Source organism: Clarias gariepinus, chromosome 7 (assembly GCF_024256425.1).
Source record: "Clarias gariepinus isolate MV-2021 ecotype Netherlands chromosome 7, CGAR_prim_01v2, whole genome shotgun sequence".
Taxonomy (NCBI): Eukaryota; Metazoa; Chordata; class Actinopteri; order Siluriformes; family Clariidae; genus Clarias; species Clarias gariepinus.
Window position 1 is genome coordinate 9,606,655 of NC_071106.1, and position 144,179 is coordinate 9,750,833.

The window sequence follows — 144,179 nt, forward strand, 5'->3', positions numbered from 1 at the left end:
TCCATATTTAAAATTTTTACGGATCCGAAACTTGCAATGTAGGAAATATTCGTTTTTTAGCATGCCTGTCCGTCTGTTTTTCAACTGCACATTTTTTATATACATTTATTTTGCACGAATATATGTTTTTACAAATAAAACTGTATCTATTGTAATCTATTGTATTGGAGTTATTAGATCATCATGGCTATATTTCACTATACTTGTACTCGCTGAGTTATGGATTTATTAACAAAGCAAAAAAATCGTCAAGTCAAGACGGCTTTTATTGTTATTTCAACCCTATACAGTTGAAACAAAACGCCGTTCCTCCTGCACAGAAGGTGCTACATACATGCAACATAAATTAACAGAAACTAACTAACTAACTAGGGCTCCTAATTAGCTGACAATCTAAGACAAAACAAACTGATATCAAAAATTATATACAGTATATATAATTTTTTTTTTTTTTTAAAAGACAACATAGAGTGCACATGTAAATGCGCAAACAGGAGCAGCAACATGACAACATAACAATGCAATAACTGTGATATACTGATAGTTGATTGTGGTTGTGCAAGTTAATGGCATGAGGGATAAACAGTGAACAGTAAGCATTCTTGTAAGTAGCAGCGAAGTGTGAAATCCTGTCAACACTATAAAGACGAGTAATTCATACTGGGTAAGAGGAAGTTACACATGGTTTTATTATAACTTCTGCAGAAGGACATACGGCAAACAAGGTGCAACATGGAGAAAAGGTGATTTCTTTCTCTCAGCTGTCCTATTTTATACACATACATCTCTGCTAACATAACCAACTGAATAAATGATAGTTCACTGAGAAATGAAGTTCCTACATTAAAACTCATGACTCTATTTATCTGACCCAGAGCAGATGTCTGTGGCCTTTTTATTTATTCTAACTGTCGCCCACTGTAACTCCCTGCTTCAGTAAAGCCCCACTCCTTAATCCACACTTCTACTTGGGTCACAACCTCAGGGCCATAATATCTAAAATCAAAATGGATGTTAGGTTTATCACAACTCCCTGCAACCTTTCCTTTAGTCTTGCTCTTACCCGTGTTTTTTACTTATCAATTTACACGTGCAACTACCTCTCAGTAAACTCAGTCACCCTGACTTTTACTTTTAACTTGTGCACCCTGACTTGTTTTACCTCCAGATGTTATCACACTGAGTGCGTCTGCTTCGGGGCCGGGTTTTCGTAAACCGGCTAAACCAGTACCCACTCTCTCTCTTTCTTGCACCTTGCACTTTTGGGTTTTTCACGAGTCCCGTACCCGTGTAAGGTGTAATGTGAAGGGTGTTAATTAGGCATTCGAGATGAAGTAAATGGCCTTCAAGGCACCAGAACGGCTCACCAGGATTCTCCAACGCCTTCCTCAAGCATGGGATCCTGCCGTGACCTCTACTTTTTTATGTTTTATTCTCATCTTTTGGCTACAGTGTACCAGTAAGAATTAAAAAAAAATTTCACCCCTGTTTATTACACTAACTGCCTGTCACTAGCTCCACCAGTCGCGGTTAGTTAGTTCTGTCAGTCATGGAAGCATAAACGTTTGGTTACATTAACAAGTCATAATCTGTTTATGAATGGCGTTTGTGGAACTGTTATCAAATATCAATATGATATTAACAAATATCATATTGAGAAACTTATGAACAGATAAATGATCTGATGTTTTCCCCTGTTTTTTGTTGTTTGCACACATATACATATTTTATATACTGTATACAGAAACAGAACCAGAATCAGAAAGAGTTTTATTGCCAAGTATGCTTGCACGTACAAGGAATTTGTTTTAGTGACAGAGCTTCCAGAACAAAAACAAATGACAAGACAAAACAGCATGACAAAAAAAAAAAAATTATATATATTATATTATATTATACTGTATACATACACATATGTATGTATGTATGTATGCATGTATTTATGCATTTACTTATGTTTTTATAATGGAAAGTAGTTTAATAAAAATGAATGCGTATTTGAAATGTTTTAATGAATTGTTCCTAAAAAATAGGCTAGTATTCCTTCATTAGTGCACCTATACCTTTATTCAAGTATTCCTTCATTATATGCACTTCTCTGCTTTGGCGGAAAACTGTTATTGGCTTTATAAATAGCTGGTATGACCAAGCCACATCCTTTCCAGCTCAGTAAATACAAACTGCACGAGACTGACAGCAGTTCAGACACAAGAGGTGACACAGCAGTTCAGACACTGAGCTTCACGATTCTCACACTTCATTATTCTGAGGTTAAACTACAGGTGAGTGACTGATTTCCAAGTATTATTGTACTTATGTACAGTATACATGCTCTTATTATTGCTTTCTACAAGATTTGTCATGTCTCTTTGACAAACGCAAACATCAGTGTCTTGATATCGGGGAAGAAACTGATACTGTTCGTCAGATTATACAGCAGAAAAGGAAATATTATTATTATTTTTTTTATTATTATTATTAGACATTATTGTGTAAAGTTTAATTCAGAAGCATATGTATGTATGTATGCATGTATTTATGCATTTACTTATATTTTTATAGTGGAAAGTAGTTTAATAAAAATTAATGGGTATTTGAAATGGGTTTTATGACAATATTTCTTCTGCCGTTTTAATGCTTTCTATATTTTGTACCTCATTAATTATGACTATTACTACTGTATTTATTAGATGCATTATGGTCCCCATAAAAATAATACTCTCTAGGAATATTAAAATACAATACAACCATTTAATAAAAAACTTTGTTGCTGTGTTGGTTCGCAAATTTAAACATGATGTACTGGTAAAAATTTTCAATTCTCTATCAAAGTAGTAGAACTACTATGTTTAAAAATAAACAACATTAAAAAAAAAAAAATTACAAATTGGAGTTTATGTTAAACTTTGTCAATCAGATGAAAACAAGTCCCAACAAACCCCTTACTGGTGATTTGTGTCGCATTATTTTTTATGTTTGTCCTAATTTTGCTTGCTTCCTGTTTCTTCTTCCTCCTCTCACAGCTAAAATGGATTATGATTACACCGATTATAACATCTCCTTTGATAGCATCAACTTCACAGACCCATGCGGCGGTGTTAAAAACTGTACGCTCTTTGAAAAAACTGACGATGTGATCGGCTGGCGTCATTGGTTTGCACTGATATCCTATTCGATCGTCTTCTTGTTGGGCGTCCCTGGCAATGGCTTGGTCGTCTGGGTGACGGCATTCAAGATGCCCACTTCAGTTAATGCCGTGTGGTTCCTGAACCTGGCCTTGACCGACCTGCTGTGCTGTTTATCCCTGCCGCTGCTCATGGTGCCCCTGGCTCAAGATCACCACTGGCCCTTCGGTCCATTGGCTTGCAAAATGCTGTACGGTCTACTGTATATGGTCATGTACTGCAGTGTGCTGATACTAACAGTCATCAGTCTGGACCGCTGGATCCTGGTGTCACGGCCCGCTTGGTGCCAGAACAGGAGGCGGCCACGCTTGGCTCGCTGGATCTGTCTGGGTACCTGGATGCTCGCACTCGTTGGCAGCATTCCTCAGTTCATCCATATGGAGGAAAGACTCTCAGGGACAAAGTTAATGTGTCGTGGCCATTACGCAAACATGACGCATGCCTGGGCCATGGTTGTGACACGATTCCTGCTTGGCTTTCTGCTGCCGTTCCTGATAATCTCATACAGCCACTGGTTAGTATACCAGAGGACACACCAAACGTCAGCTCGGAGGCAAAGCGAGAGATCAGCCCGGACTGTGCGTGTCATCTTAGCCATAGTGATTACCTTCTTCTTTTGCTGGATTCCCTTGCATATCATTGACACTATTGTGCTAAGCTTGCCCCATTCAATGGATGAAACAAGTGTCAAACTTTCCCTGGCTCAGGTATTAGCGCTCTGCCTGGCCTATTTTAACAGCTGCCTGAACCCACTGCTCTATGTCTGCCTGGGCCGTGGTTTTAAAGAGAGCTTTACCAAGACACTCAAGAGCGTCCTCAACTTCGCTTCCGAAGAGCCGACTCGAGGGGTCAGCATATCAATCACCAAGAGCACCACCGACACAAACTACTGAGAGAAGATGGTTTTAGTGGCTACCAGAAAAACCATACTCTGCTGCGCAATGACAAACATCCATTGAATGTGCAACAACGAACTGAACTCGAGAGTGTGACACCGATTCCAGAGCCCTTTCCAGCATTTTTGTAGTTTAATACTGTTGGGTTTTTTCCATTGACTTGGTTAGTTGTTATAGAAAAGGGTCTAGTAAAATCTTCAGAATTACAGCATGAATATTAAACCTGAAGATTATTCATAAAAAATAATAATCAGATATAAATATTCTGTATGTTGCCATATACGTTTTAAAAAGACTCACTTGTTGTATATTTTTTATTGTTATTTTAGATCTTCTTTTAAAATTAACAATTTAGATATTAAAAACACCTGCAGGTGTGCAAGTTTTTCCCACACATGGTGGATGTTCTCCAACATTCCAAAGACAAACAGATTAGGCTATTTGGCATTTTAAAATTGCCTGGAGTGTGTGAGTGTGTGCATGCTTATGCCGTGCGATCGGTTGGCACCCTGTCCTGGTGGTACCTCGCCTAGTGCCCAGACTTCCCCGGGGTAGTTAGTTTCCCAGGGTAGCTCTTCCAAGTCTTTCAGCATAAAGTAAATTCTGTAATGACTGGCATGATTTATTCAGGTAAGTTGCATTTAATAGTAGTTACAGTACAGTGTTAAGTTCAGGAATGTAGGTCTAAGGGCGTAACCTGACCAAGCTTCACGTAGATGCAGACTAGTTTGAGCTGGATCTCTTAACTGCTTTAACAGTAGGAAAAAAAATCCTGCTTATGTTGAAATTGCAAAATGACAGCACGGCACACAGGAAGTTGAGCAAACTCAAAGTGTTAGAGACCAGCATGGGTACCAGTCACTTCTTCTAACAAAAACCTAATCTTAATCAGAGTTCAGTCAAGTGACATTTAGTGAAATCTAACATTTATAAAATGTGTTTTTATTAATAGGTAAAGTACATCATGCTAGATATAGTAATTATGAAAGTCATCATCATCATCATCATCAAATACGATACAGCTTCATTGCAAGTTCAGGCAGCAAGAACAGTGGTGCCTTAGTGGTTAAATACATCAGGTGTTCAAGTCAAACTGGGATTTGCGAGGATATTTCTGGTGAATGAAGGCATAACACTGATTCATAAATAGTGATCCTGGTTGAAGCAGCTGCAGTCATTCTTATGAATAGCGAGTAGAACGCCTCAAAAATTATTTTGTTTTTAAAATTAACAGATAAATTGTCAACTACTGTTGACTGTGTGTGGGAACTGTAAACACAATTAATCATTCACCAACACCACTTGTACATTACTGGAGCTATAGGCTGGTAGTTATTGCAGTCCTGACCTCACTCCAAGCCACTTTTACATGTTTGGGCCATTAAAGGAGTTCCTGGGAGGCCGGCGTTTCAGATGCGAATCAGACAGACAGTCCGATCATGGCTCCGGTGAACTGGGAATACTCTCAGTCGGTATCCAAGCACTAGTGAACCACTGGAATAGGTGCATTAACGTAGCAGGGGATTATATAGAGCTTTTACTCTCATAACTGTTCTGTTATTCTGTACAATCAAAAGTCCCGGTTTGACTTGAACACCCTGTGCACAAAATAGGCTGCCTGGAAATTCTTTTCAATTGTACATTAAGATAGAATTAAATTATCAGTTTTTAACCTGCCTTTTCGTGTCTAATCTTTAACCGCTAAGAAAACATATTCCCAGAAAAAGAAAAAAAAAGTTTTTCCTCTGTGCTCGGTGAACGACTTCAGTGCCATTTCCATATTTGAAAGTTTTACGGATCTGAAACTTGCAATGTAGGAAATATTCGTTTCTTAGCATGCCTGTCCGTCTGTTTTTCAACTGCATACTCATTTATTTTGCACAAATGTATGTTTTTACAAGTAAAACTATTGAAATAAAAAAATACTTTTATTGATTTTGTGCCTGTTATGTTTTTGCATAATCTATACAGTAAGTCTCTAACATGGAGGCTAAAGAGGTATTAATCTCATGAAACTTATTTTGAACTATAAACTCCATATTTTGTCCTAATTAAACAGCCCATAATAATAAAATCAGGTCAAAATATTAATGTAAATATGTTAAAGGAAAAACAAATTTATAAACAAAAACAATAAGTATGTGATTGCCTGCATATTAATTCCTGTTGATGTTAAACCTGGTGATTCCAGCGATCAGATTCGACTAAATACAATCGATTTTTAAATAACGGCTTTAATGATGATTTGTAAAATTCCCAAGTTTGGAATATCATTTCTAACCGGTTCCAGACTGATCCTTGTCCAGAACATTGTCCTGAAGTGTTTTATTGGATCTTAGTTCTTCATCATGCTGGTTGTTGTTCTAACAGAATATTCTTTTTATTTTTTTAATTCTCTATGTGTTCCACCATAATTCTTATGATGACTGGAGTTTTATAGCCATGGAAGTGAATATTTATGAAATCACATCTTTTGTATTTAGAATTTGCACACACAAACAAATCTATATTAAAAAAAAAAAAAACTTCACTTAGCTTGCAGTTGTGGTTAAAAAGCTGTGTTATTATTGCCCAGATAATAAACTACATATAATCAGGAGCTAATGAGAGGAAAACGGTGCTGTTCAAAAGTGCACATTATAAGCTTACTGTATGGTGAGCAGTGTTTCAAAGTAAAGGTTTTTACTGTATAATATAATTTAATGCAAGTTTCAGGGAGAGTGTGAGAGGATTTAAGAAAATGTTACTGTAAAACCATCTCTTAAAGTTTCAGTGAAAAATATGAGGGGCGTTCGAGTCAAACCGGGATTTGTGGTGAAATTTCCTGTTAATGATGGTGTAAAAGTGATTAATAGGTCTGCAAAAATGTGTTATTGCCACATCCTCTGTACTGTCCTGATGCTAGGTCTCTCATTAAAGTGTATAAATAAGTATCATCTTATCAGTTTTCCATATTTTGTAGTGCTACAACCCAGAACTTCAATGCACTTCAAAATGGTATCCAAGTGGGAATTCATGTTTTCACCAAACAGCCCATAATAATAAAGTCAGGTCAAATATTAATGTAAATATGTTAAAGGATGAAAAGTTATTTATAAACAAACAAACAACAAAAGTGTACGTGATTGCCTGCGGGGGTTTTTTCAATGAGAGTTTTTGCTCCTATTATTGTGTTTTGTTTGTTCTGTACAATCAAAGTCTTGAAATCTCAGGGCAAAATATAAGGGGCGTTCAAGTCAAACTGGGACTTGAGATGGTGTAAAAGTGATTCATGTTTGCAGAAGACTCCAAGCACAGTACAGCGATAACCCTTTTAACCGGTTGGGAGTCATATCGTACTGTCCTGACCTTGTACTGTCCGCCGGTGTACTGAAACATTCTACCTTGATGGTGTCCAAGCACTAGTGAAACACTTGGATAAATGCATTAGTGTATCAGGAGATTATACAGAATAGAGAAATTAAGGGAGTTTATACACTGTGTTCTGTTATCCTGCACAATCAAAAGCTCCCAGTTTGTCTTGTACAAAATAAGGTGCTTGAATTTAAAAAAAAAATGTGCAAATGTACCTTTAGGAAAAATTCATATATCAGTTTACAGCCTGGCCTTTCGCACCACTGAGAAAACATTGCTGAATTTTTTTTCTTTCTCAGGCCTTTCGTGCTTAAGTTTCAACACTCAGTAAACAACTTCAGTGTCATTTCCACATTTGAATGTTTTATGGATCTGAAACTGTAGATTCAAATGTGGAAGGTAATATTAATGTCTCACCATGCTTGCATGTGTTTTTTCCCATAATATTTACAGCATCACAAATTAAACATATTGGAAAAATATATATCTTTTTGCCCCTCATATATATAGTATTCCCAGCTATCAAAGTGTATAAATAGGTATTCATCTCATCAGTTTTCCATAATTTGTAATGTAACAACCCAGAATTTAAATGCACTTAAGTGGGAATCCATGTCTTTGGTAAACAGCCCATAATAATAAAGTCAGGTCAAAATAGTAATGTAAATATGTTGAAGGATGCAAAAGTTATTTATAACTTTAAAACAATATTTATGTGATTGCCTGCTTATTAATTAATTCTGCATATTAATTAAATCTCTAAACTTCCTCATCATGCTGGTTGCTTGTACTATACGCTTCCTAACAAAACAAAGGATCCTTTCTTCATTCCTGATGGAGTTATACTGAGGTCACATGACACTTTAATTACACACAGGTGAACTCCATTTAAATAACCGAGGACAATTCTAATGGTGACTGAGGTTTTACAGCAGTGGAAGTGAATATTTATGCAATCACATCTTTTGCACTTAAAATTTGCACACAAACACAAATCTATAAAATAAAAAAATGAATTACTTTCTCTTAGCTTGCATTTGTGGCTAAAAATCTGTGTTGTTATTGCCTAGATAGTTAATTTCATTCAGTGAGAATCCTAGACATGGGCAATGCTGTGTGTACCAGGAGCTTATGAGAGGAAAGAAGTGCTGTTTCAAAAGTGCAATTTATAAACTTACTGTATGGTGGGTTTACCGAGCAGTGTTTAAAAGTAAAATTATTCATTATCTAATTTAATGTAAGTTTTAATAAGTTTATCTATAAAACTAAAAAAACCCATAAAAGATGAAAGGTAACGAAGTACATTCAATATAAGTAGAGTTTTCACATATCTTAACTTTACTCGGGAAGTTTTATTAGTTTTATACTTTTTACTTTTTACTTTTACTCCGCTACATCCGACAACAAATACCTGTACTTTCTTATTCACTATTTTGTCGCGTAATCTAATCTCTTTTAATTTAAGTTTTCAGCAAAATGTAATATGATTTAAAAAAAGTAGTAACAAGTGTCAAAAAAAAATTCATATTTAAGTCATACTGAAGTTTCAGTGCAAAATATGAGGGGGCGTTCGATTCAAACCGAGACTTGTGATAAAATTTCTTGTGAATGACGTTGAAAACATTTTAAATACGGCCGTATGTGGTAAATGACCATCTCGATCTAAGGGCCAAGCCACATCCACTGTACAGTCCTGACCTTGCTCCAGGACATTTCTACATGTTTGGGCCATTTAAGGAGTTCCTAGAAGGCCAGGGTTTCATCTATAAGGCAGGCAGTCCAGCGTACTGAAAAAACTTTCTCTCTTGATGGTGTCCAAGCACTAGTGAAACGCTGGGATAAGTGCATTAGTGTAACAGGGTATTTTATAGAGAAAGAAGGGTGTTCTGTTATTCTGCACAAGTGCAGGAAAGGCCCGGTTCGACTTAAACGCCTCTCAAAGAAATTAAAATGACATTAGACATTAGGAATAGAATTGAGGTATAAATACCACAGTGTGGTATTTATTGGCAAGATGTGTAATGAACAGTGATGTTTAATATAAAACGTTTATTATCATCATGCATCAGAAAGCTTTTCCAAAAACTAGAAAATGCAAAGACAAAAAAAAAAAAATGCTGGCATATAAAAACAGCAGGCAAGACAAAGCTTCATTATGTACAAGACTCTGTACAATGTCCTTTACGACTGTCGGAATGGCTATTTCTCACATCGAGGTCAGCAGTGTTATCACAAGATACACATCGCACATTCACAGCTGTTTCACTGTGTGGCATCGAGCTCATACTCATACAGCAACCCCAGCTAATTTCATAAAAGCTTCTCGTTTTTACACCAAGGGCACAAATAAACTTGTATTATCAGAGACAGGATGAAAACATGGGGGGGATTAGACGAGCCTCTGATTTATTTATTCTTGACCTAGAGGCTGGAGAGCATGTCTCCCGTCCTTACCAGTGACTACATCAGGATGTCCATATGGTGTTTGATCACTGGGCATGACAGTGAAAAATTAGAGAAAAATTCAATTCATAAAAAACATTCATAAGGGTAAATCGATATCTGTTTATGATAAACTGCATATGGCTTGACATGGGATTAGTTGTTATTGGAGGAAAAATTCTGAATTGCCCTGATTTAATTTCACTTACATACAACAAAACTGAAAAAAAGGGTAAATAATAAAAATAATGTCATCAGAGATGGAATGAAACTAAGTACAATCAATGTGTTACTGTAGTTAAGAACAGTTTTCACATATCTGTACTTTACTTGAGTAGTTTTATTAGTTTCATACTTTTTACCTTTACTCCGCTACATCCAACAACAAATACCTGGACTTTCTTCTTCACTACATTTGTGCATGACGTTTTGTCACATAACCACAGTGTTGTGTAGTGTATGAAGCGGTAATATCGCTACCTGCTGCCTATTATACATAATTGAGTGATTTGCCTTCCCTCCAAAAAATAAAAAACACTCAATCATGTAGCAGGTGTTTGAAATCCGAGAAAGCAGACAAAAACAGCACATTTACAGTTTGGAAGGCAAGAGAGGGAGATATGGACAGAGAGAGAGAGAGAGAGAGAGAGAGAGAGCGTCTTTTACTATGGTTTAGCCAACAGTGAGTTAAAACATTTGCATATGTTACTGTAATGTAAATGTAATCTTTTACTTGAGTAATATTTGACTTGGTGTATCTCTACTTTTACTCACATAGAGGATTTGTATACTTTGCCCACCAATGGCTATGGTTATTGTCAGGTACATCATAAAAAGTGGAGGGAAAACCTTCTAGGAGACAAAAAAAATCTTTCTTCGTTCCTGCAGTAAGTACATCTTGCATATGCCCCCAAAAGAGGCAATGTGTCTTAATTATCACAGTTCAGCAATATCAAGAGAAATCTTTTTAAATAAGGTGCAATGTGGTATTTCTAAGCGTCATGCCCATGATCCTCCTTCATTGGTCTTCATTCACTTTATCCTGGACAGGGTTGTTGTTGTTGATGTTGATCTTATTCCAAGAATACAAATTAGGAAATGTCAACGGCAAAGCCACAATACACTGACAAGCATGTTGTAGGAGGAGAAGGACAGCTGGACTATCCACAGGAATGCATTCAGACATGACAAAGCAGAAACAATGCCTGCTGCTCTATTGTGACACCCAGGACAGATTAAACATCAGCGAAATCCACAAATCAGAAATATCAGTTTGTTTTTTATGATTGAAACCAAAAGGGCCAAAATTCAAAAATAATTTTAAGAAAGAACAGTATTTACTGTAAGTCACTCATCCAGAAAACCAAAAATTATGTTTGTGTGCTGAGAATCCTCCATAATTAAACCATATGGGAACTGTACAAAGGATGTCACTCAACATTCAACTCGGTCAGAATACAGTAAGTTCATGTATTAAATCCAGCTTTTGGTGCTCAGATGATTTCCACTTTCTATCATCATTACACCATCAAACCCTGGAAGCACAGCATATCCCAAACAAATCTCTAATTTCATATCTGAGACTACACAGTGGTCATAACTTTTAGCGAGCCTGAGCGGAAACGCAGGATCTTCCTCTTCAGTGCATGTGAGGCTTTGATCCTGACCATGGCAGTAGGTGCATTCTGGGAGAAAGAAGGCACACCAGGGGGCACTTCCTGAGGCCACACTAGGCCCCCACTTTCATCAGAGTCACTTGACTTTAAGCTGGACCCGGGTGAGCACGTCTCACTCGACGTGGAGTCAGATCCGTCTCCTTGAGTTCTTCTAGCATTCATATCATTCCCAATGCATTGATCGTGCTCACTGTACTCCAGACACAAATGTGGGGTGATCTGTAATGGCAGGTTTGCGTCTCTCGGTGGTCGTTCCTCCGCTCTACAAAACATTGCCTTCTCTTCTCGACCGAGGTCTGCCGCGGAGCTCCAGAGTCTCTGATTGGACATATAGTCTTCATTAAAGCGGTGCATATCCATATCCCAGCCCTGTGGGGGGTATTCTTGTTCAAGTTTGGTATAAAAACCTTGGGATCGGAAGTTGCCTTCTGATTGAGCTTGGCTAATTGTCTTAAGATGTTTCTGCGGCCAGCTTTCCTCCTGATACATTCTGGCTATTGGCAGCTGATGTGGCATGTCCAGAGATATAGATTCCCAGTCTTGTTTGGGAGATTCAGAGGTTGAAGTTAGAGAAACAATGGAATGATGAAGATAACGTGAGTCTACATCTGCAATGATACTAGATGGCTCTATGGAAAAGGTTAGATCTTTGCAAGCCTGTGAGAATCGATTAGCCTCATCTTCCAGATACAACCTATTTTGCGATTCCTTTTCATTGTTACACAATTCCCATTGCTGCCACTCTGAATTTTCAGGTTGTTCGCAATAGTCAGAGGGATAAGCATTCAGTTCTTGCCAGCAGTCAGGAGTAGGAGAGGTGGGTGTTTGGTTGATGCAATAGCGTTGCAGAAGACCCAAAATATAAGTCTCTACACGCATTGCTTGCTGAATGTCCTCTGCCGTAGGTTCCTCGTCCTCCTCCACAATGGGAACCTGATGATCAGCATGGGATACAATGGGGCCACCATCTTTATTTAAATTCATAATGGGACTCATGTGCGGTTCATTCACGTCCTCTCCATTTGCCGTTTGACCTTTTGACCACAGAGTTCCATCGTCATCATCATCCTCTTCATCCTCGATTCCTTCTGCAATGCCTTCTAAAGTGGTATAGGGGGCAGAGAATGACCGAGGCAGAAACGAACGCAAGGGTCGTACCCTTTGGGACCCCCAGTCCAGCATGTAGGCGTCTTCTGGGAAAGAGGAAGCAAATTCAGTATCACTATAAAGAGATGACAAACTGTGCACAAGTTTTTGAGATGATATTGTCAAGGAACTAGACTGCGTTATTGTGAACAAAATGATTTACACTTGTCAGATCATATGAATCTTGTGATTCGTCAAAACGCTTTCTTTACAGGTTTAATTCTGAAGGTAGATTTAAGCCTTTTGTAATATTATTAAAAAATATAGATTATGCAGCTCTACTGAACTTGTTAGTATATACACATTTGATTGTACAGTATACAGTATACAGTAAACATCACAGGTTTGTCTTAATGTGCTCGCTCTAGGCATTATTGTTTTTTATAAAAATAGCATTTTTTAAAAGGTATGTATGGTGGACACTTTGCATATTCTGATCAGCCATAACATTACAATGCAAACTAGTATGTCCGGCATTGTTTCGGTTCTCCTTGTGCCACCTGGGCAGCTCTGGCCCCTCAGGGCATGATGTCTCTGATGTCTGGCACCAGGACATTGCCAACGGTTCCTTTGGATCGGCCTTGTTTGCCCAGCAGATCTTGATGTAATTAGGAGTTGGGAGTTTGGAGGATTTGGAGTGTTGGTCAGCCTTGAGTGCCAATGACGCCATCACCAGTTTATTGGGATATAATTAATAATCAATGTTAATGTGTTAAAGTTATGAGTTAGTGTTATGGCTGATTGTTGTACTTATTTATTAAACTTGTGTGCTAGGAAATCTTGTGTGTTTATATGGTGTAACATTTTTGAGAGGAGTCTTCAGTGTGAGCAGTCTGTAATAGCAGGTTTCTTGCTAAGGTAAAGTCACTAGAACAAAGGACTTTGATGTTTTACAGTTTCTCATTGTAAAATTGAGGGTCAAATTGAAAAGACAGAAAAAAACAGATGAGTGCTTTTTATAGCTGCTTTAACATGAGATAATTTGTTTCTCTGGATTAAATTTTAACAATATAAAAATAAAAAGTCTTCTTACTATCGTAGAAGAATAGTCTACCTAACAACAGAGCATAATTACTTTATTGGACTTTGGCTGCTCCCTCAACGAGGGGTCGCCACAGCGGACCATCCGATCCGCACAACAACTTGGCACAGATTTTACACCGGATGCCCTTCCTGACACAATCCTCCCCTTATCCGGGCCTGGGACCGGCACTGCATTCAGTGACTGGGGTTTTTGGGCGTAACCTGGGATCTGAACCCGGGGCCTTCCGCATAGCAGGAGAGAAACCAATCACTGAGCCACCAATAAATATACAGTATGTGTGAGCAGAATTCACTTTTTTTTCAGAAGGATCTCCAGTGTGTGTATACAAAATAAAAAAAAGAAATAAAAAGGTTCTGGCTCAGCAGTAGCTCATTTACACAGACAGTGAAACAGCATGTTTAGGAGGAGGAGTGAAACATGTGCAGTTTGAGGTACAGTATGCAAGAAATGCATTATATGAGGGTCAGCTGGAGCATTAACACACACACACACACTTTGGGGAAACTCTGAGAGCTGTTATAACAAAATAGAAAAATATTACTTTTAATTAACACTTTAAACATTATACAGTATTATTATAGACAGTAAAGATACATTTAGAGTTACTAATAAATAAGACAATCATGTGTATAGAGGATGGATGAGTGAACATCTGGAGTACAGACTGACCTGCTGATCTGCCTCTGTGGCTGTAAAAAGAAAGACTTGGTGAAGATTTCGAGTGTTTTAAAGTGGACTGAATCTCACTCTGCTCGTAGAAACCTGAGGACATACAGAAAATGTCAAAAACAATATCTCAGTGCAGAATGGTAATAATAAAGATCAGTATATACAGTACTCCACACTTCAAGAGAAATGATGGATTAAACAGAGTTTAGATTAACCATGGGTCTGACAATGTTGATTATAAAGCCTACTGTACAATCATGTTGTTTTTTTATTTTCTGACCAGTAAACCTTCTCCATCATAATGAACAAGACAAAGATGTGAACTATAGAGAATCAAAGGAAAAATAAGCCTTCTTGAAGTTTTTAATATTGCAATGGCGAGCACAAAGGAGCAGTTTGGGGCTGAATAAATGTTGTGCTTATAAGAGTGCTCTAGTACGTCTTGTATTTTATTCCACAGTGCTGTTGAATTCTCTAAGCTCGTTTGTGTAAAAGGTGTTAATTTGTTTTCTGTAATAGTCAGTAATTCTGGATGTAATGAAAATGACACATTTAACCACTAACGGGCATGCTGTTGTACTGAATATCAGCACGGCTGTACTGCAGTTGTAGGCATGAGGGCGAGTGTGATATTGCATTTATACTACAGTTCTACAACTTTATTAATCAACAGATTATGATTTGTTGGTTTATTTTTAAACAGTTATTTTGCTCCCTTTCCAGACTGGTGGAGTTGGTGACTGATAATCAGCAACAGACAGCAGCTAATTTCCGGGGTTCTCAAATCCCAAATAGAGTTCATTATAGAAGCTTGTGCAATACAGTATGTAGGGTCCCTTGTCCCTGAAACCAAGTAGCACCCTTGATCAGGGGCTAAAGAGGGATTTGGGATTCAGCCTTGTCTAAGAAGCAAGCATTTGATTTTCTGTGCCGTGTTTACAGGTAGTTTACAGTTCTGTACTGGGAGTACGTTCGTAAGTCCAAACAAAGTAAGATTTGTACGCCTTTGACACGAATATACAATGTAAAGCATACCAATTGACTTGACTGGATCTCTGGCCCCTTTCCCCACACTGCCATTATGTGGCCAAAAAACGTTACTGTGCCTAAGGAAATGAATCTCACACGTCAAATGTAACAGTGTTGTCCCTGATGCCATTTTGTCTCAGAGCTGTTTTCCACTGTATTGGACTGTGAACTCACTTACACACTGAGACTACTGCGTATAACTGTTAATATTGGTATAAAGTGCTCTGCAGTGTCTATTTTTGGTACAATACACATGAGTTACTGCTGTGATTAAACCGGAAGTAGAACCGTGGTCTGTTCATATTTGCAGAAATTTTTAACTCTGTACTCTTAGCAGTTTTTCTGTTAAAAGCTTCAATCTTCTGTTCTATTAACTTCAAAGGCATATGAAATGCAAGTGATTACAGGGAATAACATGTTTTATGGATCTCACAATAACATTAAACTGTAAAAATGATAAGGCATACAATGTGTTTTTCTTTAAAAAAAAAAATCCAATTTGTTTTCACTGATGTAGCCTGTTTTTTGTTTTTTTGTTTTTTTTTTAAACATATCCATACAAAATTCACTCCAGGCAACTTTTGATCAAAAACACTGTGTGAACTAGTATAGACAGTAGAGCAGCATCAATAGACTTATACATTATCCAAAAGATCACTATACATACCACACATTGGTGTACCTGAACTAGACACACTGTCCTCTGTGTTGGGGTCCACAGTTAATTCACTGAGCTGCTGCTGCAGTACCTCCAGTACACCACCAGGGGCATCCCTGAGCTGTTTCTGCAATACACATCATCATCATGAAGGTGGATCAGTGTCAGGGTTTGCAGTCCTACTCCAAGTTCAGGTGTTTCCCCAACTTTAACAAATCTGACATCATTAACTGAACACCAAAATGTACAAAAAAATTACACAGACACCTAAAACGACATAAAAGCATTTTTCAGCTATTTATTAGCATTATTATGCACACATACTGGTACATATTTAGCACATTAAACACACCTACACTCTTATATCGTCTCTTCTTATCTGCTTGATCATTTTCAAATTAGTGAAAGCTTATTAAAGGAAAATCAATGGTAAAGATCTTCCATCCTTGAGAGACAGAAAATCAAAATGTTGCTATGCAACGTCTATAAAGCCATGCATAATGTATTAACCTTCCCTATCCAAACTTGGATAATTAGTGGAGATGCTTAGGCTGAATGAGAACTGGATATTGATAGCGCTAAAGGAACGGTGCATGCTTATTATACCAAACAAACGAAAAACAAACAAACAAACAAACAAACAACCGCTTCTGGTTTCAAACACCTGCTACACGATGGAGCGTTTCACAGAGGGAAGGCGAATCATGCACTAGCATATTTTAAAACAGATTTACCAGTCAGTAGGTGGCTTCAAATGCTACACAGCACTGTGGTTATGTAACACAATGCCATGCACAAATGTAGTGAAGTAGAAAGTACAGATATTTGCTGTAGGATGTAGTGGAGCAAAAGTAAAAAGGATTTATTTATACTTATACTACTCATGAAAACTGTACTTAAGTTCAGTAACAAATTAAATGAACTTAATTACCTTCCACATCAGTAAACACATTAATATTAAATCCTATTCATTTTGTACATGATAATGATTTATGTCCATATATCTTATTTTTCTGGCTTTTTCCTGAACACCCCCCCCCCTCGCCCCCCATGTATTCAGTCATGCGTAGTTGTCAAATTGTGTACTTCCATAAAATCCATAACCTACAGCCTACAGAATAATATAAAAACACATTTGTTCTGTGATCTGTCTTTATATAACTTGTGTAAATCCTTGCTTTTGATCCTTCTTGAACACGCGCACACACACACACACACACACACACACACACACACACACAGAGGTGGCAAATAACAAAGTACAAATACTTTGTTACTGTACTTAAGTATTTTTTCATGTATCTTTCATGTACTGTATAACTTGTGTTAAAATTTGTTTTCTTTTTAGAACATTTTAGATTGCAGAAAAGAAACCTCTCCTTGACTTGAACATTCATGTTATCAACTGTATCAACATCAAGTGTTCAAAACACTTTGAAATACTGTACATTAGTAACTCAGTCAGGAAGAAAAAAAATCTGTTTCTTTTTGCCGCACTTGTACTTTTGCACTTACAATACAGAGTGTGTAGACAGAGTGTTCAGAGCGAAGAAAACTAAAGAGATACTTCGACTTGTACATGTTTAGACAAGTACTTGTACCTTTACTTGAGTACTGAGTTTGTGTAATCCTGCCACCTCTGCAGACACACACACACACACACACACACATTCTCTCTCACTGAAACAAACACATCGTCCCAACTTTCACAGAGTTCACCTCAGATAAGTTCGTCTCACTTTCCTGACGTCGTGTTCATTCCCAGTTTAGCAGTGTCTAAAATTAAACGCGACCATGTCCCTATTAACGCTGCCTCGTAACCATGGCAACGGGGTTTAGTTGTGATGGATGGCCGGGTATGAAAGAGGAAGACAAGAGGAAAGAGAGCGTGGGATAAGAAGCAGTAATGAGACCAGGTTTTTGTGTATTAATGATGCGGTTTGGCCAGGCTTGTGTCATTTCAGACTTCCACCGGTCGTCTCAGCTTATTTATTATTAAAGTGAGCGATTTAAACGAATTCTGTTCTCCGGTGAAAGTGAAATTCAATCTTGATGATGTTGCAATCAAAAGCAAACAGCCTGCAGCTCAGATATGAACTCTGTTTCCTTGGGACTTTTCCATAATTAATCTTCATAGCTGTGTCAAGGTGTGTGCGCGCGCACACACACACACACACACACACACACATAATATTCAATGTTAAACGAGCAGCAATGGGGGAAAATCTGCTGGAGAATCAGGTATTAGGTTTGATTTAAAAATCCAAATAAATAATAAATACTGAGACTGATGGCATTTTAAGACACTGAGCATCTACTTATTCATATGCTCATGTATTCCGCTGAATTGGGCACAAAGGTTAAGACTCTGGCTCAGTGATCAGTAGGTCGGGGGTTCGAGCCCCAGCACCACCAAGCTGCCACTCTTGAGATCTTGAGCAAGACCTTTACCCCCATCTGCTCCAGGCGTGCTGTGTCCTGGCTGACCCTGTGCTCTGAACCCAGCCGAGATGTGTAAAAAGAAAAAAAAATCACCTTACTCTGCTGTAAGGTTTTAATCTATCTTAATCTTAATTATATAAAATGAGGCTCAGCACATAAAGAGCTAATGAGCTAATTCAATTGTTTACACAGGATTACATGTCATTGAAATGTAATAATTTATGTTTCAACTCTAATCTTTATGCTTGCCTTAGGGAAATGTTCACTCAGTAGTATACTTAAGTGGATTGCTCTAAATTTTCTGCTGCTTGAAAAGCTCTCTTGTTCTACACGAAAGCATCAGTATTAAAATGATTTGAGAACTGCAATATTAATGCAGTGCCTGATGCTGTTTGAGACACACTACTGTATCGGTGTTATCGCTGATCTGGGAATGAGCCAACACCTGACTCATACCTGGTTAGTGCTGCCATCTGTGCTTGATGGTTTGGCACCCTGTCCAGGGTGTACCCTGCCTCATGCCTTAAGACTCCCGGGATAGGATCTAAAAAAAAACTATGCTAAGAGGTCAGAGTCTAGAACAACTGTGAAGAGAAAAATACACAACACATATGCATTGTGGAGAACATGCAGTGCCTTTTATTGTGTTATGCACTAAAATGCACTTGAAGTATTCATGGACCGTCATGTAATCATGTAACAAATGTGGTAAATGAAAATGTAAAAAATAAATCACATACAAAAAAAGAACATATTTAAAAAGCATGCATGTGGATATCATATCAAAAAGTTCATGTGAATTTTTTTTTTTTTTTTTTTACATATAACAAGAAATTAATTACATGCAGTCACATACAGATAAACAATGTCCTACATGTAGAAAAACTGATGTGTAATTAATTTAATGTAGGGAAAAAATATGAAAATATATTGAAGAATACAAAACCATGCTATTTTTTTACATCATACTTTTTTCACATATATGGATTTTTTTCCCCAAATGTGTGTGTGTGTGTGTGTGTGTGTGTATATATATATATATATATATATATATATATATATATATATATATGTGTGTGTGTGTGTGTGTGGAAAAATTATGATGTAAAAAACTTCTTTCTTTCTTTCTATCTTTTTTAAGAATTTATTTGATCGTGAAGAGATTTTAGTACATTTTATTTCTGTGTAAAAATTGTGGTAAATCTTAGTTATCTTTTAACCTTTTCCTGTGTGTGTGTGTTTGTGTGGTGTTTTCCTGGGTCGCGTGCCTCTGACTGCTCATTTGAGTGACGCGTATCGTGGTTGGCTGGCTCAGGGAGATCAAAGGGCTCGTGACTACGAGGCGCGCGCTGTCCCGTGAGAGATAGAACCTATTAGTATTCCACTCCACGCGCCTTTTGTTTGATCTCCCGAAAGTAGGGCGGGGACCTGGAGGGGGGGTGGGGCTGCTTTGATTTAATTATATGATTATTTCATTATATCATTTCCCTTGCACGGTGGAGTGTTTGCGAGTGACGTCAGCGCTGCACGTGCATCACTGAAGCGCAGCTTGTTTATCAGCAGACCTATTTTTTGTTTTTGTTTGCTTGCTTGTTGTTTTTTATTTTATTTTATATATTGCTTAAACATTTTTTTTTTTTTTTTGCTGCCAAGTCCCGGATGCACGAACGTTTTTGTGAATGCAAATATTTATTGTTTTATGCACTTCTCTGCATAAAGAAATAGCGTCGTGCATGTTATTTCTTCTTTTCTTTTTTCTCTTTTCTTTGAAATTACAAAATAGTGCATGGTTAAGAACGCACTTGGACTTGTTTAAGTTGTGGTGATCACCAGAAAGGAACAATGGACCATTAAAAATTGGTCCAAACTCCACCCCCATCCCAAAGACACATCAATTTCACCTGTCAAATAGCCTCTCTCTCTCTCATACACACACACACACACTACAAAGGGGCAGAGAGTGGGATGCGTTCAGCTGTGAAATATCAAGGCAATAATAATAAATAATAATAAAATAAAGTAAAAAAAAAAAATGATAGATGCATGCACTTGCAAATGTACAGAATTTTTTTTAAATGTGTCCAAAATGCGCGATCATCCTTCACCCAATTACGCGCCGTGTGCTCCTGATGTACCCACGCATTATAACCGCTTCGTGCGCTTGTTATGAATTCAGACACTAAAACTACCCCATGTTCATGCACCCGGATGCAGATGTTGTCATACTGACCTGCTGCCATGTCGGAGTCTCGGTGTCTCCTCCAGTTGCCAGGACACCCAGCACGAGTCTCTCCTGTCTCTGCCTGGCGGTCTCCAGCTCCCACAGGCTGGACACGATGTCCTCCAGGAGCTCCTTATTGCGGCTTGTCATGTGGCGAGGGATTCCGCGGTGCATGAGGACACGCTTTCTTTTATTTAAAAAAACAAAACAAAAAAAAACACCGTCAGTCTCATTAACACGAGCACCTGGTGACGTCACACAGCATATCCCTCTCCTCGGCACCGTCTGATCAGCGTCTCTCCACGTGAACTCGCACTGAGCGCTTCCTTCTCTCGTCACGCCGCGCATCCAGATGTGCGCTCGAGCCGACGCTCCCGCTTGGAATATTCATCTCGGCGCTCGTGCTATTGGATGTGAGCTCCTGCTGCAGTCATGAATATGAAGAGGAATCGAGCGCGACTCAATCCTATTGGCTGCTGCAGAGTCTAAGGTCCATTCCCACAACGCGCATGAATGAACCAAGACTGTATACACTCATTATCTCTACAGCTTTACCCACTTTATCCACACACACACATACACATATACATACATTCACTCACTAAGAGGCAATTAGCCTAACCTGCATGTCTTTAGAGGAAACCCACCAAGCACAGGGAGAACACATTAACTCCATGCACACAGACCCTGAGGTGGAAATCGAACCTGGAACCTGGAGGTGCGAGGCCTATACCACACTAAACACTACTCCACTATGGCGCCATTATTATAGTTCATTATTATTTATTTTATTAATAACTAGAGTAAGTACCCAGCATTTACAGGGAAAAAAAAATGTAGAAATAATTAAAAGTTTAAACCTATAAATGATCTAATCAGCTTAAATGTAATCTGTGATAATATTATTTCAGGTTGAAGCCTACAGTATGTACTATTCTGTCTGTCTTTCTGTATGGCAGAACTCTCTGTCTAACTTATTAATACAAAGAAAACACACTCTGTGAGGTTGAGTATCGTGTACACTAAGTTGCACTTCTTTCATCGTCAGACAAATACACTCCCTGTTCGGTAATCAGAGAGTGAATCACCGATGAGAAATGGAAAAAGCAGATCGGATAAAGATGAAGTTTTGTCTTCAAACGACTTCAGCATGTTATACCACTTCAGCGCTGTTATTACAAGGAAAGTAAAAATATGAACTATGTCTTAAAAATATTCAGTTTTTTTATGTCTTAAAAATATTCAGTTTAGCTTTTCTAATTAATATCTATCGGTGTTTCTTTATGTACATTGAGCGAGTAGCGCATTAGTAGATTATTAAATCCGGTACATAGCTGTTCATAACATCACTACTCAACATGATGATTTCATTTATGGTGCGGGTTAAACTTCAAGCAGACATCTACGTACTGCAAAAGTTTCATTGAATTCTGTCCAGCCAGTTTTCTGTGATGCTGTGAAAAAATCTGGCGGGACAGACATACAGACATACAGAAAAATGTATGAGACTGGTTTCAGGTTCTTTGATGTATAAAATGTAAATATATTATTGAAACGTTTTGACCAAGGTACAGACAAAACCCTTCTTTAATTCACCAATTAGAGACAGCAGACAGCTTGAAAAGGAAAAAAAAAAAAAAAAACACTTTTTGGATTAATGAACAAATTAAGAAATAAACAATTGTTTTTTGTTTGTATAAGCAGAAAGTATTGTGCAAAAGTCTTGAGGCACCCTTCATTACTTTATATTAAATTACATTCTGTAGAACTGGAAATGCTTTACTGTGACAGACTGCAAAGTGCCTAAAGATGCTATTAAAAATTTGTTATTTGTGTACCAACCACTGCAGCAACCTCATTTCCCCTCTCGTCTGTTCCAACCACTGTGCATTTAGCATTAGCAGTATACTAATCAGATAAAAGGCTGATCATCTCTCATCATTTGGTCCATACCTTAAATTTTTTATGGTTACTGTAAATAATTCATAGGTCACTGTGTCACGTAAAGTGATAGTTTTTTTTTTATGTCTTAAATCAAAATTGTGGTGCATATACTGTAAGTAAATTACAAGAAGTCTTGGTTGTTATGCATTTTCCGCTCTGCACACCGACTGTGTAGTTTGTTACCCGGAACTCGAGTACACTGTAAGTAATAGGGGCAAAATTCTATAACCCTTATTCTGTACAAAAAGTGCACTTCAGAATTGAGCCTCATATGATGCTCTGAGTTACACTGAGTTGGGATCTTTTAATATTATGGTGCATTTAGTATAAATTAAACTCTTTCTATTCTCTGGAACTAAACTTGTGAGAACCGTTTCACAAAGAAAAATATAAATATATGTGGAGTTTTTTTTTTTTTTTTTTTTTACAAAATCCATTAAGCACCATGATGAAACTGGTGCTTATTAAAAAAAAAAATCTCTCATGAAGGCAAGAAAAAAACGTATCTCTTCTGCAAAGGAGAAGTTCATTTAGAGTTAGCAGACTCAGAAATCAGCAGTTTATTATTATTATTTTAATTATTTTAAAATAAATTAAAATAATCATATATATATATATATATATATATATATATATATATATATATTATTTTTTTCCCTGTTGTGAAAAGATTTAAAGAAAAGTAGGAAGCGAGCTAATAGGATATTTTTCCAAATTCCCGTCCCTCTCAGTCTTCCTAGACTCCCAGACCCAGACGGCTGTCCCATCATTTAATAAACAATACCCACTTAAACATTATTTAATCATCATTTAATAAACATTATAGTCCTCAGACATTGTGTTTATTGTAAATGGGTCAATATTTATTCCAATGCAACTAATTAAGCTCCTTAAAGCTACTACAGATGTGTATGAAACAACTGCACAGACACGTCTTTGAATTTTTTTCCAGTGTTTTATTCAACCTGTTTTCTATTTCACATAAATCAGAAAGCCACTCAGTCTCTATGAGGCAAAGTGTGTCGGAGTCGAGAGGAGGCCGGCGCACAGCGCAGACTCACTCTCTGTGTCAGTGTACACTGCAGATATACACTACATACACATACAGTGCATATGTACTCATATATTATAAATCTATCATTCTGTCCTAGAGATCAAAACTGCTCTAAAAATAAAGTGAAACAAAAAAAAAAAAAAGAAAAGAAACGTGCATTAAAAAAAATGTGCTGAACTTTTGCTACACGGGTTAAATCATATCGTGCTTCGGAGGGAAAAAAGTTCAGAACTCTAGTACATGGACGAGAAAAACGTAAGAGTGTTACTTGGATTCATGTGCAAATGTCTGTCACAGTACTACAGAGGAAGTGATGCTTGTGTGTTACCATGGTGTGATACCAAAAGACTCAGCACTTCTCCATACTCATCATCATCATCATTATCTACTATCAATAATGTGCTGATTTACAAGAAACGCAATGCAGCGTGCATCCTGACTTTAACAAGTGATTTAATAAAAACAACTTTAACCGTATCATTCAAGTCTGTCTGATTCAGATCACAAAATAATTTTGGTCAAAGACACCAGCAGAACTGATTACAATAAACATTTCAATGCTGATGAAATACAGTAATGGTGAACATTTGTGGAAAGAAAAGTATAAAACATTAACTTAGATGCTTAAGATGATAAATGGTCCATAGGAAAAAAAAATCAGAATCATTTATAAATACAGTTTTATGTATGGAATGCAAGATAAACACACACACACACACACACACACAGAAAAGAAAAAGATAGATATTCAGAATTGACCAGCCAGAGGGGGATGATTTAATAGTGAAACTGTGTTATTTAGACCTCAGATGTAACTCCGAGCGTTATTCAGAAGATACGCTGGAGTTTGCATATGAGGCAGGGTTTGAATAAATATTACATCTTGGTTCCATGCGATACTGAATTACCACCTAACCATTGCTTTCTTGGTTTAAAAAAAGTTGAATTTGTCCAAAATGTCAATGTAACCTAAAGTTTAGACTATAAATACACTATATAGTCAAAAGTGTTTGGCCAAACCAGCAATGACATTGTATCCAAATACACACACTTCAATATGGAGTTGTTCCCCCTTTCACAGCTATAACGGCTTCCACCCTTCTTGGAAGGCTATCCACAAGATTTTGGAGTGTTTCTGTGGGAATTCATTCTGTAGAGAATTTATGAGGTCAAGCACTGATGTTAGACAAGAAGTCCTTATCCTTAAGGTGCTCAGTGGGGTTGAGGTCCAAACTCACCCCACTGAACTCATCAAACCATGTCTTTATCGTCCCTGCTTGGTCCACCGGGGCACAGTCATGTTGGAATAGAAAAGGACCTTTCCCTTGTTAACTGTTACCACAAAGTTGGAAGTAATGGAATTGTCCATCCAAGATGTCTTGGTTTGTTGAAGCATTAAGATTGTCCTTCACTGGGGATAAGGGGTCTGACTGAAACACCTGAATTCAATAATTAACAGGTTTTGACAAATACGTTTGTCCATATACTGTAGTGTTCATTAATGAAACTATGGAATTTATCCATACATCTAAACTACTGGAAAATCTCGTCTTAAAGACAAATCGGAGAACTGCATAAGCTCCAAATGTGCATGAAATCAGAATTGGACAGCAAAGGGAGCTACTTATGACAAACTCTGAATAGGCACCATCCCTGCATTAATATCAACTTTTGGACTTAAGTCTCTCTGCACATGGCCCACACAGGACAGAAGCAATTATATTTAAAAAAAAAAAAGAAAAAAAGAAAAAAAGAAATGATTTGTAATGAGTGTAATATTATCTTTTGGACCTGGAAGAAAAGGAGATAATGCCATACGGAGAAAAAAATAAATAGAAAAAGAAAAGGCAGCAGGCAGTCGCTCATTTCTAGCAATACCGAAGACAGCATCTCGAACCGAGAAAACACAGCAAACTACAGGAGAGAAAATCTTAAACATCAAACTCATGACAAAGGACAAATGAAAAAAAAAGAAAGTTTAAAGATTACAGAAGAACAAAGCACGCTGTCGTAATAAAAGAAAAAGTTCAGTAACTGTGCAATTTCGATTTGTAGTCGGAGTGATCGAGCAAAGCACCTGATTCAAACGAGATAAGTTTACTCAGTGAAATTAAAACCAATCCCAGCATGTGACATCAAATAAAAACACATACAATACTCAATCTTTCTCATCATCACACTCCCCCGTGTCATGCTTTCAAAGGTACATAAAGTGCTTAATCTCTTCCCTTCACTTAACACACACTTTGCTCGGCTGTGTTCCAATACTGTTTTACTCTTCTATGAACCCTCGATGATTCTCTGTCACAACACTAACACTCGCAGTTGACAGTCATTTTCATTAATATCTCTACTGCACATTTTTTTAGCATAAAGCAACGTCAGAGTTTTTTGTGTAAAGTGTTAATTAGTTGGTTTGCTAATTGTGTCAGACTTATGTGTTAGGCCTGCAGCGGTGCAGAGTTTAATGTTCTACTTTATTTAACACAACAATGTGACGCAAATCATTAGCTGATTCCCTAAAGAATCACTGACTGCTAAAGAATCCTGAATTTGTCATTCTCTAAAAGAAAAGAGTTGTCGCCCTTCAGGATTTAAGTTTGACGCCCCTCAGCTAAGGTGCTAATCAGCTTGGTGGTAAGTAGCCAGACTATTTTTTTCAGAGCTGGTAAAAGCCCCCAGATTCTTTATACAATCATTACTCTTCAGTATAAACAGTAGAGATTATTCTGCATGACTTTGTACTGTGGGAGGAAACAGGAGTACGAGGAGGAAACCCACCAAGCACGGGGACAACATGCAAACTCCACCGACACAGACCCCGAGGTAGGGTTTGTTTATTATAAAAGAAAAGTTTGTTATAAAAAAAAGAAATCGGGACATTTATAAAGCCGTGATACTAACTAAATTGCAATGCGATTGGAATCAGCACTATTGTATCATATCAGAGGGTCCTTAGTGATGATATTATCGCGGTTCGATTCGATTTGTATCCCTGATGAATTGTAATACAGCTACAAAAAAAGTTAACCTGAATGTTGAGACCTGATTGTCCTTAAATAAGGATTTGACATTTTCTCCCAGCTACATACTGTCTAAATAACGGTCTAAATATCTGTCATTTCCGCACCACCGGAGGTTAGTCTTTTGCCAAAGTTCTTTCAGATTGAAGATATTTGTTACGTTTATAGTTATCAGTTGCTAATAAAGCGAAACAATATAAAAAATATAAAAAATGTAAGAAAAAGAGTATAATCGTTTTAAAGTTTGTTAAAGTTTCTTAATTATCCTGGGCCCCCTTGACTGATTTGGGGGGGTGGGCGAGGGAGGCATACCATCACAAGGCGCACACACTAAGGCCAATTAGTCTAATCTGCATGTTTTTGGACTGTGGGAGGAAACCGGAGTACCTGGAGGAAACCCACCAAACTAGGTGGGAATCGAACCAGGACCCTGGAGGTGCGGGGCGACAGTGCCAACCACCACACCACTGTGCCACATAGTAAAAACTGGGTATTAATTTTGGAATATGGTGTACAGTAAATGAAAAAGTATTTGCGGAAAGCAAAAAAAAAAGAAAAAAAGATTTAAGTACGGTAATAAAACATTTGTCGTTTGTTACTTCCATCATTAATCCTGTAACATATAATTAAAACTGAGAAGAACTGATTTAATCACTTAAGTCTATAATGACAATATCTCGATTTTTCGTCAACCTTCATACAGTAATGGAAGAACAGTATTGGAACACAGCGTCACAACAACGACAACATGAATGACAATGGGTCTTATATAATTACACACATTATTTCTCAATATATATTTGGTTCGCGTTAAGCTATTTCCCTTCTTTGTCACCTCTGTGCACACACACACACAAAAAAAAAATATACAAATACAAATCCTTGACCAAATATATTGACAGGAACATAAAGGATTTTCAGTGCTTTACAAATTCACATATTTTAACTCTTTATCAGGCAGTGTCTATACCTCAGTGATCCAGACGTTTACTCTAAACAATAGGAAAACAACATGGGGGGATGGGCGCCGAGCCGAGCCGAGACGAGACGACGGCTCTGGGAGTTTACTGCTGGGCAAGAGAAAGGCAGCTTGGCTTTGTACACCAGACGTGAAGGACACAACATGTAGAGTGGAATGGACTGAAACCTCAGACTCGCTAGACACTTGTCCACTTGTATACACACACACACACACACACAGAAACACTTAACATGTAGACGTTACTTATTACAGTACAAGTTTCTCACACTCTCTCACACACGTCACAGACGTGCGCCGGTGCAACACTGAAGTAAACGCTATTTATTAGATATATATATTTTTTTTTTTCTTTAAATCCTGTCTAGATTTAGATTCCTTACACAGATAAATTAAATATATAATTCTATTTTTTTTTTCAAATATACTCTATATCTTTTTAAACGTATCATTTCTTAACATTTTTAGGCGATAGAATCACAGTTTAGTAACCAAACACTGTAATAAAAAATACAGGTCTTCGTGGATATCTGGCTGCAGTGTCCCTTTGTTTCACATTCGGCCACGTGACGGGTGCGAAATAAAACTTAAAGGGATGTGGAGTTACTCTCACCAGCCCGAAGCTGATGTCCAATAAAAAAAAATAAATAAAAAAAACCATCTGTTAGGTTTTATTCCTCTTATAACCTCAGCAGCCTCATTTCCCCTCTCGTCTGTTCCAACCACTCAGTATCACCAGGCCTGATCGTCTGCACCTGTTTCTCACTGGTTCATGTTAGATTTATTTATTATTTTTTTGCTTGTCTGGCTCTTTGTAAACACAATATGAAAAAATGAGGGGTGAGGTCAAGACTGTGACAAAGAACTAACACTGTGGACTGCTTTTTAAAGAAAACAGCTAAACCGTTAGCTACGTGCACATACGTGTACAATATTTCTTCAATCCGATTGAAATCATTATGACCACAGATTCCAATTTAACCGTTTACATGGACGCTGATCTGATGTGCTTTTGCACAAAGTGTTTAATCAGAATGTTACATTATTCTGCTTGCTGTGAAGCACCTAATCTACCGGAAATATAATCTCAAATATTGAGGTTAGGTCAGGCTTTAGATGTTTTCTGATAAATCCCGCCCTCTGCGTTATGACTGGCTACAAGAATTCAGTCTCATCTATGATTGATTAGATGCTTCACTGTGGAAAATATGTCCCAATCAGAGCTCCTTCCTCAGGAGCCAAATTTTGAAAATTTCACACCGCCATCACGACCGCTCCACCCTATTTTTCTTGTCTTTGTCTTTTAAAGTAACTTTGAGTCATTTCAAACCGGTAAATTATTCACAATTGATTACATTGGGTGCGATAGAGACACTCTTTTTTGAATCGATTGGAATCGGGTCAGATTGTTCCCATTATGGGGTTTATATGATGCATATATTTATTTATTCTGATTGGGTTATTATTCTGATTCTGTTCTGACACTGGAACATGTAAACACACCTAATGTCTCCTCATAGGAAAAAAGAAATCTCTTTAAAACAATGATCGTCATGTCTTTAATTTATATACTTTAATACTTGCATAGACGTACAAGTAGACTGTGCAAGTTGTTGCTATAGAAGTATAATGTATTAGAAAGGACGCTTTGGTATAAAGCTGTGATTTAAATTTTCGCTTTGAATTTAACTACTGCTGTTATTAACAAATAATAAAATGAATTAAAACCATCCAAATGATCATAATCAAGAACAGTATGAAGTGGCAATTAAATTCTAATCAAAGGCGTTCTTTAATTAATAATTGTCAGGCAAACTAATTAGCAGAACTTTGAACAATAAATAATTGGGGAAGCACTTCACGCCTGGAGTGGTGGAGGATGATGGGAGCGAGCGTACATTCAGACGCCAATCACAGCCACGTCCCTGCCCTCAGGCACATCCCTGAACCCTATCGATTTGGGCACAAAGCGCTGACCTTCCCCTCAGCTCCTAGTCAGACATTGTTCCTAAAAATGACAAAAGTTGTCCTTTAAATTTTAAAGGCACTTTACTACTTTGACATGGCTCCTACGATTATTTAAAACAGTCCAAATATCGACCGAAAAAATAAGTGATTAGGGTTTTATGTTGAATGGCTGCGTCTAAAGTAAGCGTGGCTACAGTATGTGCATCCTGCCAAAGGGACACTGCAGCCTTACAGTGAGACGACATGCTGAGAGTCTCCTGAAGCCTGAATCGATCACATCGCTTTTCTTCATTTAACAGAAAAGACTTCAGGAACCGGAGGATTCAAAATGAACTATAAAAAAACAAAAACAAACAAAAAAAAAAACCAGCAACCTTTTGATTGTGCCTCCAGTTCACTTCTTCGATCCATGACGTTTGTCTCTCTATAGCAACCGTTCTCAAGCGTCAGTCAATGAGACGCAGAGGAAAACAGGAGGGCGGGGAGGAGCAGAAGAGAACGTCACATTCCCATGATTCCACAGAGCAGACGGAGGTGTAGGAGCCCGGGATTGGACTCGCCCGCTCTCTCTCTCTCTCTCTCTCTCTCTGTTTTCTTCCTTTGTGTAACAGCAGTGCACAGACGTCTTCTGCCTGTTTTGCTCTGGCACACACTCTCACACACGCACACACTCACACACACACACACAAGGATGCGGCTTTATGATGCCCGGTGCCACCTGGTGGCTCTACAGGGGATGTGTCAGTGGTAATGAGTCCGCTTCTCGTCAGAGTCTGAACCGTAGTCTCTAAAAGTTATACCTCTTTGCAGACTTAGTAGAGAGTCCTTCATCTGAGAGATCACACACACACACACAGAAAACAATGAATTATTTCTAAATGATTTCTATTTATTTATCTATTTATTACTGTTACATGTACATTTATACTTTTATGAAGCTGACGTTGGATCTTATGGTATTGATCCTGACAATGCTTCACACTGTGATCCTTAGTTTGTACAGTAAGTAGCGTAAGTAGTGCACTATGCATGAATTACAACAAATGTAATTTATAGAAGAGAGGTGTTCAAGTCAAACTGGGACTTGTGGTGAAATTTCTCATAAATGAAGGAGTAAAACTCAACTGACATCAGATCTCAAGCTTAGTACGCTAATGTACTTGTTAGTCGCAGAAAAATATCTGAATGTTGCAATTGTCTTAAAGAAGGCCGTGCGTCCGTGAATGACGATCCTGGCCGATGTGGCTCGGAGCACACTGCAGAACATTCAGCTGGAAAATAGACAGATAACTTCTTGCCAACTTGAGAATGAGAGGCATCTGTCTGTGGAAACTGTACACACACTTATTCACCAACTCCATTAGCACGTTACTGGAACTCGGCTGCCACATTACCCTTACAGTCCTGCCCTGACTCCAAGCCATTTCCACATGCGTGGGAGTTCCTGGGAGGCCAGTGTTTCAAACGTAAAGCAGGCAGATGGTATCTGAGCACTAGTGAAACACTGGGATATGCGCATTACTGTAGCAGGGGATTATATCGAGAAATAAAGGGAGTTTTTACTCTAATAACTGTATTCTGAACAAAAGCAAAAGTCCCGGTTTGACTCGAACGCTTCGGATAATGTGAGCATCCCAATCAATCCATTAAAGAATAGACATTTACACATTTTAGATTTTTAGATTTTTTCTCATGTTCTCATCTAGTGTGTCATCTTTAATGTTACATTTTGTGTGTGTGTGTGTGTGTGTGTGTGTGAGTGCATGAGCACTCTTTACCTGGTCTAGCAGCAGAACCGATGATTTGATAATCTCTCTCCATTTCTGTAATTCAGCTTCATGGAAGCGCTGCTGAGACTCTAGAAGCTGAGCCCACTCCACCTGCGTCTGCGGTAATTTACTACACGCACGACCCACACACACACACACACACACATACACACACACACACACACGTAAACATTTCATTTAATAGTCTCAGTGCCGATTCCTCCACTGGATGTGCGGGCATGAAGAGTGCAGCTGGTGGTGTTTGTGTAACACATTAGAGCGGAGTGTTGTCGTGTCATTACACACGGTTCACTCGTACCTCTCGTCCAGCCGTAGGCCTTGCCAGGTCATTAGGCTCTGAGCGGAGTACTCCAGCATCCACAGCTTATAGAAGAGCATCATGTTCAGGAAAACCAGCAGCACCAGGCTGAGAGAAACGGGATAGATTAGAATGAAAGAACAAAATAATCATGAAAAAAAAAATTCATTGGTTGATTTGATTGTCTGATTTGTCCAGGTATCTGTGGTACCTCAACATACGAACTTTAAGAATTTTTGTTTTAAAAACGGAAATTTTGATAAGCTGTTAATTAAGGTTAAGTGAGGTTTAATGTCAACTTCGTTTTCATGTCCTTTCTAAATGTTTTGATTGTTTTATATACAAACAAATATGATTATAATATTGGAAATTGGTAATATTGGTAATATTTTTGGGTGGCTGGAACGGATTATCTGCATAAATATACAGCAGTATATACAGTATTGGTGCTGATTTTATGTTATACATATAATACAGAAGATGTGTGTGGCCAAATAAGCTACTTTTAAAGTTTATGCCACATGGAAGTGACCAATCTTGCTTCCCTAAACATTTCAAGTTGCTAACCTAAGCCATTTTTCAGTGTTATACTGTCTCGTTTCGAGCAATAATTATTTCAAATGCAAATTATTCATATTTCTTTATTTGTATTCATACTAAAATTGGTTTAAGCTTCTAAAAGCATGTAACCTGTAAAAAAATTGTTGCTTAAATTGAAGCATTCCGGTTTTTGACAAAAGTTTAAAAATCTGTAGTGTCCGTAACCATGTCAAATTCATGTTGCAATATCATAACAATATACACTACCGTTCAAAAGTTTTAGAGCACTTTCTAACTCCATGATGGTTCCTGATTTTTATTTCTTTCTACATTGTAAAGGAATGCTGAAGGTGTCCAAAAAATGCATTAATCTCCTTTGAACAGTTAATGGTGAGATGTGTCTGCTACTTCTGCTCTGTAAAGACTTCATAACGCCTCTAATCTGAGGTGCTGTTAATTGAAGGCTGATAACTCTAAATGAACTTCTCGTCTGGGGCAGAGGTAGGTTTTGGTCTTGCCCTCCTGGGATGGCCTTCATGAGAGCCAGTTTCATTACTTGACAATACTGTTCTTGCAAGAACTATTACAGAAAGGCTGACCTCTGTGTCTTAAAATAACAACTAACTCTTGTTTTTGTTGTTGTTACATAATTACCTAATTCCATATGTGTTATTTTATAGTTTTGAAATCCCCAGTATTGTTGTAGAATGTAGAAAATAAATCACTAAACAAAAACACAGAAATTTGCAAGTGTTCTAAAACTTTTGAACAGTAGTGTATATCATTTGCACTTAGGAATGATACACTTTTTCAGGTTTCATGTCAAATCTAAGTTGGCCAAGTTTCCCCTGAATGACAATTAGGATCACTGAAAGATTTGATTTAAAAAAAAGTTACGGACACTACGGGCATAAAAGGGCAGAAATTGTATTTAGTAAATGTGTTTCTTTTTATCTGATGAAAATATAAATGCGTATGCGTATTCAGAAAAAACAAAGCATGGATCAGAAGATAAGAAGCATTAAGTATTATAAAAATTGGTGCTATATCGCACTCACTCATTCTTTGTCTATACGGCTTTATCCTGTGTTAAGGAGTCGCGGGGGGCCTGGAGCCGATCCCAGGAGACTTAGGGCACAAGATGGGGTACATCCTGGGCAGAGGCCCATCCACCCATCATACAGTGTTATACTGTATGCTTTTATCTGGAAATTCACTTTTTCACCCAGGTGAGACACTTTTTAGCACCAGTACCATTTTTTGGCTGATTATTTCCAACGAGAATACTCGTTTCTCTTTAAGTCGCCTCTGGAATAGTTTAAATTCATACGTTCGAGTAGCGCTGTATACTGTAAACATTACTACAGTATATCTTAATAACCAGATAATGAGATTTCAAGAGATTCCTGTTCCAGGTATAAACGTTTATTCAATTTCATGTTTATTTTCTGCTAGCGTTACTAGAGCAGAAGTTTTCTCATAATCAAATTATTTTAATGCTAAAGGAATTCAGAGAATTCAGAACCTCACTCAGTAAACCCTGTTAAAATCTGCCTATAGACGTTTAATCAAATATACTGTTGTTTTATGTGTGCAGCAAAATACCTTATGCAGATCCTAATGTCAGCCGAAGGCGGAGTGAAGAAGAATAAACACACACACACACACATACACACACAAAGAATATATATACATGAATACAAACCCAAGCGTAAAAAAAAAATGTAGAGAGAAGCAATAATACTTACACGAAACTGACAATGAGCAGCAATTTGGAGATTTTACAGAAGGCTCCGCCTCCAGGGGCGTGTTCAGGAATATGTCTCGTTTGCGTGGAGCCTGCTAGCAAAGCCACAAGCAATTATACGATCAGTAACACGAGTTTGTTAGAGTGTGTAAAAGAGCATGTGTGTGTATAAAAACATCGTACCTGAGACATGCTTGATTCTATGGATGACCTCCTCGTCAGTGGGCGTGGTCACAGGGCTAAGCGTTTCCTCCAGGTGAGGCGTGCGCAGGTGTGGGAGGGGCCTTTTTCTCCGCCTCAAGGTGGAGTTTTTCAAGGCCTTAGCTTTCGGGGAGGGCCCGTGCGCTACTAACAGGAGGTCCTCTGCTTTCGCCAGCTCCAGCTCTGAACGAACACACAGAGATTTACACAGAAGAGTTTTCAACATGATAAAAGGTAGTGTAGTAGTGCTCACAGCATTTGGAAATAAAGTGACAAACAGGTCAAGCTGCAGCGTTAAGAGGTAGTTTCGCAAGAACGTTGTGTAAATGTTGCTGTTGGTCGTCCTTTTGCATCACATAACTAACCCTTTTTATGGGTTATATATCCACATTGTTTGCTTGCTTTTTAGGATTTTTTTTGTCCTTTTGTGTTCTTTTTAACAATAACAATCTGTTTAACCTGTCATATGATATAAGATGAAAACATTTTGCTGCATTTAACTAAGACTCACAACTTGAAATTTCCCATCTCCGACTAGGAGAAACAAAAGAAAACACCACTTCAACCTGGAATTCCTATTTCAAAAGTCAGGAAGATCCCCTCTAGCCAGAGTTTAGCCCATGACATCACGCTAACATGGTCGCTCGCACACTTTAAAGGTTCCATACAGTATTTTAGTATTTTTTACTAAATTAACTGAGTTTCCCCAAAAGTGTGTGCGTGTTAATGTTCCTGCTGAAACACCCAAACCCCGATAGAAGCTTTTTTACAACCCCCCCCCCCGCTGAAAAATGCTTTTTCAGTGTTTAAAGTATGTGCAGTATATGAGCTCATCCTGAGCCACACCCCTCCAAAGAACACCAGTGCTGAGCACCAACCTGGGGAAGGGAATCTTCTTATATGATGTCACTTTAGGTGGGAATGTTATTGCCTTCTTTAAACCTCAACAAAAAACAAACTATTTGCTATTACCAAGAAAGTAAATACATCACAAACTCATAATCACTTGAAAACTATGTTGTTCCAAGTACAATTTTTATTTGTCTTTAGGCACTGTGTGGCCTTTTACAGTCAAATGTGTTCCCATTTCTTTTATTTAATTTTATCTACATAATTTAATTTAATTCATTGAGGGGGTCAAGACTTTTTCACAGTCTGAAATCTAAGTGTGCTGCTCACCAAGGCTCCTGAAGTTCTCCTCCATTCCACTCCAGAAGTTCTTCTCGATGAACCCTTTTACCAGTCCCCAGGGCTGCTTCCTGTAGCGCAGCTCTGTAGAAACCCTGCGGCACAGAAAGCAGTCACCTTAAAACTAGCTACAGTGGAACCTTGGATTACGAGCACAATTCGTTCCGGTAGTGGGCTCGTATTTAAATCAAAGCGAATTTCCCCAAAAGAAATCATCATTCCACAGCCCAAAAAGGATCAAATTATTTATTCCACAGCCCTAAAAAATAAATACATAAAAAATTATTTAATTAAATTAAATCCCGCCAAATAAGGTGCGGTGAAGCTAAACTAAGAATAGAGGAAGAATCATTTTTTTCAGTAAAAAATCTCTGCTCGTTTTGCGGAACATTTGCAAACTGCGTTATTTGCAATCCAAGGTTTCGCTTACAAAATGCAAGAGATGTTTTTTTATTTTTTTATTAAATCATTTGCATACCACAAAAGGATGAGTTAAATATGGCCTACATTTGATTTTTTTAATTTATTATCAAGTATCAGGAGAAATTACAAGGGTGAGTCAAAAATGATCTGCACTCTGGCTGTAGAATTTATTTTAATTTACATTAAAATAAATTTAATTCACAAAAAACAAATACATAATTTTTTGACATAACCTCATTCCTTTTCAAAACACTTTGTCAATCTGTCAACAAGCTTTTGTATTCGCTCATGTTTTATTCTGAGCTGTGAGACACGAATGCATCGCTGTCTTCACTTCTTCATTAAAAGTAAATCTTCATCCTCATATGGAAGCTTTAGGGAACAAACAGGTAAAAGTCTGATGTAGTGAGATCAGGACGTCCTCGGATATCAGTCCTCTGTGTTTAATCTAAGGTTTAGACTTCAGCTCTTTAATAAGCATCTCACTGTGCCTCCAAAAGGCGCAGTAGTAAAGTGCTCGTCCTATTTTATTTATTGGAGATTGCGAATTTGATTCCCAGGTGATGCTGTGAACTCTTGCAGCCGGAGGTCTAAAGGATGAGAGGTACTTATTGCTCCTACATTAATAACGGCTCTACAGCCAATCAGGGGCAGTCCTCAGAATGTGTGACGCCGCCCCCAATGAGAAAACGCATGATACTCTTCGGCCCTCTGCACTCAGAGGTGGTAGTAGCCTTAATGTGGAAGGAATTGGACACGACTAAATTAGGGGGGAAAAAAAAGCGTCTCACTGTAATGATCACTGTTGATTTGTTGATCCTTTTTTCTGATAGGGTTCCAACACTTCTGGCCCTTGAGATGAAAACCTTTCAGAAAACTGTAAGCGTTGATGAATTTTTTAAGCTGATGGTTGACTTTTAAACTTTTTCTCTGTCTTTTATATTACTAGAGTGCGGATCATTTCTGACTCACCCTCATATTATTTACAGCAGCAGTTGATCGAGTGCTTTTTTATTTTAGGATGAACTAGAACACAGTATAACGCACCTGAGGCGACACTTGTTCTTGGCTACGCGGGTGAGAGTGTAGCGGTTGAGCGTGTAGAAATAGTCGTGATAAGGAACATCGTGAGTGACAACTTCTGCATCGATGACGTAACACTCGTTCTCCTGGCTGGCTTTGTACAGAGTCTAATAATCACACACACACAGAGATGGAGAGAGATAGAGAGAGAGCATTAACAAGACACGTCTGGAACAAGTAAATGCACGGTGAGATGTCTCCTTGCATGCGTATATGTATGTGTGTGTATGTGTGTGTGTGCGCCAACAGAAAGATTCTGACCTGAGTCTCACTAACGTTGGCTGTTTTGGGAACCAGTGGGTTGGACAGCGAGATGGTGTACATGATCTCCCTCCTCTGGTTTCCTGCTTCTTCTTTCTTCCACGGCTGAAACACTACATCTGTGGAATTATGTGTGTGTGTGTGTGTGTGAGTGAGTGAGTAGGGGGGCAGAAATGCAGTACTTCTGAATGAACACTCTGACTATGATGATGAGATTAAGTGAACCAACCTGTGAATCGGCGCTGCTCCATGAAGTCGGCCATGAACTGCGACTCGGTGAAGAGGAACGCGTACATTTTGTCCACGCTGAACTTGTACACCTCGTTGATGTACTGACGGCCGGTGAGGTCAGCGTGGAACGCCTGTACCTCCACTTCTGAACACACACACACACACACAGAGTGTTCTTAACGCTGTATACTAGATGTGTTAAAAAAGCAGACTGTTTGGATCCAAAACATAGAAGAAGAAGAAGCTAGGAGTTTTATTTCACCATCACAGAGAAGCAAAACTAAAGATGAAATGCACTCTCATTAGATGTCAAGCTCTTTTAAAAAAAAAGCGGATTCATACCCGGTTTTGTTTCTATTTATAATCTATAACTTCATTTCAAATTCGTAGATTGATTAGTCTACCGTCGTCGTGTGTATCAGACGAGTCGCTGAGGTCCGTCGGGATGTCTTCGTTATCGTTGAAGTCGAGAGAGGGTGAGGACACTGGACCCAGCGGTCCTGCTGCAGGCTCGCAGCTCCTCTCGTCAGCCAGCAGAGGCAGCGTCAAGAGCTCGGGGTCTGGCAGGCAGTCTGTGTACTCCTCAGGCGCGATGGCGAACTGCAACCAGCAGAGAGCGCTACTTTACACCCGAACTGCATCACACCGGGTTAGGTTTCAGCAGGCGGAAATAAAGTGGAAGTGAGCGTGTGTGTGTGTGTGTGTGTGTGTGTACTCACAGACAGAGGCAGTTCTGTGCTGCTGGGGGTGGATGCGATGGTGGAGTGTGTGATTGATCTCTTGTGGGATTGAGGGCTGCTGTCCTGCTTATTCTCTCCGCTGCTCTTAGACGAGTTATCGTTACTGACCTCGTTTTCTTCAGTGGGGATCTCTTCAGAGTAACTACAACACACACAGGATAGATAGTTCAGAATCTCTTTGTTCATCCTTGTCAAGTGTGTTGTGTGAATCCCTGTGTGTTAAATGCTTTACCCCATAGTGTTAAAGTCATCGTCAGGCGGGACGTAATCCTCATCGTCGCTGGTCAGCCCGAGCTCGTTGCCGTAGCACTGATGGACAAAGTGCCACAGTTCCTTAGGACACAGGGGCTGGAGAAAGGCATCAGAACACACATTCAGCACAGGCGTTACAAATGATCTCAGATTACACTTAATATACACAATACAGACAAAAGTTTTTGACTTATTCTTTGTCTTTTGGATAATCTCTTTCAGGGGTCGCCATAGCGAATCATCTGCCTCCATCTAACCCTATCCTCCGCATCCTCTTCTCTCACACCAACTAACTTCATGTCCTCTCTCACTGCATCCATAAATCTCCTCTTTGGTCTTCCTCTAGACCTCCAGCCTGACGGTTCCAACCCTAGCATCCTTCTACCGATATATTCGCAATCTCTCCTCTGAACATGTCCAAACCACCTCAATCTGGCCTCTCTGACTTTATCTCCAAAACATCTAACATGGGTTGTCCCTCTGATGAACTCATTCTTGATCCTATCTATCCTTGTCACTCCCGAAGAGAACCTCAACATCTTCAGCTCTGCTACCTCCAACTCTGCCTCCTGTCGTTTCTTCAGTGCCACTGTCTCTAAGCCATTGAGCATCGCTGGTTTCACCACTGTCTTGAACACCTTTCCTTTCACTCTCGCTGATACTGGTTGCATTAGACAAAAGTATTTGACCAAACCTGCAATACCATTGGAGCCAAATACAACTCCTGAAAAACAACCCCACACCAGTTCCAACATAACTGTGCACCAGTGCACAAAGCAAAGTCCATAAAGAGACGTGGATGAGCGAGTTTGGTGTGGAAGAACTTGATTGGCCTGCACAGTCCTGTAAGTGAGTCCTGACCTCAACCTGATAGAACACCTTTGGGATGAATTAGAGCGGAGACTGCGAGCCAGGCCTTCTCGTCCAACATCAGTGTCTGACCTCACAAACTCGCTTCATGAAGAATGGTCAAGGTGAAAAGTTGATATTGATATTGAGATCACTCATGCTCTGTAATGGCTCTAATCTGAGGTGCTGTTTGTTAATTGGTGATTTCTGAGGCTGGTGGTAAGTTTTAAAAGTCTCACTTTCCTGGGAAGGTCTTCACGAGAACCAGTTTCATCGTGGTGCTTGATGGGTTTTGCAAATGCACTCAAAAATGCCATAATGTTAGTTATCATGTCTTGGTGAACTTTAAATGCAGCAAAAGCAGGGATGTTAATAATTAGTTTTCAATCAAATAATTGCTGTGAGGAACTTAACAAATAAAAATAGTATTAACCAATACGGATTGTTTTGTGTCATATTTCTTTGTAGCTCACATATGGATTAAGTTGTAAAAGGGAAAAAGGGCACACTTGTAGTTCATGCAGTGCACACTATAGAGATCGTGCGGGTGACGCAGTTAGTGATGTTGCTTTGTTAATGCTGTCAATTTAGCGCAAGTGAAAGATGGTTGTCAGGGCTTATACAGTTGAGCATGCCTGAGAGGTGCTGCGATGGTACGCGATAAGCAAGTGAGCGTTGAAAAGGAGAGATAACTTCGTACATAACGGCTGACAGAAAGTACAACAGCGATCCTTTAATCAGATGTGTGAGATGTCTATCTGCTGGTTTCTCAGCCGAATATAGACACAAACAAACAGGAAGCAAAAGAAAAGAACTAAGCGTAATAAAATCAAATCAGCCATTGGCTATTTTTAGTGCACATAACAGCTTGGAAGTCAGGAGGTTATACACTGGAGTTAGAATTAACTATTTGTCTTGAAATTAGACAAATCTGTATCTACTGTAAACATGGATTTGATTGAACATACAGCTGTCCATCATGTCACGTCATAGGGAGAGCAGGGATTAAAAGTACATTCACTTTGTTTGATATAAGACATGCATTTAAGTAAAATAAAAAAAAAGATCAACACAGCTTTTCAAACTTAATATTATGTCCATAGGCATCTTGAAACCAAAATCACTTCCTACTTTAGCGTATGGTCTGGGACGACTCCTTACAATGCTGCAGTGGTTTAAGATGGTTTAAAACTTTGTGCGTTACATACACTATACTGTACATTACGGCATAGTGAAATTCCCTCTTTGTATACGATCTAGCTTGGGGCCAGCGCTGGTTTAGTACAGTGTCTTCGGAGAAGGCTTGCTCAAGGTGTCCATAACGGCAACCTGGCGGAGCTGAGACTAGACCTTCTGATCAGTAACCCAGAAGCCTTAAAGCCACTGAGATACCACAGCCCAATGGTAAAAATTGTATTGATTTTTGACGACCATCATATTTTATTTAGTGTATTAATTTGCTTGACGTTTTGCTATTAAAGTTTTTACATTTTATACTCATTTAAATATTATAGTAATGGATTGGAACACTGTCCTGGGTTAGCTTCACGGTCTGCTCAGTTACTCTAATTATTGCCATTTCACACAGACTAAATTTCATACGACTTTATCGTTATTATAAGGAGGCAGAAGTAGTATCTCAGTGAGTTAAGGCTTCTGGGTTAATGATAGCACTAGTAGCATAGTCATTCTGGTTTCGTGATGGCTTTGAAAAACCTAATTACAAAGCAAACACCTGTGTAAATTAAAGTTCTGGATAAACTGCTGCTTGTGCCAAGGACAATGCTTTAGGGAACATGTGAACGTCCTCAGTCCTTACCTTCTCCAGCAGAGCGTTCTGCCAGAGCCGGAACATCATCATGTACGTCCTGTCCCTGGCCCCGAACGATGTGAAAAAGTGCTGGAGTGGAGACAAAGTCAACCATGATAATCACAGTGTTAGATGGTGCTTTAGGAGTGCGGCTCTACATGCCTCATTCTGGTTCATTCTTTCTTTCATGCACAGTAAAATATATGATATTGCATAAACGTAACCTTTAAATGTTAATATAAAACAGTGACCCCTAGATGTTACCCAACATTTAGCTCATCTCATGCGGTTAGCGAGTGATTGTCGTTTAAAAGTGTTTGTGTCACCTTCTCAGTGTCTGTGCACACTTGGATGGCGTTGGGAATGAGACGTGCTGTCTTTTCTTTTGTCATGAAGCAGATATCCTTCAGACGCACCGTCAGCTACACAAACACAAACACAAACACACCATTGTCAAACACTCCGGGATGCATTACAGCGTTATTAAGTCTAACGCGAACCGGGATCCTTTTCCGATTGAATGAGAAAGACTCGTACTAGTGTCTCCCAGCGAAAGATGTTGCTATAGAAACAGATCCAGTTCTCGGAGAGGTAGAGTCGGCCCTGCAGTAGGATGTCCCTCTGCAGAGCACAGGAGTAGTCTACAAAGGACAAAGGTCAAATCATAACACTTAGTTCATGTCACTATTATAGGCTGTACAGTTATGAACAGGTATGTTAAAAGTGTCCTGATTGTGTCTCTACGGTACGTACCCACGATGAGACGCTCTGTGTCCGGGAGCTGTTTAAAGAGCTTCCTAAAGTCTTCATTTCGCTGCTTGTACGTGGGGCTGAGAACCTGCACGAGACACGAAGCAAGACACGAGGACGCACACGGTCACTAAAAACGCTCACGCAACTTTTCTCACACGTTTGTCTTTAAAGTTAGGAAAAAAAAAACAGTAATAATTAGCAAAACCCTGCTTTAAAAACATACAACATAAAATATGTTTGTTATTCCATGTTACAGTACACGAAAGCACTGTTGAATTCTCTCATCTGATTGGTTATCGATTAATCCTTGTTCGAGCTCTAAGAGAAATCCTACATCGATATAAATACACATAGGTCTAATCAGTAACATCATTTTTAAAGCCTGAACCAAATTCTGGGACTGTTAAGGCCAAAGGTGGTTACTATTGTGATTTATTTCTATTTTATCACCGTGGTAGGACATCCGGTCAACACCCACACTCCACGGGCATTTTGGGAACGTCAGTTAGCCTAATCTACCTGTCTTTGGACTGTGGGAGGAAACTGGAGAACCCGGAGGAAACCCACCAAGCACGGGGAGAACATACAAACTCCATGCACACAGAGACGGACCTGAGGTGGGAATCAAACCTGGACCCTGAAGGGTGCAACACCACAGTGTTTAGTACTATTCCACTGTGCCGCTATATATATATATATATATATATATATATAGAAGTTTCCTTTATGCAGAAATGTCTTCAAAAGCATCTTTTTCTTATGCCATATTTTTGCACATGTCCAAGACTTTTGCACAGTACTATGTAAGTAAAACAGCTGTTAGGTTTTACTGAGCTTGCTGGAGAATATGAGTTCTTCTGGTAACTTTGTCACACTTTGCCACATCATACCACCCTGTGTCTGATTATTTTCCTGTAACAGCACGGCCCCGACATGTTATCCATTACATAACCACTACATCAAGTCAGAGGCAAGGAGTTGTCCCCAGCACACAGAACATGGAGATGTCAAGCCCATAAGGGTTATCGCTTTAGGGCTGCCCTTTGGAAATGCCACGATGACTCACCACCGAGATAACATCTGTGGGCGCATCAACTGGTGGAGCAGGTGAACAACCAAACCCCTGTGTAATCTCTAATCTAAATGAGCTTTTTGTGAGTCTTCTCGTTGAACAGAAAATCAATAGGCTTGGACGTCACTGTTATAAATAATTAAACACCCCATCTTCAGTTTAATCGATAGTCACTGAATGTGTAACAGACAAGAATGATAAGAATGCTGGCATGTCCCTGTAATGTACAAAGGATACACAGTTATAAGATCAAAACTTCATTTGTTTCTCTATATAACCCTCGGCTACACTAATGCACTCATCCCAGTGTTTCGCTAGTGGAAGGTGGAAAGTTTTCTCAGAGCTATGATTGGACTGCTTGCTTCACATCCAAAACACCGGCCTCCCAGGAACTCCTTTAATAACCCAGTCATGTAGAAATGGCTTGGAGCAAAGACAGGACTGTATGGGGGATGTGTTCCTGTAATGTGGCGTTGGTAAATGCTTTCACCACAGACAGATGTGTCTCTTTCACAATTTCGCAACAAGTTACCAGTCTATTTTCAAGGATCAGGCGTCATATCAGTAAATGTTTACAGGACTGACTGCAGTGGGCTCCGAACCACCTCGGTTGGGATCGTACTTCATTCACTAGCGTACGGCCGATTTCAATATTTAAACGTTCTACCGCGGTTACGAGTCTCATCACCGCACTGTGCGTGAAGCCTTGTGTAATGTCAAGTCTTCATTTACGAGAAATATCATCAGAGGTCCCGGTTTGACTCGAACACCTCTCATAAAACAAACAAAATCGTAACTTACGGTTAAGTTGTTTAACTTACTGTTAAGTTTTGAACTATATTAAAGCTGTGTAATCACAAATGGTCCTGTGAAGCTCAGGCTAAAGTAAAGTTTTAAAACAATGTTAAAAATTTAAAAAGTAATTATAGTTCAACTACACTACATTACATTACATTTCAACTCTTCTACATTTCATTTTATTATTTTTTATATTTTATTATAGATTTCTTAAATTTTTATTTTTTATTTTACTATTTTATTACAGTATTTTATTTTCATATTTTTTTATTGCTTGTACATAACGTAAATCTAAAAAAGTCCTTTACATCTAAAGTTTATTTACATATTACTTATATTTCTCATTTGTAATTTCTCTTATTTTCACACTGAAGCCTTCCTTTTGAATCTTTAGGTCATCAGCAGTCGTATAAGCATTTCACTTCATATCATATTGTATACGACTGTGTATGTGACGAATAAAATTTGAATTTGAATTTAGTTGTTCCGGCTTTCCAGAAGGTTTTGCGTCCAAAGACGTACTGTTAATCCCTAGCTGTGAATTTACCTATTGGAAAAAGATTTGAGCTAAATTTGGGAATAGAGTTGACTGACAAATTCGTAACATGTAAGGTAAGTTTTATGAATATCAGCTAATTTGACTTGAGTTAAACTCAGTCTCTGGTTAACTTAGACTCTAAGCAGGTTTTAAGTTCTTTTCTCAGAACTGGTAAACTTTTTAAATAGATACTTGATTAGAAAAATATTGTTAAAATGTTCTTCGTGAAGCCTCTTAAACATTTACAAACCTCTACATGACCTGCACCACCCTACACTACACACCTGCACAGCACCTCTATAGAAATCACAGTACTAATCGTACACTGACTGCTGAAAACACGGGCAACAAACCAATTGGATTACATCACACCGGTTCATAGTGATCCTTTGAGAGGTTTTAATATTACAGAAATCATGGGTTCAAACCCGTTGCACCACCAAGCTGCCACTGACCGAGGCTTCTAACCTTCAACTGTGCATTACTATACTTAAATGTAAATCCCTCCTTGTTCATTCCAAACCTCAACAAATTGCCAACTCACAGCCGGGATGTCCTCGTCATCCTCGTCCTCTTCTGATGAGCTTTCCGTTGAGCTCCACGGCAGTCCGTAAGCCGAAGCCGAGCCCTGAAGGAGCCACATGGTAAGACTTTCCTCCAGCTCCAGCAAGGTTTCCCAGTCCCTCTGAGGGACCTCCATGATAAACTCCAACACCCACAAGCACTAAGCAAGATGAGAATGCTACTGTAGCAAGCCTTCTGATGCCCAGTTACAGATGTACAGGTGAGAGCAAAGAGAGCTACCTGAACTTATAATGTTCTCTGCAAGTCTACTAGTCTGTGCTGCTGACTAGCGCCACATGATCCTGGTGTTTGTCACACAGAAACTTAAACAGTGGTGAATGACCTAGAGTAACCCCAGGAGACAGATCTGTTATTATTCTTGCTTGTTGTTCTTCCCGCCGGGCAAGCGTGTGAGTGGCCCGGAGCGTCGCGCCTTCCAGTCGTTCTTCTCCTTCGCGACTTGAAAGGAAACCATTTATAACTTCGTCAATCAGGTCTGGTCTCTTTTTGCCTCTCGTCTTCTCTTTCTCAAGTTACTGCGACTTTAGTTTTTGGGTAAACTTCACTTGAAAAGCGCCGGTACAGATACGGCAGGTTCTTAAAGAATGCAACAAGTTCTACAGCATTCATCAGCTCTGATTTCCTAAAAAAAACGTCCCTACAAGTGCCCAGGTGTTGCAACGTCCGATCTTGTTTTCTTCGCCTGCTTCCTCACACCGGTTTAAAACTCGATATCGATGCTCTTTCTCTCTGTTTGTGAGCTAAAAAAAAAAAATATACAGATCACGCCATGAACCTTGCTTCACTATGCAAATCAAAACCCGGAAACTTCAAAGGAGAAATTTAAATCTGTTATTTGCTTTCTTTCCTTGCAAGTGTGATTCCTAATGTCTATCAGGGAACGAGCTGCTCTGATATCGTCTAAATTCCTGCCATCCTCATTTCATCCAGGGGAAACACTGCTCATATGAAACCCATCTTCAGTACAAGACACTATTAATAATCTACAAGTCCGCATACATCTTAAAGATGATGCTCTGTGTGGGAGTATGCAAAGTTTCTGTGTGTGTGTGTGTGTGTGTGTGTGTGTGTGTGTGTGTTGTGCCAGGAGATGAATGCGTAAAATGTTAGTTACCCATTAACTCTAAAGACAAACAAAAAGAGCTGTCGGTGGCTGGTACCAGGAGCAGCCAGCGTGACACTCCAATAAAGTCATCAGTCTTACTCGTGTGCGTATCCGTGTACACACACATACACATTGTGAGATGAGGTCTTCCCCATCGCACTGGTGTTTATCTATCTATCTATCTATCTATCTATCTATCTATCTATCTATCTATCTATCTATCTATCTATCTATCTATCTATACAGTTTGGACACACCTTCTACTTCCATCTTTCTTTCATTATAAAATAGTCCAAATTACACAATAATCTCATTTGAACAGTTGATATTGAGATGTTTCTGCTACTTATTCTTTGTAAATAAATCCATTATAACGGCTCTAATCTGAGGTGCTGTTTGGTAATTGGTGATTTCTGAATTGGTGGTTTTTGGTCTTCTTTTCAAAGAATTTAGGGCCTGTCCACACGGAGACGCGTTTCGCTGTATACGTATACATTTTTTATCGTGTTGGCGTTTCGTCCACACGGATCCGGCGTTTTAGAAGACTGAAACCGCTATGTGGATAAATCTGAAAATGACACCCTTGCGTCTTCGTGTGTACGGCCAATCCGGATATTTTGTGAAACGATGATGTCATCACATCACGTGTCGGCTGCGTCACACGTAACAGCAACAACAATAATGGCGGACTACATGATTGTGTTTGTGTTGCTACAAAGCCTGCTAGCTTTATTACAGCCAAATCTATTGCTTCTATGCAACTGGTATGAGGAACAAGCGATAATGGACAACACCATCTTGGTTCGTATACAGCGCGCAAGGTTATGCGCATGCTCGAAGTCTTCTTCCCTGTGTATAGTGTATCTCTATGGCAGAATTACAGCGCCCCATACTGGTCTGGCATATATACTACACCGTTTTCAGTGGTTTCGTGTGTACGCAGATATTTCTTGAGACGACGCCGTGTTTAAGAAAAAAAATGATCGGATAGGGAACGCACCGGCTTCATGTGGACAATCTGTTAGTTTTCTTGGGAAGGTCTTCATGAGAGCCAGTTGTTGGGAACTGACTTTTGTTGCTGTTGTTGTTGTTGTTATTACTTAATTGCAATTCTCAGAAATTAATAATAATTTTTATAATATAGAATATAAATCCAAACTTGTGTCCAAACTTTTGCCCTACTACTGTATTAATAAATACACAAATAGTAAAGACATATTGCTTCTGAAATGTTTACACCAATAATATGTAAAAATAGAGGCATTTATCCGCTGGATCATACACACTGTTTAGACTATGCTTGTCTGCATAATTTACGTACATCCGGGGGATCGAAAGCCTCTGTGAGCATCAGGTTTAACTGTAAATGTCTAACAATCGCTTGCATGTCCATGTTAAACGGTCTGACTTTCTGCTCCGTGCTTCGCTGCTCTTATCATCGTCATCGTCCTGGTGTCATGAGTCGGGCCACAAACCGGAAACTAGACTATAAATTCAGGAGAAGATCCAGAACATGCAAAACAGTCCTTTCGGCAGTTTTATAGACTTTGCAGACGCTTTTGAAAGTCAAATACTGAACATCAAAGATGGCCGAAGTACAAAACTCAAAAGGTGAGGAAAAGTACAAGGGCTTGCCTAAAGATGTACTCTACTACAAGCAGAAGTATGACTTGAAATTTCGACATCAAGTCGAACCATGTGCTTAAAGTACAGTGTGTGCTCTGAAGAAACTGTACAAAAATACTTCTTAAACAAGCAGGTTTGTTTGGATATCTATCCGCCGAGTTACTGATAAACCAGAGCTGCGACCTTTTCAGAGTGAGATTCTGAAAATAAGGGCGTAGTACAGAACTCTGGGCCCTGTTGGATTCCTTTCTTGATCCATACGTATCTGGCCTTGAATAGCCAGTCCCACACCCTGACTATGACATGCATGAGGCAGTAAAATTATTTACACACGGGACACCGAGAAAAGAACTCTACATCTGTCCATCCATCAAGAAACCTCCGGAGTCCAACTAAGGACCGTGGAGACCAATGGTGACTATTGTATTTGTGTCCATTTTAACACACGTGGTAGAACCGCTGGTCTTTTAAGTTTTTCCACACACTACATTCAATCTGCATGTCTGTGGGAGGAAACCGGAGTACCTGGAGGAAACCCAACAGACACGGGGGGAACATGCAAACTCCATTACACACTAAGAACACTCAGTGCCTAACAAATTCAAATAAAAAGTTGAAGTGGAACAGATCAGAGCCGGCAACACAGCAGAGATCAATGACGATTGAAAAAAATACAGTATATACAGTAAAAGCCTTGATGGTGTGTGTTAACGGGGAGACTTGTCAGGTATGTCAGGAAGTTATCATTACTTTTATAACGGGGTAAATGAGAATGCTACCAGAAAATGGGAATGACGTCACAGAAATGTGGAACTCTTATGCAAAAATGAGCATATTGTTATTATTATTTGGTCATAGAAGCAACCTGAAAACAATGTGTATTTCTTCGCCGAAGTGACCCAGTTTAAATTTCTTTTGCTCAATCATGTTTGTTAAAATGAGCTAAAAAACAAATAATGCCTAAAATGCTCTAACAAAATAAATGCAATATTGCATGAAAATATATCAGTCATGAACTGTCGCCTTGCACCTCCAGGGTCCGGGTTTGATTCCCGGTCAGGCTCGATTCCCGTCTCTGTGTGCATGGAGTTTGCATGTTCTCTCTGTGATTGGTGGGTTTCCTCCGGGTACTCTGGTTTCCTCCCATAGTCCAAAGACAAGCAGGTTATGGTCACTAGTGTGTGAATGAGTGTGTGTGTGCCCTGCGCTGGATTGGCACCCTGTCCAGGGTGTCCCCCGTCGTGCCCTAAATGGCTCCAGGTCCCCGCGACCCTGAATACAGGATTAAACCGGTATAGAAGATAAGTGAGTGTGTGTTGCATGTATGATTGTGAATCTCTCTGTCTCTCTTTCATGCACACACACATAATTCTCTGTCGTAATTAAGTCTGTTGTCTTTTACGTGTTCATATATTCAAAAGTACAAAAAGTGCTAAATGATTAAACCCAATGCAAATACTTTCATGTGCAAGTCTTGAGTCTTGAGATTGATAAAGCCTGAAGGTTGAAGATTTGACTTGGTGGGTATCTATGTTCGGATCTGTCATTACTTGGCTCTGATAAACACAGCGGATCTCTCACCCACGCAGCAGCGTCATTTAAATTATAAAGCGTGATCCATCTTTTTACGACGTCTTCGTCAGTAGGTGGTGCGAGTTGGACTGATTCTAAGCCACGCCCACCTTTAACTACTGTGGGTTGTACTTCTAAGAAGGTCAAGTCAGGACTCCGGGCTGATACCAACAAGACATTAAGGAAGAGATCAGGTTTAAGTGATTAGCGAGTGTTGAAGATTTTTTTAACAAACGTATGATGATTATGATGATACATTTTTCAATACAATGCAGGCGGAAAAAAAAGTAGGCAAATAAAACCACTATATTCTTTCTGTGCATCCGGTTGTGCAGAACTGGATCGAACCAGTCATACTGTAGGTCAGACTGAATTCTTGTAACCAATCATAACGCAGGAGGCGGGATTTATAGGAGAAGATGGAAAGCCTAATCGAACCAAATCTCAAAGTCGCAAAATAAAACTTAAAACTTATTATGTGTTTTAAAGTTTTATATACAATAATTATGAACATTTATTTATAGTGTATAATATATATGGGAATCTGTTGAAGTCAGCATGTACTCTCTGGGATAAGATATCAGGTGTGATGATCATAGTTAATCATTTTAAGTTAAAAATACAGTATATGACCAGCAGCCATGAAAACTCTTGTCTGTATGTTGAGCAAGAAAACACGATGCAGTTCGGATCAATTCCTTGCGACATTCATAACACAAATATACACTGCCCTAATTATTATTAAAGTCACGATTTGGACTTTTAGAAATAAGAAATGATGCTTCGATATCATTAAATAGACTGCAGCTACAGTATGGTCTGTTTTTTCCTTTGGGTTTTAAAAAAACTAAATAGCAGAAGATCTGAAGATTATGGGCTCAGAACTCATTTATGGACGGTTGTGCTGTAATCACAGAAACATTCAGTGCCATGGGAGATCATCATTGCCCATACACACACACACACACACACAGAGGATAAATGGAAGACTTTACGATAAGGCTACTTATCTCCATTATCACCTGCACTGAACACTGATATAATGCGATGCCCTGACCTGCCCTGGTTTATGGATCCAAACACTGATCACAGAAATCAGAATCGTCCGATACCGATCACTGATCACGGCCGTGTGTGGGTGTTGTAGAGATCGTGTATTCAGAATGGTTGCTTCCGGGGTAAAACCTGTGCTGTGCGACCCAGCCCAAAAACATAACCACATTCCTCGTGTAGTATTGTTTATTTATTTACTATTTATAACAGTAAAAAAAAAAATATACAGTAATTTTAGGATTAATATCTGGAAAAGTGTCATAATTGTAAAACTTTTCTTTATTGCAAGGCAACATACTCTATTCTCTAATTATTTGATTAAGACTATAAAGAAACTCAAGCCAACAGAACTGCTTGGGTTCGACTAAAGAGTGAAAATTTTCCATTCTTTAAGGAGCTCTCTCACATACACACACACACACACACCCTGATGCTTATCTAAAATGCGACTGTCCTGCTATACTCACTCGTTATAACGTGCTGCACCTGGAACAAGGCAGCGTCGATGGATAAGAAATAGACACGCCAGTCACTTTGTATTGGGCGAGCCAGTAATGGCTCCTCATTAGTACACGGCGAGGGCAGGCGTTTCCTTATAAATCTCACAACTCTTATCATCCAGAACGTGTCCTGCATGGTGCATGCACGGAGCAGTAAGGTAAACCCGGACCGTCTCGGCCAGAGCTTTTTAGAGCTCGACTCGCTCTTTATTTCCCTCTTCATTATTGTTCTTAAGATAATCAAGTTTTTTTAAATTTATTAATTAATTTATTTTTTAGCGCTTCTGCTACAGTTGGCTGAGTGAACGGGTCGACTTACATGCGTACATGCACTAGCTGCTGCCTTAAATGTATTAAAAGAAATAAAATAAGGTTTATTTTAGCTGAAGATTCTGGCAGACCTGGTTTAGAAAAAAAACAAAAAAAAAAACTTTTGTATATTGCTAAAATAACTTCTTTTAAAAAAGACTTGGTGAAATTCCCAGACTGATGTGTGTTTTGCATCATAACAATAAAAAAAAACATAGCCATGCTTGCTGGGTTTCCTCCGGGTACTTCAGTTTCCTCCCACAGTTCCAAAGACATGCAGGTCTTATACTAAGTGGCGTTCCCAAATTGCCCTCCTTATGATATACCATAAATAATCTTTACTACTGTCTGTTTACGACTCGTTAATTACTGACTAGGAGGAGTAATAACTGCTAACCAAAAGTAGCTAAACGGCTAATTTTAGGGAAAAGAAATACACCTCGACTTTAAATTAAAGACTGAGATAAGACTGAACTACCACTTTGATGTAAATTGAAACTAGGTGATTTTTTTTCATGATCTAAAGCCTCAACAAGCCAACAGTTCACGTGTTCACAGACGTGAATATCATTTGTGAAGGCATCAACTTATTCCATTTTATGCTACGAGTATGCTAAACTCAAGGTAGTTTCACACAAACACACACACACACACACACACACACACACACACACACACACACACACACACACACACCCAGACATACACACTCGAAAAATAAGAAGTGTTACTTACATTGTACCAGCTCTGACTTTTCTGTAAAAGAGACAGAGAGAAAAAACGAGTGTAAGGGTGACCCAGGGCTATAAAAAGCACACACACACACACACACACACACACACACACACACACACACACACAGTATAAAGGTCAACACTTTAAAATCATGTGACAGGTTTGTTTTTGATTTCTCATTCACAAACATAACTCTCTCTCTCTCTCTCTCTTTCTCTCTCTCTCTCTCTCGGGATAGTGAAGTCACTAGAGGGCACCATAACATCAACACTAAACCATTAGACACCGTGTCGCCCACGTTTTTAAATTCTGCCGAGTACGAATACATCCATCTGCATATTAAAAATTCAACAAAACACTTGGTGGCACGCTGTTATTGGAAAACAATCAAAGACAGGCCGGTAATATGGCTTGACGCAAAGCGGTCCCTGATGATGAATACGTTCTTATCAGGTTGGCATTGGGAAAACCACAACACACATTCTCCTGTTTTAGAAACACTTATTAAAAGAAGAGGAAGACAGGAATAAGGAGAGGATAAGTATGGAAAAGCATGAGAAAATGTGGAGATAGGGAGAAACAGGGGATGATGAGAATGTGGAGATAAGAAGAATTTGGAGATGAGGAGAATGTGGAGATGAGGAGAATAAGCAGAATGTGAAGATGCGGAGAATGTGGAGATAAAGAGAATGTGGAAATAAGCAAAAACAGAAGATGAGGAGAATAAGGAGAATGTAGATATAAGGGGAATGAGGAGAATGAGGAGATGAGGAGAATAAGGAGAATGTAGATATAAGGGGAATGAGGAGAATGAGGAGATGAGGAGAATAAGGAGAATGGGGATATAAGGAGAATGAGGAGATGATAAGAATGAGAAGATGAGGAGAATGTGGAGATAATGAGAATGAGGAGATGATAAGAATGAGGAGAATGTGGAGATGATGAAAATGAAGAGATGAAGAGAATAAGGAGAATGAGGAGAATGAGGAGATGATAAGAATGAGGAGATGATAAGAATGAGAAGATGAGGAGAATGTGGAGATGATAAAAATTAGGAGATGAGCAGAATGAGGAGATGATGAGAATAAGGAGAATGTGGATATAAGGAGAATGAGGAGATGATGAGAATAAGGAGAATGGGGATATAAGGAGAATGAGGAGATGATGAGAATGAGGAGATGAGCAGAATGAGGAGATGAGCAGAATGAGGAGATGATGAGAATGAGGAGATCCGCAACTGCTATTTCCCAGTTTTGATGTCTTAAGTATTTTATATATATAAAATAAAATAAAATCCACAAATAAAGCTGAATTACAACAATTCTGCAAAGATAAGTGGGCCAAAATTCCTCCAGAGCGCTGTAAAAGACTCGTTGCAAGTTATCGCAAACGCTTGATTGCAGTTATTGCTGCTAAGGGTGGCCCAACCAGTTATTAGGTTCAGGGGGCAATTACTTTTTCACACAGGGCCATGTAGGTTTGGATTTTCTTTCTCCCAAAATAATAAAAACCATCATTTAAAAACTGCATTTTGTAATTACTTGTGTTATCTTTGACTAATAGTTAAATGTGTTTGATGATCAGAAACATTTTGTGTGACAAACATGCAAAAGAATAAGAAATCAGGAAGGGGGCAAATAGTTTTTCACACCACTGTAGATGGATAGATAGATAGTACTGTGAAAGTGTCTTGAACCCCCTCATTTTATTATATTAAATTAAATGAAGAAGATTAAATTAAAGAAATTGTAAAAAATGTTTTATTGCGACAGGCTGCGAAGTGCCTAAAGATAGAGTTCAGAATTATTTGTCCACGTAACAACATCAGCAGCATCCTAAAGGTTCTCAAGACTTTTGCACAATACAATATATAATATTATTACTACTAATATTAGGGGGCTAATATTATTAATAATGGTAGTAGTAGTAGTACTATTATTATTACTACTACTAATCATAATAATTAAATTATAACCACTGAATTCTAAGGAGTGTCCAAACTTGTCTGTTAACTACTGTAAAGGAATAAACACAGAATGTATTGCTTGCGCTAAAACATTTTTGATAATTTATAAAGTTTTGATTATATATAAAGCCATACAGTGGCAGTAGAATTATATTTTGAGCTAAGATGGTTAAACTTTGGTTTATATATGGGCCGAACCCTGGTTAGAGATTCATACGGATAACCGATCTCCAACCTCTGGTATGTTACTCCACAAGTGTGTGCACATCAACTCATCGTGTCTAATGATTTTTGTCTATAGATTTACTTGTGTCTTGAGCTGGATTGTTCACCATAGACAAGAGACACATACATGTGTCATGCAGATTGGAGGAAAGGATGGATCAACGCTGGATAGAGAGAAAACTGAGCTAGAAAGGGAAACAGGGATAGAAAGGGAAACAGGGATAGAAAGGGAAACAGGGATAGAAAGGGAAACAGGGATAGAAAGGAAACAAGGATAGAGAGAAAACTGAGATAGAGAGAAAACTGAGATAGAGAGGGAAACAGAGATAGAAAGGGAAACAGGGATAGAAAGGGAAACAGGGATAGAAAGGGAAACAGGGATAGAGAGAAAACTGAGCTAGAAAGGGAAACAGGGATAGAAAGGGAAACAGGGATAGAAAGGGAAACAGGGATAGAAAGGGAAACAGGGATAGAAAGGAAACAAGGATAGAGAGAAAACTGAGATAGAGAGAAAACTGAGATAGAGAGAAAACTGAGATAGAGAGGGAAACAGGGATAGAAAGGGAAACAGGGATAGAGAGAAAACTGAGATAGAGAGAAAACTGAGATAGAAAGGGAAACAGGGATAGAAAGGGAAACAGGGATAGAGAGAAAACTGAGATAGAGAGGGAAACAGGGATAGAAAGGGAAACAGGGATAGAAAGGGAAACAGCGATAGGCCCTGTTGTGTGTATTACATTAAAAAGTAATTGTGTTTCATACGCGACTCTAATATGTTGCCATGACAAAAAAATAAGTTTTTATGATTGCTACTAAAATTGTGTAGTTAATTAAAACTAAAAGTCATGACAAAAGTTTGCAAGAGGTGGAAATCCTCATAGTATTGTGTGTGACCCGGCACTAACGCTAAAGCTTCTGACTTAACACATGAGATGGAATATATTCTCAAAGCCAGGAGGACTTGTGATCTCTTAAAGATTAATAATAAAAAAAAAAACTGCAGCACAAAAATAAACTCTCACTGTGTACTGTTTTGGCTTCTTAAGCGGTGGAAACGTGGGCTGGTCTCCTCTGACAGGAGCTCTGGCACCGTGTCGGTGGTAATGAGGTGAGAAACAGAGAGAGAGAGGATGAGAAAGGACGAGAGAGGACGAGAGAGGCTGCAGGCCTGCTGATTGATACAGAGAAAGACAATGTGCGGGTGCATATGTTTATAACAGACGCACAGAAACACACTGACGGAAACACGGCGACTGGGCAGGAAGCTACACCGGGGGGTTCAGGAAGGGATCCACAGAGCTGAACAGTGACGGCCACTTGTTTATTTTCAACAGATTGCAGGTCATTTTCTCTACACCTTTAAGAGAATCCGTCAATAAAGAAGTTGAAAACAAACCGTTGTTGTATGAGACTAATCATTTCTTTAGAAAATAATTTCTAACAAAACAGAAAAAAGAGAACGAACTCAAGACTAAATCAGTGCGAATTATGATACAGTTGAATTGCTGAGTAATTACAGTTTTCTGTATAATAGCGATGTAATCAAATATGCCGAAGTTCAGGATCAACATATAATTTGTTTCTAAACATTAAAATGAGGCTGAGTATTTATTTATTCATGTATTTATTTCTAGTCAGATATGACCCTAAGTAATATACTTGCATCATGTTGTGCAAAACATTTCTTATCCTTTCATCCCTAATAAATGCCTGGTCAGGATGGGTCATGCTCGTTTAAATAACCAAGCACATTTACTTCAGTAATTTTAAATCCTACTACATACATTTCTGCATGGTGTTCGGTAAACGAAACGGGTTTAGTATTTGAAGAGGTAACATCGCCACCAGCTGATTATTATGCGTAATTGCGTCATGTAGCAAGCAGGTGCTTGAAGCTGCAGCTCAGGTGGAGACAGTGATGACAACAGCATGATCACAGTTGGCGAAGCAGAAAAAGAAAGAAAGAGAGAGAAAGAGAGAGACTCTCACTAAAACATTAGGGCCTTGGAATCGTTTTCAAGAACACTTGACAACGAAGTCTGGTTCATTTTAATCAGTGAGAACACAATCGTTCCATGCTCGGGAACCTGAGTCTGCTTGAAGATATACTGTAGCGTATGGGTATAGGGCACAGATCGAATCGTACCTTAGCACGAAAAGAGATTGCTGTTAAAAAAATATATTAATAATATTATATGTAGTGCGAAGATTTACTTCCTTGTTCTCATTTTCTCTCGTGTTTAATGGCGACACACAAACTGAATAGGTGCATACTGCCACCTGCTGTATTGGAGAAGTGTAACCGAGAACGAGAGCAAAAATAATTTGAATGCTGGCCAGCGGGAAGAGGGGGAGCAATCGTTCCAGGGCACAGTGCAAATAAACCACTCTTAATGTGAAAACTAGTATAAGCTCAGTACATTTGCCACTAAAGTAAATTTGATGGTAAGTACTTCTGTACTTCTGTACATTCAATTAAGAAACATGAATGGAGGACGTCTACTTCTACTTTTACTATACCTTAAGTAATATTTTACCTAGGATATATTTACATTACTTAAGTAAAGGATTTGTGTACTGTGCCCGCCTCTGCTAGTGTTTTAATAGAAACAATTACATTTATTACAAAATATCACAGGCAGGTAAACAACTAATTTATAACCCTGAGATGCAAAACTAATCCTGGACACATTGTCAACTTGGTGTTGAGGAACGGTCAGATCCACTATTCACACATTATGATGACAATAAAGAAAGAAAAAGAGAAATCAGTTTACGCTAAATTGTACTTCTTTCGTTGTCAGCCAAACACACTCCATGTTCGGTAATCGGATAGTGAATTACAGATTAGAGATCGATTCACTAACACCACTTTAGCGCTGTTATTTCAGTGGTAAAAATACTAAGTCATGACTTAAATTCCATTAAATTCTGTCCTAGCAAATACTATAACTGCTCGTAATTTTAATTATATTTGACATTTAGATTTTATTCATGACACAGGTTAAACTTCAGGCAATTACCAAAGTACTAGATACGTTTCATTAAATTCTGTTTAGCCAGTTTTGCGTGATGCTGTGACAAAATCTGCCTGGACAGACATACAGATATACAGATATACAGACATACAGACGGAAATTTTCCTGAGACTGGTTTCGGGTCGTCCAATGTACAGTATGAAACATAAAGATATCACTAAAAGAGTGAGTTCTGACCGATGTACAAAAAAAAACCCCTTTTATTTATTTATACAGATATTAAATAGTTCTATATGAAATGTTCTTGACTTTTTAAGCCTGGTTTAATTCTCCTGAAGTCTTCTGTTCAAACTTGCGTTTTCATTCCCACACTGTTCAGCTCTATTACAACTGAGAGTTGGAGAGTAAGGAACCAGAGGTGAAACGATTCAAAAGCAGTGCTTACTTTGATCAGGTTTAGTCTGTCGTACTGCGAAGACAGAAAGTGAAGACGGGATGAAGTCGAAGGGATGGAGCAGAAAAGAGAAAGAGTGGCTGTTAAAAGCAGCGACAGGGCAATGACCGTGACACAGGCATCTGATCTCCTAAAGCAGCGCGTGCATTACTGTGTGACTGTGTTACAGAAAAAAAGGAAAGGAACAAAAAAAAAAAGAGAGAAAGGAACAGAGGGCACAGGCGGGTAGGAATGAGGAGAGGGATGAAGCTGGTGTGTGAGTGAAGGGTGTGTTGTGTTGCAGTAGAGAGCTGGAAGGCAGTGGCGGCGGGTGGGCGGCAGCTCTGTGTGCTGATGTAATGGTGGAAGTCCGCTGAATCAAACCGCACTGCGCTTCGACACACAACATACCGAGATAAGAAAACAACAATGCTACACTGGGGGAAAATTAATAGCTGAGCACAATTAATAGCCTGTTTTTATAGCGTCTCTCAAATCTGGCTGGTAAAAAAGGTTGAGTTGATTAAAGCTTGATCGACCTTCTATATCGAAAGCTTGGCTGGTTTCACTTCAAATCATGTGTTTATATCGGTGCGATCGCACTACATTGTTTCTACAGTATAAAGCTTCAATTTAACAGAGAAAGCTTGTAATAATTAATATGCTGATGGTTTCTATAAAAGCATACTTTTATATTTTTTTGACATTTATGGAAAGGTTTTGGCGCATCAAAGCTTTGTAGGTCTTTATAAAGGTCTTTACAGCATGTTCTCTGTAAAATAGCAATCTGCTATTTTCAAAAGTAAAAACTACTAATACATAAGAAATATGTGGGGCGTTCAAGTCAAACCGGGATGAAATTTTAACATTTATAGCACAGTGAGGTGATGAGAATCGTAGCGGTTGAACGGTTTAAAGAAGGCCGTATGTCCTTGAATGACGATCCCAGCCGAGGTGGCTCTGAGCAAGCTGCCGTCGTTCCCGCAAAACATTCAGCGCCCGATCCTTAAAAATCCAAAGATAATTTGACGCCAACTTGTGAAAGGAAAAGACGCATCAATCATGATCTCACTCCTTTCTTAAAACTTTCTACGGCCTCCGAGTGGCGCAGTGGTAAAGTGCTTGTCCTATCATCCGGAGATTGCGAGTTCGATTCCTGGGTGATGCTGTAACTTCTCGCAGCCGGAGGTCTAGAGAGAGCTGATTGGCCGAGCTCTTTTAGAGGGGAGGGATTAATCCGAGTGTGTAACGGTGCGTGAGCGAGCAGATCGAAAAGATGCGGTCGGCTGGTGTCACGTGGTTCGGAGAAAACACGTGATAGCCCTCCCGACTGAGTGGTGGTAGTAGCTCAATATGGGAGCCCCCTAGTGATGGGGAGGAATTGGAGGAAAAATCAAAAAAAGAAAACTTTCTATCTGGTATTCAAGCACTAGTGAAACACTAGGATTAGTGTAGCAGGGGATTATACAGAGAAATAAAGGTAGTGGTCTGTTATTCTGTGCAATAAAAAGTCCCGATTTGACTTGAACATCATATTCCTTTCCCGAGATGGCATCTTTCATTTATTAATTATATAAACACAATGACAAGAAGGCAATAAACACACACAAAACAAAAAAAACCAAACAAACAGGGGACACACATTTACATAGATATACAGGACAGTACATAGACAAGTGTATGTGTGTGTGTAAGTGTGTGTACAGACATTTGTGCGCAGGCACAAAAGCGTATAATGGAGAACACGTAAACAAACAATGGAAAAGAGAAATGCTTACTTTGGACAGTCGCTTGTGAGACTAGCATGCAGTGAGAAGAAGAAAGAAAGAAATCAGAAAACAAAATGCAACTGAAAAACAGAAAGACAACAAGACAAAGTGCAAGAGAAAGCAAAGAGTCACTTTTATATACAGCGATTTATCTGTCAGAGCCGAACGACACTGAATGAAGAGGCAGGAGAAAAACAGAAAGGAAATTAAAGGTGAAAAAAAAGAAGAAAGAACTAAAGGTTAAAAGAAAGTCAAGCATGGAAAGTGACACGACTGGTTAATTGCACTTAACAGCCATCATTTTAACTGCCTGTTCATCCATCCATCTGTCCGTCCATCTGTCCATCCATCCAGTACACGTACGTAGACTTTCAACTCTCCAGCCATCTAGCCCTCTATCTATTATGTCTATTATCTATTATTATGTTTGTCCATCCATCCACTCAACTATCCATCCATATATTAATACATCCATTCAACCAGTCATTAAAATAATCTCGTACAATAATCAGTGTCAATACATTTATTCCTCTATTCGTCAATACATTCATTCATCCTTTCCATTTACTAATTCATCCATCAGTCTGTTATTCATCCATCATCTACTGTATTTATCCTGCATTCCTTCCTTCCTTCCACCATCCATCCACCCATCCATCCATCCATCCAATCTCTCCATCCTGTCTGTCTACTAATTCATTAATCAATTTATCCATCAATCTGTTTTCTTTTATACCCATCCATCTACCTAGTTATCCATCTAGCCAGAAATTCTTCCTTCCTTTTATCTATTCATCCATCCATTCCTAAAATTGTGTAATGGTTAATCCATCCATCCATCTACATATCCATTCAACTCCATTCAGTTATCCAAATATTTGGCCAGCCTTTCATCTGTACAATAATCTGTCAATTAATATTTTTATTCTTTCCATCCATCCATTAGTGTCTATTTACCAATTCATTCATCACTCGGTCTGCCTATATACACATTTATCATCTATTTATCCTGCATTCCTTCATTCCTCTATCCATCCATACATGGATTCAATCACTGCCCAGCCCTTCTGTCCATCTATCTATTTCCACCTTTTTGTTAAGTATATTCAGTCACACTGATCAGCTCCGTGGTGTTACGTTATCAAAAAAAACTAGCACTATTCCGAGAGGCTGAGTGACATGGACGATGTTCACTGTACTCTGGAGGTCAGGAATCTAACTGGGTCAGTGGGTGAAATTTTATACGACTCTGATTACAAGAGGCCACTCGAACTGATTGCTTCACCTGGCACTCCCATGCAATTAGCAGGCGTTTCAGTCTCGCACCCCGCACGCCTAGTATAGGGGGCACACAGTAAAATACCCGGTGCTGAATGCAATCTCAGTTCAGCTGGACATAAATGATCAGGGTAAAAATAAATTCAGGACTGAACCTTGTGATGCAGGGTGTCGTGATGGAAAAAAAAGAAAAAATCATATATATACAGTATATATGAGGTGAAAATTAGCATTCTATTAATGATCTAATCGATGTAATAATCTAACGCAGTTGTGCTGTTTAAACATTAGCAGCCCCAAACTTTATTCTTAAATATACAGTGAAACCTCGTATTGCGAGTCATTGGAACCGTGCCGCTTCACACACCCCTCCTCTTGCCTTTACACACACACACACACACACACAGCTCTACACAGAAACACTGCTCTGTCGCGATTCTTTTTAAAGGTAAAGTGCAGGTTCACTTGTGTTTTATTTTTACTTTACAGCAGTGATTCCGTTAGTATGTGTTCACGTGAGTGTCATTAGCGATGTTCCTTGCAAATTTTTCCGATAAAACAGTCTTTCCGTTAATGTGTATATGTGTGTAACTTAAATAAGAGAGAAGGAAAATTTACTGTGTAAGACGAGAAATGGGAGAGGGTCTAATTCCTCCTGTCCTCTTACTTTAGCTTGACACACACACAAACACACACACACACAGCGCCTGTGCACATAAACGGAACACTTACCTGTCGGGATTTTTTAAGATAAAGTGCAGGTTAATTTGTTTTATTTTTACTTTATATTTCGTGTTAATTATTTTTATGATTTTATTTTTTTTGGGCTGTGGAATAAATAATTTGAGTTTCCATTATTTCTTATAGGGAAATTCGATTTGGTTTACGAGTGTTTTTACATATGCTCGTAATCCAAAGTTCCACTGTATAAAGAGCTCTGGATCGTAACACACAACACACAGTTACAGGATATATGGTTACAGAATATGTGTCAAATTTACGCAGATTATTAATTAGCATAGAAAGTTTGCTAATTGCATGTTTGGAAACTTGCCTTTATACCACATACCATGTTGTTGATTTCTAGTCGGATTAGCCAGAAAGTGTTGATTATTTGAAATTGAAATATTTTTTTATTTGATTAACAGTAGCTCTGCTGATGATAACTCTAGTCACAAGGTATATAGTGTATTAATTTACTTATTTTTACTTATTATTCCCACACCACCAGCTTTCCAAATGGATATAATCATGTCCGACTGTAAATAATTTGCAAATTTATTGTTTTTTGAGATATTAATTTTTTAAAGAACTCTCCACATGTCAGTGCTTCATAACACTCAGAAATAACTAACTATGTCTAATGGAACGGGATGTTTTGATGAGGAGGACTAACATTTTTATACAGACTAAAAGGGCGAGATGTCAAAGTGTGGTGATGTTGTGAACGCTAATCAACAGATGGATGGATCGACATCTCACTTCCACATCGTACTAATGAGGAAAGCAAATTCCTAGGACAAATCAAACAAGATGGGTTTCATAAAATAACAAAAGGGACAGTCACAAGACGAGGACACTAAGTGCAGGGGAATTTTTTCATTTTGGGCTAGATGACTAAATTCTGCACCGCTATGGAGGAGAGGATGGAGGTGGACGTCCTCACCTTGGAGTTTTTAGATGCGCTGCGTGTGGATTGAGCCGAGTATGTGCGGGTGACCAGCTGCTCCGGGGTAGAGGGCGACTTGGAGGTGTCGGAATGTTCGGAGCCCTTCTCCACCATGTTCTCTCCCTCTGGACTCGGCACAGCAGTGGGCAAGAGGCAGCGCTTCCGCAACACCGGAGAGCAAGCAGGACTGCTCCGGGTCGAATTACTGGCAGTGCTGCAGAGGACAAGGGCAAAAAGGAGAGACAGAGAGAGAGAGAGAGAGAGAGAGAGAGAGAGAAAGAGGGAGAGAGAGATAAAGGAGGGATTATAAACAAACTTTATCTAAATTCATGCACTACATAACACCATAGACATATATAATATACAGCTGTTTCAAGTTTAATGTAAATGATGGACAAATCAGTAGCTTGGGGTCAATCAGAGACACATCTATGATGTTATCCTTCTTTTATTAGTACTATGCAGGCACACTAAGCACCGTGTGGTTTTTAAGACATCTGGGAAAAAAAAAACACAATCCAGAGCAGGATAATAAATTTTACCGGCACTGTGAGGACAGGATACCGTGTTTAGTTTTAGTCGAGATCGTGTAGACACAAAGTGCATATCCTACTTTCTTACTTTAGTCAGCATTAATGCACTTAACCTGGTTACTATGAGGCATGTTCAAGTCAAACTGGGACTGTTAATTGTGCAGAGTAACAGAATGCGGAACCCTTTATTTCTCTATATAATCCTCTGCTACACTAAAACACTTATCCCAGTGTTTCACTAGTGCTTGGACACCATCATGGTGGACTGTTTTTTCATCATGTGATTGGACCGCTTGCTTTAAGTCTTCATTTACAAGAAATATCATTAGAGGTCCCAGTTTGACTCGAACACCTCTTATAAAACAAACTAAATCATATACCAAAAAAACTTACTGTTAAGTTGTAGCAATTACATTAAAGCTGTGTAATCACAAACTCAGGCTAAAGTAAAGTGTTTTGAAACAATGTTAAAAATTAAAAAGTAATTTTAGTTGTTCTAACTTTCCAGAAGGTAATCTCTAGCTGTAAATTTACATATTGGAATTCTTTTTAATCCAAATTTAGGAATAGAGTTGACTGACAAATTCATAACATGTTTATAACAAGTTATCTAGATTATGTTTATTAGCTAATTTGACTAAGTTGAACTCAGTCTTCGATTCACTTAGACTCTGATTATATTTACAGTGAAACCTCGGATTGCGAGTTAAGCGGTTTGTGTCACGTGATCACAACTGAGCCAACGTTTTTTCTCTCTCTTGTGCTGTGGAATTGTGGGTAATCATCTCCCCTTCTGGGTCTTAGTGCTCGTTTCTTACTGGGATAATCAACATCCGTGCACGCATGTACGGTTTACTATAGCACTGTGACCACGTGTGTCTGTATGTGTGTGTACAGCGCACGTGTAAAGCAAAAGCAAGTCTCATTAGAGAGGTTAAAGATCTATTTTCTCTATCTGTATCAGCCTGCTCTTTGTGTCTGCATGCGCGCTACATTAGACACCGTGCCCCTTCACACACACAGGTTAATTTGTTTTATTTTTTACTTTATAAGTGTGCGCTCAGTGCTCACGCGAGTGTCATTAGCAATGTTCCTTGTTAACTTTTCCAATAAAACAGTATTTTTATTAATAAGTGTCTGTGTGTGAAAAACTTAAATAAGAGAGGAGGAGGGGTTACTGTGTAAGATGAGAAGGGGAAGGGGGGATCCATGATTCTTCCTCTCCTCTTACTTTATCTTCACACACACACACACACACACACACACACACACAGCGCCTGTATGCATAAATGGAAACACTTATCCATAAAAAAAATTTAAAGGTAAAGTGCAGGTTAATTTGTTTTATTTTCACTTCATATTTTGTGTTAAATATTTTTTATGTAATATTTTTTTTGGACTGTGAAACGAATAATTTGAGTTTCATAAATTCTTATGGGAAAATTTGATTTGGTTTACGAGTGTTTTAAACTGGTAAATGTGAAATACTTTTTAGATAGATACTTGATTAGAAAAATCCGGTTAAAATTTTTTTCTTAAAGCTTCTCACAGATTTTATATTCCTTGCCCTGACCTCGACATGACCTTTGTACCACCCTTCACTACAAAACAACAATTAAACCCTTCACAGCACTTCTATAGAAATTACAGCACTAATGATACACCGACTGCATAAATGGCTAAAACTCTGGCAAACGTTCACTGGGACCAAGAGTCTCTTCAACATACTGTGCTTGAAGTCTTCTGTAAATGTAAATCCCGGCTTGACTCGAACGCCTCTCATACTGTAGCTTGACTAGCCGTGTCAGCTATTTTTCTGAGTAGATGCAGATTTAAGATTTTTAAACTGAGCTAGCTTATGAATTTATCAACTGCTCATCCATATATATAATTTTTTTCATAAAAAGCCTAAAAAACCTAAAAAAGAATCAGGTTATTTTCAACAAAACCTATTTACAAGATGCATTACAGTATGCAAACGAGTACAAAAGTTTGAAAAAGTTATTACGCTGCCCAAATGTTATTAAAAAGATAACTGAAATATGTGTCTGTATTCTATAAAAAGTCAACGCACTAATATTTAAAATCTGAAAAGTTTGCTCGGACTCTCTGGTTCTAAACGTTGCAAGTTCGAACTCTCTGTCTCTGTCAATTCCATTTGCCGCGTCTGAACATCAACCGTAATGAAGTAAAGTTTTTCAACACTATACATACATTCACTGATTTTATCTTATGGGTGTACAAACTTTTGCACTCGAGTATAATAAAACACAGCGAGGACAGAACAGATGTCTGTATATCACAGACAGCTTACACTCTTGGGGTATGACCCTGTCTCTTTTTTTTTTTACACATTCTCGGTTCCTTATTCACACTACACCTGCCCACACACACACACGCACACACACACACCATGACTGCTCATTGTAACCCTCACAAACACAGCAGATGTAAAACACCTTCTCCAGTTTTAATCAGAGCTGAATCAGCCGGCGTTCACATTATGTAAGTGCTTACATCACATCCAGCCAATCACATGATCGCTAAACCTCTCGAGTATTTCACCAGTACACAGACACACAGCGTTGTTTATGTGAGTTTGTGTGTGTGTGTGTGCCACTAATCAAGACCACCACTTGCTATCCTACACAAACTCATTTGTAGCAAAATACACAAATCTGATTTCACACAGGACTGGAAACATCTGCTTTTTTACAAAGAACAATTATGTTACACTTAGTCATCGTCTAGACCACTTTATACTGTATAGGGGGGGCCTGGAGAGATTTAGAGCACAAAGTGAGGTAAACCCTGGATGGGGTGCCAATTCGGGAACGCCAATCAACCTAATCCGCGTGTTGGATGGAGGAAAGAAACCGGAGTTCCCTGAGGAAACCCTCCAAGCACAGGGAGAAGATGCAAACTCACCAATGCACACAGACCCAAGGTGGGAATCGAACCCAGACCCTGGAGGAGTATGTGTGTGTGGGACGACTTTTAGTCAGAGAAACCCTTAAGTATTTGAGTCTAGTTTTAGTCAATGAAATGTTAAGCAATAAAATAATTATTAATCAACCCCACAGTTAATCCAGTTTTTTCCCAGGGATTGTGTTTCCCACAGTGTTTCCCCTCTGATATTACTACACATCTGCTTTTTTTCTCCGTTCAATATGAAGAAAATGGGCCCAAATATCGTCTCTCTGGCCCGAGTGATACTGCTGTGATGACGAAGAGTTAAAGATGACTGAGCTTGTAACATCCCGTCAATCTCCTCCTGATACACCGCTCGCCGTGACCTGGGAAACACTACTGCTCGCGTCATAATGAATGAACGCCGTATCGCAGCGCATTGTGAAGAAAATTAAATGTTGATGAAAATAAAGATAGATGTTTGATGAGTTTAAAAAAAATTTAAAACCACATTTTAGTCTTGTCTTTTTTGGTCAACTATATTGCATGCTGATTTCGTCACGGTCACTGTTCGTTGATATTCGTGACGTCTCGTCATCGTCTCGTCTTAGTCATAGGAAAAAAAGTCGTCAAGCAATATTTTTCATCATTATGCTCGTAGACGAAATAAACACTATCTATGACTTTAATGTTAATGACTGGTTTGTTTGATATATGGGACGTACGTGACCATATGTTGAAATATGTTCTGTTTGCTGATAATGAACAGAGATAAACGTCTGAGATAAATGTCTGAGATCTTCAGGCATCATGCATGCGTGTCTGTCTGTCTCTGACACAACAAGCACTAATTCTTCTTCTTCTCTAATTCATCTTAAAACTTAACAATTCACAAATGAACAAATACGCTCCCGACAGTGACGCTTGACTTTGGTTTAAGAGCAGGGATATTTTTAAAGTGGTCTCTGGATACAAAGAAATGAAGAGGATGACTGAAGAGAACTTCTCAGAAAGCTAAAATGGATATATAGGTATACAGATACAAAGAGCTTTGGTGAGCATGTGGAACAGTGAGAGACAGAACAGAATGCATTGATATTCCTGCTACATAAGGTCTGTCTGGAGCATGGATCTCTCTCTGTCTCTCTCTCTCACACACACACAGGTTTTTTCCTCCAGAATCTTTTATGTCACCCACAGACTGTAGGACAGCTCACACAGAGAAAGGTGATGAACATCATCTACAAAAACACATCAGACGAACACCATCTCCTTGCGTAACTGCTCCTATAACAAAATCTCATACCGGAGCAAAAAGAGGTCCATCTTATCTTATCTGAAAGAGTCTCTGTACCACAGAGGGTGAAGAAGAGTTACCAGGTTACACAATAAACCTATACAGTAATAAGGATCACAAACTCTCTCTATCTTTCACACACACACACACAGAATAGTAAGCTGTAGTCAAAAGTGAGGATGTTTCCATGGTAACAGAAAGAAGAATTGGGTGGGTTTGGTAGAGTTTTAGCTGAAGAGTGGGGACAGGGATGAGCACAGAGAAAACACACAAGAAGGAAATGAGAGCAAGTGTGGGGGTGGGTGGGCTATCACATGGAGCACATGAGCTGCTCCCAAAGCTGTACCGCAGCAACAGAGCATGAGGAGCATACGGACCTTCTCAATATATCACTCCATTCAGCACCTAGTAACCTGCTGTGTACAATATGGTCCATGACCATCCATCCATCCATCCATCCAATTGACTGTTCATCAACACATTAATGTATTAATTACTGCATTTACCACTTTATCCATCCATCCATCCATTTATTCAGCCATGTAGATTCATGTCCCTCATGACAAACACATATTTATTCTTTTTTTTTTCATCAAAGGTCATTCCACCACCAACAGTTCACACATCAGTCCCTCAAGACACCAAGTCATCCATGTAACTGCTTATCCATGCATTTATCTATTTATTTACCTGTTTATCCATTGCTCCCTAATAAATCGTCCATCCACTCTTCCATCCATTCATCCATCCATCAGGCTCTACTCTTCAAATCATTTACCTACTGATTTATCCAATCATCTTTTTAATCATCCATCCGTCCATTCATATATCCATCCAAATATCTGATTACTTGCCCATCCATCCTTCTATCCATCAAATATCCTTTTTTCTTCCATTCATCCATCTCGCTAAATTATTCCATCCTTCCATTTACCCACCAATCCATTATTCAATATATTTAATCATCTAAACGCTCACTAATATTACAGGTTGCTATCCACAATCATTTTATTCAACTGTCTATCCAATGCTCCATCCATCCAAATATCCATTCACTTGCCTATTCATCCATCCATCTACGCATCCATTCATCTCTCAAAATTAATACATCCTTCTTTTCCCCAACACTGTTATTAAATCTATTAATCCAGACATTGATCTAGATATTCAGTGAAATCATTCCATCCACAATCCCTCACTTCAACTGTCTATCCAATGCCCCAACCACCCATTCATTCATCCATCAATTGAAGCATTTAAATAAGCAATTCATACATTCACTTGTGTCCACTATGTCCATCCATTAATCTCACTATTATTGTCTATCTATTAATCCATCCATTTATTTAGCAGCCTATTCATCACAGTCCATCCATTTGGACACCCATTGATACACCCAGCAATCAATTTCCCCTTTCCATCCATCTGACCATCCAAACATTTAATTGTAGATCCTATTATCAACCATGAATCCATTTAAATGTCTATCCGATGGTCCATTCATCCATCTTTCACTGATCCAACCGTCTATCGCTTTATGTAACCATGTCTACTCTAGACTCATCCAATTAATCTTAAATTCCATCCATCCATCCATCCATCCATCCATCCATCCTTCCATCCATCCATTCACCACCCATCATATCATATTCATCTACCTATTTATTGAATAACCCTTTTAATCATTTATTTTTACATTCATATATCACTCCAAATATCCATTTATTCCAGCCTATTCATCCATTTATCTCTTATTCTATCTCAATTCAACTGTCTGTCCAATGCTCCATCCATTCATCCATCTAACAATGAAGCAATTTATACATTGCTTGTAGTGTCCACTCTACATATCTCAATCTGTTTCCATCCATCCATCCATCCATCCATCCATATCTCTATTATTGTCTAACTATTAATCCATCCTTTCATTTACCAAACAATCTATTTTTTAGACAATCTACCCATCCAGACAAACAATCAAATTCCTGTCTTCTTTTATCCATCCATCTAACCATCCAACTATTTTATTGTAGATTCTTTTATCGACCATTGATCCATTTAAATGTCTATCCGATGGTCCATTCATCCACCCATCTATCACTGATCCAACAGTCATTCGATTTATACATCCATGTCTACTCTATACTCATCCAATTACGGTTCTATCCATCCATCCATCCATCCGCCTCTATTTGTTTCTATTCACTCAACTGTCTATTCATCAGATAACTTATCCATCTAGCCAGCCAACAAAGCATCCACTAATCCATTTTCCTGATTCATCCATTCATCCATCCCACTATCCATCCGTCCATGTATTATGGCGATGGTGTACTTGATACCTGCTGTAACACATGTGACATCACACTTGTACATCTGCAGCACTCATCACACTTTTATATCTTATACTATAATAACTGCGCCGGGGTAACACTGCTGCTCTTCACCCTGCTGCCCAACTTTCTGTCTCAGTAGTTTTGTCTCAGTGACGTGACATGGCAAGACACATGGACCATGACCATCTGCCAGGGTCTCTCTCTCTCTCTCTCCCTCTCTCCACACACACACACATGCACATTGTACAGCTATATTAACAGTTCAAAGCGCTTTGTGTGTGTGTACAAAACACCTGAATTAACAACACCTCATATATTCATCAACACTGGGTGAATCCTTATTATTTATGCATGAACATCAAGCAAATCCCTATTATACACACACATATGGTGTATTCTAATTCATCACAAAACAACCTTACCCTCCACCAACACCCACACACACACACACATAGATAACTGCACGGTTATCTATTCCATTTTCTGTCATTATAGCTGATTAAACTAACAACAAACACACACACACATTGTGGGAGACAAATCCTAGCTGTTAACTGTGGGAGGGGCAACAGACACAAAAAAAACAAAAAACAAACAAACAAACAAACAAACAGTGGATCCAATTGATGGGTGTGGCACATACTTCTCCAACACACATACACACCCACTAATAGTGGCAAGGTTTTAAAACCAAAATAACCATTCTTACCTTTCTCTCATATACAGTACCATATACACCCTGACACTCACACACACACACACACACATGTACGTGCATCATCATTCTACACTAACCTGGCCGCCATGTATCACGGCGCTGTTGTGATCGGCATCTCTTAGCAGGAAGGAGCGGCTGCCGGACAGGAGGAGGACGAGAGGATGAAAGCGAGAGGAAGCATTCCACTACAGGAGGACTGAGGTGTTAGGGAAAAGCTCTCAGCGCTGGTGCATTGGTGCCAGAGTCTCTCTATCGGTCCTCATGGTAATGGCTGCTCTCTTTCTCTCGCTCTCGTCTCTCTCTGCCTCCCTCTCTCTATCGCTCTGCATCTCCGCGTACACTTGTGCGTCTGTGTACGTGTTCATGTGTGTGTATGTGTGTGGGAGAGAAATGGCGCGGAACGAAAGGCATCGGACCCTCGGCAGTACAGAACGTGCTCGAAGGACGAGACGAAAAAGCGAAAGCATGCACGAAGAGGACAAAGACAAAGAGAGGACGAGAGAGAGAGGGAGAGAGAGATCAGGCTGGTGCAAAGTGCCTGGTGGCTCGTTAATAATTTAAAGTTGATGAAAGGAGCTGGTCTGACATCATTCACTTTCAGTTCACTTTACAGTCTAGTGGCCAAGCCAGCAATCGAAACACACACACACACACTCCCTCTCACACACACACACTTAGGCGTTTTAATTAATGAAAGTAAGCGATTCATTTAGTGTAGGATTTACAGTTAGATGAGGTCCAGTATACTGTAAGTGATTTTCTAATGGACATTTCACCTGGAACTTTAACCAACGGCGATATGTCAGCTATCTAGTTGTCTGTCCATCAATCCATCCATTTTACTGTCCATCGATACGTTTAATCAACCATTTATTCCAACTACCATTCATACCATCCTTCCGTCCAACAATCCATCCGTCATCTACTGGTCCATCCATGTTCAGTCATGTGTATTAAGTCGCCACTTGTAATTTTTTGTTTTTTATAATGGAAGAAGAAGTAGTAAAAAACATAATAAAAATCATCTGATCGTTGCAGGTCTCAGCATTAGCCAAGCACAATATCCGACCAACAGCTTTTTCTACCATGCCAAAAGGAAAAAAAAAATGTTAGACACTAAGTCCCCCTTACTGCTTCCATAGGGTTTGAAGAGGGTAAATTGCAGCCAGCATTGATCTGATTGATCATCAGACCTCTATAAAAGCAGAGGTGTTGTCACTCTTTCTAGTCTGGAGCATTCAGGTGTGTCAATCTAGTGTCATTAGCGATGTTCCTTGTTAATTTACTGATAAAACAGTCTTTCCGTTAATGTGTGTGTTTGTGGGAAAAACTCAAATAAAGGAGGAAGAAGGGTTACTGTGTATGATGAGAAGAGGAAAGAGGGTCTAAATCATCCTCTCCTCTCACTTTAGCTTCACACACACACACACACACACACAGCACCTGCACGCATAAAGAAAACACTTATCTTTTGGGATTTATTTTTACTTTTTTTTAAAGGTAAAGTGCAGGTTAATTTGCTTTATTTTTACACTATATTTTGTATAAATTATTTTATGTATTTATTTTTTTGGGCTGTGAAATGAATAATTTGAGTTTACATTATTTCTTATAGGGAAATTCGATTTACAGTATGAGTGTTTTGAAATACGAGCCCAATTATGCTCATAATCCAAGGTATTTATTTTTATAATAAATTAAAAATCTAATTTTGGCCAAAAAAAAAAAAAAAAACTCAAAGACTCAAAGAATTTATAGGACATATCGCCCAGCTCTACCATTGGTACATTTTTCAGCAATTCATCCATCCAACCATTTTCCCTACATCAAATTTTCCTTCCTACTCATTTATTTATATATCCATCCCATACCTTTGTTTATCATCAATCCATTTTCTTGTCCATCTATCTTTACATCTGTTCATTGTCATCTGTCTCATTATCTATCTGTCTGTTAAACAATGTCGACCCATCAATCCATCCATTCATCCATCCATCCTTTCATCCATCTATATAGAGATTTCCAATGTTTCTTTAAATATCTGTTTGTCCATCCATCCATTCTCAATCAATCAGACAATTTTTATGATAATTGATCATGTTTTTAATACAGTACACTATCGCAGCCACAATCAGCCGTTCGCCAGAAAAGGGGCTGGTGAGAGAACGACTGTTTACAGTCAGTAAAGCAGGAAAGGGAAAATTAGTAGAAGTTGACGGTACAGTCCGGGGGTGAGTCGTTAATGAGTATTACTCTCCAGTGAGAACTTCTCTCTATGTGACAATGGTGTGGTATAGATATACTGATGATATTCCTGGGTTCTGAGTGTTAAAACTTCTCCATACACACACACACACACACACACACACACACACACACACACACAGTATGAGTTATTACCTAAGGATCTGTTGAGCTGTACAGTCTGAATAATCCCTCATGACACACTCATGACTGAGGCTCTCTGATGCCTTCACTGGACGGCTTTCAAGTAGCAATTTCATTAAAAGCTTAAATCAAGAGATAAATCAAATCTCTCTCTCTCTCTCTCTCTTCGTCTGCTTAGCCAATCACATCGCAGATTCCACTTTAATCTACTACCATAAAGTTAGAATGACAAACATCTCCTAGTGTGTGTGTGTGTGTGTGTGTGTGCTAATACTGTGGCCTTGCTCCAGGCTTCTCTTCCCGTCCGTGTTTGTAAGATACTAAGGCTTTGAGGTTGTTTACCAGGTTGCCATGACAACCTGGCTTGGGAATGAATTGGAAGTGCGCAATGTTAGAGCAAAGCAGTGTTACGCTGACTATGCTGTATCCATGGCAATACAGGCTGTCCCTCACACACACACACACACACACAGACACACACACACACACACACACACACACACACACACACACAGACACAGTGCTGTAGCTCTGAATGACAGGACATGTCGAAGAGGAGGTGGTGAGAATGAACACACACACACACACACACACACACATGCAGAGATGCACAAACTTCGCAGCGTCACCCAGGACAGTCCGAGGGAACAGACAGCTGGTGTGATAGTTTCAAGCCCCTGGAGGCAAAACTAGTATCACTATAAACAACTAAAACTAGATATTATTACTATCACTAATATTACTACAATGACACTACAGTATAACAACTTCTAATTTTAATTTATATTTTGGTAAACCTCTTAAAATCTTTCCTTTTTTATTACTAATATGAGCTAACTACCATTACTAACTACTACTACTTAAAACTAATAGTGATACTTATATTACTCACAGTACTCTTATTATTAATAATACTACAAACACAAATTTTTATTTAAACAACTTCTACAAATACTAATATTATGACTAATACTCACCACTAATACACTATTACCACTACTAATAAACATTTAATAATAGATGAATAATTGTGTGTGGGGGTGGGTGGGCGCAGGGGTCTTAACAAAACTTATGTGACCCGTCACATGAAATTAGGTATCAAGTCACATTTTTGCGATAATTTGAGTTATATATTCTCGTATATTCTCAGGTTTCTTGTTCAATATTCTCCATTTTGTTTCCAAGTTAATTAGTGCCTCATGTCCGGTTCTTGAGATACGGCCAGTGCGAGTTAATTTTACAGGGGGGGCTCAGGAAAAAAAATCCTTAAAATCCTATTTTTAGAACATTTAAATAAGGGTTCTGTGATGTCATGAAAAAGAGGGTACCCTCAGCCTCATTTCGTCACCAGGATTCCCCTCCTCCCCCCAAAAAAATAACTTCACCAGCTGCTTGGTTTTATAGCGAATAAGTTACGGCTGTCGATGATAACAGGGAAAAAAAAAATATTCAATTCAATTCAATTCAATTTTATTTATATAGCGCTTTTAACAATGGTGATTGTCTCAAAGCAGCTTCACAAAGATGAATTTTTTTTTTAAAAATTATAAAATAATAAAAAAAAAAAAAAATAATAAAAAATATAAATAATAATAATAAATTGTGTATGTGTGAGAAAAATGTGTCTAGATAATAACGAGATGAATGAATGAAATTTCTCTGATGAGCAAGCCAAGGGTGACGGCGACATATTTAAAGATTTAATGCAAATGAATTATATTGCCAAGTTTGATATTAAAGCTAATGGCTTTCCATAATCGCAGCACGGTACGGCGGCTGTGTGTGATAACGGCACGTTTAACATAAGATGACTGAGGAAACAGTTTTAGTTTAGCTGTTTCATTTAATGTTGTAATGTTATAATATATAATTAGCAAATAAGCTAGAGGCTAAAAATATATAAGTTTCTTACATTTGTTCTGGTGAACACAGTTTATGGTAAAGTGAGACTTGTGTACATGTTTTAATGTTATTTAAATCTGAGTCATTGACAGGGCGACTGAATATACAGTATATTTTACACTGGAAATAGTTTACACTGTTCACACACACATATGTTAGCTACAGTAGGGATTCATTTCAAAAGCTTTAAATTGTGAATAAAGTGAGATTAGGAAACTTGTGTTTCTTATTCCTAGCTATTTTGTAAAGATATTTAGTTTTGTTCATTCATTTTATTACATTTATTTTATTCGGAAACTCTACAATTTGTACATTATTTTATCATTTTGTCTGTTTGCTACATAATTAAAAAAACAAAAAAACATCGGATTTCATTATGAAGAAACAGTTACTCAGTACTTGAGTATCTTTTCACCGAGTACTTATTTACTCTTACTTGAGTAATATTTTGAATGACTACTTTTTACTTCTACTGGAGTAATATTATTTTGAAGTACAGCTACTATTACTTAAGTACATTTTTTGAGCACACCTCTGCCTGTGATGTATTTTTGACAGTCGAGTTACGGTCATCAATTTGTCTTCATAGTGGAGAAACCCCAAGAGTAAAATCGTGCTTCGTATTATTATAATCAAGTAATTTTTTTAAAATAGTTTTTTGGTATTGTATTCTCACATAAGAACTACATATGTTATGTATGATTTGACTTATACGAGAGTTTATAAAACCACATTTTTACACAAACCTAGGCCAATATGTACGAATGTTTATTAGTACACACAAATTTTTTTCAACACCTACCTAACCACAAAATTTAACTGATTTTTTTGCCAGATTTTAAGATTTAATACATTTTACTTGCTGCACTCTATTGGCCAAAGCACCAAACTAATCTGTAGGAGGTTTTCTCAGTTGAATATGAAAAAAAAAAATACCGCTGATTATCAACGCAGGAATGAATGGCGCATTGTCCAAGTGATTGATTTGAAGCTGAATTTTGGAGCTAAACTATTTGCTTTGGGTGAAAGCGCCATCTAGTGATCATTGTGTGTCAGCGACAGCTTCCCATTCAAAACAATAGGCGGTCAAATGACCGCTGAACCGCGTTAAAAGTAGGTGACACTGGCGCGGCGCTTCTAGTGTTGATACGGCAGGTCACGTGTACTAGTACGAATCATACTAACACTAACACCACCAATATAATGCTATTATTATTACTGCTCTTGCTGCAATTAATGCTTAAGTACTACTAAAACTACAGTATATTATTATTATTATTATTATTATTATTATTATTATTATTATTAATACCACTGCTGCAACTGCTATAATTTGTAAATAGAAATAAAATAAAAAACTTGCTGGTCTGATACATAAATAACATACAGCATTTATGAAGCATGTTTCATATGTTAAAAATGCCCCATGCTAAAATAAATTTGTTGTAACACACACCCACAGATAAATAAACACACACAAGTATATTCACACATTTACACACACACAGTACACTAGAGTGGCGATTAAACTACAAATATGCCGATAAACAAGAAAGACTTTAAAGATTCAGTGTTTTACTTTAAAGATTCAGTGTTTGTGTGTGTGTGTGTGTGTCTAGTGAACTACCTTCCTCAAACAATATGAATGCTGTACAAGTGCCCAGAGGGAGCCGGGATATGGGAGCGCAGCCAAGCCCTCATGCCCGTCCTTATGCCAACCATCCGTTTATTCTCCACCCTCCTGCTGGACAGAGCGGAACAAACCCTCCCTCCTGCATTTCCCCTCAATCCATCTCTCCATCTCCACTGCCAACATTACTCTTCCGGTTCAGCTTCTACCCCTTCCACCGTGTTTCAGTGCGTGCTGGCGCGCCTTGGCCTCGGCGTGGACGGAGGCCTATCAGGGTGAGCCAGCCAAGATCATCGATCAGTGAGACACGCAGCGAAACTGCATTCATTCTCATGAGAGTGTGAAGCAACCATGCTGAGACTGAAGTCCGAACTAAAGTTTTCACACATTTAAAATGAAACAGTTAAAAAGTTAGGTAACAAGGTAGCTATTCCTCGTTTCCCGCCTCGGTGTCTGTGTGCATGGAGTTTGCATGTTCTCCCCTGCATGATGGGTTTCCTCCCACAGTCCAAAGACATGCAGGTTAGGCCAAAATTTCCCGCATTGTGTGAATGAGCATGTGCCTTGCGATGGTCTGGCATGTCCTCGTGCTCTAGCGACATGCATACAGGATAAAGTGGTATAAGTGATTAGTTAGACTCCTATTAGGAGTTATGCATTCTCTCACAAAATCCATCTTGTCTATCAACAGGATGCTAACGTGTGAAAGGTTTGTAGTGCACCACCTGTAAGATATAAAGAAATGCTGACGTTTTACGATCTCAAATGCTTCAAAACTCGACAATAAATGCATATTCGGTACTTGCAAGAACGAGACTATATTGTGCTCACTGTGTTTTGAGACAGGTGTAAGCATGTGTAATGAGTTGGTTTTGAGATCAACTTGCTAATACCCTCTTTTTCACCAATGTGAACCAGTTTTCCTGACTTTGCGAGCCTACTTTGGGATCGAACTATCATTACTAGAAAGCATTTCAGCTGCATTTTTAATTGGTTGTGATAATCCGGTAAGCGGTTTAACGTTCTAGCCCAGCAAAGTGTCGGTGCCGCCCTGGAACTGGTTTTTCTGTCTGGTAAAAAAATAATTTTCTGTTGCACCATTTAGAAGCTTTCGCACTCGGCATGGAATCTGTTATATCCGAGGCTGACCTGTCACGGTGAACAAAGTGGAAACCAGCCAATTTCGGTCAGAGGCCAATTAACTGGTGCATCTCTATTACGAATGTAAAAGATTATTTCGAAAAATAGATTTTGGGGTCAGTGTGGTGACATATAAATCACCACACAAAAAGAATCTCGATTTATTACTGAAATTACTTTTTATGCATCTCTACTGAATGATGAGCAATTAAAAATAATGCACACCCCCTGTGCCAGGTTTAGGAAGAATGGCTGAGTTGTTAACTTTTAGGATGAATTAAAAGAAGAAGAACTATTGCTTGCTGTGTCCAGCTGGACAAACACACAAGCATGCATGATGTCTGAAGATCTTTGTTTATTATCAGTGAAGAGAGTGTATTTAAAGCTTTTGCCCAAATGCTCTGGTTATCCGTGCCATACAAGTCAAAGAGAGAGCCGGAGACAGACAGACGACAGGAGACACATTTACATTTTCCGGTTTAACGAAAGTGTTCCAGCGCACACAAGCTATTTGTACGTATATTCCTTTGAAGACAGAATATAGGAGGTGTTACCATATAAGGAATCAAGGGGGAATTAAGATTGAAATGTCTATCACGGGGAGTTTGCAACTATACATGAATGTGTGGATATGATGTCTTGTGCAAATGTGCATGAATGTAGAGCTTTGTAATGTCCATAAATTGTCCATGACCTTTGTGCTATTTCATCATGCACAACAAATTAGAACGTAGAGCAAACGTGAAATTCTACGTGAAACTGGGCACGAATCTGCTGCAGAGACGTCAGGCAGAATTCAACAAACTTACAGAGATGCTGCAATGAGTTGTGGTTGGGGTCACGAGAGATAAGATTGAACTTTAATGAGCTCAAACCCCCAAAAATGTTAAACCATTCGCCATCTTGTGGATGTTGAGAACCTCCGCACCCACCCTGATCACCAGATAATAATAACGTGCTCATAAATCAAAAAAATTTCTATCACTACCGGACTGATCAGATCTGAGAATTCAACCACGCTGTCCATGGTTGTCCTTGGAAGATTGTCCTGAATGATGTCTTATAGCACACTCCACACGGTACATGTAAACAATGTGTTTATAGAAACAACACAGCATTTCTTTAGTTATTGTAATGTTTTATTCTGAAAGTCTATTTTACCAGTTATTTCTATATTTAAAGTTTAATGTCTTTGAAGGTATTTTTTTAAATTACAATAAACAGATACAAACAGAGATAGGCTAAATAACAGTTCATTCTTTGTACAAATAAAATTGTCAGCTAGTGAACGTGATCGTCTGTCTAAACCACATTTAACCAATGTTTTTTTTTTTTTGACTCATTATTGTACAATAAATATCAATAGCTTTGGTTCAGATTTTTTATTTTTGTTGTATAAAGTTCTTAGATGTGGAAATTACAATCACTGTAGTATTTCTTCGATACAACATATTGTTCTGACTTTTTTTGGACTTATTTATATTTTAAAACTGCGGCGAGTGAAAATGTCACTCTGAGACATCAGACACAAAGCAGCTGGTGGAGAAATCCGGATGGCGATAAAGTCAGAAGAGATAGTGGTGAGGAAAACAGCCTGAGACAACACGATCAGCAAACACTGAGGACAGAGACAATAGGGAACCGTTGCGCTTCTGGGTGACGGTTATAAATCAGTAAATCAGTACAGACTGAACGCTTAGGACTACTGTACTTTTTTACTTTTAGGTACAAATCTTTGACATTCACAAAGTCTACTGTTAAAAATACTTTACTAATATAATTATACGAACATCAATGGCAAATTCAATAGAATAATAAGAATAAGAATATTAATAAAAAATGACGCAGGTGCTTTCTTATTTTTAAGACAGAAAGAGAGAGAACAGTAGTGTCACTGCATAATGAGCGTGAGCTTAATGTGAGCAGTGAAGTCTAATCACAAATCAAGGTACGATTTAATTTAACAATTCCAATTTAAAAAAAAAAGTGAACTTCTGCTTCGGTTAAGACAATAACAGCTGGGGGAGTAAAGCTACTGTATAAATGCTCACTACAATCTTAAAAAAAAAAAAAACATGAGCATGCTGCTCGATAACGCCTGCAGCAAATTCTCTCAGCTCTTGTGATCTAACAAATGACCAAAAATGTCAAAAAAAACAATAATAATTATTTGTTAAGATTCGATTGTGACTCTGGACCTGCACATGAACCCAGCTGTCACTATCACAGGCCTCTCTATAGGTTAACCCTGCCTCTGCATAGATCGAGTATGGACTGGCGATCGATCGGCGAGCGCGGCGCGGGGCCAACGTGACCTCGTGCTACAAAATGTTCATGCGTTCAGAGCGTCTCGTGGTGGGAGGTTAGCACGTGTATCACGCTCGATTGTGAACCTCCACACTTACAATAGAATAAAATCAAAAGTGAAGTGTGTGTGTGTGTGTGTGTGTGTGTGAGAGAGCAACAATAATATTTATAAAATCTCCAAAAATCGATTAACGGTTCCTGTAAGGTGATGTTTATTTAACATTTAGAGAAGGAGTCTCCAGTACCAACACAAAGGAAATAAATATTAATGGAAAAAAATAAATAATAAAAACACTGATTTAAACATTACTTAAAAATAACTTTAAAAAGTTCTAAATATATATTATATATGTTGTATTTCTAAATAGCTATAATAATAATAATAATAATAATAATAATAATAATAAATATAGTTGCAAGCAACCATGGCGGGCCCAAGCACCCTGCGTCATGGCCACCCCGGGTGCACTGCACAACCTGTGTGTTATTTGAGTGTGTTAAGACCTACAAAAAGCCATCGCCGCCCGGGTGCACCGCACAAATTGCACACGTCACACACTATATAGGGATGATGTCAGTTTAGGCCCCAAATATTTGTTGAGTGCGTTAGTGTGTGTTAAGTGTGACTTAGGTAAAAAAAACCTGTGAGAGTGTTAACATTTGTAATGTGTGTGTATGTATTTGTGTGCATGTGTGCGTGTATGAGTGTCTATACAGTAAGTGTGTACGTGCGTATCTGTGTGAGTATGAGAGTGTTAACATCTGTAATTTGTGTGATGTATGAGTGTGTGTGTGTGTGTGTGTGTGAGTGTTAACATTTATGATGTGTATGATGATGTGCTCAATAGGCCGCAGATGCTGAAAAATAAGCCTCACGCTATGATGTCACTGAACGTGATGTCACTCAATATAACGCCACACAGAAGTTATGAAGTTTTCAGTGTAAGTTTAAGACATTATCACGGCTGACCTGTTTGAGATATAAAAAATCCCTCCGCAATTTTGCGTCCTCATTGTCTTTTGATCACATCGGCCCGGTTTGGTGACGATTGTATAAATCCCCTGGGAGAAGTTTATCAAAATCCATTGAGTGCATTTTTGTGAATGAGCCAGAATGACCGACCTTCTGTTGAGTTGAGCCCAGGACATGCAGTGCGAAAGTTGTTCAGCTCAATGAGCTCTAAATGTGTATCGAGTTTCGTCTGCCTACATGAAAGTGTGTATGAGCTATGCAGAAAAATCTCGTGTGGGGGCCCCTGGGGGCCCGGGCCATAAGACTCTCAGGTGTCCTCATGGCAGCAGATTGCAACCTGTCTGCCAATTTTCATGAGTTTTTGAGCACGTTATGACCCCCAAAAGTCCAAAAGTAAAAAAAAAGAAGAATATTTGTACAAAAGACATATTAATTATTATTATTGTGGTTTTCCTCAATCATGTGCCATTTTTAGGTCTACCCTTTTAAATAATAATTACAAACAGAAACGTATTCTAAGCGTATCTATCTATCTATCTATCTATCTATCTATCTATCTATCTATCTACTCATTCATTACTTATTCTTTCATCCATTCTTTACATGTGGCTGTATCTCCCTATCTAAGTTCTACAAACATATAGTATTAAGTATTATGTTAAACCTGTGTATTTTAGTTAGTTATTATTTTTAAAAAATGGAACCATCCTCACATTTTTTTCTTTTTTCTTTACAATATAATTACCACCATCTGTGGTTTATGTTACACAGCGTTTCCTCGCCTACACCACTTCATCACCTGTCAATCACACACACACACACACACACACACACACACACGCCAGCCCCGATCCTGAGTAAACAGACGTCTCACGTGCCTGCTTAAAAGAACTTGGCTTCAATTCTACAAAATTCTGTTTGTTTTATATCTCTAGAACCGATCCAGTGTTCCTCAGTTAATGAATGTATGTAACGAAAGACCAGGACTGTTGTTAGAAATACGGCTGACTCGTTGTAATTCACACGCACACGGGCCATTAGTGCGCTCAGCCTTGGTCTCTGTTTAATGTGTAACTCGTTCACTTCTCGTTCACTCGACACTGCGCTGGAGACGGCAGCCGAGGCGTGCTTCACATGCACAGGTGTGTGTGAGCGAGAGAGAAAAGAAAGAAAGAAAGAAAGAAAGAAAGAAAGAAAGAAAGTGGCATCGTCCCATGGGAAATTAATGTGACAAAAAGAGCCTTCAAGTACAAGTGATGATTAGAGGGACAGGCGATGAAAGAAGAGAGAGAGAGAGAGAGAGAGAGCAAAAAAGGACAGAAAAGTCCATAGAGAGTAATCCTGCTGTCTTCAATCAGAGCCTCCTGCTGGGCCAAAGATAATGTGGGACAACAAAGAGAAAGAAAAAGGAAGAGAGAGAGAAAGAGAGAAAGAGAGGAAAAGATAGAGGGAGAGAAAACTCATGGGGATATTAATTGAGATAAACGAGGGAGGACAGATGGAGGTGATAATTTGATTTAACAAGGCCACCAGAGCGTGAACGAGTGTGTCATATTCCGGGGGTGTTTCACAATATGTGCACTTCCCTTAAAAATGTCTTGCAACAGTTCTAGCAGACACTCACTCTTGACTGCGTGCTCATGGTTTGGTAAAGCGCTCAGAGACTCTCGATTCTAACAGCTAAAGAAACGCAGGAAAAATCAATCAAGGACAATCGCATCCGAGTGTGTGTCAGGCTCCCATCATACGTACACTAACACACACCTCAGGGAAGGAGGAGCAGGTTTATTAGAGGTCGTTGGGTTCCGATAAAATACAACACGAGGATTTCAGGAATTTCAAAAACAAGCCTTTTTTTCTTTTATCTAAAAGTTTTACTGTGCAAGTTTGAATCTTAAACATTGGGACCTCATGGAGCATCACGCCAGGTAAATAACTTGAAGATCCGCCTCCTATAGATATTGCCTCCTATTGGCCGAAGTTTCCCACACACAGGCCGGCCAAGTATATTGAAGGCCTTGAAAGTATATTTGTGCAAAAAAATCTGTCCAGTAAAACGATGCCATCCACAATCGATGAACTAGTAGCGGACAGTTCCCCCCCAAAAAATAATAATAATAAGAATTTGCTTATATAAAGGTCATGTTGGTGTGTCTTCAGACATCACACTATGTATTATTCTGTATAAGTTTTCTGGTATGTCACGTAGAAATTTTTTACAAATTTTACTTCTACCGGAAGTAACCTTTCCAACCTTCTAACCTTTTAGAAAACCTTCCCCTTTTAGAAATAATGGGATTTATACAGTATAGAAATGATTAATACTGTATAAAATATAAAGTGAAAATAAAACTAATTAACCTGCACTTTACATTTGATATCATAGCTGGTCTGAGTGAGATAAAAGAGAGGATATAAGGAGGTGCAGGAGGATTATTGTGTAGGACAGATTTTCATACACACACACACAATAACTGAATCACTGCTGTCTAGTCACTGGAAACTTTTTCTGTTTGTATAACTTTAACTAGGAGCCTCTCTAATGACATTTGCTTTTGCCTCCTTTTGAGGATTTCACAGAAATGTGACGTTGCATTGGCGCGGACACAAAATGCATTTACGAGCATGCACGATGTGGGAGACGATTTCCCACAATCCCACAGTGCAAGAGAGAGAAGAACCATTGGCTCAGTTGTGATCATGTGATGCTCGGCAGACGCAGCACATACATACTGCTCTTATAACAAATCTTTGCTCGTTTTGCAAAACGCAAAAAAATGGCTAAGATGATTTGGGTTTTAAAGGCTACGTGCTCTGACAAACAGTGCCATGCCATCTTTATACACCAGAGAGTGTTTAATTCTTCATCGTTTAACTTCGTCTTACTCTCCACACGTGTGTTGGGTCTCTGAAATGGGGAATTCATAGAAATATCAAATTAAAAATATCGGATTAAATGACATATGAATTTTTTGTTTGTTGTTTGTATATAGTGGCTCCACTTTTGTGCTAAAAGGCTAAAAGGTGATGCCGGCCCGCTCTGCTGGCTACAGTGTGGAAAACGCTGTATTAGCTTTCACATGGTTGACACAATGTAGAATCCAACAGCGCTCTGGGATAAAGCAGCTTTAATCAGAGACATTAGATGTGTATAATAAAAACATTTTTACACCAGGCAATTTGCCTCCTGTTGCAACACGCACAAAACAATAAAAATATGTAGCATAATTTCATGCAACTAAGCACTCAAGACACGAACTGCATACTGTATACCCAGGAGTGCCTGATGTGTAAAGTCTGTGCCTTGAGCCAACAATCCAACATTTCCCGCTACATCTCACCCACCAACCTCAGGGGTTTTGATACCGCTGAGTAATGATCTTTCAAACAGCTGCAGAACAAACCATGACGTCTAACATCTGACGGTGACAACGGTAAACATTCTGACCCTCAAGGGCGCTACCGTTCGGCACGATCGAGCACGAAAGCGCGAAGGCGGACGGATGACTGTAAAAGGTGAGACAGATGAAGTAGGGAAAACAAAGCTGAGAAAGCAAGCTGCGTGCTCGTCTCTGAGTCGTCCCGCTACTCAGCACTAAAAATACCCCACGTGGGGCGAGAGTGATAAGAGCTCGAGTGTAGATCGAGGGCTAATGAGACAGCTTCAGATAGAGAGAGCGAGCGAAGCCAAAAAAGGAAAGCGAGAGGAGGGGAGAGAGATGCTGCGAAGAGCCTGAGCTATTCCAGGTGTCAGCGGGTGACCCTCTAGGGACGACCCAATTCGAGAATTTCAGTACAAAAAAAAGCAGACAAGTGGTTCATTTATCTTCAGGAAGTGCTTTACCATGGTTTATCAGCAGGCTAAAGATACTGGAAATACTGAGAGAAGGGTTGGAATACACTTTGGATGAAATGCCAGTCTATCATGGAATAAGATGCAGACATTTTCATTTCATTTTATTATTATTTTTTTTCAGAAAACTGGAAGAAACCAGAGGCCTCAGAGGAAACCCCTGATGGATCGTCACTCACTTACTCATCTGTACCGCTTTATTTTGTATTCAATCCCAGAACTCATCGCAGAGCACACATACTAACACTACGGGCAATTTGAGAACACAAATTAGCCTACCCTGCAGGTCTTTGGACCAGAGTACCTGGAGGAAACGCACCAAGCACGGGGAGAACAAGCAAACTCCATGCACACAGAGACAGGAATTGAACCAGGTTGAGAATCGAACCCAGATTCTGGAGGTGCAAGATGACAGTGGAAAATCTAAACAGACATTTATCCAATTCCAGGATTGAACCAGACTGCATGAAAAAAGGGGCATACAGTTCTGTGAAGGATGTCTCCAAAAAAAAAGGAAAAGAAACGAAACAAAACAAAACTATAAAATCCAGTAAACAGTAATTAATGAAGCAAAGTCAGTCAGAGGAACCCTTCAGGGCTTTTTCACATTAGGCACGATTGATTCGTGCCATGCTCGGGAACGACTGCAACCCCTTTTCCGCCACCACCCCCTACTGGCCAGTGTTGCGCATTTACACCCTCTAATGCAGCTGGTGGCAGTATGCACGTGCTTGGTTTGTGAGTCGCCATTAAACACAAGAGAAGAAGGTATGCTCTCAGGTATGACTGGCTTCCAGATCTGTACCCAAAGTCCACCTTTTCCAGCTAACTAAGTATATTCTCACTGAACCAGACTTTGGGCTCAAGTGTTAGAAAATTTTAGTGTGCTCTCTGATCGACAGAAAAGAGATAGCAAACCCCTCCCATCACAGTACCAACTGTAGGAGTACGTGGAAGAGGGTGGATAGAGCTGATTGGATTATGCTCCTTTTACAAAATAGAGTAAACTGACCTCTAAGGTACAAATGTCTACTGTAGTTAATACAATTTTATACAGTTAACTACTTGCTGGAGGCAAAGCGTATTAGGTTTTCAATCTCTGTTTGTGGGGTTTGCACATCCTCCTCTTGTTTGGTGGGATTCCTTTGGCTTCCTCTCTGAGTCCAAAGACATCCATTGTAGGGTGAGTGGTGTTTACAAATTGCCCATAGTAGGTGCTTGGGTGTGTGTGCGGCTGTGTTCAGTGATGGCTTGGCACCCCATCCAGGGTGAACCCTACCTTGTGCCCAAGTTACCTGGGATAGACTCCACCTCTTACACAGGATAAGTAGTGTAGAAGATGGATGGATGGATGGATGGATGACTGACTAGGTGTTGCTCCAAATAAATTTGAAAGCTTGCTTTCTGCTTCATGGAAGTCAGATTAGTTTCATCTGAGGTTTTTACAGAAGATATGAGATGCTCCATACTGTAGCCTTTAACCTTAAAACCATCTAAAAAAAAGAACTAGTGAGCATGGTGTTTTACTCGACAATGTGTGAATTTTTGTTTATTTATTAATTGTTTTCCCCCAGAATAGAATTTTGATACACCACACTACGACATTATTGCGCATGAGCCAACGGGACTTGGTCTGAGGCCAGGCTTCTGTCATTTACATAAGAGTTAAACGAGGTAGTTGTGTAATTGCAGTTGTCAACTTGGACCTAGAAAAAGTCTTAAAAAAAAACAAAAAACAACACAATTACAGGTCTCATGACTAGCCTCGCTCGGGATGCTGCCACCGCGAGGTCTATTTAATGGAGATTGGAAATGGAAATAATGTCTCCAACATGAAACACGACCGTATCCGACCGTGTCTATTCACAATAAGCAAATATCTGACTTTCGTTTTGCAGTGTAACGTACACATACACACACCCTAGAAAAAGCAAATTCGCCTCATCAATTCGTCTTGCTGCTAGATTAAAAATCCCACCCAAGCGCACGTGCTCTTACCAGGCGAGTTTGAAGCCTCTCATGAGTGCGGCGTAGAGCGTATGGTGCTGGACATGCTGGCGAGCGGCTGCCTCTCGTCGGGCTGCATGTCAGAAGCGAGCAGCCAGAGAGGGAAGACTGCGTCCTGCTGTGCCATCCCATTCGAGAGCTGCTTCAAGCTCTGGCGCTGACGCTAACAGGCTCCCTGCTGCGCCAGATGGTCCCTCGATGCTATCAGGTAAGGGCTTCGCGAGAGCTGATGCGGGTGCGGGAATAAGAATAAGCCGGGGATAAAATAGAAGAAAAAAGGAAGCCAGATGTACTACTGTAAGGTCTGTGTATTTCCAAATGTTCACACAATCAGTACGTCTCTCTCTCTCTCTCTCTCTCTCTCTCCTGCTCTGTCAGTGGGTTTAAGTCCCTTTTTCTCCCTCCCTCCCTCTCCTTCTTTATCTCTCTCTGCTCTCAATGCAGCTGAAAAGCGGACTCGCTGAGCCAAAAGTAACTACTGAGCATGCTCATGCCGTGATCTCCCTCTCCCTCTCTCTCTCTAAGTCTCTCTCTTTCTAAGTTGGATTGTTGTTAGCTGAGTGTTTTTCTCTTGTAGTGGTCCGGATTTCTCTCTCAAGTCTCCACAGTGACATGAGCGACGGTGTGTGTGTGTGTGTGTGTGTGTGTGTGTGTGTGTATTGAGGGATTATGGTGAACTGTTGTCACTCCCTCCTGTCAGCCTCAATCAGCTCTCTGTTAATCTTTTAATGCACACACACACACACACACACACACACACACACACACACACACACACACACACACACACAGAGTCAGTGTGAGAGATCAGTAAACATGTCCATTACATGCTTTCTACTGTACGTATGTCGTTTTTGTTATCAGGTCATCTCTGGGTTTGATTCAGTGATCTGATTATATTAGTGGTTGGTGTTACAGTATTGTAGACGGACGTTATAAACAGTAGGACGGTTATTTCAGTCGCATGAACTGAAATTTTGCTTGTGAAATATTGGCTTATGAATTCACAGATAAACACTTTTAAAGTAGAATAACTGCTAGTTGAAGCACGTCTTTTACATCATGCATCCTTTCCCATCCTCTTAACAGCCGTTTCCACCAGACCAGGTACATGTTATTCATGATAATTTCGTTCTTCTTACTGCTGCTTTATCCAGCTATAACTTTTCATGTAATGCCAACATCCCTAGTAGAACAGCTCTTGCATTTTAACTAACCTGGTTGCATTTTTTTTTTCTGCCCCTGAAACGATTTGCGCTGAAACTGAAACCGAAACTGAGCAAAATAAAAGTTAAGATAGCCTAGGTCAAAAAATATTACTTAAGTAAAAGTAGAGGGTTCTCTATTTACATGGATATTTGCGTAAAAGTACAAAACGTACTCACATTCAAATGTACTTAAGTAAATGTCCTTCATTGAAAGTACGGAGTAATTAAGTCACAGTAAGTTCAATTCAATTAAAAATCTTTGTATAGTGCTTTTTTATAACAAAAAGCAAGTACGTTTAAGTAAGTAATAGTCAAGTAAAAGTACAGATATTCCCTTTTGGATGTAGCTTAGTAAAGTATCTTCTAATACAACACCCGATGTGTCAAATATTTTTTTCAATAAATTGACCTACCACCTCTGCCAATAATGTTTTGCAACATATTTCTGTCGTTCACAAATGTTAAGTTGTTCACCATAAGAGGGCGCACTCTCAGTTAAGGAGGTGTGCGATATTAGACACTGCCTGTTTAGCAAGAGAGAAAGCAGCAGCCTTTATTTTATTATTATTATTATTTTTTTTTACGTTTTTTTTTTGTTTGGGTTTTCACTAGTTTGTCTCATGTGACTAATTTACTGAGATTATGCAGGGATTTAAATTATTATTTTTTAAATTAAATTTTAACTAATAAAAAAAAGAATGTGTGCCTTGTTAACAATAACAATAATATTAATAATAATAATAATAATAATGAATAGTTAATGGATTCTTGATTGTTAATGCATTCAACTACTGGTTAAGAAAAATTTGTGAAAGTTGAAAGTGTAGAAACACGATTTTGTAGACTTTTTCAGCTATGTAAGCTGGCATGAGATGTGCACTTTTACGCATTGGTTTTTAGTGCCTCTATTATGGCCAGGGGTAGCTCAGTGGTTAAGGCATTGGACTACAGTTCGGAAGATCCAAGGTTCAAATCCTACAACCACCAAGTTGCCACTGTTGGGCCCTTGAGCGCGGCCCTTAACCCTCAACTGCTCAGATGTGTAATGAGATAAAAATGTAAGTCGCTCTGGATAAGGGCGTCCGCCAAATGCCTAGATGAATGGATGAACTAGAGCATGCCAATCCTACAGTATATGTCTGTACTACTAAATGACCTCAAAAATTCTTCTAAAGTAATAGAATTATGTAAACCTGAAGTCATATTTACAAATCTAGATTTACATGCAAACTGCCAAACTGCACATTTCCTACAAATTTTCTTTTTAAAAGATATCTTTTTAACAGGTGTGTAATAAACTGTCAGCATTTCATTAATATAAAAAAAAAACATCAAATAAATGCTGTCTGGAATTTGTTAGATTATTCTGAAACCCTAAATTAAACCCTGTTTAAAAAAGTTTGAAATGCAAAACAAGGTCTGTTATTTCCGCAGTTCCGTCTCAGAGCTTGGCTTACATAAAAACTCCGAGCGAGTGCCAGAGCTGTATTGTGAAAGTGGGCATTCTGTGCTGTTTCTTAACTCCGCTGATGGAGAGGGATTAAACACTAGGGACAAACAGCACGACCGAACGCCTCATATGACCTGCAGGAAACAGCCTGTGCTGAAAAAGTTCCATAAACACCACACACACACACACACACGATACACTCATTGACATGACCACCACGGATCAGAGACATCTGCAGCGATCACAACAACGCACAGGATTCTGGGAAAGCACACAACTGTGAAGGTGAGAGAGAGCTCAGTAGTGGGAAAAGACAGAAAGACACAACGGGTATTTTCAAGGCACGAAATTATAGCCCGAGTCAGTGGAGATGCCTGAGCAGTCTCGTGTCACTCTGAGACACACACGCTGGATATATATGGATAATAACAGGCTTTACATCACTCCTTATGTAATCTCAACCCATAAATACCATATACACATATAACTGAGTGCCAAATGTATTTTTTATGCCTATCACTCTACAACAAAATATATTTGAACACAGATTATGATTATGATGTACATCACTACTGTAGATCACATCTAGTGTAGCAAGCCAGAGTCAACCGTCCATCCATCCATCTGACTGGGAACCTCTGTAGTCCTACTAGGGACCGTAGAGGCCCAATGGTGACCATTGTATTGATTCCTATTTTTAGGACCACCATTCAACATTCACATGCTACAGGCAATTTGGGAACGCCAGTTGGCCTAATAAGCAGGTCTTTGAACTGTGGGAAGAAAACCAAAGAACCCAGAGGAAACCCACCAAGCACAGGGGGAGAACATGCAAACTATTTCTTTTCTCTTAAAATGTTATGTCTGATTGATGTATAATAAACACATTATGTAGATAAAATTAAAGAACTTGGAAAAAAAGAAAAGACACACTTTAAAACTTGCAGCGACCTCATTTCCCCTCTTGTCTGTTTCAACCACTCAGCATTCAGCATCACCAGTATACTAATCACCAGCCTGATCATCTGTCATCGTCTGTTTCTTACTGGTTCAGGCCTTAAATTAGATGTTTTTTTTTTTTAGATGTCAGGGCGTAAAAATTTTAACATTTTTCTGAAACTACTCAGGTATACAATGACTGGACTGAAAATAATACAAGACAAAAAAAAACAACAACTTTAGGAATCCTGGAGAACTATTCCTCAGGACAACATTAAAAATACAGGAACGTTTGACTCTTTAGTAGCAAGTATGCAGTTGTTATGGTTAAGTATCCAATTGTAATGCAATGGTAAAACATTAAAGGTATTTAATTAAGAGTAATAACAATAAATAAATAACATACTCTGGTTTGAATAAATAATCATAAAAATGTTCAAAATAATAAAAAAAATAATTATTTCAGCACGAACTAAAATTTGCCAGTTACATCCATTTAAGTACACCTACTGGCGAAAACAGGAAGTGTTCTTCATGATCCTGTCTGTAGTGTGAACAGAGCAAACTGGGTGTGGTGCTGAATGGACAGCTCCTGTTAACTTTACAGTTATATGCAAATCACACATTTGGCTCTATAGTTAAGACAAATCGAACTATGGCGTTAAAATATTCTTATTTTCTGCAGCTGGGAATGCAGCAAGGAGTTAGCCATAATGTAAAACTATAATATTAATTACAGTATGTCATATGCAAAAGTTTCCGGGACTAAATTAGCTTTCTAAGCCTTAACTGGCTCGATAGGACTCGGCACACAGGTTAAGAATCGTGACTAGGAACTGTTTTCTGATGACATTTCCAGAGCATATAGAATTTTTTGACTTAACAAGCATGAGCTCTTCAGCTAACTGATACCTAGAAAACAGGGGAAGGCTATAAAAAGATGTCAAATCACTTCCTGCTCCACTGTCTGAAATGTTGTTATAAAAGGTGAGTTAGGGGAACTGTACATGTCAGCTCTTACTGCTCTTATTGTATGCACTAATGCATTTTAATGCTTTACTTTACAGAGATGTAAGAAGTGTATGGAAGAGTCATTAGAAGGCATCTTTACATGCAACATCATCGTGAAAATAAATAAATAATTAAATAAACAAACACACATTGGGCCATAACTATGATGCACAGACCCCAATTTAAGAATTATGGATAGAGCAATGAGATTAAAGTGAATAAATAAATGTGTCAGGTTTTATTTCTGGTAAATATAAAAATGTTAAGTGGTAAAAAATCATATAAAAATAATCATCATTGAAATCATAGTTTTATCAGTAAACAGAAACCGCTTCAATCTTCAGCAAATACTCACGTTTTGTAAGAGTATCCCTGGTTTTCCTTTTTAGTTTATGTTAAAGCATTACTTTAATCTACGCAACTGGAGGGTGGATTAGAATAAAGATTGGCACTTTGTATGAGACATAAAACAATCAATAACACAAGTTTCACAGCTTTTATATATACTTTTAGTTATTTTTAATACTTTTTAAAATGTGTTAGAAATCTAGCTGCTTAAGACAAATCCGACAGGAAACCATTGAATTAAACTGAACTAAAAATCAAAATCCATAAATATTGACTTGAATCAAAGTCTAACTATTATTCACTGCTCGAGTTATGGACATAGACATCTTTAACTTTTCTTCAGAAACCATCATTAATATCGATGTAACAAGTGAAAGAGCCACCCAGAGGTCAGTAGTGATCTTACGCCCGTCCCTTTATACTGAAGGGCTTGAAAGAAGCCTCCGAGCAATATAGAGATGATTACAAAAGATGATTACACTCGGTTACTGTACATGAATAAAGTGCACAGATAGAACGACCAATGAGTCAACTATATGTACTGTACATGTATTATCCACCACAGTACAGTCAGCTGTAGGTTGGTCACAGCTAGCCAATAAGAGATCGACATTGCCCCGCAGCTGACGACATGATGTACATGAACAAAGACACGCATACACACCTACACAAATACATGAATAGACGGTGACCTCTGACCCGTATTGAAAATCCTCCTGCGAGTGTTGTATACACAGCTGCAACAAAAACAGCCCTCGACTTGATTTCCTGCTGCTGATCCACACTAAACGAAACGCCTTGATCTCATACTCATCATGTTACAGTACACTCAATCAGTGACGGTGACGGACTTCAAAGAGTCTTCAAAGGATTAAGAATAGGAAAGAAAGAAAAGAAACAAATGATTTTTTGTTATATTTGCAATACTTGCATAATCTTCTATGTTGCATTACAGAAAATAATCTTGTTTTTCAATACCGGCATATGCCAAGGTGTTTTGTTCCTCTTATACTATAGAAATCTGCTGATGTATCAATATTATAATATCAAAGAAGAAAATATTATCTTTTTGTCCCTTTTAAATAGTTACAGGAAACTTAAAAATGTTTAACTTTATGCTCCAAACAACTTACTTTCCTGTTATCACTGAGCGTGAGCAAATCCCATCTAAAAACTCTTATGTTTTCATTGGTGTTTAAACCAACATGAGATGTTGATTTTATATGTTGTGTTTGAATTAGAGATGTGTGTGTGATGTAATTTTATATTATTTTATTATTTATTTGAAGCACTTTGGGGCATTTGTTGTTGTTAAAGTGCTATATAAATAAAGTTAAGTTGAGTGTGTGTGTGTGTGTGTGTGCTTGTGTGTGTGTGTAAATATTCCAGCTGAAACCCCACCCCTGGATAATGCATTTTTTCACATCTCAAACTCACATTATTTCACTCGTCCCGCTCCAGATGTACCATTACAGATCCATTTGAATGTCCAATGATAACTAAAAAGGGTATTCTGCATGATAGCTTTCTTTTTGAAGTTTAAAAACACCAAACAAGTAGAACTCAGATTCTTTCTGTTCTTTGACCTTGTTATGACCTTATGACCCTGTTCAGATCCATTGAGAAAATGAGTCAAATTAAAAAAAAAAATTCATATTCCATTTCTTTATTTGTAACGTACACAACAGTAGACAGTATAATATGCAGTGAAATGCCTAAACGACCGCCAGTGACCTAAAGTGGTAAGATAGGACAAAATAATACGATTTCACTATACTGAAAGAAAAATTGCACTAGATTTTTTTTTATTTTTTATAAATAAATAAATTATTATTTTTTTAGTTATTATTTTTGCATTTATTTAGAAAAATAAATGTGGGATGGAATGTACAAATGTACAGATTATAAAATATAATAAAACATAAATGTATAAAATATATTAATCACAGTGTGAAAATATATATAAACCTATAGAGGGGTAAGGATATGGTGTCTGGATATGATATATATATATATATATATATATATATATATATATATATATATATATATATATAATAAAACTGTATTATAAAGTTGGCGTGTCTGTACACTGAAGATATTTTTGCAATGTTAAATGAGTAATAGAACACAACAAGATGGTTTTGGAATTTTTTTGGACCCATCACATGAAAAACTACTAAACAAATTTTAATGGGTTTTTCACAGATATATTTGGCCGAGCTTGAGGTAACATTTAGGCTTCGTTTCATCGCAATCTACCCACTGAAAGAGAAGATATGCTAATTTGAAATTTAAATAGAAAACACTCTTATAATGAAAAAAATAAATCAACCTTGAAAAAAATCATTAATTCATCTCAAAATTCAACAGATGGCGTTGTACATTTTTAATAAATGTTTATGAGTTTGCAATTGAAATCTTGTTAATAAATACAGTCTCACACCTTCATTCCGCGCACTTTCACGGCAACACGTAAAAGTTTAGTTCATTCAAAAATTCTCGTCTAGTGTTTATACAGTGTTTATACTATATATACAGTGAGGTCAATAAGTATTTGATCACCCTGTGAATTTGCAAGTTCTCTTATTTAGAAATCATAGAGGGGTCTACAATTTGGCACATGATTTACGCCAGATGTCCTTCATGACACAAGCAGCCTATTTTATCTGGCTTTTATCCAGGCCTCGGACCGGCACTGTAACTGGGGTTTGGGCTTTGGTGGGGGAATTGAACCTACCACTGAGTCACCAATGCACAATTACAATTCCATATAAATATCATAAACAAATAAATATTAAATACTTGTTTTTGACATTAGGGGTGGTACACACAACTATCTCAGGGTGAAGACAGAAATAAAATAAAATGTAATGTCAAGTTATAGGGAAGCCAGAAACCACAAAACCCTGAACACAAACCCTCCAATTCCAATACATGTTGGAAAACGTACTGTCTGGTGTAAAGCACTGATATGTTTAATACTGTACAACTAAGTACAAATCTTAAAGTACAAACTTTGATGAGCTTCAAATACATTACAGTACCATACAGTACTATAGTAACCAGAGATTTATTATCTGAACTGTTGAAAAAATAATACTAATATAAATAATAATTACAATAATGCCAAAGTCACAAGATGGTGTGGTCAGAGAATTCAGCATGGAGGCTAAATATGATCTCTCTCTCTCTCTCTCTCTCCCTCTCTCTCGCTGGCCTTTAGAAACAGCTGTGTGACATTTTAGCAACGGGGACACATGGAAAAAAAAAACTAATTACAAAGTAAAAAAAAAGTGATGTTGCTGTGTAATGAGACAGAATAATGTTTAAATTTGCTTTTAAACCTACAAGACTATGCACAAAGAAAGTGACAAACAGTCAAACAGTGCATGCATGCACACACACACACACACACACACACACACTCTCTCTCTCTCTCTCTCTGGCGCCCATAAGTGAGGATGGAGCATGTGTTCACATCAGCACGGCTCTCATTAAAAACTCAGCTAGGGTCCTGTTTTGTCGCAGGCTTTCTAAAAATAGATCCAACATTTAACACAAACAGAGAAAACGAGAGCGAAAGAGAAAGAGAGAGAGAGCAAGCGAGAGAGAGAGAGAGAGAGGGGAGGAGAAGGTTGGTGAAAGCTCAAACTACCTAATACTGAATAGTGCTGCACGCAGTACAGTACAGTACTGGACTACACTTACTGCAGTTGATTTAGGAATATAAAATACTTAGATTAAAAAATATAACTAAGAAATTAATAATAGCAGGATGTGGAAAATAATCAACAAGAGTTATTGTGACCCAAAGTTGATTATTCGCTTATAACTTCACATCGAGTGGTGTTAAATTCACACACACAAAAAAAAACATGGTGTGCTTCACCTTAAATTTTTTTTTTTTTTTTTTTATGGATTATCACACAAGCAGGAGTGAGTTTGATACGCAAGGTCTGGAGCTGCAATGTTGCAGATTCATCAAGATTCTCAATAAAATACACAGTATTACTTATGTAGTAAAAATCTGTGTTAAAAAAAAAAAAAGTGTACCACTGACCGGGTCACGGGTTGCCAAATATTAACTTTCAGTTATTACTGTATTACTGTTTGCTACTTTTTAATTCGTTTTGCTGTAAAGATTTAAGTTCATGATTTTTGAAGGCACATTTGTTTCACAACTTTTATTATTATTATTATTATTATTATGTGCTTAAGACGTCTGCACACTCTTGTGCTGTTATTCATATAAACAAAAGAAAAGTTTTGTCAGTACATCGGTCAAAACTCGCTCTTTCAATGATATCTTTATGTTTCATACATCGGAGAACCCCAAACCAGTCTTAGAATATGTTCTGTCTGTCTGTATGTCTGTATGTCTGTCCAGTCAGATTTTGTCACAGCATCACGCAAAACCGGCTGGACAGAATTTAATGAAACTTTTGCAGTACTTAGATATCTGCCCAAGGTTCAACCTGCACCATAAGTGAAATCCAAATGTTAAGTAAAAGCGATATTATAAACAGTTATGTTGCGGATTTAATAATCTACTTTTTTTAAAATACGCGACTAATGCGCTACTTGCTCAATGTTAACAAACACCTGCACCACTAGATATTAATTAGTAAAGCTAAACTGAAACTGAAAGCCAAAACTTAATCTTTATCTGATCTACTTTTTAGATTTCTGATCTGTGATTCACAGGGAGAATGTTTGGCTGATGACGAAAAAAGTACAACTTAGCGTAAACAAGGCATAAACATAAACTTTTCTACAGTATATCTTCTTTTTCCCATTGATTGTAACAAATTTTTTTTGTAAAATTTGTACAATTTCCCAATATTTAGTCACCAAATGCCATATAATGTTGTTACAAATTACAGTTTTAAAGATAATCAAGGGGTTTATCTTTGTTGCAGGCAGACATACGTGGGCTTTAAGCTGAAATAATAATAATACCATAATAATAATAATGACATCACTGATTGCATTAAAGCTGATCAGCTTATTTTTAGCTTTAAACTTTTAAATATTTCTACAAACTCTTTTCCTTTTAACGGTTCTAATGCTCGTAACATATACGATTAAAAATTGATACTTTTTTCAAAATACATTTTTACAAGTGCCTGTTTTGTAAGCATGCTGCTGATTTTGCTGCTTTTTTAAGGATGACGTAATAATGTCACCGAACACCAAGTTGCCTCCAAAAGGTCACATTAAAAACAGCATAAGGGAGAAAACTTCACCCCTAGACGACATCTGACTGTGACATGATCACAGCAAAAAACTCGATACATTACTACAACACTGACTTCACATCACTTACAGTTTGACTCACAGAACATTCTTCTAATTGGATGATTCGTTACCATGGAAACGAGAGATTATTCTCAGAGTTATTGCAATCTTTTAACTGTTCCAAGGCCACATGCGGGGACATCTGTTCCCATGGTGACAAGGAGTCAAAAAAATGAATGGGCATGCTCTCTCACGCAGCTCTCTGTTTACAGTAACCATTACAGCAATGATAAGAGTTCACCTTATCAGTTTATCCCTGTCAAAAAAAGATGCACAAGTGTCAATACTTTACAAAGCACCGTGACTATCAGAAAGTGCTGACACCCATAAATATTAAATGCGGTACATGTCTACTTACAGGAAACTTCACCACATCAACAATCATATTTATTCCTTTGTTGAATCACACATTGTTTGTTTGCTTGCTATTATTCTTAGACCACACAGAGCATCGCTCAAATGACTCACTGTATGGAAGCTGTTACCATAGTAACAATAATGTATAAGAATGAGCACACTGATACTGTTGCTCATGTTTCAGCAAAATTATGGACCAAGGTGTGCTGTAATACAAAGAAAAACACGCACACACACACACACACACACACACACACCACCTAATCAATCCGATCCATACATTTAATTACATCAACGTCTCATCAACTAGTACTTTTGCAACAATCTTTTTTCATAATTTTTTTTTTTAATTAAGCCTTAACTTGATTCTAAATTAAAAAATCATTTCCACTGCACCAGCTTTACAGCAGTACCCGAGCCGGGGGCATTTATAGTACTTCCGGGAGCCAATTAAAACTTGTTTGAGTCAGTTAAAAGCCAAAGCGAAGCAAGTTTACGTTTTTTGTGGGGTTTTTTTTCCTTTCCTTTTTTTTGGCATTTTGTGCAAGACTTAGTAAAGATGTAGCATCACAGGTCACAAGAATCCACTGATGTTATCAAGAACCGTAGCGAGAGTACAACGAAGTGCCACTTACAATTTGGTTTTTAAAGCAGCCGAAGCCAAGAGGAATTACAAATTAAGATTAAGTGAGGTTTAAACATTATTTCCTATGGGAAAATGCGTTTCACATACAGTATATACACTATATTGCCAAAAGTATTCGCTCGCCGTCTTCACATGCATATGAACTTGATTAACATCCAATCCCCAATCCATTGGGTTTACTATGATGTTAGCCCCGTCCTTAACAGCTATAACAGTTTCTACTTTTCTGTGAAGGCTTTCCACAAGATCTAGGAGTGTGTTTATAAAAATATTTGACATGCTTTCATCCAGAGGGACATTTGTCAGGTCAGACACTGATGTTGGACGAGAAGGCCTGGCTCACAGTCACATAAACAGGATTACGTATAATTCTCGAGATCTCGAGCTCCAATGTTGCAGATTTGCCAAGATTATTAATAAAATACACAGTATTCCTTACGCAGTAAAAATCTGTACAAAGTGTGCCAGAGACTGATACACTAACTGCCAAATATTAACTTTTATTTATTACTGTTTACTACTTTTTTTAAAAACTGATTTTCTGTTCTGATGTAACTTCGTGATTTCTGACGGAACATTTGTTACACAGCATGTATCTCAATGCACCTAAGAATTCTGCACACTATTATGCTATTATAACATATACAATTAAATAGTATTATACTTAATAATACTTTTATTTTCAATATATTTTTTAAACCTGCCTGGTTTTATATGCATACTGCTAGGTTTGCTGTTTATTTCAGGATTATGTAATAATGTAGGTAAATAAGGCCATTTATTCCCTGACCAATAAGATCCATGAACTTAGACACATCAGGTTCTCAGTTATAACAACTAATACTTTAAAGACATTTGCAACAGTCATGTCTGCTTGTGCATTTTTTTTCATTATTTTTTATTTTTAGTAAGCAATAACTTGATTCAAAATGTATTGTTAAATTAATGACTACTGCATTATTTTTGAACTTGAACTTCTTGAAGTGTGAGGGGAAACCGGAGTACCCGGAGACAACATGCAAACTCTATGCACAAAGACCCAAGGCGGGAATCGAACCCGGACCCTGGAGGTGCACGGCGACAGTGCTAACCACTAAGCCACCATGCCACCACCTAGTGTATAAAAAGTGACATATTACACTGAAACAAGAACAGTATGTCTTAGAAATCTGTACACTGTTTATGTTTTTGTTCCAGCTAAAATTCCTGAAATTCTTATTGGTTTCTCTGTTTAAAATTCACTGTTTCTGTAACAAAAATGCACATGAGCTACTGAAACAAACCTCACTACCCCACGAACACCCAAGTGCATCTTTCTAGCCAGAACACAAGAAACGGCGGGGCTTGTGTTCAAACATATTTATGGATGAAAATCGAAAGAAAAAAAATAAATGAAAAGATGACTTTCTTTAATTACATTACACAGTGGAACCTCGGATTGCGAGTAACACGGTTTGCGAATGTTCCGCAAGGCAAGCAAAGATTTGTAATAAACGAGTACCAAGTATCATGTATCACGCATGCGTTTCTTGTTTTAATGCCGAGCGTCACATGATCACAACTGAGCCAATATTTTTTCTCTTTCTTGCGCTGCGGAATTGTGGGTATACCCTCACTGGTGGGTATACTCTCACTGGTATAATCAACATCCGTGCGCGCATTTTCTCCCTTAGCGTGTCGTTATGTGTGTGGGCGTGTAATTTGACACCATGCCGGTGTCAAATTCTCTCTCTCTCTCTCGCCTTTAGTGTTGTAAGACAGGCCCAAACGCACGCACACACACACACACACACACACACACACACACACACACCGCCTGCACGCATAAACAGAAACATTTATCTGTCGGGATTTATTTTTACTTTTTTTTTAAAGGTGAAGTGCAGGTTAATTTGTTTTATTTTTACTTTATATTTTTTACTTTTTTTTATGTATTTTGGCCTGCGGAATGAATAATGTGAGTTTTCATTATTTCTTATGGGAAAATTAAATTTGATTTATGAATGTTTTGAAATACGACCCCGCCTCAGGACTGAATCATGCTCGTAATCCAAGGTTCCACTGTATATTATATAGGTATGATATATATATATGGAATATATTGTATGTGTGTATTATTTCACACACTGGAGACCTGTGCGGATATCTAAAAATATATAGAATAGATGTCCATTAATCTTTTATCTCCACTTTATTCTTAATCAAAATACAAGTATATAACACCAAGTTTTTACCTTGAATTTAATATGCATTTAAGTCTTTCCTTGTAGTTTATGTTTCCCTACATTCTTGTGTATATAATTTGGAAATGTTTAACAAATTCATGAACTACTGTATATGTTATAAACATAGAATCGTACAGTAGCTGGAATGATTCAGCGTTTGAGTCAAGTACCAGGTCTGAACCGTGCTACACTTCACATCCCACAGCCTTTTACTGAACAAGAAGGCACATAAAGCCGCGCTCCAGCAGAGCGGCTTCAACCCGACCTCGTGTGCTCATTTACAGCACGCGGTTAACCACACAGCCGGAAAACCCCCTCTCCGGTGATCACAACGCTCGGAGCGCTTTCAGAACGCCATACTGTTTGTAAATCTGACGCATTGTTAAAAAAACCCTTCTTTATTTTCATCTTATTTGAACATCAGAGTATATCTCATGGACTTTTATTATAACGCTGCATGATTGGTTTACCAATCTCACACTTACATTCGTCTCCATCGTTATGCTGCCAGGTCAGCTTTAGCATATAAACTAACATATACTTTTCTGTCTTAGAAATGGAAAATGCATCATACTGAGAAAGTACCACATTACAGTACGTTACACTCCTAATAGCCCTATTTAAGTGAATAAGTAATGCACCTTGGTGTTGTAACAATAACACATTGTGCGTGAATGATTTTTCTAAGCGGATTAGTTTAGAAAAAATATAAGGCCACCATGCACAACATATATACTTACTGCAAACAGTATTGTTAAACATATACAGTAGAAAGGAAACATTGGAAGCAAAAATGACCTGTGAACGTGAACAGATCCTGATTTATTTTGCTCAGCCTGTATTCATGTATACAGTAGAAGAAACTAAATACACACTCTGGACATAAAATGTTCTACATTTTTAATATTTCATCCGACCGCCTTTAGCTTTTTACCGCTTTTAGCTATTATGGTGCACAATGTGGTGGTGAGTTCATGTCTGAAAATGATTTCTCATGCTCCGAAAACCATTCTTTCACAATTTAAATCCTGGAACATCAGGGGATTAAAAAGAAATCCATACATGTGATTACGTGATCGTGCAGGTAATCAGCTGACTTTATCTTATTGCTACATAACATTGCTGAGCCTAGACCTGACCAGCTGAAGCAACACCAGATGGTAACACTGCCTCCAGGGGCTTGTACAGTGGACATCAATCTGGAATAGACTTAATTTGGACTCCTCAGACCACATGACCTTTTTCCATCTCTCCAAAGTCCAATCTTTATGATCCCTAGCGGACAGAAGACTTTTTTTCTGATTAGCCTCACTTACTGTATACAGTAAGTGGCTTTCCTATTGATACACAGCTGTTTAGTCCCAACCCTGTGAGCTCTTATCACATTGTGAGTTTGTGTATGGAAATGCTCTCACTTTCTCACTTTCATTTTTAAACACCGCTCTGATTTTGACCGACCGCATTTCTTTCACAAAGTTTTTGGTTTGGCACTGTCCCTTGAGGTTTAACAATGTGAGCTAACTCAATTCCAGACATTTCTACAATGTCCTTAGTGGTTTTCTTTGCTTGATGCAGTCCCTTCAGCTACATTTTTGTTCAGGCAGTGTAGCTCAACTTGTGATATTTTGTTAAAGGTTATAAGTCTTGTCAGTTACGTTAACAAAGTTATTATTATTATTATTATTACTAAATATTATTACTATATACATTTATTTATTTGTATTTTTTTAAGTACCCCAGTAGTCTTGATAATGAATTCATTGTTCATTACAGGATAAAATGGAAGTAAAGCCCACAAAAACACAAACAAAATATACAGTCATTTCATCATCATTATCATCATCATCATTGTCATCATTCAACAGCAAACTCACCTTCACCGTTCTTCTACAGTATTAAAGTTGAGCTCACTGTCCACACTGATTTATCCATCCTCACTCACTACGCTCTGTTGTTTAAAAAGCCAAACAATGACATTCCACTGCTTGCAACTGCATTGAGGGATCGACTTCACAAAAATCCTGCAGGCTTTCAGATGCTTCACCAGAGACAAAGATAGAATGGTCACGTGACGGTGTTGGTAACTGTGTGGACTGAACACTACATGAAACACAACCACACAAAAATCACTCCACAGAGCACTGAGTGATATGACCGAGGGTTTGTGTCCAGGCCTTTCCTGAACCTGTCTGATCCACTCTGTCAGATCTGCGATACGAGAAGAAGCCCGAGATACACATGAGCCATCTCACACTGACAAAAAACAAAAATGCTATTTCTCTAAAATGAAGAGATTTGCATCTGAACAGAGGCTGAGCTCACTCTGCTAACAGGATTAAAATGACTAATTAATTTTTTAAAAAAAGAATCCTTTTTTACATAACAGCATCTCTGACTATCAGTTCAGCCGCAAGACAATCAGGGATTCGGTGAATGCACTCATCCTCGAGGGAAAAAAACTTGTACATAAAAAACTCTGAATATAGATAATAAAGGATCTATAAGAATATAGAATCTTAGTCACTTTTATATGGGCCGAGATTGGATATACAGTATATTTGATATGAGGTCATGTGACTTGAATGAGAACAGTCAGCTCATCAGTCAGCATCTGCTTTCTTCCTTCTTTCTTCTGGATCTCAACAAATACAGCCAACTAACTGCTCATCGTCCTCCAGAGCAAAACCCAAAGCTGATTTTTTTTAAATAAAATGGCAGCTATTGTGTAAATTCAGTAAGCAGTCACACAAACTTGATGTGTTTTAACCCAGATGGCCAAAGCAGCAAGAACATAACGATGTGCATATCCATGACATGCAAATCTGATCTGACCAAAAAAACTTGAATTTAACGATGTGTCTTGTCATGTGAACGAATCATTACAAACAAAACAGAAAAATCACACAGAGATACCATATAGCAGACTGTCAACACAAACACATTTACAAAGTTATTACACCGTGACATTTTCCTGGAAAGGAGCCTCCAGTGTCAGCACTTAGTGTTAAAGCTGTACATTTCTGGGAAAATCCTCCGGAACTTCACGTTTCAGTACCATGACATTCCATGACCTGGTTCATTTTGACCTTTATATCAGAAACAGTTTCTTTGTGGTTTGAGATGCAACCAGCTCCCTCAATAAACCTGCTTCAGTTAGTCCAAAATGCAGCCGCCATGGTACTGATAGATCCAGAAAATATGATCATATAACCCCAATATAATCATCCGTGCACTGGCTACCTGTTCAGTTTAGGATTAATTACAAACTAGTATTACTTACATACAAGGCCTTACATGGTTTAGCTCCCACATATCTAGCCAGTCTTCTGATACGCTACAATCCACCACGCTCCTTAAGATCACAAAACTCTGGACTTCTGGTAGTTCCCAGAATATCAAAATCTATAAAAGGGCGTAGGCCATTTTCATATTTAGCTCCAAAGCTTTCCAGACAGTGTTCGGTTTCCCAGTTTAAAAGTAGACTCAAGACGCATCTCTTTAATCTGGCATACACGTAACTCATCCCATAACCTCATACTCCAGTACAGTACATCTATCCTGAATGGCAACTACGCTAATTCTTCCATCTGTTCTGTATTTTTCTACCCATCTTAAGGCATCTAAAGATTGTGCCAGCTTCAGTAGACTAAGGTCAACCCTGCGAGGATCCTGAGGCATCCAGAGAAGGACCAGCTCCAGCTGGATTCTGCTTTATGATGGTTGGAGCTACACATCCTGCTCCAGTGATCTAGACCACATAAGGATGAAGATTTACTTCTGATGAAGAAGTGACGACAGCGGTGCATTCGCAGCACGTACAGTGGCTCATGCCTAAAACACTTTTTAAAGAGGGAACACGATTATGTCTTTTCTAAAAGTTAATTAAAATAACTAACAGTCACCTGGTATAACTCTTGTCCAATCGCGTTGCTTGGTCGGAACTTACTCTTTTATAACACAGTTTACAACAGAAACTAACTTGCTTCATGAACGTGCGGCAGCATTAAATTTGACTATAAAGAGAAAAAAGGTATTTCTGTCCTTATGTTTATGTATCTGTGTTATTCTATACAACTCCATTCGGTCATTACAACTGGCAAACTGCTGTTCTATAGGAACAAAAAATAAATAAAAAAATCTTGAAAAACACTCAACCTACTGTACCAACGTGTTATTTTCCTCGAAGATCACGTCCTGCTGTTATTCGTTCCTTACCATAAACAGCTGCAGTGGTCGGATTCCTTTAAAATAGCGTAGCTCAGGCCCTATACTAGTCACAAGACACTGGGATAAATGTTTAACTCTAACCGTGGGTTTTTCCACACAGAGAAAGAGTTTATTTTTAAACTAAACTGCAGGTTAAATGTCAGCTTTCCATTGTAAAAGTACACTCAGGGTGCAGGACGTAGGACAGACTACACTCTAAAAAATGCTGGCTTGTTTTTGTAAACACGTTGTTGGGTTGTTTATGCTGGGTCAAAATTCTGGGTTATTTCGGGTGCTTTAAACACATTGTTGTGGTGCTTTATGTTGGGTCAAATGAAATGTAACGGGTCATTTACAAATGAACACCTGGTTGGGTTATTTTCGACCCAACAACTGGTTTATTCTCTGGTTTCTCTGAACGGCAGCCTGCAAAATGTTTACAATTATTACTGAAATTATTGTTAATTACTGTTATTGTGTCGTTAAAGTGTTAAAGTGTAGTCTTAAGTGTTGTTTAAGTGAGAATGTATGTGTGTACAGCTCAAAACATCAACCGGTTGTTAAAGATAGCGTCTATTTAAAAAAATTGCCTCGTATTAAATGCAGATGGCACGCCGTCTCCTGTTATTCCTCACGCGTTAAATAGTGAGGTAAATTAGTCAGAAATAGACACCAAATTCATGTTCACATTATGTATTTTTGTGTATTGACAAGAAAAAAAAAGGTTTTGCATTAAATACAGTACGTAGCTATCAAAAATGCTTGATGTAAATCTTGGTTATATTGCAACACTAAGTGATGGAGTGTAATCCACAGGTGGAGACCGGCATGATGGGAATGATATCTGCAAAATATGGAGATGTCTGGAGCACTGTTCCATGTGTTTGTGCATTGGGAATGAGACAAGAGGGACCGGACAGACCTTTCTCATTGTTGGAGGTAATGCTATTGATACAGACTCTTTGGTGGAGGCTGTAAGTTTTTTTTAATCTTTGAAGTTAACAACACAAAGCAGTGTCTTTTCACCTTCTTCACCACCTCTCTCAAGCATACTGTGGATCAGGGATTGATGGACACGAGGACTTATCTGTTGGATGAATTTCGAATTTTTTGATGACAAGTTTTCACCCCATATTTAATCAATAATATTTTTAAAAAGTTGTATTATTTTTGTTTTTAATATCATTTTAAAGAAAATGAATTAGTAATTAAATAACTAATAGGTAAAATTTTATTATGGGAAATGTTCGATATCATGTAGGCATTATAAGATTTGTATCGAAAACGTCTATATAAAAAGTGTTATATAAAAAAAACATTCACATTTATTTTATATTTAACAAATGGTCACCTTGGGATTATATAATTTTGTCTGACATTTTTGTCAAAAACCGTACAGTAACGGTCTGAATGACATTCAGTAGCTGTATCAGTGCTGATGCTGGACACCAGCTCTGGGAATTAGACAACTTCCTCCATGTAGAGTTTATTAAAAAAAAAAAAAATCTAAACTGCGCATCAATAGTAAATGTAAAATGAGGATGTAAGTTGTTTTAAATCAACCAGCCATCATGCAGAACCTTACTGAGAGTCAGACATAATTAAACAATTATAAAAAGTAAACCTGCTCAGAAGCCTAACCTGGATATTTTAATATGAAACCCAATGTTTATCCACTAGAGGGCAGGTCAGAGCTGAGATACTAATCTTGTACTGCACAATCCCATCCTCCTCCTCTCTTTCTCTCTTTTCTCTTACACACACACACACTCGCTCACACACATTGAGGCTGAAGGTTTACATCTACCTGCGCATAAACGGAGTCAGGAAGCGAGACGATTCATCTTCGTGGCTGCTCTGCTGGCTGCTCAGCTGACTGCTGTGACAGAGAAACACACACCTGTCACTCATGTTATCACCATGACGACAAAGTTTTCAATAGTGGTATTATACCGCAATCTTTTTTAACAACACTAGATCATTCGTTTTTTATTTCAGATGTGCAAATAAGGGACAGCGAAGGGACAGAAAGAGTTTGCAGAAAAAAGTCAATAGTGTGGTGAGAGAGAGTGAGAGAGAGAGAGAGAGAGAGAGAGAGAGAGAGAGAGAGACCGTGAGTTCACTTTAGACTCAGATATCCATAAATAATAATAATAATAAAATAAAAAAACAACAAATAAATAACTTATTTAAAAATTAACATTAATTCAGAAATTGTTTACTACATTACATTTCTCACACAAAACAAAAATATTATGTAACTTTCATTAATATATAAATATAGTACAGTATAGTTAAAAACGAAACCTAAGTTTAACCGCTATACAGTATTAGTACACATCTATATAAATAAAATAAACGTTTTTGTCTGTACATTAGTCAGGACTCAATCTTTCGATGATATCTTTAGGTTTCATACGTTGGAGGACCTGAAACTGGTCTCATACATTTTTTCTGTCTGTATGTCTGTATGTCTGTCCAGCAAGATTTTGTCACAGCATCACGCAAAACCGGCTGAACAGAATTTATTGAGACTTTCTCAGTACTTGACATCTGCCTAAAAGTTTAACCTGCACCATAAGTGAAGTTAAAATGTTGAGTAATAGTGATGTAATGAGCATTATGTGCTAAATTTAATAATCTTATTTAAATTAGCTACTAATTGGCTACTTGCTCAATGTAAACAAACTCCTGCATCGATAGATATTTATTAGAAAAAAGTTAAACATAATATTTTACTGGGATTAATTCATATACAGTATTCGCAGCTGAAATAACAGTGCTGAAGTGGAATGAGTGAATTGAGTCATTTTAAGACAAAACTTAAACCTTTTTCCGATTCACTCTCTGATTAACGAACACGGTGTGTATTCGCATGATTTACGTATTAAACATAAACTTTTCCGTAGCTTTTCTTTCCCATTAAGTGTAATAAAATAAAATGACAGCAGATTGAATATCTTTCTGTGAACTGGGTAAATTTGGTACATTTTCCTAATATTTATCCACCAATCCAGTGGAGAACAACACTATATAATGTTTTAGATTGGATTAGATTAAATCCGATTCAACTTTATTGTTAGCATCTAACCAGAAATGCATTTGTCACAGTGCAAATAATTTTCATATGTAAACAGTCCACAGTGAAGAAGTTATATACACTTAGATATTCTATTCTATATAACAAATTACAGGCAAATTACACTTTTAAATGAAGGGGTTCATCATCGTTGCAGGCAGACATGTACATGAGCTTTAAACTAATCTCACTGTTTACATTAAAAGCTGATCAGATTATTTTCAGCTTTGAACTTTTAACTATTTCTACAAACCCTTTAACCATCAACAACGGGTACTTACAATGCTAGTACTATATACTATCTAAAGGCGACTCTTTCTTTGATTTTTAAGGAATTTAACTTTTAGTACTATATTTAATTCTTACAAAATTACTACATATTGTACATTTTATAGTTGACATTTTTTTCTATTGGTATTTGCCTCTCTTATTCCCTCTTTTAGGTCACAAACAGTCGTATAAGCATTTCATACTGTGTATGGTTGTGTATGTGATAAATAAAAAATGTTATTTAAAATGTAAAATTTAAATGAAATATGACATGACAATAAAATATGGCAGCACACTGACTTAGTGGTTAGTATTGTTAAGGGGTGTGAATCTGGTCTCTAGTCCTGTGTGCCTGTTCTCCCCGTGCACACTGAGAACGTGCAAACTTTACACACACACAGACCAAAAGTGAGATTTAACCCCTTCAGCCTTGGAAGTGCGAGGCAACAGTGCCATCTGCAAAGCCACCAGGCTGCCTGTAAATACTGACACATACTGGCACTAAATAACAAGCTTCTGAGCTCTAATGTTCGAGGACGTGATGCATTTTAGACCGGATCATCAGAAAACTTAAAACTACATGATGATGCAAAAATGGTGAATGGCTCTATTACAATGATGCAAAAAAAAAAAAAAAAAAAAGACTGAAACTCCAGTCGCTGCTGTGAGAGCACTGTGTGATTACCACTGCTGCACTGGGGAACGTGCTGTTATTGACAATGTATGCGCGCACATATTGTAACAAAGTGTCCTACAGAAAATAGCAGCTGACACGAATTTCCCAAAATATGCAGGCAAAAATAAATAAATAAATAAATAAAGCTTAACATCCAAGCTCTGTTCTGTGAAAGTAGACGTGATGCGGTTTGGACACGGTGTGTTACAGTAGAGTCATCTGGGAGCTAAGAAGCACCTCACGGTAATATGAAAGAATATTACAAGACTAAATGATGTGTGACATGAGATGTAAAAGTTTGTGTGGGAAGCTGTCGTGTCCGTTCCAATCTTCTAAACCCTGTTAGGACCATGCACGCGATCGGACGTTGTGGGCCGCCTCAGATGTTTCAGCAAAAAGCGTGAAAATGTTCCTTGTTAACGTTAAAGACAAACCTAACACACTCCCTCTGTACAGCGGTGATGACAGCGGACAAAGCTCCTAATTAATATAAGACATTAATAAAAACAAAAAAGGGAAAAAAATTTTAGCTCAGGAAACTTTGTCATATGTTATTGTTGGTCTTTCAGATGTTTCCGTCGAGGGACCAGTTGACCCGCACAGGTTTTACACCGGCTAGCACATCCCTCACATCTTACCCAGGTTTGGGACTGGCACAGGATTCCGAATCTGGGGTTTGGGCACTGGGTGCAAATTGAACCCGGGGTTTCCACTTGGCAGACAAGAAATCTACCACTGAGACACCAATGTCCAGGAAACTTTGTTATATAGAGTATATGTTATATACACGGTGGGTGACAATTAACTTGGAAACATGGTTTTTATATTCCACTTCAATTCAATTTTATTTCATTATTTGTACATGATGTAAATTTTATAGCTAAAAGTTTTTCTACATTTTTCCATGTTTCTAAAAAAACTTTTATTTCATACTTTATAGTTCACTGGTTCGATCTCCGGGTGATGCTGTTTTCCTCTCCCAGCCGGAGGCACAGAGAGAGCTGATTGGCCGAGCTCTCTCAGGGGGGAGGGATGAGAGGTACTTGCGCTCCTGCATTAATCACGGCTCTACAGCCAATCAGGGAAGGAGCGGCTAGCGCTTTCCTCCGAGTGTGTTACTCCGCCCCTAACAGTGCGTGAGCAAGCAGTTCGAAAAGATGTGGTCGGCTGACGTCACACGGTTCGGAGGAAACACGGGATAGTCTTCGGCCTTCCGAGTGAGTGGTAGTAGTAGCCTTAATGTGGGAGCCCCCTAGTGACGGGGAGGAATTGGCGACGACTAAATTGGGAAAAAAAATTGGAAAACCCCACCAAAAAAAAAAAAAAAGGAACCCAGAGTACCCAGAGGAAACCCACCAAGCACGAGGGAGAACATGCAAACTCCATGCGCACAGAGACGGAAATCGAACCCTGACCCTGGAGGTGTGAGGCAACAGTGCTAACCACTACACGCCCCTGGAAATCTTTAATGCTCATGAATTCTAACAGGGCTGTGTGAAAGTCTGGGCTTTTTTCACGAAAGTGTATACGATTCTTTAGGCGATTGTTGTGACCCTGCTTTTCTCCATGTATGTGTTTATCTGGAAGTGATTTAGTATGGACAGTGCGAGTCAGAGGAGGAGAGAGAGAGAGAGAGAGAGAGAGAGAGTATACAAGGCTCTGCTCTACAAAAGAGTCAGAGCATTGACAAGGTGTGAAGACGTTGAATTATTCATAGTTTATACTTTTTTAATGTCACACTGGTTTGCTCCAGAATTCTGTGGTGGCAGAGGCTTTAACCTTCAGCCTGACCATTCAGCTTTGAGAAGCTTGTCTTAACTATGCATCAGACACATCCGACATGGATTTGGATTTGCATTTACAGTTTTCCTTTCCCAGAGCACAGTACAAACAATAATATAGCATAGTCATATTTAAGATTTATATTTATCATGTACCATAAGCATTATTTTACACTAGAAGCACATGATGCAATATCTTTGCTATAGTATATAATATACCACTGTTCACAAAGTGCATTCATATTTAATGAAACTACAAAAATATTAAGAAATCAATACCACTAAAACTGGTGCACATTTTAGAAAGTAATTACAAAAGCAGACAATTCCTGGCGAAATTTCAAATAGCAGCGACACGCACACATATAAATCTCTTCCTGATCCCAAGAAACAGTCTTATTGTCTGACCTATCACAGAAAAGCAGACTCCGGAGCATCTGACATGACAGCAGCATCCGAGCAGACATCGCCGGCTCCAGGGATACGAGATACGACTCCCGCTGCATAACGCGCTAAAGATCAGCAAAATTACGCTGTGTCTAAATTCAGTGCGACAGTATCATACAGTACCATAGACGCTAAACGTGAAGGAGAAGGTATTAATGATGACATTTGCATCATTGGAAATAAGCAACACTGCTGTAGGGTGGCTTTTTATAGAAGATTTTTTTTTATTCAAATCATTTTCATGAGAACTGCTGAGGTGAAGCCAGGTGAGGTGAACAAACTTTTGCATCGAAAGCGTCTTTGATTTTGGGGGACATGCAGCTTTCACACGCGTCTGACCTCATATTCATACCTCAGGGAAATGGCACTTAGATAAAAGCTAGAACGCTACCTTGGGGTTTGGAGCAAATTAAGTTCAAGTTTTTCAAGACTCGAAAAATTTGTTTGCAAATTTGAATTTGATGAATAGTCCGAGCGAGAACAGTTTTTTACCTCGAAAAACAGCATTCCTGGAAAACAGAACTATTTAGACTAGATTTTTGACTACTTTGTTTTTACCAATTTCTGTGAGAGGGAGCCGATACATGTAAACGCTGGATGTAAAAGTCACCTCACGTGTAAAGCACGACATATATGATTTATAAACGCAGTTGTTAGAGAGTGTGTTATTAATATTTAAAAAGGGTGCTTTCCTTGTATCACTATCACATACACAAAAATAGATTCTGTGCCTTTTTTCCTCTCACACACAGACTCTTGTCTCTTCTCATTTATTAATTTTTTTTATCTTTGTTCAATTACTATCACTTGCTTGGTGTCCTCAATAATTAACAGGAGAGATTAAACAGTGCTCACTGGCAGTTATGCAAACCAGCTGCGGTCTTGTAATTAATCATTCAGACCTTGCTAGGAACCTCAGGTCTTGTTCTGTGATAAAACTGTGATATCAAATGTGAATGTAAACCTTCAAGACAAAGTGCAATTTAAAAATGTAAAGAAGTGCAATAGTTCGATGTTTGGAGATCGTTCCACAAGGTTCCGCGAGTTTCTGTAAGGACTGCCAAAAAATGTAACAGGTTTCATTTTTCACAAGGAAAGATTGCAAAAGTAATCTCTATGCGAAACCTGCAAAAACTTGAAGCATGAATCAGAATAAACCGTACTTATGGCGCGGAACTGCACTGACTCTGCAAAGGTAAGACAAGGGGTAAGAGACTCACTTTGTCGGACTTAGGAACGAATCCAACTTACGAACATGCTCCTGAAATGGAACTCGTTTATAAATCAGGGACTTACTGTATACCAAAGCACATTAAAGGACGAGACTATCCTACTTTCTATTACTTTTCTTTTTTTTTTTTTAATCCATGACTCAGTGAGCTTCAGCACAATGCACTTTTTCATATTTTTTTACTTTCATACTACTGCCTTAGGGAGTTAAATTCGACGTGAGTGAAGACCAGTGTTGGATGTAATGCGTTACAAAGTTAGAGTACTTGAATTACTTTTTTAATGTAACGAGTAATCTATCTCGTTAGGTTCGCCATTTAAGTTCTCAGTTATTTAGTTATTTTCTCAAAATATGGAAACCTAATCACAACGACAAAACTCGCGGTGAATCAAGATGAACCATACTTACGTCCACCGCGCAAAACCGCGTAGGTGAGATAGGGGTATTAGTAGTTAACAGATTATGGGTTAAACTTCGCTGAGTGATGATGGTAGAATAATTATGGTAGAATAATTATAAAGGTCTTGACTAAAACAACATTTATGAGGAATCACAAAGGAGTTTTCATTTTCTGCAATGGAAAAGTACTCAAACTAGTTACTTTTATCAGAAGGTAACGCTATAATGTAACTGATTACTTTACTTTAAAAAGTAACGTCCCCCAACACTGGTGAAGAGATATAAATACCTAGGGTGGGTGCTGGGTGAAAAACTGGACTGGTTAGCGAATGCAGAACATCTACAGTATACAGAGTTGAATGTTCTTCTTAAGGTAACTGGGTTTTTTTTAGCCTCTGCAACAACAACAAAAAAACTCCTACAGATGTTCTACTAATCAGTGGTGGCCAGTCTTCTTTTCTAAGCTCTAAAGTAGGGATGCCACTCGACTGAACAAGGTTGTAAGAGAGCAGAATCTGTGGTTGGCTTTTAAGCTGGACTGGTTGGTGCTGGAAAGGAGGACCTTAAAAAAAATCATGTCCAACACCAGTCACCCTCTGTCACTAGAAGAGCATGTTCGGTTCCAGACTTCTATCAGAGAGCTGCTCTGCCGGCCGTCTCAGGAAATCCTTTGTTCCCAGGGCCGCACGCTGATTTAACACCTCTTTACATGATTGATATTCTTGGTCCGATGGACCAACCACTCAACCACTACTCATCCTCAGGTATACAGCTCTCCTTCATAACAGTCTGACTGTTTACTGTCATATTTATTGATCTACTCATAATCTGCATCGACTTTCATTACCTCAGTCTTGGACCACTCACTTTTGCACTGCTGTTACTTTCAATGGCTATAACTCAGTTGCACAGCCCAATTCGCACTATTCCATCCACTGATATTTATCCGTATTCAGCTATATTTGCACATACTCACTCACTCACTCACTCACTCCCAATACACCCTGGACCTCCCGAGGTGGGACTCAAGCCCTCGACCTGTCGAGCCCTGGGCAAGACGTTACTTAGGCACTTAGTTATTAACCTAGTTAACCCAGTGTAAGTATGTATCCAATGTTGTAAACATTAAAACACTTTTTTTAAGTCGCTCTGGATAAGAGCGTCTGCCATATGCCTAAATGTAAATGTAATGTAAATGTAAGACGTCAGTGCTAACCATTAAACCACCGTTGCACCTGCATATATTAATTTAATTATTTTTATATACATAGGTATTATATATATATATATATATATATATATATATATATATATATATATATTATATTCTTTTTCTTTTATTAATTTCTGGTGAAGCACAGTTGTCCTTGCTATTAAATGTTGGAAATTTCCTTTAGGATCAATAAAGTATCTATCTATCTATCTATCTATCTATCTATCTATCTATCTATCTATCTGATTTGATTTGTGTACAAAATTCTCTTGAATCTAATCTAATCTCTCTCTGATTAGTCAGAAGGTATTGAATCATTTTCTCTTACAGCAGTATTAATATATTATTTAAATACATTTTTATAGTAACACCTAGACAGAAAGATTATGAAGAAAATAAGCGGTAGGTGAGAGAGTAACTCTTTACATCTTCAGGACATAACAGAAATGAACTTTTTTTTTGATGATGATGATGATGATGATGATGATTCACAACCTTTAAAGTATCTATAACTGAATAAAACATATATGATGCTTTGATAAACAAACATAATAGTTGACAAGAAAACCCTTCAGGAGCTACCGTTATTGGAAAAATAATACATTTTGTGATGATGACAGGAACTCAGCCTGATGCTGAGCTACATCCCACAACCCTTTATTCCTTATGCATTCAATATACAATACTGTGTACAAGTCGAGTCACTTCTTATTTCTTCCTATTACATTAAATAAGATTAAATGATGCAGATGAAATTAAAAATTGGAACAAATGTTTTATTCTGACAGGCTGCAAAGTGCCTGAAGATACGAATTAAAAACTGGTTGTATATGTTACAACCTCAGCAGCAACCTCATTTCCTCTCTCGTCTGTTCCAACCTCTCAGCATTCAGCATCAGCAGTTTACTAATCAGATAAAAGACTTATGATTTGTCATCATGTTTTTTATGCTCGAATGATTCATAGGTCACTGTGTGGCTTAACACTCTGTTATCCTGCATCATTCAATCTGCATGTATGCATTCACGTATATACGGTAGTTATAAAAAGTTCATGGGCATGCAAGCTTTCCATGACGTTATACAACGACATTCTGAGTTTTAAATATTTTATCGACTCAAATATCTTTCGACACACCCCTGTCTGTATACAAGCATAGGAGATGAATTGAGGACATGATCTTCCGACTTCTCTGTTTCTACCCTTTAATCATGTTTCGTAGCTTTGAGACAGGGGGATAGACAGATCTCTGTATCAGACACCTGCAGGGGTTAAACTTGTGAAATGTTAGAATGTGTCAGACATGTGCTTCCTTGGGACTCGAGGTGAACACTCTTCACTGACTTTGTGCATGTATTCAAGAGTCACGGAGTCGTGACTCGTCAGCCATCCATAGCCTGAAGTCATGGTGCATGGTGATGGATGAAGCACATGCTTTAATTTTTAATCATGAGGAAGAAGTACAAGAGAATAGAGTGAGTAAAGGGTAACCTGTCCGACTCTAGATAAAGATTTGGCTGAAATGGAAGATGGAAGATGGTAAAATAATCCTGATAGAAAAAAATAATAATAATAAAGGTAATATTCATACTGGAAAATAATCAACTAATTGTGCAGTTTTTTTGTTGTTCGTCTTCTGGAGCTGCTTTATGCTGACCTACATGTGCATGTTAATTCAAACAAATGAACAGGGTAGAGAAGAGCAGGGTAGGGTAGGTCAGGGTAGAGAAGGCCATTTTATACTCCCAAGTTAGACAAAAAAACTGAATTTAAAAATAGTAAAAAACTGGGTAATAGGGGCGGAGCTTTGACTAAACCAGGAAGTGACTAAAATCATTCTGAAGTGTACTTCACAGTGTTCTCCCTACTTCCTGCTCCCTCTGCAGGGAATGTCGGTGAAGGGAACTTCCCTCGACAAAAATCCACCATTCAGAACACCCTGCGAAGTCACCAGCGCTGACGTCACTTCCTCCGTGCGTTACTATGGTAACATCAGCACCTCGGATACCTCGTCACTGCTGCTGTGAAAATTTCACACTAGGGACAATATCGAATATTTATTAAAATTAAATACATTATCGATTAAAGGTGCACTAAGATTTATTTTTACAGATTACTAGCCTATATAATACTTAGGATTTCTCGATAAAAATTTTGTTTTAATTACTGCATTTTTGATGTTGTCGTCCTTGATAATAATGATAATAAATATATAATTCCTTTTTTCAAGCTCCTTTTTTTACGCTCCAGCGAGACGCAGTGACTGATGGGAATTTTTTCATTCCTCTTCCGATGAAGTAAAAACCTGATGTCCACTCGTTCCCTACAACTTTATTAGTTCCCTAAATTTTCGCATCCTGCGGTTTGGAATCACACTTAACATGGCTAAACACCCTGTGTAGTGCACTTCGCAGGGTACTTCGGGCCATTTGTAACGCACCTCAGATGTCTGTGGGTGCGTTCCGATCGGCCTGAATTACCCTGCAAAGTACACCTCAATATAAAATATATGAACCTCTGTACATCTTTAATCGATTATTATTATTAATCAACAATTTATTTACAAGTTATACACATTTCAAAGTATTTTTTATAAAAATATTTAATATTTAATATTTAATGTCCATAGTAGTTTCCACGGCAGCAGCAAAGGGTATCCGAGGTGCTTATGTTACCATGGTAACGCACAGAGGAAGTGACGTCTGCACTGGTGACTTTGCAGGGTGTTCGTAAGGTGTTCCCTTCACCGACATCCCCTGCAAACAAAGCAGGGAGTAGGGAGCATGCAATCAAGTGCAGTACCGGTATGGAACGCAGCTTGTGAGTGCATCTTATTTCAAAGTGTGCCCCCTGTGCAGGAAATGGCAGTTAGGGGAATTAAAAAAAACTCCGCTGCCGTGTGTTACGAAAATTAATTAATAAATCAATTATTATTGTGCAGGCCTTTTTTCTATTCCTAGCCTATATAATAACAATAAATATATGAATAATTTTTCGAGCTCTATTTTTCCACGCTCCAGTGAGGCTCAGTGATTGATGAGAAATTTTGCACGTCCACTTCCAGCAAAATAATAAACCAATGTTTCACTTGTTCCCTACAACGTTCACAGTTGCCTTTGTAGCTGAGCGGTTTCACTCCCTGTGTTTAGAAATCAGACTTAACATACACCTTGAATACCCTGTGCAGTACACTTCACAGGTAACTACAGCAGAGGCCGATTGGAATACAGCTAAGGACTAGAGGAGCTATGTGCACCCAAACAGGAAGTGATCATTGCTGTAATTAAACTCTCCAAGGCAGGTTTAATACTTCTGATCAAATAGGATTACAAGTTGCAAAACAATAAGCTCTAGGAGAAACAGCTTCCAAATGGCATCAAAGCCCCCGTGTGATAAAAAAAACAAACAAGAATGCTCATAACTTTGAGAATCGTTTCTCAGAAGCACTTGTGATTAAGTAAACAAAAAAAGAGCCTTAATATTGAACTATGAAATAAGAGCTTTATGAAAGCGTTCGCCCTAGTTTGCGATCTCATATTCCTATGATGCCCCAGCCGTCTATGACCAGGAGTCCAGAAGAGCAAAGTTGGCACCAAGGGACAGCAGCACCCCCTCACCTGTCAATCATGTGAGCATGTCTGAGCTTTTGGTGCAGAACAAAAAACACCCACTCACAAAAGTAAATGCACCCTTCTACAGCAATTTCAGCAAACATTTTAGTATATCTTCTTAAAGCCCAATACTATTGAAATGAAACATAGATATATTTTGGGGTAGTCAGTGTGCAGCTTGTATAACAGTACTGATTTACTGTCCTCTGAAAATAACTCAACATACAGCTATTATAGTCAAAATAGCTGGCAACAAAAGTGAGTGATAACAGCTGTACATCTTTAACCATGCAGTCGCATGTCCTATTCATCATGTTCATGTGTTTGTCAGTGGACGAGTATGTCTCCAGACCTAAAACCTACTGAGCACCTGTGGGACGTCCTCAAGCAGAAGGTGGCAAAGCGCCATGTGTCTTACTGTATATCCAGCAGCTCCGTGATATCATTATGAAGGCGTGGAAGAGGATCCCAGCAACAATATGTGCAGTTCTGGTGAAGTCCACACCCAGGAGGATTGGATAACAATGGTGCTCACACAAAATACTGACACTTTAGACACAGTTTTGACATGCTCACTTAGGGTTTACTTATTTTGGTTGCCAGTAATTTACACAACAAAGTCATGTTGAGTTAATGTTAGAGGACAGTAAACTGTACTGCTATACAAGCTCCACATTGACTACTCTAAAATATATCCAAGTTTCATTTACATATAATAAAGTGGTTGCTGAAATGTAAGGGGTGTACTAACTTTTGTGAAATGCTATACATATTATGTTGTATATACTGAATGTTATGTTTATATTATTTTACCCCAAACTCAACACTAAACTGAATGAGATTGTATGATCATTCATTTTAATAACGCATCTGTTTCCTATAATTAGAGAATTGGGAATTTATAATTAGCACCATAATCGTAAGTAGCACCATAACCGCGGTGTTACTTTTGGCTGTACAGTACATGATACTAACCTGTAACTGTGCGCACCAGTAACCGAAACTGAAACTAAATGTCAGTGTACAACAAAATACAGTGTATTAAAAAAAAAACAGGTCGTGTACAAACATGCCATTGCATCATACACTAAACCTTACATAACAGTTCTGACTTGTATCAGTTAAAAATTATGACCAAACAAAAGAACGCTATTTTAACGTTGTCACCCAACAAGTTGCAACGTCTATCGGCGTAAACCTGTCCTGCCGGACTGAACAGCTGTTCGCTGGTAGGCAGTGAAAACTAATGCTTCTTGGCTGCAGAAGTGATTTTTTTCAGAATCTTACAGTTACGGCTCACAGGACGAAATGCAAACCAAAACTGTCATTAAGCAAACATCATGGACGTTATTACAGCTGCAACTGGTGTAAACTATATAATGATGTCACATTCGATGAGAAAACCGAAAAAAAAATTCGGTCTGACTCTAAAGTTAGACAGAAACACAGTAAAATCCAAATACATTTATATTACCGCATTTGGCAGAGCAACTTACACTTTTATTTCATTATAGGCTACACCTGAACAGTGGGTTAAGGGCTTTGCTCAAGGGCTCAACAGGGGAAATTTGGTGGTTGTGGGGTTTAAACCTGGGACCTTCCAAACTGTAGTGCAATGCCTCAACCACTAAGCTACTGTACCCCTGACCTTTGACAAACACATCCCAATAAACACAAACTTGATTATCTCAGGCAGTTGAAGCACTGGGTTGCTAATGTAGGGTGGGTGGTTCAACCCCCTCCACCACCAAGTTGCTACTGTTGAGTCTTTGGACAAGACCCTCAAACCCTTCGCCCCATATAACCCAGCTACTGCATGCAGTGCCGGTCCTACGCCTGGTTAGGAAATGGGAGGGTTGCCACAGGAAGGTCATACAACCATACAATCAAATCAAATGCACTGTTGTGACGACCTCTAGGATAAAAGAAAAAAAAAAAAGATTTTCCCTTCACTGCATCAGTTCTTGTCAACCTCAGATGATTACGTCCAACTGCTTTATGGAAATCAGAGATCTTCTTTTCACAACTCCCCGAATGCAGCCCATAAAGCTGATCCGAACTGATGAGCTGAATCAGATGAGTTACAGTATGGTATGATGTTACATAATTTACTGTTGTTCCCCTTCAGCCTAACACCTACTGATTTACAGTCGCTCTTATGAAATCCAAAACATTCTTTCATTATCCACAGGGATTAAAAAAGGGCATTCAGGGGCAGAAATATGAATCTGATTGGCATTCTCACAGGCAGGAAGAGTTAGAAGCACTAGCAACATGGTGCTTGAAAAGCACTAGTGGTGATGATTAGCCTGACAAATGCAAACGGATTTTGGAGGCAGTAAAAGATAAAGATGTTCGCACACATTATCATCAACCACAACATTGCCAACTGCAATCAACAATCTGCCCCTCATCTTTAGTCGAATCAAAATAGAACTCTATGAAACTAAATGAAACAAAAGTGTGATGTCTCGTCTTTTACCTCACAACAACATTCATTTAAGCATACATGCATTCATTTTCAAGCGAAGTCCACATCCTGGTTAGGATCTGGGAACATGGAGTGTGAGGCAGGAGTACATCATGTACAACTATCTGGGAACATGGAGTGTGAGGCAGGAGTACATCATGTACAACTATCTGGGAACATGGAGTGTGAAAGTGCACCATTGCACTTTCATTTCTATAAGCAATTTGACCTAGAACCAAAGAACCTGGAAATGTCCACACAGTAGGCAAACCAAGCTGGGGAACGAGCCAGGAACCTTGGAGATGTGAGGCATCACTGCTACCCGCTGTAGCCAGATCTGAAAACACTACCATGCAACTTTTAGCTACATGTTTGTGTGTCAATTGTGAATTTATTCTTGGGAACCTAAAAAGATTTAACGAAAATGCAAAAATAGATCTATCTATATATTTCTATTTGGATCAAGCAGTTAATGAGGAAAAAATATAACTAAATAATACTGTAGATAGGGTGATTCATTGAGTGATTTAAATGAGATCCAAACACATTTTTACCACACCATAGCTATATTTAAGTCTTAATATAACTAATCAAATTGATTATTCTTTTTTTTATAATTAAGCTCGTATGTCCACTAGGATGTCACTCAAAGACCAACCTGCTTTCGTTGCCTGGATCCTTCTTTTCTCGCACCTTTAGCCACTTGCGTATCAGAAATCGTTTGCGTCGTGGCGAGGCGCTGGGCGTCGAGCAGTTGGACCATGGAGCATCCTCGTCGCTGGACGGTGTGATCTCGATGGCGGGAAGCTGTAGATACTCCTTGGAGGCTAAACGTCTCAGGGATCCGTTCTCCATTTGCTCGCTCGGTGCTTTCTTTGTCCGCCGCATCTTTAAACGGCGCCGCCTTAGGGTGGGCGTTGAAGAGCTGGACCAGGCCGAGCTGGGATTGTCCCGGGGCTCCTGCACCAGGAGTGATGGTGGCCGCAGAGTGTCTGTCATGCTCAACAACTCAAGAGCCTGCCTCCACCGATGCTGTTGACGTCAGAGTTGCTGAGCTACTGAGGTTATGACTGCTAATAAGCTAACTGAGTAACAAAGAAGCACGAGAGTTGCTGCAGATCCAGATGATTGTTTTTAGAGAAGTCCAACGAAATGTGTATCTAGACGATTTCCTGTCGATTGATCCCGTTGCTGCTGACCAACACTATAAAATCCTCACCTTATCACCAGCGTAGCTCCTAGCGATGTTCTTCTCTATGTGAAACGATCCCTCAGCTAAAATCTCTGCTGTAGATGGCACCCGATCAAGAGTCACGTCTCACCTCAAGTCTTTTCATTCGTCCCAGAACTGTGTGTTTTTTTATATTTTTTTATAGAGGACTCGACAGATACTATAGATGAAAGGACGAACAGTGTGTACGAGCCACAGGAAGCTTGCTGTCAGGGCTTGTGCAATGGAGCAAGTGTATCAGATGACATAGAACGACTCTTATTTCCCCTCAATGCAGATAAAACATGCATAAGCGCTCTCTGACGATGTAACAGTACTCCAGGCCTTCCTGAATGTCATTGACTGAGCTAGAGGCATTTACACTCGCTCAGGAATCCCGCTAAGGACACTGAGATGGAGGCTTCCACTCTTGGCTCTGCATACTTTGGAAACTCTGCAGTGAGGGACTCAAATTCCTGGCCACGTGGTGACTTAAGAAAGACCGATTCAAACGTCTGGTGTCCTTAAGTGTAGGTTATGTCCTTGAGTGGAATTTAACCTGAGTTACCTTAGTACTGGGTTAATGATATACAGTACAGACTGTGTGTGGGTGGTGTGTTTGTCTCATGCTTGTCTGTCTCAGAGCATCAGCCAAATGGCAGGGGTGTGAAGTTAAACAGTGTGTTACTGGTGTACGTGTGTGTCTTTGGTTAAGTCCCTGAGGCTTTTCTTCTCAGTTCCCCTCTTCTTAAATTTCTGGCCCAAGCAGCTGTCACTGCCCACAGGTTAGAGTAAAGTGATAGGGTTTGCCAGGTCTCCACGACACCAACAGCTAAACAATTACAAAGAAGGAGGTGTGTAAAGTAGTGATGGGCACTAAGCAGTCCTAGTAGGGTAGTTATTACTACCCTAAATTGGAAAATTGGCAGACAGGAAGTAACATAAAAACAGGCTTTGATTTCGTTTCCTGTTAAAATGTGACTCCATTTGCTGGATTGCAGTAATTCTAGTAAACAAGCAAAGCAAAGTGTGCCTATACTTTAATCCTTGTCACATCTTTGTGATGCTATAATGCTCTACTCTGTTCCAGTAAGGATATATTGAATATACGCCGATCAGCCATAACATTACAACACAAACTATAATGCCCAATATTGTGTAGGTTCCCCTTGTGCTGTCTCCAAAGTCAAAGTTTTTCCTCTACGGTTGCTTTGTGTTCTCTCTACAGTACAAAAAAAAAAATTGATAGTATTCTATTTTATATGCAAATGTAGCAGAATTTACGGTAATATTTATGTTACAAAATTAGTAAATGATATTGTGACACATAAAAAAATATATATTGGATATTTGCCAGTGGATTATGCGGTTTGTGGGGGTTTTGCTAACAATTATTAGTCAGGTTCTAAGAAACTATCCTGTGAACTTTGTGGCGGTCGACTAGCTGTCATATCGGGCACTGGAATGTTAGCGCTGTGTTGGATGCTGGGGGTTCTGGGGTGGGTCCTCTGTGGATTGGACATTGTCCAGGGCATTCCTGGGGTGCTCAGTCATATGGAGATCCCGAGAATCAGGAGGCTGGATGAATAACCTTGAACTCTTTACCTGCTGGGCCACGTGTGCAGCGGGCTGTAGTACACTTGAGTGTGTGGGAACTCTTGAGTGTTCTGGAGCCTTTTTGTCATGCCAGGCATCATGGCGATTTTTCTCTCAGATTTGTATTGCACTGACTTTTCTGTGAGATCAGACAGGACGGGGTAGACTTGGTGCATGTGAGCATGGCCGACTGTCTTGTGCCCATGATCCTGTCACAAGTTTGCCGGTGAATAGCTGCTGATCAGTGTTATTTACTTCACCTTTCAGTGGTCATTATGTTATGGCCGATCGGTATATATACTGTATAGGGAACCATTAATGATCAGGAACTGGAACCAGTACAGTATTTAAAAGCTAATCAATAATTTGTCTTAGGAAATAATAAATTAAAAGAAATCATAGGCTCATAGCCATGTAATTTATGGAAATATCTTCAGCTGGATAGTTCCTTTCCCAATTCAGCTTATTCGTTTATTTATACATTTTGGTCAATAAATCACTGCTTTTAAGTAAAGTAAAAAATTTTTACCTAAGATCATTAATGGCCACTTATTTATGCCCATTACTAATATGAAAATCTAAAAGACATTATTAAAAATGCGTTCACTCTAACACACATACAAGAGAAAATTTGCAAATTCACACATTTACACACGTCCAACCACAACAAAAAAAGCATACAAACACGTGCAGACACACTCACACACACTTCACATTCGTAACATAACTAAACTGATCTTTGAAATGCATCTCACCGTTCTCAACTAACACTAACTCACACTGAACACACTGCTCTGAGTATCTGTATCATGTTGGAGGATGTTCGAGATCATTAAGCCTCAATGATATTGTGAATCCATCACAGTGTAGGAAGTTTAGAATTAAAAGGCTATTATTAGTATCTGGAGTAAACTTTCATTTACATCATTTGGCAGATGCTTTACAGCTTCCATAACATTGTATAAAACCCAGTATTAAAATGCTATTATTATTATCTATCATTTTAATGGATGCTATAAAGCATCTGCTTACAGTAGATAAGATAGCATTTTAACACAGGCTTACTCCAATACCACTGTACGCTTAGGATATTTGTTATCCTGTTGTTCCTATAACGATTTTTTTTTTTCTGACTCTTCTGGCCTCACATGCATTATGAAGAAATCATCTGGACTAACGGGAATGTAGTGACACCGTAGCTCATTACCAAGTCGTTTGTATTTTAACCAGTTGCAGGAGATTGAGCCAGGACACCAGCAGTGAACGGGGAAAACCCCAAACAGGCAGCCTGAGCAAACACAAGGCCGAAAGTGTCAAAAAATCAGTCTGGATCATTTAGCGTGTCTGAGGCCAAACAGCAGGACCTCTGGCCTCCAGATTTATTAATGAAGTTTATTTGTCAAACATCATACAGTATAATTTTTAAACAATTATATAAATATCTAAATAGACTGCCCATAATAACTGGAAGAGAAAAAGAAATATTGGATTCATCTGTACATGGCCTACCCAGGGGTTTCCCCTTTGGTTACGTACGTAAAATATACTGTATATAAACATTAACACATGAACACTGATTATAGTGATTATACTGTATACAGTATATACCAGGAAACTGACAGAAAAGCCAATACAGCAAAACTTCAATATAGGCCACTACAGAAAGGCACCACACATGGGGCCGAGCAGCTAAAGAGTCCAGAGCCTCTGATCCAGCCTCCAAACCTCCCAGATCCCAATCTGATCAAACAAGTCTGATCCACAGTGACCCCACCGCACCCAAAAGATCTGCTTTCAACACCACAAAAGACCCCCAGAGGTCTTGCCCCAAGGAGATAGAGCTGACCAGGCGGCACAAGGGGCACCCACACTATGTTGTTGTTGTTGTTGGTTTTTCGGCCGCTCCCAGCAAGGGGTCACCACAGCGCACCATCCAGTACAAGCGTGACAGAAGTTTTACGCTGGATGACCTTTGTGATGCAACCCTCCCATTTTATCCCATTTTATTTATATATATGGACGTTTTTCATTTAAATTTCAAATTAGCATATCTATTCTTCCTATATGTTACCTCAAGCTCGGCCACATACATCTGTGGAAACCCCATTAACATTTATTCAGTAGTTTTTACGTGATGCGTGCACAAACGAACAGACAGACAAAAATTCCAAAAAACATCTCGATTTGTTCTGTTACTCACCCACAAAAAATTTGTTTCTCAAATATCTTCAATGTACAGACACACCAACTTTACAGTTTTATTACACATATGTGTATAAATAAATAACAAATAAATAAATAATATGTCTACCCATATAATTTTGTATTCATATTTCCATGACTCCAAATCAATCAATGTGTTTATCCACCTGGTTATTTTGTATTTTGCTATTTCCTTTCATTTTACATCATTTCCAGTTAGAAACTGTGTAGACAGTGGTTGTGACCTGACAGTTCACATACCCTAAATAAAACTCTTAACCATTATCTGCTCATCTCTGGCTGAAGTGTAGTCTGCCTCACGTTGGGTAAACACGTCTCTCAGATAACACTGTAAATGGAAAAGGAGGAAACAAATCGTGCTTCTGCCAATAGCTGTTCAGCTGGTTTGGTCTGATTTAAAATCACACTAAGGGGAAAAAGATGAATACGGAGGAAGGTTTCTCAAGCCTTGTCAAGGTCTTTTGCAGTCTGGAAAAATTACTGATTGTTTTCTGTTTTTGTAAAGCCATATGCTTTTAGTTAGCTGGAAGCAGTGGGTACGAAAAGTAGGTCAAACAAGCTACACATTAAAAGCCACAGAAAGCATAAAAAAATGCAAATGTTATTTAAAGTAATTTTTCAGCAGACCATAAGTTTTGCATTTAGAGTGGGACAATAAGATAAGAGTCTGATTCATCCAACAACCTGCACAAAAAAACTCTCACGTTCACAAAAATAAACCTTTTCATTTTGTTATGTTTGTATAAATGCAGTATGCTTCAAAAAGTCGGGTTCGAGAGAGGGTTAAAAAATGGCGCAAATGCATGGTGGGCATGGCCATAGGCATCAGGGATTGGCGTAGTGTGTGGAAGAAACAGGAACGAAAGCGCGACACAGCAAGGCTTACTCTAAGAAAAGGAAAGTAAACTATGAAAACTACTGTAAATCCTCGAAGATGAATGGTTTATTCTAAAACAGTTTGTCTCATATGTTTCGAAACCATGGCGATAATAAAAAGCAGTGATGTGAAGCGCCACCATGAGACAAAACATGAGTAGTTTGGGCGAACATATCCCCAGCAGTCTGAGGTGAGAGTGTGTAAAACACCTGAACTGAGAGCCCGGGATGACAGAGCAATCAGATTCCTTTTACATCTATTGACAGCCCAGCAGCGTGCAAATCAAGATTTACTAAAGATTGATCTTGGTCTTCCATACAAAGACAAGAAAATACAGTATACAAGGCCATCAAAGTTCAAACTGTCCAAATGTTTAACACAGATACTGAAAACAGACAACAGACCAAACTCAGATCTCGGCTTGAAGGAAATTTTATTGACCGAAACTTCTTAAATTTTCATTTAGGGCCCTTGATATAGAGGAAGAGTCACATGTGCAATTTTAACCACATACATGAGGTAATGAAAAATGTTGCATTACTTTCGTACCATGTACTATCTTTATGCTTTATGACCTAGTTAACTGGATATTATTGAAGCTTTCACTAGACTAGAATAATGAATTTAAGAATAATTAAAATAATTACAGATTGCATTCAGCATGTCAATTCACAATGGACACTTGGTTTAGATGTCCAGCTAAACATCAACACAACTTTATGAATTTACACAACGTGTATTCCAGTTTACGTCTTTTCACTTCCCCTGCCTGGATTATGTCGCTTTCAAATGTCTTCAGTGACATTAGTTTCCTGGATATTAAAAACAAAGAAAAGGGTTTATTAGATTCAAAGACTTTAAAAGTAAGCAGACATAAATTAATCGAGTTTGTTACAGGCGAGAGAGCCGGGATAAGAGAGAGGGATCGAGTAGAGGTACAGTACGTGTTGAACAGCGTTCAGTCGAGTAAAGTCTCTTTTCCGCAGTCGTTTGAGAAACACTCACGTCTGACACGCCGCTGTTTCATCTCCTCCTTTATTCAGGTCAGCTTTGTTTCAAAGGTGGCGGAAATGCCCCGTGGAGTCAGACGGGAGGATGAATAAAGTCACTTTCACTACATTCAGACAATAATATCCTGATCTAACCCGCCAACCACATCACACACGGGGCTGAAAATAACACTGGATACAGAGCTTTGAGAAGAAATGGGCTGAGACGTTACCAGTACATAAACAAATACACAAATAACTGGACTGATTTTACTCTACTATACTCTAGTATACTTAGACAGTGTTGGAACTGTCCTGATCTGATCAAAATATAAAACACTGCTAATGAAACTGCACCTTTACAAAGGGTACATAATCCTCAATTTTATAACTACAGGATAATGTGTAAAGCATTGTTGAATAATATGCTTTATAAAAATAACTGTGTATAAAGATGCCATGTTAAGATATTAATATTTATTTTTCTAAACTCTGTCTAAAACTGTCTGCTTGGCTATTGATCAAACTGATGTCAGATCATTTCGTGTCCAATGTTTGTTTCCTACTTCTTATATCTAATACCAATAAAACCTATCAGTAGTTATTTATAGGAAAAAATATCTAATTTTCCAGGTATCTACAATTCAACTAGATCAAACACTTCATTTTCTGAACTTCACCATCTTATAAGTTATTGATATATATAGTACTGTGCAAAAGTCTATATTTTGCTTCCCAAGAGTCAGATGTTCTTGTATTTTTAATGTAGACTTGAGGAACATTTCTCCAGGCTTCCTGAAGGACTTTTTTAGCTCCCGTTTTCAGCCTCTGTACCTAAGCAGTTTCAGAGGAATGTTTTTTTTTGTTGTTGTTAATAAAACCCACACAGTGACCTATGAATCATTAATGCATAAAAAACATCTAACTTAAGGCATGAACCAGTGAGGAACCGGTGGAGATGATGACAGATGATCAGGCTGGTGATTAGTATACTGGTGATGAGGAATGCTGAGTGGCTGGAACAGACGAGAGGGGAAATGAGGTCGCTGCTGAGACCTCGTGTAACCTTATGTAACATAAACAACTATTTTTTTAAATGTATCTTGGGCACTTTGCAGCCTTTTACAGTAAAACATTTGTTCCAATTTCTTTAATTTATCCTACATCATTCAATTTATTATTGTCTAGTCTTTGCTTATATATATATTTTTCTTTTTAATCACCGCAACTCTATCTATCTATCTATTTATCAAAAGACGAAAATAAAAACAAAAGATCATACAATATGTATAGAAAGAAAACTCAGGCTGACGCTTAAATGTATAAAAAAAAATATGTATTTGTTCCTTTTTTTTAACTCCATTAGGCACTAAAAACAGGTGACAATAAAGTCAAATTAAGTTATATATTTTTTTAATTTTGAACAAGACCCACAAGTTACAACTAAATATTTGTATACTGTATATATTTTAGAATCATATCTTCCTATTTTTACTGATTTTATTTAAAATGATCAAAAATAAAAAACAGAATTTTGCTAGCAACACTTTTTACAAATGTTACTTAACAATATTTTTTTGTGTGCAAGCAAGCTTTTAATGGTCAAAGGATGGCTGATGATTTATCAGTATTGCTTACAAAGTGCAAAGATTAAAAAAAAAAATTTTTTAATGAAAATCTATGAGATTGTAACCTCATTATATAATTTTTGTGGTGCAGCAGGAATAGCATTAAAATTAAATAATTATTCAGATGGATTTAATAAATGTCTTGCACCTCTAACCCCAGGCCTTACCCTATTTCTAACTACTCAAAACACTTTATATAAAATACGTCATACAAATTCTTATGCAGTTGGTATCATGAGACCAATTTCACCAAAATATCCAGAAAGTGGACCTCTGAAGAACAGAATGTTAATGAACCGTGAGCCGTCCCGTGGCCCTCATCGAGCCCTACAATCTCCACTAAGCACAGCTAATAACTGCAATCACTTCAACTCAATTACAGTCATAAACCTACATCCTTAACATACAATTAGCTTCCATCTGCAGGATCGTTTTAGATCCAGTTCCACTCATCCATCACTGTCACTGAAAGAACAAGTTTTTTTTGGGTGTGTGTTCTGCACTGTGGCTTAGTAAATGCTTGTGAGTGCATGTGTGTAATAGCCTGGGAAAACTTTTTACATGGTGAAATATTTACTTTAAAACTATATATAGTTCTGAAACTGCAGGTTTTGACCTATAATCGGTTCCTCTCTTCATTTTTACCGAAATCAGATCAGATAAAAGAGGGCACTTACAAACCAGGGCTTGGCACACTTGTACCAAGTACACTTGACCCTAAAGTCTGGTATTCGTATCCAAAAAATTAAGAGGTTAACAGATCGAAAATAAATGTTTCACTACTAATGTTTGTTTTGCATAATAGTTTTCTGTAGCTTACATTACAGTACTGTAAAAGGCAAATGCAAATAAATGATTAAGTGCCAGGATCCATCTCTCCGAAGATTAAGGCTTGGTTGAAATAGGAAACAGGACAATAGTCAGAAAAGTAATCAGCCTAATTGAAAAGCTGTGGTACGAACGGCCAAAAACCTCAATGACCGGAAGCAATGATGTAAGGATGGTTCTGTCTACACATAGGGCGACGGATATACATCCGCAGGTTGTAAAGAAAGAAGATTGGTCCAAAATTTCCCCACGACGATGTGAGAGACTGATAAAGTCATACAAGAAACAATTACTTCATATTAATGTCTACAAACTATTGAATCATACTTACTATTGCCCTCGTTTTTTTTTTTTTTTTTTGCTTCATTGGTAAATAATGGCACAGTGAAAATGCCTTAAAGAAACTATTGTAGGATTCAAAGCTCTACAAGTCCTCCTCGCTATACGCTTTTAAGCACCTATAAAACTTCTTTTGTTCTTCATGCATGTTATATTTCCTGATAAACCCTTACAATAAACCTGATTGGTTATTAATCATTATCATTGATATTTGAATATTGTGTCAAAACTTAAATATGCGACAAAACACGTTTTTAAAATATTTTTAGTTGTTTTTTTTGTTTTAATAAGGTCATGTGAAAAATTCTCATATGCACAAGATGAGTTTCTGTCTGTTCTGAGTGTCTGAACGTACCTTAGACGGTGACACAAAATGCATGCAATTTTGCCCTTTTTTCAGCTCTCTGACATGTTGAATAATATCTCCCAGTCTCCTCAACCCATTGTATGACCCAACTGGCGACCCAACTAGGTTCGCATTATGAAGACGCGCTGCTCGTTACTGTACACCGCCATCCTGATAAGAAGTTGAGTGACTGAGTGAAGAGGCACAGCGTTAAACGGCTGCGATGGCTGTCTGGCGCCTACTTTATCGCTCTGACTCAGGGGCACCTTGGCATGTTCGAAGCTTCATATACTGAGGAGCACATTGTACATTGCTAAGTTCAGATTGCCCTGTTTTAGTAAATGTTACTACAGAACATTCGGGGCCTCTTTCATGTGAATCATACATATATATATATATATATATATATATATATATATATATATATATATAGTAAATTTAGTATGTTTTTTTGTCTACGTATAGAGTATATCATGACACATACTGCGTACCGTCTAAAATATCTTCAGATATACCAATATAATATTTTTGTCACATCAACCCCCCCTAATCATATCATAGACAGATTTTTAACTTTAACCTTGTCTTCTGTACAGATCATCCAAATGCACAAGATTGCACTTACTCATCACAAACACACACTCCTGATCAGATTAAAGGCGACAAAACAAAAGCGATTAACACACATCAGAAGAAGATTAAATCCTAATGAATAAGGCAGCTCAAAGCCGGGTCTTTTCACCTTTTTCTTCTCTCTCTCTTTCTTTCTCTCTTTTTTACTGTGTAAAAACGTAGACCATGCAGCAGTCATCTTTTGGTTTCACAGTAGCACACACACATATACACACCTCCCACAAACACTTCCTGTGGGCTCAACATGGTACGGTTCCCACACACAAGCTCTCTAGAAAACTTGCTTGAAGCTTTGCCTGCATAAGGTATTTTAATAATTAATATTGGATTCAAGTCTGCAAGATTTGGACCGAAAGGCTAATCCCTAAAGGCTAAATTCAAACGTTTGAGGATCGCTTCAGAGTTTTCAGTTACTCTCCATGCCTGAATTAGGAATTAATAAATCACTCAAGAGCATGCAGTTATTGAAAAATAATCATTTCAGAACAAGCATAACCTCCGGTGTTGTGTGTCGACAGTTATACATGTTGTAAACACAAACTTCTGATTTAACAGTATAACAACACAGTTATAAAAGTAAAATCTCCCTTTATTTCTCTATATAATCCGCTGCTACACCTAATGCACTTATCCCAGTGTTTCGCTTGTGCTTGGATACCATCAAGGAAGAAAGTTTTCTCAGTATGTTTCCTCAGACTGTCTGCTTTACGTATGAAACGCCGGCGTCCCCGGAACTCCTTTTATGACTCTTTCCTTTGATTTCCTCTTTCCTGGTTTGATCATCATACAGTACAGTCCAGACCTTATTTCAAGCCATTATCAAATGTTAGGGACATTGAAGGAGTTCCTGGGAGGCCGGCGTTTCAGATGTGAAGCATTCAGTCCGATCATGGCTACGGCGTACTGAGAAAAGTTTCTACCTCGATGGTATCCAAGCATTAGTGAAGCACTGGGATAAGTGCATTAGTGAAATAAAGTGTTCTGTTATTCTGCACAATCAAAGAAAGGCCCGGTTTGGCTTGAACACCCCTCGTAGTTACATTTAATGTTGTGGAACATTCATGAAACAAGTCATAATTCCTGTTATTGCTTGTGTTATAGCAGCTACTGTATAATCTCAAGATTCAGTTTTTTTTTCCCTCTTGAAGTTGACAACTTTTCACGTTAATGAAAACCTGGAAACCTCTTCATTCTGAGAAATGTACCGTTCTTTATTCATGAAATCACATTATTTATTATAAATTTGCAACCGTTGCATCTCTAAGCCTTGCTGCTATAAAAAATTAATCAACAGTACTGTGTTATACTGTAACGCAGTACATGCATTTATAACGTCTAAGTAAAACGACACAATGTCTTTCTGGGCTTTTGAACACCTGTTCATCCAATGTACAAACACAGGCATGTGCACACACACTCGTACACACACTGTAACAGATGTCAACTCATGGGGAAATCTTGTGTCTCCCAATAGCTTTAAAGAGCTCAAGTTACAAAACTAGCATCAGGGTTTATGTGTTTATGTATGTGTGTATTTGTGACAGCATGTGAGTGTGCGTGTGAGCTCAGAAGGCAAGAGTGGATTTGGTTTGGTACCTTTTAAACGACCACAACACGCAGCAGTGCACGCCATTAACCAGATAAAAGAGTCAACAAGATGAAAAGCATGCAGCATTGAGAGAGTAATCGTTAATAATGATAATAATAATAATAAATGAGATAATGAGCACATGAAGCAGACAGGAATTAAGAGTCATATGTCACATGTCAACATGTCATAGTTATGTTTACTGTCGTGAAACAAATTACTTCCTCTTCTCGCTTTCTTTATAGCAGCTGCAAACAGACATTCTCGTAATGGCTTCTTTCTCTCTCTCTCTCTCTGGAGAAGATTACTAAAGCCTGGTCATTCAGTACATTCAGGTCATCAGCTGACTGATGATCCTTATCCTCCCTAGCAAATTTAAGTGGTTTTGTTTTCTGACCACATTTTTTCCACAAAGATGTTCAGCAATATCCTTCACACATATTAGTAATGCATTGGACAGTTCCTAACCCAATTCTGGTAATTTCAGCGTTCTTCTTATTGAGGCAGGAAAATCATTCAGTTCTTTTGGAACAGCACTTTATATATATATCTATATATATATATATTCGGAAAATTAAAAAAATAATAAATAATGGTTTCATGGTTGTACTCACAGAATATGACAATCATTTTTCCAGGCTTGGGACTGGGACTTCACAGGATTTTAGGTGGGAATTAAACCCGGGCATTCTGCATGGCGGGCAAGAAACCTACCACTGAAACCAACCATGCCCTAGAAACCTACCCCTGAAACCAACAATGCCCTAAAGAATTTTACAGAATAATTTCCAGAAATGATGGGCTGTATAATTAGGTCCTATTTCAGACCTAAAAAAAAAATGCAAAAATATTTTAATATAGCACAACAGTATCTTAATAAAGCAAAACAATAAATAACTCACTCTCACTCATTGTCTATATTGAGTCACAGGGGGAGCCTGGATCCTTTCCCAGGAGACTTGGGGCATGAGGTGGGGGTACACCCTGGACGGGGTGCCAGTCCATTGCAGGGCACAAACATGCAATTTGGGAACACCAATTGTGCATAACATGCATGTCTTTGGACTGTGTGAGGAAACCGGAGTAACCGGAGGAAACCCACCAAGCATGGGGAGAACATGCAAACTCAACACATACTGTACAGACCCGAGACAGGGGAATTGAACCTGGACACTGGAGGTGCAAGGCGACAGTGCTAACCACCAAGTCACGATAAAAAGCTATTAAATAATAATATTATATTAGATAATAGTAATATATTGGATAAATATTTTCATTCTAACAGCATCAATAAATATCATGACACACATCAGGTTGTATTCAGTTTGCAAATTAATGCATAATTGATTTTATTGCATAAACAAATTTATATATTTAGTCAAAGTTTCAATGCAAAAATAAACCTGAGAGAATACTTAGAAAATATACAGTATCAAAGTTTTCTTGTAAGATACACAGTATCTATTCACTGTATATACTGTATATATGCAGTATATAATAAACAGTCATTATTGAAAAGTGAACCTATTTACTGTACAGTAGCAGTCTTGCAAAAACAAATCTATCTAAAGACCTTTAAAGCCACCAGTAAGCATGTTTGATACTTTACCTGTGTCAGAGTCCAGGCTCTTTGATGGTCGAGACAAACTCACTGTATTTACTGTAGTTACCATAAACGGAGTGACGTCATACAAACAGTCGGCGCGTGCACTCTATCGCACGTAGAGTGCGCATGGAAATCCCAGCTCTCTACTCACAACAAGCGATTAAACTAAGACAGTGGAGCTGTCTCCGTCTGAAATAAACCATCTGCGCTACTGTCATTAAACACTCCGGTTTAACTTTGTCGTTTCCACTGCGTCATTTCAGCCGCGGCTTGTACACGAGAATCAGCCTAAACCTGATCCATACTACTGTACTAACAAGTATGCTAAAGTATTAGGCACAAAATAGACCCCTATTTACTTCTCTTGTGTGTCGTTTTATTTGTATAGCACACTCTTAATCCTACACTAAATAATCTTTCATTTATCAGCACGAAGTTCCTAATACTCCTTCTAAATTGTTTGCATACTTCCTGACATACTTTTAAGTATTCACGAACCCTTTCATTTGGAATCTCCTCTCGTTGTTTTGATTGACGCAAACCCGGACCAATCGCTGACTCGTAATCAGGCACGCTCACACGCTCTGACCAATCTGCGCGCCTTGAAGGAGGAGTCAGACGCAAACAGTGCCGTCCTATCCAATCAGCGTAAGCGCGAGAGAGCAGACCACCGCTCCGCGTCCAATCAGGTTGAAGCGCGTGCTTACCAAAACAGCGCACTGGCTTCCGGCCGTTAACGCTCTTCTTATGCTGAGGGCTGTGATGCAAATCGAGTGGAAGACGTCTCACAAAGCACAACTCTGCGTTTTACACGGCATTTATTGAAAGACGCATAGATTAAAAGTTCTCAAACCACACGTTTTGCTTATCTAAAAATCTATGTCTTAATCACAAGTGGAGTTCGGTGTGTTAAAATCCCCAATAAAGAAAACGTTTCATTCAGAGTTCTTAGGTGTAAATGTTGAGATTCTGCAACAAATCATTAAGTTTTTAGACCTATAATAGATTTGTTTAAAAACAACTTTTAGCCTGCTCTGTTTTATTTTTCTGTAACTCAGCTTTATTATCATTGTTCAGAGTACAAGTAATAAAAGTGAAGGAACTACTGTTTACAGCTGCTATAATCATATAAGTGATAAATTAACAGGTCTTAGACCTTCTACAACATTATGATGATTACATACTAATAATAATAATAATAATAATAATACAATGTTTCTAACACAGTACACAATATGGACAAAAGTATTTGGCCAAATCTGTAATGACATTGTAATCCAAATACATATACAGCACTTTAATATGGACTTGTTCACCCTTTCGCAGCTATAACAGCTATCACTCTTCTTGGAAGGATGTCTACAAGATTTTGGAGTGTTTCTGTGGGAATTTATTCTGTAGAGCATTTATGAGATCAGGCAGTGATGTTGGACGAGAAGGCCTGGCTCACAATCTCAGTTCCAGTTCATCCTGACGGTGTTCGATGGGGTTGAGGTCAGGGCTCCGTGTTAGGGCCGGTCAAGTTCTTCAGCATCAAACCATGTTTTTATAGTCCTTGCTTTGTGTACTGGGGCACAGTCATGTTGAAATAGAAAAGTACCTTCACCACACTATTGCCACAAAGTTGGAGGCATAGCATTGTCCAAGATGTCTTGGTATGCTGAATTATTATTACCCTTTAATGGGGATAAGGGGCCTAAATGAAACACCTGAATACAATAATTAACAGGTTTGGCCAAATACTTTTCTCCATTTAATGTATATTGAGATGCCTTAAGATAAGATATACTTATCTTTAGTATATTTTAAGATAAACAGTTTTGCATGGTGAATGGGCTCTTCTTTAAAAAGAAAAAGAAAAACATGGGAATTAACCAAAACAGTTTGTACGGTGCAGGATGGAGGAGGGTTTAAACATAAAATGTATTTAAGTTTTCCGATATGTCATGTAACTCCAGTCTCCTCCCACAGCCCAACGACATGCAGATTAGGCTGATTGGCATTCCTAAATCGCCTGTAGTGTGGGAATGAGCTTGAGAGTGTGTATGTGTGTGTGTGTGTGCCATGTAATTGATTGGCATCCCGTCCAAGGTGTACCCCGCCTCGCGCCCCAAGTCATGTCTTGTAGAGTCAAAGTTATCACTACTTTTAAAATGTGTAAATTTTACTGCTACTGTAATATTTGGATGACGTCGAAAAACGTAGAACGCACAAAATGCGCATATTATTATTACTATTAGTAGTAGTAGTAGTAGTAGTAATAACAGAAACAACCCGAAACAACCATAAAAAAACCACGGTCTTATGAATTTGTTATTTTTAAAATCTACTTTTCATGATCTTTGCCTACATGAGTTTTTTTTTGTTGTAAGAGGAATTGGACACTTTACATAAAATAGTTTTAAAGAAAACCTGTCAACTTTAAAGTGGTAAAACTAACTTTGTTTGTCATTGTCCAACATCACGCTGATCATTTTCCTATAGCAGCATGCCCACAACTGTGTTATTCCATGTTTACTGCTTATTCCCTGGTGGTCTAGTGGTTAGGATTTGGTGCTCCCACTGATGCGGCTCAGATGCTATCATGGAATATAATTTTACTCTGTTGTAAGGTGTTTGTTGCTAGTTTTTCGGCTGCCCTCTTTGTGAGGTCGCCACGGCGGACCAATTGATCCGCACACAGCTTGGCACAGGTTTTTCCTCAACCCTCCCATTATATCCGAGCTCGGGACCGGCCCTGCATCCAGTGGCTGGGGTTACTCCACTGTAAGGAACATGTGACTAATGGGAGTGAAGGTCTGGTGTCCAAAGGCTTTTTGAGCATATTGTATAACATAAATAAAAACCCAGTGATTACAATGCATCATTGTTCTGTTTTGGCTCGAATTTAAGTAGATGTCTTTCAACGTGATTTCAAATTCACTGATTCAAACTTCCATGAAAAATAAAATCAGACAAATGGTGTTATAATTATTTATATGAGCTATAGTATGTATGATGCACGTGTAATACATGATACAAAAATATGATGTTGACCAAACAGCATCAAAATGTTATAATAATATGCAAAAATTTTATTAACTGTTAAAAAAATAATAGGAAAATAGGATCAATAGTTGTCTTTTATGACTCTTGTGTTTTTGTAAATCAGCGATTTTGAAGAGTCTTCCCTGTTTTTTATTTTAAACTTAAATGTACATCTTTTAAACCAATTCTGAAAGTAAACTAGGTGTGTTTAAGAGGTCCTGACCAGCTCCTCAAAATGACTCTTCCTATGGACACATATTGTACAGTATATGGGACATGTTTTTTTGAACATCTTTTAGACATAAATTGTATTGTATTGGAATGAATTTAAAGCCAGGCTTTATTTAAATCTAGCATTTACATAGTCAATTAAAGAATAATTATTTTATAGAGTAATATATGTAAATGTAGATTTACAAATACTAGAGCAAAATAAAGACTTCCGCAAGTGTGTGAAGGTAGAACAACGGAATCTGTGTGCAAAAGTTCATTAGACCGTGAGTGCCAGGCCTAATGAAACTGCGGGTTGAATACCAATTACTGCTTTACTGTACCCACTAGTTAACCCACTAGTTAAAATTAGACGTCTTGAGATAGACAGCAACCTTGTGCATTAATTAAAGTTTTCCAATTGATATGAATGTGGAGTGCGTGTGTATTAAGCGCCATTTACTCTGATAGCCCTAACTAAAATCCAGTAGAATCAATTGCCTTCAGAAATCATTTTATTAGTAAATAGAGTCCACCTGTGTGTAATTCAATCTCTGTATAAATGCAGCTGTTCTGTGAAGCCCTCAGAAGTTTATTAGAGAACATTAGTGAACAAACAGCATCACGAAGCCCAAGGAACACAGCAGACAGGGGATAAAGTCATGGAGAAGTTTAAAGCAAGTTTCAAATACATCTCACAAAGCATTGTTCAATCCATCATCCAAAAAGAGAAGGAGTATGGCACAACTGCAAACCTACCAAGACATGGACGTCCACCTAAACTGACAGGTCGAACAAGGAGAGCATGTTTTCAAGGACAGATGTGAAGATGTCATATAGGGATAGCTTTTGCATTTAAGTGTTTTAGGTCAGATTGATGTGACAACCCTGAATGAAACAGTACAAACACACAGTATGTAATGCTCTTAGTCTGATAGTTCAAGTACTGTACAAAGCCAACTGTAAGCAACAGCAGAACTTTATGAAGTGCTAGGTGATTGATGGTTCCAGCTGAGGTTTAAGAAGAGCTGGCGGTAACCGGTACACTATGAAAGACCGCACATAGCGTGACAGACACTGGATGTAAGTGCTGCATGTCCTCGGAGCAGTTAAGCTAAAAGAATCTGTGCACTGTCCACTTTCTGTACGCCATGGCATTCACACCGCTACACATACACAAGCACAACACAAAAGTCTCAAGCATACCAGCTTAGTTCCATTACTCAGATATACAGTACAAAGCTATTTAGCTGGTATACACACAGAAATGCGAAGAAAGTCAGATATGGAGGAACACAGGAGATGTTCAACTCATTTATTAGAACAAGATGATGAAGAGAAACATTTATCAGGCCGAGAGGAGACGCGCATTTGAGTATTATGTCCTTAAAGCCTGCAGAAATTTTGGTAATAGATAAGAGTAAGAAATGAAACATTCTGTTATTTAGGGAATAAAATAATAGTCAACAATAATAGTTTCTAATTGATTAATGAACAACACCTACGACAAGTTATTTCCAGTCAACATTTATGCCATGATTGGTCAAAGTACTGGAGACTCCATCCAGAAATTATATAAAATATCTCCTAACAAAAGAACTCACCATAACGAGAAGGAAGCTAATTGGAATTAATCACGTGATTAAAGAAAACAATGCTGAAGCTACTCCACCAACAAATACAAATAACTCCAGGAAATACCTGAATAACACATTTATTATTGTTATTTTTTTAATATCCATCATTAGTTCAGCTTACTCTGCTAGCCCCATAACCGCAGGTTGCTCACCTTGCATGGGATCCTCCACAATCTTCATTATCTCAGCTGATTTAGCTAACACCACCGGCTTTATCCACTCAGCTTCCTCAGTTAGCGTTAAACTCTTCATTAGCGCACATGTTTACTTTACAAGCCTCATTAGCTCAGGTAGCTCCATAGACATTATTAGCTCATTTCGCTCAAAGAAATAATGATTCTACTGTATGATCTACATTTTAAACCTACCTAGAACCCAACTGCAGGCATTGTTCACAGTAATCCTAATTTATAAAGTAGTTCAGTTGCCACTGGTGAGAAATAATACAATGCAAACAGGTGCAGCACCTTCATGAGTCAAACCAGGTGTGTCAGATCAGATCAGAAAAACAGGATGAACATGAACAGGGTTAGTTTGTGGTGGTTAAACAGGTAGCTTGTGGAGGAAGTTCATAAACTTCTGGAAACACTGAGTGAAATTGCGTTTAGCATAAACTTTTTGGGGCCATTGGTGGCTCAATGGGCTGGGCTTCTTGTCTGGCACGAGAAAGGTTCAGGTTGCCAACTCACAAGCACAGTACGGTGCTGAGTCTCTTATTTGCAGTAAAATTAAAAAAAATGGTGCACATCTCTGTCGAGGTGGCTCAGAGCTTGCCTTGCTCCAAGCCATTTCCACATCTTTAGGCCATTAAAGGAGTTCCTGGGGGGCCGGTGTGCTGAGAAAACCTTCTACCTTGATTGTATCCAAGCACTAGTGAAACACTGGGATAAGCGCATTAGTGTGGCAGGGGATTATATAAAGAAATGAAGGGAGTTTTCAGTCTTATAACTGTTCTTTTATTCTGCGCAATCAAAAGTCTCGGTTTGACTTGAACAGCCCCTGTTTAAAGTAACATAGAATAAAAGATCTCTCTTACCGTCATCTCTATTCATATAATTAAGTGATTTAAATGAACAGAAGATTTGACTCATTATTATCTTTGAAATAACACCTCCAACTGCTGACTCAATTGCCTTTCAGATTTATCGTTCATCACACGTTGCTTTTAAGTTAAGATAATATCTGAGATTCAGCTCTCTGGATTTCTGAACGATTGTCTGTTTCAGTAAGTCTGGTGTTGTGACATTTCTTTTATTCAGCCAGCATGCAACATGTTGCAATACCAAGCTTGAACTTTCTCATTTAAACCACCTATGAGAAGGTAAGAGGCTTTGAGTAAGCATGCAGATGTGTCCAAATTATAGTGATTTAGCTGCCTGTGCTGGCAGACTCCCACACACACCTCTCTGAACTGTACTTCAATTCTGTCTATAACTTTAGCGACATTACAATCAGTGGGTCCAGACCTGCTCTGACTAATAAATAACAGTTTCCAGACATTTCCATAGTCAGAGATCTATTTAATACTCAGCATTGTAAGATAAAGCACTGTAATTTATTAACATGCATTTAGTTTAAAGGAGCCATTTGTAATATTTGCAGTGAACTGCAGTTGATGAAAAGCTTTCTCTTTCGTCCAGGTTACGCAATAAGGAAGTGTTATGTTTTAAAAAACTAAATTAGGCAGAAATTATCAGATGTGTTCCAGCTGGGGGGCGGGGCTAATTTCAGGGCCAGAAACACATCATCACAAGTCTGTAATTTAAAAAAAAACTTCCTGGGTTCACTGCATGACAATATCTGTTTTTTTTTTCGTTATATAAAAAATATATATATATTTTAAATAGGAATTACAGCCATCCTTACTTTGATTAGTGCTCTTCATTATATAAAAAAGTACAGAAGTGACTCAGTATGTGCATTTACATTTACTCTAACATTTCACTAATAATCTGAATAACGGCCCAATCAGAATGAAAATGCATCATGGAAACACGTCAGGAACAGTCTGGTCCGACCCACACTGTTAGACATGCCTGTAATTTGCATAGTTTTTTACTGTATTTCATCCAGCATAATACCCTAAATTATATTTACAGTTAAACACTGTATTTCCCTTTGCATCATGGGAATATTCCGTGAAGTCAAACACCAAATACAGCGATTCACTGTATTTTTTTTTAATTGATGTATAATACTGTATTTTCCACAACACCAGATTAACATTTTTATATGCCAAAGACCAACCAACAAGCAAGGTAAAAAGTGTGTGTGTGTGTGTGTGTGTGTGTGTGCTGACATCAAATTTGGTAACATTGGGTAACGGAAGCTTTACTACGCTAAACTGAGGTAACGTTAACGTTAGTATTTCATTTTACATACGATTTTGTGAGTTTATTCAATTTCCGAAATAAAATCTAAATCATTTTAAACGAGCAAAGTTTAACTTAGCCAAGTTGGTTAATGTAATTAATGTTTTGGAGTTAATGTTAGTTAACGTGGGTTAGTATAAACTGAGTTGGGAAATTTAACATCTGGAGTTATTGGTTAATACTTTAAAAACGTCTGTTGATGATTAGCCATCGTTCTGGTTTTACAATAATGTTAGATTTCTGTACGTTAGATTTATTTTATGCAGTTAGAGATTTACTTTTTTTTTTTCAATGGACGTTTATTGTCCCATCGGTCAAATGCCAGTGTACCATTTTTAATTCATCCAGACATAACTTACGGTACTTTTTTTCTTTTTCTCATTTTTGACATTAATTGACTAGATTTATTTTGCAATTTCATTAGACACCAGCAGGAACGATTTCAAATAGGAACCAGGAACTGCAGCGCCTCGGGTTTGGCCTGAGAAGGAGGGAGTTTCAGAAAGACATGTTGACGGGGACAGCTGACGAAATAAAAATATGCAGTTTAGATATGCACTTAAATTATTTTATAAATGTATTTCCATGTGCTTTGTATTATTTTAAATGTTTTCCTTGAAAAGGGTGATTTAAATGTTTAATGTGTTCGCATTTACATTGTTTTTTCATGAATTTGCAATGATTTAAATAAAGAATGGGATATTTTGCAGTTGTGTCTGTTTGAATCTCAGTAGTAGCAAGATAAAAATGGTAACATTTACATGTAAACATAAATAAACTAGATTTAAAATAAAATGTATATTTAGGATACATTATAATTGCTATAGTGAACAGTGTTGCCAGTAAGTTACTGTAAAAACCCCTTGAAATGTCTAACAGTGCAGCCTGAGATTGTTTCTCTCTTATCTTTGCCAATGTTTGCCCCACGTGGCGGTAACATTAGATGACATAAGTTTCCACAGGGGAAGTTTTAGATTTCTGATTGTGGAGGAAGGAGTCCTTTATACACAGTGAAGCATTTAACCAAATCATACTGTAGATGAGACTGAATTCTAGCAGCCAATAACTCATAACTTAGTTTTGATAAGATCTGTTAAGATAAGATGCCTAACCTAACCTTAAAGTTGCACAAAAATACTTATGTTATATTTCCAGCAGATTGAAAACGTCAAAGCAGGCAGAGCCAATTTGTGTGTGAAAAATGATTTTTTTTTAATTAAATATTTCTTATCAGATCAGTGTTCATGTAAACAGTTGAATTGGAATCATGAATAAGAATGATTTCATTTGGACTATATACACAAATCAGCCACAACATTATGACCACCTGCCTAATATTGATTGGGTCCCCACTTTGCCACCATGACAGTAATGACCTGTATGTTCTGACACCTTTTTATTGGAACCAGTATTAACCTTTTCCTCAATTTGAGCTACAGAAGCTCTTCTATTGGATCAGACTACATGAGCCAGCCTTCACTTCCCATGTGCATCAGTGAGCTTTGGCCAGACATGACGCTGTTGCCAGTTCACTGATTTTCCTTTCTTGGGTCACTTCTGGTATGTCCTGACCACTGCAGCCCATGCAATGCCACAACAGCAGCAGTTGTGATGTTTTGCTCTGATACAGTTGTCTACCATTACAATTTGGCCTTTAAAGACTCGATCAACAGCTTATAGAAGAAGCTCTTTATAGCAGAACTGTACCATAAAGACACGAAAGAAAAAAGAAATCATTTTTAAAGGTTTAAAAGCGAATACAGAATTTGTGAATTGCCAAAATAAGACCAAATTTGAACATTTTGTTGTTGGTGCAAAAGTTTAAGCTAAAGTATAAGCTAATCCAGCACTGTTTATCACCATGAGCACAACCAGTGGAGTGAAGCATGGTGATGGTAGCACAGGCGGTTGCTAGGATGCAGGAGGGATTAGGATTGGGGATTGAGATTAGTTTTTAATTTACAGTACAGTGGAAGATTTCATGATGAACAAAGTGCACATTTTGGAAACAATGCCACGATTTGTTTAGGTTATTTAATCAGTCTGGTGCATAAAGCCCTATTTAGCAAAACACGCAATACAAAATAATTATTCAGTGAATATTATGTATTATTGTGTGTGTAGAGTTTAGATACTATGGTGCAGTGCATATAAATTCAGAAAGATGCCCACTGTCGTCTCTGCCATCTAAATTGAATTTTCTGCTGTGTGGGCTTAAGCAATATCAAACTGCCGTCTAGATCGTGACAAACTGCTGTTGGCTGAAGGGTGAGAACTGCCAATAAAGTCACTGAAACCTGCAGTTGAAAATCTAGTCACAGCCTCCGGTGACAAGGTCGGAGTTAAATGAAGCTGATTAATGAAGAAAAAAAAAAAAAACACTGCAGGGAAAAAAAAGTGCAAGATGATTTATTACCAATGTTCTGTTATGTAATGTAAACAAGTCTAATATGTGTATAATTTAATCATCCAATATTTATCATAGAGATTATTACATAACAAAAATCAGTCTATTAAAAACAAACCAAAGGCTTAAAAATGCTGTTATAAAATGGGTTTTCCTTATTCAGCTGTCAGCAAAGGTTTACGCACCCCTTAAAAACAGACAAACCACAATAAAATTATTAAAAAATGATAATTTGCAAGGACTAATAGTAATGCTGCGAGAAAAAAAACAGAAAGACGTGGGTGGATAGAAACAGGATCAATCAATCAATCAATCTATCTATCTATCTATCTATCTATCTATCTATCTATCTATCTATCTATCTATCTATCTATCATGTGCAGGACAGATGTAGTTTTGAGATACTTCTTGGGTATGGCTAAGCCAAGGTCTATGAAACTAAATAAAACACCCAGAAAAAACATGCATTATTGTTGTTGTTATTATTATTATTATTATTATTATTATTATTATTATCAGGAGGAGCATACTGTATAAGCCACATAGTCGCTGGCTGCTCGGCACAACAGGAGAGCCAGTTACCTGAACTAGCCGATGCTAACAGAGCTGGACCTCAGAGTTTCCACTCACTGGTACAGTACAATCACCAGTGTGAAGAAATCGTTGAGCCCAACAATATTGAGATCATGTACAATATGTCTGTGAGCACTTATCACACCACTGGAGCCGACCGACTGGATATCATCCTACACGACAGATCTGATAAGAGATGTCTGTTGATTGATAAGGCTGTTTCAAAGGAGAACATAGGAAGGAAATAGGTAAACATGAAGACCTCAAGGGTGAGATTTAACAAATATGGAACATAAAAACTGCATGATTCTGGTCAGCATTAGGGCTCCAAAAGTATCACGATGGACTCTGTGGAAAGAAAATTGTAGTACAGGTGCAAAAGATATCCTCACCTGGTACTGCCCACCAGGAAACTAAAATATCATAGGAACTTGATGGTCTCCCAGTAGAAGCCAGCTTAAGCCTTAAAAGAGTAATAATAATAATAATAATAATAATAGGAGGCGCAGTGGTTTAGTGATTAGCACAGTCGCCTTGCACCTTCAGGGTCCGGGTTCGATTCCCAGGCAGGTTCTCTTCTCATCTCTGTGTGCATTGAGTTTGCATGTTCTTCCCGTGTTTAGTGGGTTTCCTCCGGGTACTCCGGTTTTCCCACAGTTCAAAAACTTGCAGATTAGGCTAATTAGCGTTCCCAAATTGCCCATAGTGTGTGAGTGTGTGTATGTGTGTGTGTCCTGCGATGGATTGGCACCCTGCCCAGGGTGTCCCCCGCCTCGTACCCTAAGTCTCCTGGGATAGGCTACAGGATATAAATGATGTTTTTTCAGTTTCATCTCTGTCTCCCTATATTTATTACTGTACCAACACCCCTACTCGTTACAAACAGAACTTTATTGATTTATTCCTGCAGTAGGCACTTGTCTGGTTAATGACATGATGGTTAATGCAACAACGGTAACAGAGCTGAAATAGAGCCAGGCATCACACACACACACACACACGCTCCTTCACACCTAAGGGCCATTTGGAGTCACCAGTCGACCTTAAGCACTTAGCTCTTGAGAGAGTCAGTGTGGGATTTATGAGTTAAAGGACTCAAAGAGGCTCAATTGTCCTATTC

General features: G+C 38.3%; 4 protein-coding genes across 5 annotated transcripts in view; 2 read left to right on the plus strand and 2 right to left on the minus strand.

The window, feature by feature from the left end:
* LOC128527473 (C5a anaphylatoxin chemotactic receptor 1-like) overlaps positions 1 to 136 on the plus strand; it is a 3,734-nt gene extending 3,598 nt beyond the window's left edge. The window contains exon 2 of the mRNA XM_053499866.1: positions 1 to 136. This exon is cut by the window's left edge and continues 2,350 nt beyond it. The gene's annotated coding sequence lies outside the window, so the exon portion shown is untranslated.
* Positions 137 to 2,173: 2,037 nt separating this feature from the next.
* LOC128527392 (C5a anaphylatoxin chemotactic receptor 1-like) lies at positions 2,174 to 6,016 on the plus strand. Its single transcript, XM_053499717.1, has 2 exons — positions 2,174 to 2,282; positions 3,024 to 6,016. Exon 2 carries the CDS (start codon positions 3,029 to 3,031, stop codon positions 4,076 to 4,078), a length of 1,050 nt encoding a protein of 349 aa, XP_053355692.1. The 5' UTR covers positions 2,174 to 2,282; positions 3,024 to 3,028; the 3' UTR covers positions 4,079 to 6,016.
* A 4,522-nt stretch (positions 6,017 to 10,538) lies between these two features.
* Positions 10,539 to 21,190, minus strand: LOC128528156 (uncharacterized). Its single transcript, XM_053500912.1, has 4 exons — positions 20,773 to 21,190; positions 16,125 to 16,227; positions 14,414 to 14,506; positions 10,539 to 12,746 (listed from the first exon to the last, which is right to left on the minus strand). The coding sequence occupies exons 1-4, from the start codon at positions 21,109 to 21,111 to the stop codon at positions 11,461 to 11,463; spliced, it is 1,821 nt and encodes a 606-aa protein (XP_053356887.1). The 5' UTR covers positions 21,112 to 21,190; the 3' UTR covers positions 10,539 to 11,460.
* An 8,960-nt stretch (positions 21,191 to 30,150) lies between these two features.
* Positions 30,151 to 119,969, minus strand: gramd1bb (GRAM domain containing 1Bb). 2 transcript variants are annotated; one of them, XM_053500527.1, is made up of 27 exons: positions 119,633 to 119,969; positions 109,348 to 109,375; positions 105,601 to 105,672; positions 96,379 to 96,382; positions 71,069 to 71,097; positions 62,106 to 62,322; positions 59,171 to 59,191; positions 57,405 to 57,428; positions 51,787 to 51,811; positions 45,598 to 45,617; positions 41,898 to 41,982; positions 41,682 to 41,785; positions 41,471 to 41,566; positions 41,154 to 41,234; positions 38,466 to 38,581; positions 38,213 to 38,375; positions 37,898 to 38,093; positions 37,492 to 37,638; positions 37,263 to 37,381; positions 36,966 to 37,108; positions 35,487 to 35,590; positions 34,290 to 34,490; positions 34,108 to 34,198; positions 33,965 to 33,976; positions 31,820 to 31,927; positions 31,510 to 31,630; positions 30,151 to 30,562 (listed from the first exon to the last, which is right to left on the minus strand). In XM_053500527.1, the coding sequence occupies exons 1-27, from the start codon at positions 119,967 to 119,969 to the stop codon at positions 30,473 to 30,475; spliced, it is 2,754 nt and encodes a 917-aa protein (XP_053356502.1). In that variant the 3' UTR covers positions 30,151 to 30,472. The 2 variants fall into 2 exon arrangements, with proteins under 2 accessions (XP_053356502.1, XP_053356501.1); XM_053500526.1 differs by lacking the exons at positions 71,069 to 71,097; positions 96,379 to 96,382; positions 109,348 to 109,375 and adding an exon at positions 72,303 to 72,338 and having other exon boundaries at positions 37,492 to 37,635; positions 119,629 to 119,969.
* Positions 119,970 to 144,179: the final 24,210 nt, after the last annotated feature.

Excerpts from the sequence above, each read along its gene's own strand:
- LOC128527392 (XM_053499717.1), top strand. The coding sequence starts at position 3,029 with ATGGATTATGATTACACCGATTATAACATCTCCTTTGATAGCATCAAC.
- gramd1bb (XM_053500527.1), bottom strand. The coding sequence starts at position 119,969 with ATGACAGACACTCTGCGGCCACCATCACTCCTGGTGCAGGAGCCCCGG. Across the intron at positions 105,673-109,347 it reads CAACAATCGCCTAAAGAATC|CAGTCAGCTGAGCAGCCAGC; the intron begins GTATACACTTTC and ends TCTCTGTCACAG. Across the intron at positions 62,323-71,068 it reads GATCAATCAGATCAATGCTG|CACTGCCAGTAATTCGACCC; the intron begins GCTGCAATTTAC and ends TGTCCTCTGCAG.
- LOC128528156 (XM_053500912.1), bottom strand. The coding sequence starts at position 21,111 with ATGCGCGGCGTGACGAGAGAAGGAAGCGCTCAGTGCGAGTTCACGTGG. Across the intron at positions 16,228-20,772 it reads AGACTCCGACATGGCAGCAG|AAACAGCTCAGGGATGCCCC; the intron begins GTCAGTATGACA and ends TGTGTATTGCAG. Across the intron at positions 14,507-16,124 it reads GGACAGTGTGTCTAGTTCAG|GTTTCTACGAGCAGAGTGAG; the intron begins GTACACCAATGT and ends GTATGTCCTCAG.